The following is a 117,075-nucleotide window of genomic DNA, read 5'->3' as shown; positions in this document are numbered from 1 at the left end:
CGGAAACACAGGGACTCCAGGACAGATGATCCCTTCAGGACCAGTAGTGAGAGTGGCAATACCAGGAGGGTGGAGGGAGGGTGGGTTGGAAAGAGGGAACCGATTACAGAGATCTACATATAAGCCCCTCCCTAGGGGATGGACAACAGCAAAGTGGGTGAAGGGAAACGTCAGACAGTGTAAGACATGACAAAATAATAATTTATAAATTATCAAGGATTCAAGAGGGAGGGGGTGCAGGGAGGGAGGGGAAAATGAGGAGCTGATGCCAGGAGCTTAAGTGGAGAGCAAATATTTTGAGAATGAGGGCAACGAATGTACAAATGTGCTTTACACAACTGTGTATATGGATTGTGATAAGAATTTTATGATCCCCCAATAACATGATTAAAATAAATAAATAAAAAGAATCTCTCCTAGGAAACTTGCCATTTGACCATCAATTTTAGATGGAACCAAATAATCTTGAAGCATGTTCACAAGTAGTCTAATTGTCTGTACTGGAGGATATGGGGCTAATTCTGTCCCTCAGAAAGATGGGTTCATCATTGGGAATAGATGTATCATAGACCCTGCAATCACTCGGCTTGGTACATACCCTAAAATAGAAAGAACAGACACAAACAGATATGCACATAGGAGCCGATCACATCACGGCACGACTCACAATAGCCAGAAGATGGAAACAGCCAGAGTGCCCACTCGTGGAAAAAGAGAAGTAACCTTTGGTCCACGCACACCATGGAATACTACTCCTGGTGGAAGAACAGGGCTAAACCTCTGACAGACCTTTTGATGCGGAGGGAGATGGAGGGCGTGGTGCTGAGTAGTCAGCCCACCACCAAAGGACAACCATTGTGTGATAAGACTGTTACTTTTCTGCATCAAGGAAGGGTTTTTCTGCCCACAGAAAGAGGACTTGACAGTTGCCAGGACTAGCAAGAGAAAGGAAGCAAGGAAAAGGCCTAGAGCAGAAGGGTGGAGGTGTTAAGTTGGATGAAGCAGAGGATAATATACAAGAGGAAGATGGAGGAGAAATTAGGGAAATGGATACCGTCTGCGAGGTATGATAAGTTGTTGACAGCAAAAAATAATGGTCTGATTTGTAAATTCTCATCTAATCCACGAAAAAGTTTTTAAAAATAAGGCCAAAAAGGGATATGTGTATATATCACGTGTATATGTTTAAAGACACTAACCCTCTTTACTGTGAACGTGAACTTCTTTAGAAATAGACTCTTGTTAGGCACACATAGAAAGAAAATCTTTTGAAAATGATGGAAACAAATGTACAATGTGCGTGACACAATGAATGTCAAAGGATTGTGATAAGAGCTATATGAGTCCCCAATAAGATGATTAAAAATTTTTAAAAAGAAACAGACTCCTGTGGATGGAATTAAATAAATTCACAGGAGGCATACTGGCGTGCAGTGGGCCCTAATCCAACATAACTGCTGTTCCTATAGAAACAGGACAGGACGGTCAGACACACAGATACACAGGGAGGACGCGCAGTGAAGACGGGCAGAGACGGTAAGGACGCTCCCACAGACAGGTCAGGCCTGGGACCTCCAGGAGCTAGAAGAGGGAGGGAGGGCTCTTCCCCAGTCGTCTTCAGAGGGAGCTTGACTCTGCCTGCATCTTGATGATCAAAGGCTCGGCTCCAGAAGGATGAGAGAATGAATTTCTGATGTTTGCAGCCAGCCACTTGGTGAAACTTTTTAAGGACAGCCCTCAAGTGAACTCACTGCCAGGAGAGGAGATTCTGGCTGAGAAGAATTGCCCCCTGTGGTTTTCTGAAGCTCTACCTCTGCATGGGGGCAGAAAGCCTCTTTGTTACTTTACAAATGAAAGGGCAACTCAATAAATAAGAACTCAGAAAGTAACACTTAGAAAGAAGAGAGCAGGAAGGGTCAGGACCTTGAAAACTGTCCAGGTTCCTTGCCTATCAGAGCTAAGCTCTGGTCCAGTGGCTGCAAAAGGAGAAGTGGAATTGAAACGGACTTCCATGCGTCTGTGGCGCAGGAACTAGTGTCAAACAGTTGCAGAAGGAAAAAGAAGTGACTGCAGAAACGCACAAACGAGATTGTGCAACACTTGTCACAGCGACCTTGTGAACAGCAACCCACCTTCAAAGAGCACAACTGTCCATCAACTGTCTGCACACACATGGGAATGGCACGCAGGAACAACATGGAAACGACACACACGCATGCATCCAGCTGGATACATGTCCAAACTACTAGATGGCATTAAAAAGAGAGACCAAGAATTAAACAAGAGACAGATACGGAAATGTGGAGTCATTTGTGTACACGTCTCGGTGGGAAGAGCTGGACGTCCGGATGGTGACTGGTCTCCTGGGGATGAGGTGCACTGGGAACAGAGCGCTCCGAGCGGCTGTGTAGGTCAAGGACGGCTTTCCGTGGTCTGGTCAGTCAGCTTCGTGGTGCCGCGTACTGGAATGCACACGGCTCCCTCTGTATGAATTACGCCGTCCTTCAACAACGCACTGTTTACACACAGGTGTCCCGTGACGGCACTCACTTCTGTTTATTGAAAATACCCTAGTTGCAGGACGAACTCCTTTCATCGGCCTGTTCGTTTCATGCTAATATTTGGAGTCCCTCCACCGAGAAAAGGCCAGGCGCCCACAGTTTCCTAGCGGTTGCTGGGCACCAAGTGGGGTGCGCGCGGCGACCCGCGGTTCGAGTGCTTTCCCTTCTGCAGCCCGCAGGGTGCTGCTCTGGGGGAGACAGCAGGAGAAAGGGCAGCAGAGAGGGCCCCCTAAAAGGAGAAAGGCCACTGCGGTGGAGAGCAGAGACTGCCGTGACTCGGAGTCGAACCGAGGTTGCTGCGGCCACAACGCAGAGTACTGACCACTATACGACCACGGCGCGCCAGTCGCCCGCGCTGCCGGGCTCCCTCCGGCCTGTGGGCGCGGGAACACTCGCACGTGCCCGTCGGCTCCGGCAGCTGCAGGTCCTCCTGCTCGCCTCCACCGGCCGCTCCTCCCGCCGCTTCCCGCCCTGCCGCCGGCGAGCGCGCCCTCTTCTCCCAAGGGCCCCCCACCCTGGAAGACGGGCGGGCTCCACCCTCGTCGTCCCGTCGCCCCGGGGAGGCCCTCGAACGCCGTCCGACAGGGTCGCCCGGAGTCGGCGTGGCCGGGAGGGCAGAGGGCTGCGGCTTCGAGCTTGAACGTGGCGGGCAGCTCCCGGGGGCCGGCTCTGCTTCCTCACCTGCAGCTGCGCGAGCCCCGACCCCAACCCGCCCCTCTCCCCGCCCCTCGGACCCCAACCCGCGCCTCTCCCCGCCCCTCCACTCGGACCCCAACCCGCCCCTCCCACCGCCCCTCCACTCGGACCCCAACCCGCCCCTCTCCCCGCCCCTCGGACCCCAACCCGCCCCTCTCCCCGCCCCTCGGACCCCAACCCGCCCCTCTCCCCGCCCCTCGGACCCCAACCCGCGCCTCTCCCCGCCCCTCCACTCGGACCCCAACCCGCCCCTGTCCCCGCCCCTCCACTCGGACCCCAACCCGCCCCTCCACTCGGACCCCAACCCGTCCCTCTCCCCGCCCCTCGGACCCCAACCCGCCCCTCTCCCCGCCCCTCGGACCCCAACCCGCCCCTCTCCCCGCCCCTCCACTCGGACCCCAACCCGCCCCTCTCCCCGCCCCTCGGACCCCAACCCGCCGGTCTCCAGGTCCCGCACCTTGGACTCCGCCCCCCCTCTTTTCCTGCCCCCCACGCACCCGCCCCGCGCGCCGCGGGACTCTGAGGGCGGGGCCTTCCGACCGCGCAGACCCCGCACTCCGGGAGTCGCATGGCCCTGTCCCTGTGGCCTCCTGCCTTCAGAGAGTTGCATGCATCCACATCAGGTCATCAGATTAAAGCGTTTTCAGTGGAAAAGGTGACCCCCAAAGTCATGTGGAATTGCAAAAGCAAAAACCAGACTCAGTGCCATCAGAGATTTACAGGTACCCCATGGACAGGGCAGCACTCCCTCTGTGGGTTTCTGAGACTGACTCTCTCGCTGTCTCCTCTCTCTCTCACTTAAACATCATTTTATAGGGATCTCTTAGGGATATTATAACAATCCGTAATCTAATTAGATCAAGCATAACTGTATAATCGCTGCCACCATCATTTGCTAAAGGTTATCTTTCTTCTTGAAATCTGATATCAGCTCCTCCTTATCCCTCCCTGCGCTCCCCACCCCCGGGGACATGTATTATTCTTATATGTATATATGTGTACATATATACACATATATGTATATCTTACCCCATCTAGTATGTTCCTTCACACACAATTCTGCTATTCATTGCCCCCAGTGGGTTACAGTCCTTGCAATCTGTGTCCCCTCCCCCACCCCTGCCAGTACCCTCAGGGAATCCTTTCTCCCATTGCTATTTCTGAAGGTGTCCATACCTTGGATTTCATACATGGAATGCACTTGGTTATAGAAATGAACGTGCGCAGGTCTAGCAAGGTTAATGAGGTAAAGCTAAGACCATGATGGCCAGGGGAGGAGGTATTGAAGACCTAGAGGGCAGCTGTGTGTGGCATCAGTGCGACCCTGCACCCTGGATAGACACCCCCTCCGCACGTGGCCCTTCTGTGGAGGACTGCCCGATTATCTTACAGGTGGGTTGTAGGCTCCTTCATGTCCATTTAATAGCTAGTTTTTGATCGACTGATACCTGATGCGGTCTACACCTCGTGATTACACAGGTTGGTGTGCTTCTTCCGCGTGGGCTTTGTTGCTTCCCTGCTAGATGGCCGCTTTTTTAAGTTCCACCTTTTAAGACCCAAATGCTACGTGTTTTAGTAGCTGGACACCAGCAGCTTTCTTCACCGCATTTGCCTATGCACCATTTTTTGAGACTATAACTCTTTATGGGAGTAAAGAGCCTCATCTTTCTCCAGCTGGTTGTTCTGAACTATTGCAGGTAATTTGAAATACCAAAAGAAGTTGGAAATTAAAAAAAAAATAAGACCCTCATTTTCCCATCCCCCCCACCCTCACCTCATTTTCCCATTTTAAAATGAACCGTAAAGTTACAGTAAACAAAGCAGACTAGCACTAGTATAATATTAAAAACATACACCAATGGGGAAGAAACAGAGTCCACAAATAAAGCCACACCGCTATGGTCATTGATTTAAGACAAGGCTGTAACACCATCAAATGGGGAAGGAAATGTCTCTTCAGTAACTGGTGCTGTGGCACATGGATCTCCCTATGTCAAAGAGTGAAGATAGCCCTGTACCCTTCCTTAGCACCATATGAGTGAAAATTAATTCACAATGGTTCATCAATATAAATGTCAGAACCAAATTCATTAAATTCTTAGGACAAAACAAAGGGATACTTCCTCCAGACTTAGTTGGTTTTTTTAAATTTTAATAAATCATTTTATTGGGGCTTGAGGTAGTTAGTTTATTGTGTCAACCTGGCTGATAAACACACATGGGACTAATTGAAGGACAGAGAGATAAATGGCTCATTGAGCCTGGCCTCTCTTGTCTCTGCTCTTTGATCATCAGATGATTAAAGTGTGCGGCTGCCTTGCTTATTCTGCGCCTCAATTTGCAAGCTACACTACCTGTGGGACACCTAACCCGGGGACTGTGTCGCTGTAATTTGAGGTTCCTTCAGGACCTGCTTCGCCACACCATTGGAATTTACATCTCTTGAGCTGGGGACTGTCAGACCCTGTCATATGGCTGACTGTTGGTGACCTGCCTTGCTGTTTGCTGCCTGTGCCCAGACAGCCTGAATTGCTCTACAGAGGACTACCCTGCGGCCCTCAAGACTTGAAGGACTGACAGTGTCTCACAACTGTCTTACGGGAATGAGTTCCTCTAAGCCATTTGTACTGCTTTATAATGTAATTAACTGTTTATTTCTTATGTTATATATCTATCTATGTGTATAATTATATATATAATTATTAGCATTCTGGTTTTGTTTCTGTGGAGAGCCCTGTCTCACACAGGCTTCTTAAAACTCTTACAAGAATACATCAATTGTATCAAGCGCATTTGTACATCTGCTGCCATCATCATTTCCAAACATTTTCTTTCAAGACTTAGTTTTTGACACTGGAATCTCAGATATGGCACCAAAATCTGTTTGCAAAAAAACAAAACGAGAAAATCAGAAACATTTCTGCATCCAAGGGCTTTATCTACAAACTAAAAAAAAAACAACTTACAAGATAGGAGAAGCCATTTGACAGCCACACACACGATAAGGGTTTAGTATCTAGAACATATGAAGAACTCATACAATCCAACACACATACAACTTAATCCAGAGAGCAAAGGAAAACAAAGTCTAAAATGACTTGAATTGACATTGCAGTAAAAAAATCACATTTAAATGATTAATGAGCACATAGCCAGCATTACCAGTCATTGGGAAAAAGCAAACAGAGGCCAAGGTGAATCTTACTTCATTCAGCCCAGAGGCTATGATCAGACAAAGGACAGTCTTTTCCACAGGATGGGAGCCATTGGAACGCTCACCATTCCTGGGGGATTGTGAAATAGCGCCTGCACCGTGGGAAACAGTTTGATGGGTCCTCAAAAGGGTTAGGATAGAATTAATATGTGACCCAGCAATTCCACTCCTCAGTATGTAACCCAGATAATTTTACATGGGCTCAAACAGATATCTGTTCATCATTAGTTTTACAATGGCCAGTAGGTATGAACAAAAGTATCCAGTAAAAGATAAGTGGATACACAAGAGGATGAATAGATACATTTTTTAAAAGATCATTTTATTGGGAGCTCTTACAAGTCTTGTTACAATCCATACATCACTTGTATCAGACATATTTGTCCATCTATTGCCATCATTCTTTTCTAGACATTGGCTTTCTGTTAGGTACTTGGGGTCAGCTCTTTTTCCCCTCCCTTCCCACCCCTTGTGGCCCCCGATAGACAATAGATTGTTATTGTTTTCATATTTCACACCGACCGCTGTCTCCCTTCCCCTCTGGTTTCTGTTGTTCTTCCCCCTGGAGGGGGATGTGTGGTTATGTGCCATTCATTGTGATCAGTACCCCTTCCTCTCCTCCTCTCCCCCTTCTCCTTTTTGGTGTTGGGAGCCGATGGCCATTAAGACCCTGGCCTCAGACACGTAGCAGAAACTTGGCCGCTTTCTAACAGCAAGGCTTTGTTTCCTGCCCAACTTTGCCCCCACATTCCAAGCTACTGTAGCATGGGCAGTTCCGATAACTGACATTGTTGCCATTAGTCAAAGTACTGAGCACCCATTGAACTGCAGATATAGGAACATCGTGATCAGTTCACCCGGTAAGCCTTGATTTGCATGCGGACGTCACCACGGACATCTTTGAGTACTGTTGCGCACCCTTTGTACCTTATCGGGAACATGTGGCTGATTGGTTGTTGTACAGTGTGCGGTTGTTACACAGTGTGCTTCATTGGAATATGTGCCTCCCACTTCCTTCTCTGTTGTGAATATATACCCAGAGTTTTGGCAAAATAAACGGGCTTGATCAGCACTTGTCTTGCACCATGGCTCTGTTTTTTTCCCCATCCAGGTTCGTTGCCCCTCCGGGTCACCGCATGAGGGTCTCGCCCAGCGAGACCCTAACATTTTGGTATCGCTATTCCGATTCCTGTTCCTGAGTTCCGTGTGTTGTGAGCTTTATCTCTTGCCTATACCTATGTACATGTTCTGGCCCGGTCCAGAGTGGGAGTCAGCACTGGGGTCATGATACTGGGGTTGATGAAACCTCAAGGAACCAGAGGTACATTGGGTCATCCATCAGTGCTCAACTGCACCCTGATTGACCCATCCCTTTCCTGCAGCCCCTCTGTGGGGGATGCTCCATTGCCTACATTCTCACCAACCTATTTTTGCTTGTTTCTTTGTTGTGAATCGCTTGATGCCTGTTACCAAGTCCTGACTTCACTTCACGATTGCACCAGCTGGTGTGCTTCTTCCATGTGGGCTTGCTGCTTCACTGTTGGATGGCCACTTGTTTAACTTCAAGCCTTTAAGACCCCAAACACTTTTAATAGCCTGGCACCATCCACTGTCTCTACCACATTTGCTTATGCACCCAGTTTGTCTTCAGCGATCATGTGGGAGTGAGCATCACAAAATGCCATTTTTTTAGAGCAAAGTGTTCCTGTATTGGGGGAGGGTATGAGCTGAGGCCCAAGGCCCATCCACAGCCTCAGTGTATTGGCTTATAAATATAGGTACATAGGCCAATACCTCTATTTTTATGGATTAATGTATTTACATAAGTATGCACCTCTGCCAGTACCCCTATCTATAGCTTTGCTTCCTAGAGCAAACCTCTGTTTCATTTTGCCTCCTCCTGCCACACCATCACGCTCCCCTCCTTCCACCTCCTAGTACTTCCTCTCAGCTAGATTGGTGTTGTTCTAATACCCACAGGATCTCTACACCCTCCTAGATGATTGTTTTAATTCCCTGGTTGTTCCCCTGTCTGTGGTATTGTTTGCTCACCAAACCACCACCACCACCCCCACTTTCTCTCCCCAAGACCCTCTGGGTCTCTTGGCCCTGTTTTTTTTCTCCCTGAGCTTGCTTCTCAGATACATCTATATTTATATAGTTTTAAATATATGTGCCCACACACGATTAAATATTGTTGAAACTTCTCTGGTGAGTCCAGGGCTCTTAGTCTGAAAAACAGAAGACGGGACTCACCTCCACACGGCAGCAAGCAGAAAGCACAGCTTATTAGGACTCCAGAGAGTTGCTCCTGATGAACTGTCCAAGGGGGTTATCTGATGTGGGCACTTTGCTGGTCCGTACATCCAGGTTATGAAAGGACCAGTTCCGGGTCTGGTCCTATTTCTCTGGAGCAATCATACACCTGGTCATGTCCTCCCCGCAGCTGGCTCTAGCACAGGCCTGGGCAGGCAGTCAGCATGCAATGGCTCAGCAAGGGGGTCTTGGATGTGCGGAAAATCAGCTTAGGGGTCTGATGCCTGCAGATTTAGGATCAGCTTGTACCAGGCTGTTGGAATCATCCTTCCAGATATCCTGTCACTCTTAAGGCTTCCCTCCACACGGCCTCTTTTCCTTCCTCGGCCTGAGGCCTCTCTACCTCCCATGTCGAAATGTCCCTCTTGAAATATAGTCTCTTGAAAGCTTGATCACTAACTGAGATGGCTCAGCCCCAAAGGACACGTATCCTACGATCCCACTTGGGTACATGCCATCTTTAGAATGGACAAATATGAAGCATCTATTGACAGACCTGGAGCAGTTACTGTGTGCTCTTAAAGTTACCTACAGATGCCAGAAAAAAATGTCCTCCTGCTTTCTGTCTGCCTGCCTGTGGCAGCCATGATTAAATAGGGGAGTACAGTTTAAAAAAAGAATGGACAAATATGTAAAAACCAAAGTTTATTTTTGGTGATCACCAAGGGCAAATGAGAGAGGGAGCTGAGTGCTAATTACAGAATGGTTCCTGAATTTCTGCTTCTCCAAACTCACTGCCCTCGAGGTCATGCTGACTCATAGCAACCCCTCAGACAGGACGGGGTAGCACTGCCCGTGTTGGTTCACCCCTCTAAGTGACTGTCAGGAGAATAGACAGCTCAGTCTTTTCCCCACAGAGCGGCAGGGGGTTTCGAACTGGGTACCTTGAGAATCTCAGGGTGAGGAGGAATTTTGAAAGGAATGGTTGTGATGGTTGCAACACGGTAAGCAAAATGCTATGCATGCAGCCCTTGGCTAAGGTTTCCTGTACACGTATACACGTTCCACCACAACAAAATAAAGGTAAAGGCTTACAAATAAAATTTAAAAGAACACCTTCTTATGGAAATCAATCTGGTGGTTTCTAAAACAGATGGAAATAGAGTTACCATATGACCCAGCAATCCCCCTACTGGGCATCTACCCAGAAGAGGCAGGAAACAAACCAAGGCCAGACATCTGAGCTCCAGTGTTCATTGCGGCACAGTTCACAATTGCAAGGAGCTGGAAACAACCCAAATTTCCATCAACTGACAAGTGGATTAAAAAGCTCTAGTACACACATACAATGGAGGACTATGCATCGCTAAGAAGCAGTGATGAACGCATGAAGCACATCACTGCATGGGAAGAATGTGAGGAAATCATGCTGAGCAAATTAAGCCAAGCACAAAAGGACAAGTACAACAGGAGTCTGCTGAGGTAAGCTTTAAAAAACAAACAAATATGCAAAAGGGCATAGGGGAAAAGCTACAGTATACAAACATTTCTGGGGTGAGGACCAGGTAGTAGGGCAGGGACCAGACCAAATACAGGGATATATATGGTAGGCAGCTAAAAAGGAGGGTGGGGAGAGAAAAAAAGAAATGGGTAGCGGGGGCACAGGGCACTAACCCATCCAAGGGGACGGTATTGTTTATATCTCTGCAGGGAAAGAGGGACCAGACTTCAACCCAGTGCTCCAAGATGTGAAGGCAACATGCCGGCATGGAGTAGGGAACCAATGGAGAGATCTGGGGGACCGGCCCCAATCCCAACTACTATGTGGACACCTGCTCTTCCCCCCAGAAGAATTTATTTCAAAGGAAGGCATTGAATCTGCAGCTCCAGGAGGGGGACATATCTGATCAGAGCACATGGGAGCAGGTGAAGGGGGTGGGGAGAGTGGAGCACATCCTGATCCACCAGGCCTTGAGGATGATGTTCCAAATTAGAGCAGCCAGTCCACAGAGAGGACCACATGGCCAAGCCATGAGACACGATGCCCCTATGAGACACGATGCCCCTCACTGACCCATGGCCCTACAGGGGACAACACTAGAGACAGTGTGGGAATTGCACCGATCTGATCCCTTCACACAGAGGCAAAACACTAAGGGGGTGCAACAGAATAGCAAGGGAATGGAGCGGTGTGGTCCCCAGGGAATGCCGAACGTGGACTTTGGAGTCAGGGCGTGATGCTCAACAGACTGGACTGGTGTGGGAAACAGAAAGAATGGTGTTGGAAACACCATGTAACAATTGTACAGCCCCACCAGAATATGGAGTGAATGGGAAAATTGTGTGAAGTGAGGATCTGCTGAGGGAATTGGCACATAAGTGGTGGAAATAGTGAATGAGTATTTTAAGAGGACAATGGGGCAAGGTAAAAGTAAACCTGAGACTTGTACTATGCTGATCTACTTACTGAAAAGACAGGGTGTGCAAGTAATGAAGAAAAAGATGCAATGTTTTCTAAAAGTAGTAAAAAGGTGTAATCCCTGGTTCCCAGAGGAAGGAACTTTCATTCTAGAGACGTGGGAGGAGGTCATAGTAAACTTAAAGAAAGCACACAGAGACGGGGAGACTATCCCTATGGAGACATCTTCTCTGCCAGTTCAAGTTAAGATGGTCTTAGTACCTTTGCAGGAGGAAGAGAAAGAGGATTATCAGTTTAGTGAGAAGTCTTGTGTCTATTCAAATCTAGAAAAGAAAGCGAAAGTCTCTTTGAATGAGCATGATTTAGGTGGTGAAACTTTGGGAAAGACTGGGGCAGGGATTGATTTGTTATGCAAAGCCTCTGATTCTAAAGGAAATCTCAGAGCCAGAGCCCATATGCCCTTGGGGGACTGCAGCCTCCTAAGGTTTACAGGTGATAAAGCACTAGAGGCAGCTGATTCCAAGACCCAAAGCGAGGCTATTAAGCAATCCCAGGAGGCTCCCTTGCTTTCAAAGGTAGGGGAAGCAAAGAAACAAGACCAGCAAAGTAGTGAGAGCCATCAAAGCTACACAGACTTACATCAGGTGAGAGGCTGGCAGAATGGTATCAGGCAAATGAGAAGATTTTAGAAAGAGCTGAGAAAACTAAGCCTGAGACAGGAGGAGACATCATAGTAAAAACATCTGCTTCCCTGCTGGAAGTTAGTGTAAGAAAGACCAGAGATTATGAAACAATTAAGCAAGCCATGCTGGAGGAGGAGAGATTAGTGCCAAAGAAATGCAAACTAGAAGAGCTAACACAGAAGATGAAGTTAGGGAAGTGGAACTTCCAGATATGAGGGTTCAGAAGACCAGCTCAGAAAATAGAAGCAGAAAGGCCAAGTGTTGGAAGGCACCTTGACTTTGGAGAGTAGAAAGAGGAATTGCCCAAGACAGAGATTTAGAATGTCTTATGCTGTTAGAGTTGTTAGCAGACAGCCTTGGGGGGAGGGCAACCTCCAGAAGAACTCACAGGGCCTTTCGTTTGAGTTGCTAACAGATCTCCAGCAGGCAGTCAGTGATTATGGCCCAGACTCACATTTTGTAATTAGCATGGTAAGGGCTTCAGCTGAGTCTGAGAGAGCTGGACACCTACAGACCTGAGAGCTTTAGCGAGAATTTGTCTCTGCTCTTCAGAATGCCTGCAATACCAAATGCTGCGGAAGGAAGCAGCCCTTGCACGAGGGCATAGATATAGCAATTCATCAATTGCTAGGGGATGAGCATTATATCACAGTTGAGTCTCAACACAGTTTACTGAACAGACAATAGGACAGATACGTGAAGTTTTCCTAAGTGCCTGGGAAAAGATAATTCCATCAGAAGAGAGAAAGCCGAGTTACACGGCTATAAGACAGCGGAATGGTGAGCCTTATGCTGACTTTGTGTCCCGACTGGAAGATGCTGTTTCCAAAGGTGTGAAGAATGTCCAGGCAGTACGAGACCTAGTGCATAAGCTGTCATATGATTTCTCCACTAAACACTGTAAACATGCCTTGCGTCCCTACAGGGAACAGGGCACACTGCTAAATTGTCTCAGAAGATGCGGGAATGTAGAGACAGATGACTACAAGGCCGACCTCTTGGCAGCTGCCTTGGCAAATTACACCAAACCAAGAAGACAACGCTTAGTTACAGAAAGACAGGTTATCCTCAAAGACAGAGTAGGGAGAGCGGGCTGCAGCCATTGAGATCGGGTTTAAAGACCCTGAACTTTGCCCCCGCTGCAGGAAGGGAACTCATTGGGCGAACCAATGTAGCTCAAGATTCAACAGGGAAGGATTGTCATTAGCAAAGACTTCCTGGTGGGAAAATAGAGGAAGGAGCTGGATAGGGACCCGCCCAGCAAAGCATGGGAGGCAAAGTGGCTTCCTGCCAGAGCAAAGAAGGTCTTGGAGAGAAACTGCAGGCATCACCCAGCCTCACAGCAGGAGAGCAGACCTGGTCAAACAGGCAAGAGCCCAGCCCCTGTTCTCCCTGCAGTTGGTTTGATTAACCAAGAGATGGCTCAGAAGTCCTCACAGCATTTTAATTCTAAAACGCAGGAACCTCTTATTGGAAGAGTAATACAGTTTTAATCAGGAAGATTTAACCTAAGTACTCAAGGAATGAAAATTAATACTGAAATTGATCAGAGTTGTGAGGAAAAGCCAAAATCTGTGACTAAATCAGAAATTATTTGCAGTGGTAATTGCAATCACATGGCCCAGGTGGCCCTATCCAGGTTTAACACCCACCCATGCCCACCGCGGGAAAACCTGGGCCTCGGAGCATGTGCAGTGCGTCGCCCTTTGTTCTCCTGCTTGGCTCTCTTGGGCGTGGGTCCAGGGACATCCCATCCCTGCCTATCTGCCTAACAGAAGGAATGAGAGAAGGTAACCAAGACAGAGTATTGCAAGAAGTTAAAATCATACAGTATAAAGAGCCTGTAACCTTACTGGTAAACTTGGAGAAAGAATGTCTGTTTGGTAAGTTACTTCAAGAACAGCTGAAAATTTTATTAAGAATGTTTTCAGTCTTTCAAAGTATGGTAAGTTCTCCCAATGAGGCAGCTCTGTTAATTTTCTGAGGACTGGGAGCCAGTATTTACACAACAATGAAGGCTATCTAACTAGTCCTGACACTGGGTCAAAGCCTAGCAAGTTAACTGAGATTGCTAGTAGTGCTTTGAAATCTGAATTGTTAAAACAGAAGCGGGAGAAGAGGAATCTTATGTGTGACAAATTTCATTTAGTCATTTTCACACACAAAAAACTTTTTCTCCTTACTAAAAGTTTGTAACAAAATTGGGACAGATAAACATATTTTCACTTCTACAGAGAAAGCTGATCCTAAGGAGTCCCAAGAAGATGGGAATCCACCACCTGGAGCAAGGGACATGCATTTTTTTTGCAGAATAAAGCTGATGGACGCCCCTTATAAGGACGCAACCATGTTTGGAGAAAGGTGGACATGAAGGACAAAATCATAATTCCTTTTTCAGGTTAATGACACCCCCCAAGGGAGGGTTTATTTGTTTATGTTTTCACAGGCAAAGGAGATAGGTGGATTTCTCTTCAGCCAGCAAGGCCCAGAAGAAAGCAGGGAAGCTGATGAATGACCAGACCCCCACAGACACACTGTCCTGTTACTGAAGTTATTCAAAACGTCAGGAAGACTTCCCAGATTCCTAAGAATAGCGACTGCTGACTGCTAAGATATTTCTTCCATTTCTGATGCTGTGAAAGGGACACTCTGGGACTTTATCAAAACTGAACATTTTATACAATAGTGACTGGACTATTACTACAGACTTGTTTTTGCTGAAAGATCAAGATTTTGGACTTGTCAATTGTTAAAATGTGATTGCAATGTAACTGATTTTTGTATAACCCCTTACCCATATAAGAAGACATTGCATGATTGGGATTTGATTAGGAAACTTTTACAAAGGTTTGAGGGAAACATTTCATTAGCTGTTGATCAGCTTAACAACGATATTTACTATACATTCAAAGACAGCCTGAGGCATCTCCTGGCTCTGACATAATTAAGCAATTGGTGAATAACAAGGAAGGGTTGGATCCGTGAGCTTGGGTTCAAAGTATTTCTCATAGCCTGGGTTCCAGCCTAACAGTGCTGCTCATGATCACAATTTTTGTCCTGGCTGTCATGTGTTGCTTCTATAGAAAGCTAAGGCATGTGAAAGAGAATCATAGGCCTCTATGACACTTTTGAAGTTCGAACATAAAGCAAACACTGTGGGGAGCAGAGATCAGGAAGAGAGTGTTTAAGGATGAATCCTTCATTGTCTCCAAAGGAGCCTGGAAGGCTAGGTTTCTAGTGGTGGGGGGACCTCCACCCTTGTGAGTAATAGGTAAGTCCTAATCACATTCTCATGACATTGTTCCTCACTTTACCCTCCTACATGGTGCTGATCTGAGGTTGTCTCTTACAAGCACATAGCTGGTTACTGTGTGGCCAGCAGCTTTAACTACAGAAGCAGACAGTCCTATTTGGGCCTGCTCCCTGCTGCTGGGAACAATGGACTACTTCTCCCTGAGGCTTGCAACCATTAGCTTGGTTCCTGTAGGTGGGGTTTACACCCTACTGGGTTCTTATGGCAGTCCAGACACCTGATCAAACCCACTCCAGGACATCCAAAGTTAAGCTGCCATCCTGACTCTAGGACCCACCTATTTTGTCACATGGATACCCCCAATCCCTCCTCTTCCTATTGTGTGTATATTCCTAGATTGTCTCCCTCTCATTGCTGTATAGCCTATAGTGCAACCCCTTCCTGTGATGTATGTCTTTACCTGTAATTGGGGGGCTTGCACTCCCCCCAAACATATATAGGCTTGGGTTAGCAATAAAGATTCTCTCTCTCTCTCTCCTCAGCTCCCTCTCCTCCCCTGTTCCAGTTCCCCTTGTCCTCCTTCCCTTCCCCCTCTCTCCACCTGGACCACCAAGTGGGGGGCGGGGGGCTGAGGTGAGCACTGCTACCATTAATTGCACCTGACTCCAAAATTTCAATATCTCTTTTATCTCTCATGATCTTGGCGATGTTAATGTAATATCTATATAATATATCTCAACTGTACAATTGTGCCTATCGAACCCGTGATTAGTGGTGGAGGGCTGGCAACCCCATCCAACCGCAAACTGGAAAACACTCCTAAAGACCCAAAACAGTCCTTGAACTAACTACAAACTTTTCTTTCTTGTTGTGTTTTGTTGTTGTTGTTTTGTTGTATATTGTTGCTTGGTTTTGCTCTGTCTTGTTTTTGTGCACATCATTATCTCTGCAGGTCTGTCTAAATAAGATAGGCTGGATGAACTATCTGGAGGAGAAAGCAACGGGACCGACAGTTCTGGGGGGACATGGGAGAGGGGGAGGTGGAGGGAAAGGTAGTGGTGTTAACAAACCCAGGGACAAGAGAACAACAAGGGACCAAATTGGTGGTGAGGAGGGTGTAGGAGCCCTGGTAGGGATTGATCAAGGTTAGTGTAACCAAGAGGAATAGTTGAAACCCAAATGAAGACTGAGCATGATAGTGGGACTAGAAGAAAGTCAAAGGAAATAAAGGAAAGAGCTAGGAGGCAAACGGCATTTATAGAGGTCTAAATAAAAGCATGTACATATACAAATATATTTCTATATGAGGATGGGGAAATATATATACATATATTTATAGGTTTAGTATTAAGGTAGCAGATGGACATTGGGCCTCCACTCAAGTACTCCCTCAATGCAAGAACACTTTCTTCTATGAAACTGGCATTTCATGATGCTCATCTTCCCAACACGACCGCTGAAGACAAAGCGGGTGAATAAGCAAATGTGGTGACAAAAGGTAATGGTGCCCAGCTATCAAAAGCGATAGTATCTGGGGTCTTAAAAGCTTGAAGGTAAACTAGTGGCCATCTAGCTCAAAAACAACAAGCCCACATGGAAGAACACACCAGCCTGTGCGTTAAGGAGGTGTTGGAAGGACCAGGTACCAAGCATCATCAGAACAAAAAATCATATCGTAGTGAATGAGGGGGGGAGTGCGGAATGGAGACCCAAAGCCCAATTGTAGGCCACTGGACATCCCCTTACAGAAGGGTCTCCGGGAGAAGAGCCAGTCAGAGTGCAGTGTAGCAACGATGAAACATACAACTTTCCTCTAGTTCCTAAATGCTTCCTCCTCCCCCACTATCATGATCCCAATTCTACTTTATAAATCTGACTAGACCAGAGGATGTACACTGGAACAGATAGGAATTGGAAACACAGGGAATCCAGGGCCCATGATCCCTTCAGGACCAGTGGTGTGAGTGGCCATACTGGGAGGGTGGAGGCAGGGTGGATTGGAAAGGGAACCGATTACAGGGATCTCCATATAACCTCCTCCTTGAGGGACAGACAACGGAAAAGTGGATGAAGGACCTTCTGTAGGTCCTTCCGTGGACTGGGGTCTGCTGGTTTCTCTAACTTTCTCTTTAAAAATAGTTTTTAAATTGTGACTTAGCTGGGGGTTTACATTCAGATAATCAATTTTGTATTTCACAGCTTAAACTGCGTATGAATGCCTTTCATCGCTTGCCTCCCCAATCCCGAATTTGCCGTCTCTGCTTGTGCAATTCTATCCTACCCTTCCCTCCAGTTGACATCTATCCACCCTCCAGCCGACTCCCCCCACTTCCCTCCTGGCCATCTTACTTCTCCGGAACAAAGTCGGCTGCCCTTGGTATTAAATTTTTGTCTTGATTTTTTTCTTTATAGCAGTGGCCTCGTGCAACATTTGCTCTTTTATGATTGACTAATTTCACACAGCAGGATGTTCTTGAGGGCCCTCAGAGGCACCAGGTTCTTGCTGGTTCTTCATTGTGTTACTGCTGGCTGTCCCTTGGCCCCAGGAACAGAGAGGCAGAGTCACCTAGGCTGCAAACAACAAAGGAGTTTATGGACTAGCTCCTAGGGCCCAAGTCCTAAGACTCCATGGCAGTGGCCACCAAAGACAAGGACCCCGGCCCGGGGCACAAGCCAAGCTTTTATACTCTAAGGTTACATAAATTGGGGAAAACCATCCCTCTCACCCTCCCTTTGTTCAATGACTTCATCTGGAGACAGTTGGTCATGTAGGTCTTAGGTTGGCTGGCTCCCCAGGTGCGGTCTCTTGGGACTCCCCAAGTGCGGTCACTCAGGGCTTTTCCGGGTGTGGTCAGCGTCATTTCAGGGAAGAGGGGACTTTGTTAGAGAAACAAAACTTAGGCCTGCCTTATGAGGTGTAGCCGACCTTAGAGTAATTCATGTTTTTCTTTCTTGTCTTACAATTGTTTTAGCAATGTGTAACAATGTGCTTTTGACCATTGTGTCTATGTACCACAGTTTCTTTATCCCTTCTTCTACCAGTGAACAGTCAGGTTTTCATTTCTTGCTATTCTATACGGTGCTGTGATGACCATGGGGGTGCCTGTGCCTGTGTCACGGCTCTTACTGCTTAGGGGATGCTCCCACCAAAGGCATTTCTATTCCCAACTATCTGAAGCAGAGCCATATCCCTTTCCACAGAGTTTGCACATTTCACCGGCCCACCTGACTGGTTTCTCTTAAGCTTACTCCCTCCACCTGCGGGGCAGCTATACTCCCGAGGCTGACACACAGCATAATTCTGGGCCCATGGGACCAAGAGGAGCCCAGATGACATCACATTTCCATATGGTAATGACATAACTGCACTGGTGTTGATCACCAGTGCACCTGTGCCTCTGGATTCAGGCCAAGCATAAAATGTGATTCTGGTTGAATAAAGATGTGTGAAGTTTCAAAAGGATCGAGGAGAACCTTGCTGAGTGGCATGGCACAGCCCTCCACCTGGCCCTAGAAGACAGATGTCAACTATGCTGGTTTCAGAGATAGAACCCAGGAAAAGCTGTGGGGGAGGCCAGATCCTCTCTGGAGGCAGACTGCTATCTCCCCACACCACAGGGGAAGGCCTGCTCCCTGCTGCCAGAGACAATGCATTGCTTCTCCTTAAGCTTGCAACCAGGAGCCTGGTTCCTGTAGGTGGGATTTAACTTTACACCTACTGATAATGGTTCCCATGGAGATCCAGGAAACAGGTCAAAGTTAAGCTGCTATCCTGACTCTAGGATCCGCCCATCTTGTCACATGTATACCCCCAATCCCTCATCCTATTGCATGTATGTCCCTAGACCACCCACTCCATTGCTGTATAACCTATAGGGCAACCCCTTCCTGTGACGGGCCGTATATACTCGTGTGTAAGTCGAGTTTTTCAGGACAACACAAATGTGCTGAAAAACTGGGGTTCGGCTTATACACGGGTCAGTGGTACCACAGTGAGGTGTAACATCTCGCTGTGCACCAACCCCCATCCTCCTCCCACCCCCCCTTCCCTGTTTACAGGAAAAGCAAGCCTTTCAGAGCCCTGAATGACTAAAGCTCTGTGCTGTCTCCATTCCCAGGTGAATCCGTTCCCTGCACTGGAAAGTTTGTGATCTTAAACAAAGGAAAGCTGAAAAGAGCAAAGGAGCGGGTTCCCGGATTGTACTGGAGGACAGCCAGCTACCGGTGACGTCGAGCCTTATGTAGATGAGGCAACGCAGTGGCTGCTGGATGAGCACACGTGGTGCTTAAAACTTACGCTGTGATTTCCCGTACTTTTGTGGGGATGGAGTGTCTGTTGTTGGATGAATGTTTGTGCGTTCGGATGCAAGAGGGTGTAGGAGCGATGTGTAACGAGGGTCTGCTAAGTATCCGTGTGTGAAAAGTGCAGGGCGCGTGAGCGCGCGTGGGGCGAGCGGGCGAGCAAGTCATACTTACCTGGCAGGGGAGACACCATGATCACGAAGGTGGTTTTCCCAGGGCGAGGCTTATCCATTGCACTCCGGATGTGCTGACCTCTGCGATTTCCCCAAATGTGGGAAACTCGACTGCATAATTTGTGATAGTGGGGGACTGCGTTCGCGCTCTCCCCTGTTAACAAAGTTATCTAAAAGTAGATTTAGAGTTTATAGAGCTACTTATGAGGTTTAAAGGCAGCTCATCAAGAAGCTCTGTAGATCTTCAGAATGGCACTTTTTTTGGAATTACTTTACATGTACTTTATTTTCCTAGGCTCTACCACTGAGCTATACCCCCTCTCGACTCTTATGTTTTGGTCAACTGCTTCCCCTTCCCTTTTGTAACCTTAGGCAAAGGACACATGTAACCTTCCTAGCACCTGACTACACACTTTACTTTTTTTTGAGTCATCTTTTTGGGTGCTCCTGTAACTTTTCACTGTCCATATCCCCCATCCACTGTGTTAAGCACATATTATTACCATCATCATTCTCAGAACATTTGCTTTCTGTTGGAACCCTTTGCATCAGCTGCCTTGTTCTTCTGCACCTTCTCACTTCCTCTCCCACTTGAACCCTTGATAAGTTGTAAGTTATTGTTTAGCCACATCTTTACACTGGCCCTTGTCTCCCTTCTCCCACTGTTCTGTTGTCCGGCCCCCAGGGAGGGGCTTATGTGTAGATCCTTGTGATGGGTTCCCCCTTTCTAACCTCCCCTTCCTCCACCCTCCTGGTGTCACTACTCTCACCACTGGTCCTGAGGGGGTTCATCTGTCCTGGATTCCCTGTTTCCTGGTCCTATCTGTAACAATGGACGTCCTCTGGTCTAGCTGGATTTGTTAGGTAGAATTGGGATCATGATGGGCGCGGGGGAGGAAGCATTAAAGAACTAGAAGAGCATAGTATGTTTCATTGTTGCTACACTGCACCCTGACTGGTTCCTCTCCTCCCTGAGTCACTTCTGTGAGGGGATGTCCAGTTGCCTGCAGATGGGCTTTGGGTCCTCACTCAGTACTCCCCCTCACTCACAATGATTTGGTTTTGATGCCTGATCCCTGATCCCTTTGGCACCTCATGATCACACAGGCTGGTGTGCTTCCTCCATGTGGCCTTTGTTCCTTCTCAGCTAGATGGCCGCTTGTTTATCTGAAAGCCTTTAAGACCCCAGATGTTATATCTTTTGAAAGCCGGCCACTATGAATTTTCTTCACCACATTTGCTTATGGACCCGATTTGCCTTCAGGGATTCTGTGGGGAAGGTGAGCATCATGGAATGCCAGTTTAATAGAACAAGGTGTTCTTGCATTGAACGAATGCTTGAGTTAGAGGCCCAATGTTCGTGGTAGCTGATGGGCATTGGGCTAAGTGACTTTTTACACGTGTGAATCTTTTCTGAAACTTAGTACCTATTTCTTTATGTTTGGGTCAGCATGTGTTCCAGCTACAACCTTTTATCGGTTGTGACATTTGTTATATTAGTCAAGGAGGGTGTCTGACTTCTTAGCACAAGGGATTCCAAATTCTTTAATTCAAAGGCTGCCATTTTCCTCTGGAAATCTGCTAGATAAGTAGAGAAGACATTGCCAACAAAGGTGTAGGCACTAGGTAACAAGGTAACTGGGCTCTCTCGTGACACAAAATGACATATGCTTTGTGTGTTTCGTAATAGTTTATACTATTTTGCATTTCAAGCATTACACCAAGAGACTATTGATTTTTTTCCTATGTTGTCTCTCACATGTTGATTAGCCTGATCACAAACTGTTCCAGTATGTTCAAGTATGTTCTCCATCACATAGTACACACAAAATTGTTTCCAAATGAATCACTACTGACAATAACTCTCCAGTATAAAGTTCAACATCTCTCTGTATTTTCTTTTCTTTTTTTTTTTTTGTTTCAGCTAAGGATATCCTGGCATTGTGAACTAATTTTTAATGATATCCAAGTAAACATGTTTTAATAAACTTACACAGTGTAGTCTATGTTTTTAATTTTACAATTTTTACATAAATGCATTTGAATTAGAGGATAGTCACATCAGTCCTGGAAAATGCAGGTGATTGAATGATCGTCTATAGCAGTATCACTTTGGCAGACCAGCAAGCTGTTCCACTTTCCCAAGTCCTGGAGTGTCCGTTTCAGCTTGGCCATATACACGGGAAGCTTCTCCTGTTGGAGAGGGCCCTGGAGGTCCAGGTAACACTCGAGAGGGATAGAAAACTGCAAGAGTTGCAGCTTGCACAGAGGGAGGGTGTGCCGCAGCAAACCCTCCAGGGTAGCCACTGGGACCGGGATTCCATAGAACCTGAAGAGCTGGAGCTGGGAGCAGTGTCCAAGGGCAGGCAGGATGGCTTTGAGCTGGGAGTCTGTGATCCCACAGCCACCCAAGTTCAGCATCTGGAGAGTGTCTGAGACGCTCTCCAACAGAACTTGCAGTGACTGAGGATTGAAGCCAGTCAACTTGATTCTACTCAAATTCAGGGATCTTAGGGACTTGGTGCTCAGACACAAGGACAGATCTGTGAAGTCAGACTCAGAAAGTGAGCACTCCGTTATCCAGAGCGTCTTCAAGGGTGCTTCCAGGCATGCAAACACTGGTCCACGTGACCTACCGGGAACTGAGCAGGGTCCAGATCTCTCTGTATTTTCTGACTTTAGAAGTAACACTCTATAGGAATTACTAAGATGCAGAAGAAGGGTGAGTGTCATCGTGGGGAAAAAGGAAGATAAAAGGAAACAGGAAAGATCTAGGAAGCAAATCTTGAATACAAGTATAAACATAGGTGTGCACTTATGAAAATATATTGATTCATGAAAATAGAAATATTGGCATAGGTATATATGTTTATATGGCAATAAATTGAACAAGTGAATGGACTTTGGATCTCTGTTCAAGTCCTCCCTCAATGCAAAAACATTTTGTTCTAAGAACCTGGTGTTCTGTGATGTTCACCCTCTGGGCATCATAGCTGAAGACAAAATGGGTGCAAAGCAAATGTGGTGAAGAAAGTTGATGGTGCCCGGTTGTCAAAAGATATAGGGTCAGGGGTCTTCAAAGGCTTGGAGGTAAACAAGCAGTCATGTAGCAGAGAAACAACCAGCTGACATGGAAGAAGTACACCAGCTTTTGTGATCATGAGGTGTGGAAGGGATCAGGTAACAGGCATTAGAAAGCCAAAACCAAACAAGCATTGTTGAGAAGTGTGTGTGTGTGTGTGTGTGTGTGTGTGTGTGTGAGCGAGCATGCACGGGAGCAGAGACCCCAAACCCATCTGTAAACAATGGGACATCCCCTCACAAAAGGGTCACAATGAATGGATGTGTCAACCAGGGCGAAGTATAGCACTTATAATGATTTAACCCACAATATTCTCTGGTTCCTTGAGGCTTCCTCACCCCCCACTACCATGACCTCAGGCCTGCCTTTCAGTTCTGTCTAGACTGGAGCATGTACAGAACACACAGAATCCAGGTCAGATAAACCCTCAGGAACAGAACGGGGAGTGTTAGGTAGCTAGAGACAGGGAAAAGGTCTTGTCCCTCCCATTCCTGGGAAGGCCTGAAATGTAAGCATGTATCAATAATAAGCACAACCTTGTATTTCCTCCACTGAAGGAAAAGGTCCAAGTTGCACTGAAGACATGAGCAAGAACACAGGCTCCCGCCAGTGAGAGAATGCCAATTGGAATGCTTTAGCAAACTGATGAAGCTGGGACACACACACATCAATGCCAACAAATTTGGAAGACCTGGAGTAACTGACTGGAAGAGATCTATATTGTGCCCATTCCAAAGAAAAAGGACCCCATAGAATGTATACATTATCACACAGTATCACACTTCAGTACAAGTTTGCTGAAGATCACTCAACAATGGTTACAGGAGTACACTGACAAAGAGCTGTCAGAAATCCAAGCCAGGTTCGAAAAAGGACATGGAGCAAGGGACCTTATTGCTGACATCAGATGAATCTTAGCTCAAAGCAGGAACTACCTGAGAAGTTAACGTATCTTTTATTCATTGTCCAAAGGCATCCTTGCTTGGATCCAAAGGCAATGCTCACTGAAGCATGCCGCAGTCCAGCTCCAGCAAGTCCGGGGGTCCCTCAAGGTGGGTCACGGCGTCAGCGAGTGGGAGACAGAAACCACATGACTCAAAGGCTGCAGGTGACTGTTCCAATTTTATTCATGCAAAGCTTCAACTTATATATTCTTTTTCTTGGCCTAAAGCTTATGGCCTGAGGTCATACATCAGGAAATGCTCAGGCCACAAGACCATGACAAGTTACATCAATCACATCATGATTCTTGGTTAAAAATTAGTACATCTTGAAACGAAAACTTTCTCAACTACAAGGGTGATAGACATAACCCTTCTAACAAAAAGTGAGCACACTTCATTCATTTAGGGCACATCGTTCTAACTAGGAAATCAATAAAACATTAATACAGTTCATTCTCAAAAATTACTTGACAGTCTTTGGCTGTTCTTTCTGTGTTTTCTTGGGCTGTTCCTCTAGGGCTTTCATTTCTTGTTCTTTCTTTTCCACTAAGTTCACATAAATTAAACTCCCCAAAGTCTTTCTGTGCCAAGGTATGAGTTGCCTCACAATAGGTAGCTTTGCGTCAGAGGACGTCAAACATCATGGATGTCCTCCTCTTGCGAACCTTTCCATAACACTTATAGTACTAAAAGGAACGTGTACACCTTCTTTGTTAACTATTCTTATGCCATTCTTATTATGAGCCCTCGTATCAGGTACATCAGGGTCAGGAACTCTATTTCTCTTTGGGAGGGGGATACCATATCTACCCCCCATGCGGTAACCAATATAAGGAGGGAAAAGACCAGGATGATAAATTTTTTAGAGTGTTACACAAAAGCTTCTAAATGAGCCTCTGGGATTTCCGTGGGTTTCGGTTGCTATAGCTCAGCCTGCTCAAGATCTAACGTAAATTCCTTAAGGGGGGTTTCTAGCTTCCAGTTTCTAGTTTTATTATACAATATACTTTGCACGCTGTTAGGACATGGATCTTTCAAAGCCATAGGAAGGGGAGTAACCTCAACTTCTGGGGAATATTCCTCAGTTGACATAATTTGTTTCCTATAATGGGATGTCATCAAAATTATCAAGAACCAGAGAGCAGCTACAAATATCAATAATGATATCAGGCCAAATTTCCAAGGGTTCACAGCAGAGACTTCCTTGGTGGAGCCTTCTTTGAATGTTCCTCCTCCATGTGCTGACTTTGTCAAGGCCCATGGTTGGAAGTGGTCTCAGCAGAAGCAGCAGGTAAGGAGGTTTTGTGCCGATTTACCCAATGCAATGCTAGCTTGCTTCCTTGTCTGCAGCTGTGTCACAGCCCTGTCCTGGGACTTCAACAGCAATTGGTTGATTTGTGTCGCGGCAGATTCCATTAGTCTGATTTGTTTGAGTGTATACACAGGGTTGCTGATTGCTTTTTGTTGTAAATCCAACAAGTATATATTTATTGTAAGAAACACCTGCCAGGAAAAGAAAGGTCAAAGGAGGGAAATGAAAGCCGCCTCACCTCCCACTGCTGGTGCACCTGGCTGTGAGGGGCTTCGCATGGCCCTTCTCATTCCATTTCCCACGAATTTGGTGACACCCGTTCTTTACACGTGGTTGGCTGCGGTGACTTTGAAGTGAGATGGAAGCTGTTTGGGCAAGAAACCCAGGACGACCGAAGCCCTGCCCTGCCCATCGGTCAGTTGCATTCCCAGCCATGGGAAGGACGTGACGGCACAGAATATGGAAATAACTCCATTGTTCGCAGACATCTCACCTTTGAAACTGGCCAAAGAGGCGAAGTGGGTGATTTACAGAGGCTTGACGTGCTCACGCCCGCGTGCTTTTTACCTCGTTTCCTGAGCTGCGAGCGGAGGACAGAAGTCACCGAGAGCGCAGAGCAGGATTCACGGAGGCGCTCGGGTCCCGGCCGTGCAGGGGCCTCGTTCAGCCCCGGACGGCGACGCTAAACGAGGGTTCAACACGGCTCGGGGACAGACTCAAGGAAGCCCTGTTGGCGCTGGGGATCAGGTGTTGGGCGGCCTCCCGAAAAGATCTACAGCCTCAGAAATCCTACAATGTGATTCGGAATCCACTCAATGGCAGTGGGTTTATTTATTTATTTTTTTTGAATGCGATACATATGTATGAGACCGAAGCGAAGCAATGCCAACAGCTTGGGGTTTGTTCCTGAGATCCAGGAGGTGGATCACCACTGGTTCCATGGTGTAATGGTGAGCACTCTGGACTCTGAATCCAGCGATCCGAGTTCAAGTCTCGGTGGGACCTCAATCTTTAGGACCTTTTAAAAACCTCCTACAGAGTTGTTACCTGAGCGCCACTTCCTTTGCGGCCTTTTTCGCCCCTGGTTCTCGGTCTTGTCAGTCCCAGAACCATGCGGAAAGTTGGGAAGAGAGGGATGCCCAGGAGAAGAAGTCAGAAAGGGCTGTGTGTTCACAGCCGGGGTGGATGGTTCCCCTCCCGACCCCCGGAGAACCCGGCTCCCCACAAAGCGCCGGGCTGCGTGCCTGGCATCTGCTTTTGTTTGTTTGCTTTCACAGTTGTGCTAGCACTTTATCCACGTGTCATACATTCCCAGTGCCCCGCCCCCAGCTCTTTCCCTCCACCTGTGGGAACCATCGGTCCAGGCAGCTGTGGCGTCCGCTCTCGTCCCTGCCTCTCGCCCTGCGCGCGCCGAGCAGGAGCGCTTGGCCGCGGGAGCGGGAGCCGCGGACCGGCCGCAGACGCCCTCCCTCCTGCGGACCCCGCCCCGAGGCGCCGGTGCCCGGCCGGCCAGCCTGCGGGCTGCCGCGGAAAACTGCCTGTCGCTGCCCTGATGTGACAGCGCCTCTAGTGCAGAGATAAAGAAACGCATCGCCAGATGGGGTGACAGCCGTTACCTCTGGGGAACCCAGCGTGTGGAAGGGATCAGGGGCTACTTTGTTTTAGAATCGATTGGGGCATGTTCTGCTTTGATAAAAATATATATTAAATGGAACATAAGTTCTTCGTTATGTAGAGTATTTTAAAAGCCCACTGTATTTCTATTAAACGTTGTTTATATATATATATATATATATATATATATATATATATATATATATATATATATATATATAACTTTCAAGTGGTCCTGTCTACCACTCTTTAGATAGTCTAGGTTGTGTGAAAAGTCTGCTCACTGCAAGCTTATAAAAATCTTATCGGAGACAATTTTGAAGTAAACATCAAATCTTTATTTTGCTTTTAAAGAGCTAACCTGACGGGCTAGTACACCCTGATCCTCCCAGATAGAACTTGTTAGGTAGAAAGGGGACCTGGTGGGGCAGGCAAGTGGAGCGATCCCCTGAGGACAGTGCTCAATGGTGAGCACCAACTCCCAACATGGCTTTGACGCCCTGAGGACGCGGATGGGTGGCAGCTATGATAGCACTGTTCCAATGGTACTGAATTCTAACTGCCCACCTGGCAGAACAGCCAAACCAAAATGGAAATTCCCCAAACTAGCCCCATCCCCGACCAGTACTATAAAACCCTTCCTCTCCCAGCAGGGCAGCAAGACTTCTCAGGCCCCAGCTGGTGACCAGTGGACCTCGCCCTGGAAGCTCAGGGTGCTCCTGTACCTTCTCTGCTCCCCTCCCGCCCAGGACTCTGAAATGAACCTTTAAAACTGTCTTCTCTCTTTGCCTTCTTTCCATCACCACATCGACCTCACATTTGGAGAGAGGGGTCTTGAGGTGCCCCCGCCTGCCCTTGGGCGAGTGCAGTGCCACTCTCCCGAACCCCTTCCCCTGGACATGGACCTCTCAGCTGCCATCTGCCACATTTACAAGTAAGTCATTGGCTAAATTCATCTCTGTTATTTTGGCCACTGCCCCTTGCTGCTGGGTTCTTTCATTACAGGCTCTGCTCATTCATTTCCTTTATCAATCCTGGGCTCAGGGCAGAGCAGCATCCCCAAGACAGACACTCGGGGACACCTGCATTTTCTCTTCCCTTTCCAGGGAGTTGGGAGGCTGCTTGTTCCCCCCTGCCTTCATTCAAAGGTCAGACATATTTGGGGATGCCTGAGTCTCTCTGTGCCTTCTAGGGAACTGGGAGGCCTGGTCTCCCCTCCCACAGAGACCCAGCTGGATATCTGGGACTCTGATTTCCTAGCTGGTCCCATTTGAGACCCAGTTGGTTAACTGGGAAGCGGACTTTCTAACTTAGTAGCAGTCAAGAACCCTGCAGCATGGGAAAGAAACTTTCCAAGCCGGACTCCTCCACACCTCTAGGTTGCCTCCTGACTAATCTCTCAACCCTTGACTTAACGCCAGGCCTCTGGCCCAAAGCCGTGTTGTTGTTGTTTTTTTTTTGTTTTTACTGCAATCCAGTTGATCTCCAATATAAACTAGACAATAGATCTCAATGGCCAGAAGAGGGTACTTTTGATTTCAACATTTTGACTGATCACAGAAACTTTTGCCAGTGACCTGTCAAATGGCCGTGGACCCCTATGTCCAAGCTTTCTTCTTTCTCTTCTCCCATTCCTCTCTCTCCATGTCACCCCACTGAAGTTCTTTGATCCCAATACACTCCTAACCAGAAACACTTGCCAGCTCAGACAGACTCACTGCTCCCCAATCAGGTCTCTGACAGTACTCTCCCCTTATCTTTCTCTGAACCCCCTGACTCCTTGTCCGGCCCCCAGTAAGGCCTGCTCCATATGCTGGATGCCCCTCCCCACTCACCTCCCTCCTCTACCCCGTCTACTCCCAACCCCCCCTCCGAGGACCCCCCACTCCAGGCCCTAAGCTCTCTCCTTTTCTTCCCCTGCTGGTCATCATACCTGTTTTCACACCAACCCCTCCTCATGAAACCTCCTACCTTGCTCAGGTTTTAGAGCTCCCTCGAATACACCTTAGTCATAATCATAACCTGCTAGCGATGGTGGAAGCCATAACCCTATGTGTGGCATGTTAAAGTCAAAGGCCTTAGATCTCACTGCCGACCATAGAACTACCTGCCTCTTCCTCAGGGAAGAGTGCTGTTATTACATCAGTGAGTCAGGGCTCAGAGAGGAAAACACAGATAAACTAACCCACTTAAACAACGACCTCCCAGGTCACGGAATCAAAAATTAGTCCTGTTTGGCTGGCTGGCCCCTTGGCCACTTGGGTGTTGCCCTTGCTGGGGCCACTAATCCTTTTTTTTTTTTTTGCCACTAATCCTTATCTGTTCATTTTTTTCTTACCCCCATGCTTTCTCAGATTTATCCTGTGGTGCATACAAGAAGTGTACAGGGTCACAGTGAACTAGCTTCTTCTCCATTTATATACCCTCTTTCCACCAGCCCCCTTTCTGCCTGCTCCAGTGTTTAAGCCCCACAGCCAGCAGGAAGCAGCCAGACTACCATGCCCAATTATCACAAAAAGACTGGAATGTGACGCAGAAGCCCTCACACAGATGCATGGCAGCTCAGATAGCATTGTTCCATTGTAACTGAGTTCTAACCGCCCATCTTGCAGAACAGCAAGACCACAATTGAAAATTCCCCCACCTACCTCTGCCCCAGACCAGTACTATAAAACTCTTCCTCTCCCTCCAGGGCAGTGAGACTTCACAGGACACAATTCACGGACCTTGGACCTTGCCCTAGAGCTCAGGTTGTTTGCTCCCTTTCTCTGCTCTCCCCTCCCTCCCAGGACTCTGAAATAAACCTTTAAAGCTGTTATCTATCTTTGCCTTCTTTCCATCGACAAATCAATCGCGAACTAATTCGACAGCTTATGATCTGAAGCATGAACAAGTGAGAGGCCTGCCTGGACCGTGGTTTAATGCCTAATGGTCCTGAGGTCAAGGGAACCAAGGCTCAAGCCTTGAAGACCCCAGCGTCCTCACCAGCAACGCACCACAGGCTGCCTTCAGGGCTGGCTGAGATACACTGCACTCGGCAACCTTTCCCTGCTGACTTCCACTCGCTGACTGTGGGCTCATCCCAGGAGAAGGGCTCCTGCCAGGGGAAGCACGTGGTCGGGGAAAAGAGGAAGGCCCTCCGAGAGAGGCAGGCACCCAGGGGCTGCAACCATGGGCTCAGACATGGCATGGACGGTGAGGAAGGTGCCGGACAGAGCAGCGTTCCCTGTTGTGCACACAGGGCCGCTGTTGAGTTCCGAACCAACTGGCAGACACTAACAATGACCACGTGCACGAAGTGGAGACTTCTTAGCTTTTACTCTTCAACCGAGCTCTGCCCAGGGCCACGCCCTTCTCCCTTTAAAGTCTTCTATTTTGGTTGGTTTTCCTGGATCTCCCCTTGCAGGATCTCCTTGGTACCCAGCAGCTCCTTAGATTGCACAGGTCAATAAAGCTGTCTCCACAGAGACCACAAAGACGTGCCAGGGGCACGTACACACACACACACACACACACACACGCCCCAGGATCTCTCGTTATCTTTGCCAATGTAGTCAAAGGCTTCCTTGTGCCCCTCTGGTCTGTGTCTGGGCCTCCATCGCATGGGTACTGCGCCATGTGGTGTTTCCTCAGAGATCATGAGGCTGTGCTCTGTTCCTTCCTTACCTCCTTTGCCCTCTGGGTTTCATTTTGGACGATTTATTGTACATCTCTCCTCCTACAGGCAATTGCTTTTATGAAGACGGGACAAGTTCCAGGTTTTACAGTCTCTAAAGGGTACATCCTACTTCAGGGGAGCGTGCCAAGGCCTGCGGAAGCCGCACTGGAGCTCTCAACAGGTCATGAGCACCCCCATGTGGGACAGAGGCCAGAGGGGCTTTGGAATAAGCTGTGGGCCCCAAGCAGGCCCTCGAGGCCCTGAGGGGGATGCCAGGGGGCAGAACCTGTGCACCTCCATTCTTCAACCTGCCTCTGACCAGAAGCAGGGTAAAGGAGAGCTAGCAGGCAGCCTTCCTGCTGTCAGGGTATTTCAAATCTAAGGCAAGAGAGGCGTGGTTGATGGTATTGGTTGACCCCATTGGCTGTGTTGAGCTCACTTGGGTCATGTCCTGAGCCTGGGCCTAGTTTGAACCACCCACGTGTACCTCCCATCTGGCTTGGGGGCCTGAATTTGAGCATGCTCAGTTAGGGTGTCCTCAAAAGTGTCTAATAGTCACCTGATTTGCTCCCAATCTCCTCTAGGGGGGGGGGGGGCTCTGAAGACATGGGAGGGACAAACCCCTTGTCCCTGACTCTAGATCCCTAACCTTACTAGTCCAGCCGTTCTGAATTTTTGGTCAGCATACAGATTGAATAAATAGGACACACACCTTTCCTGATTTTACACCGTGGAGTGTGCCCTGCTCTGTTCTCACAGCTGCCTCTTGATCTGTGGACAGGTTCTGCAGGAGCACACTGAAGGGTTCCAGAAGTCCCCTTCTCCTCAAGGCTCCCCATAGGTTGTTATGGTTCTCACCCTGGACATAGCCGACATGTCATCTGGAGGACCTTACACACACACACACGCTGATCACTGAGTTGTTTGGATGAAGCCCCAAGGAGGCAGGGAGGGCCAGTAGTCCTGATCCTTCTCCCTGGTAAATTTGGGAAGGCTGGGAGAAGTGGTTTTGCTGACAGAAAAGACAGGAAAGGTCTTTGGGAGCAGACATACACCAAAAAAATTAGGAAGCTTGTCCTAAGGTCGTCCTCTTCAGAACCAAGACATGGGGATGGAGGGAATTATCAGCTTTGACCTCCCTTCCCCCATTCTGGCTGATGCAGGGCTGGGCTGCTAACTGCAAGGTCGGAAATTTAAACCATGATGGTAGTGTGGTTGATATTGTTTTAATTCTGGCTTCTGGCTTTATTGGATTAACAAATAACCTCTCCTAACCGACCTTATCAAAAACTAGTATGAAAGACCTTTGGAAAAAAACATTGTTTGCAATCAGCTTATCTGTTGACATAATCTAGCCATCAGGACTGATTTTTCTTACCTTTTAAAGAGCTGTGTTTCACATTAGCTTGCTTGTCATCAAAGACTCCGAGTCCATTCCACGTCCACGCTCCCCTTCGTCTTCTCGCTTTTAGTCCATCGACCATTGTTTAGATCTGAGGAGTAAGGAGTCTGGAGGAATTCCTTTCTCGTTTTAATTTAAAAAAACACACAATGACACAGCCCATCACAACAAATGAAGTCAACACTCATATTCTGTCAAATGCTCCATAAATGTGCTTCTCCCTCCCCCTTTCCATCCTCCCAGCCTCCCTCCTCAATATCCTATCCCTCCCCTCTCCGTGACACACACCTTACTTATTCACACTACTTGGCGAGAAAATCAACAGAGACACTGGATTATATGAAGAAGAGTGTGGCATCAGGTTTGGAGGAGACTTATTAATAACCTGCAATGTGCCGATGACAGAACTTTGCTGTTGAAAGTGAGAGGAATTGCTGAGGAAGGTGAAGGATCCCAGCTTTCATTTTGGTTCACAACTCATGTCCTCACCGAAATCCTCACAGCTGTACCCTCATGAGAAATGAGAAAAGGTGGAAGTTGCCCCGGATTTTGTCTTGCTTGACTCTGCACTCAAGACACACGCAAGCAGCAGTCCAGAGAGCTAAGGACACATTGCACCAAGACCTCTTCAGAGTATTGAGGACTACGGTGCGCCCAGGCCATGGCATTTTCAGTCATCTCTCTCTTTTTTTTTTTCCCAGTCATCTCTTATGTGTGTGAAAACTGGAGCTCAAATAAGGAAGACAGAAGGCAAATCCACGCATCTGCATGGCGGTGCTGGACACAGCCGCTGAGAGGACAAGTGCAGCTCTCACAAGTAAGGCCAGAGGGCTCTCCAAGGCCAGGATGACAAGATTTCATCTCACACGCTCTGGACATGCTGCCAGGAGAGTCGAGTCCCTGGAGAAGGACTTCATGTAAGTGGGCTTGGGCAGAGGACATTTGTGAGATTGGCACAGGATGAAACTTAGAACGAGTTGTGTGTAGGGTCTCAATGGGTCGGAACTGACCTGATGGCACCTTACTGTCCGGTCTTGGCACAACAGACTCCATTTTGAGTCCTGCACCTCCATCTTAGCTCTCAAGACTGCCCCCTAACTGACCTCCCCTCCCCTGCTCAACCCCAAATTCCTGGTACCAGCTCATCCCAAAGCCAGGATGTTTTCTGAAGATATGGTCACTCCACCCGTCACTGACATATAGATAAGATCAGGACCTTCTCCCTCCCGAAGCACCTGTGTGTGCAGATCCTCCCCAGCTTTGATGCTCCCCAGTTGTGCCTGCCAGCAGTGGGCATAAAAACGCCGCCAGGATTTTTTTCCTTGAGCGGTTTCAATAGCTCCATACCCTGAGTTGCTGAATCCGCCGCTAGCCTCTCAATAAAGCCTGCTTCTAAAACCTCGTTAATTTGGTCTTTGATTCTGTTTTCGCGTCCAAATAAACCTTATACTTACCATTATTTCTCTCCCTGTTCCCACGCTGTCCCTGGCCTTCTGGAGGTCATCAAAATCTTGTCTTTTGGTGTATAAGCCATGTTTCTTTTTCCTTTTAATAAAGGTGTGTACTGCTCATGATAAGCATAATGTTCTCTAGTTTTCTCCATATCACGGTGTTCAAGAGAGTTGTCATTTTTTAATGCATAATAGTCCACGTGTGAATGTACCAGGGCTTGTTTATAGACTCCTCTATAATCAGGGTGGTTTCCATGTTTTTGCTGTTAGGGAAATTGCTTCAATAAACATAGATGCGAATATATCCATTCATCTTGCAGTTTTTATTTCTTTAAGGCATATAGGGAGCAGAGAGATGGCTGAGTCATAAGGTACTTGTGTTTGCATTTGCATAAGGAAGTGTCACACTGATTTCCATAGTGGTAGTACACTTGCACAGTCGCACCAACAGTGTAAAGTGTTCCTAACCCTCCACATCCTCTCCATCACTTATTATTTTCCGTTTTATTTAATTTTGCTAAAACTGTTCGTTTCAGGAGATAGCTCAGTGTTGTTTGTGTGAGGCAGAAACGGGAACTGGTGGGGCCGGCAAGTGAAGCAATACCCTGACACCAGTGCTCAGTGGTGCACAACCCCTCCTGATGACGGCCTTCAAGCCCTGACACTGAAGGATGGCAGCTCCCGTAGCATGGTTACATTGTTACTGAGCTCTCACTTCCCACCTGACACAGCATCCAGCTCTGATAGCATGGCTACATTGTTACTATTGCTACATTGTTACTGAGCTCTCACTTCCCACCTGACACAGCAGCCAGCCTTGATAGCATGGCTGCATTGTTATTATTGCTACATTGTTACTGAGCTCTCACTTCCCACCTTGCAGAACAGCAGCCTTGATAGCATGGTTACATTGTTACTATTGCTACATTGTTACTGAGTTCTAACTTTCCATCTGGCTGACCAGACAAACCAAAATGGAAAATTCCCCAACCTGCCCCTGTCCCAGACCAGTACTATAAAACCCTTCCTCTCCCTCTGGGGCATCCAACTTCACAGGCCCCAATTCAGGGACCCGTGAATCTCACCTGGGAACTCTGAAATAAACCTTTAAAACCTGTTTTCTATCTTTGCCTTCTTCCTTTCCCCCCACCGCCGAATCAATCTGACAGTTTTAAGTTGTATTTCTCTTTTCGCTAATGAACTGAAATATTTATCAAAGGGCATTGTCCTCCTGGATGTCGTACATTGTCTGTTCATATCCTGTGCCGAGTTGATTGGATTATTTGGAGATTTGAGAGGTTCGCCCTTTATCCAGTATCTTATTACTGAATTGCCCCCTCACACCCCGAATCTGTGGGCTCTGTTAACTCTTTTTGAAGAAGTCTTTCGGCGTGCATAAATGTCACATTTGTGGCAGGGACAGTTCTATATTTTGTCTTCTCTAGTGTGCATATCGCTCATCATGTTCAGTAGTGTGTTTAGGCCTTGTATTAGCGTCTTAACATTTGACCCCACATGCTTGTTGATGGTTTATATTATAGTATGTGATCCATCTGGAGTTCCTTTTTGTACAGTGTGAGGTATAGAACCTCTTTCATTATTTTGGAGAGGAAGATCCAATTTTTCCGGCACAATTTTTGAAAAGAACATTTCTTCTCACATTTAATGTTTTTGTTCTTTATCAAAGGTTAGGTGTGTAAAAAAAGAAAGAAAGAAAAAAGGTTAGGTGTCTATAAGTACTTGGTTGTATTTCTCGGTTCTCTATTTGTGGGATACGGGAAGGCTTGTCCCCTCATATGATATGCCAAACCTAAGAAGCTGCTTGCTAACACAAGGTCATTGTCTATACATTTGGAGGTTAGCTACTTCAAGCTTCTCTCCCTGAGGGTTATCAGCATCTAGAGCAATCAGACTCTAGATTCTGCCCCACCCTAAGGAGGGCCCTCTCCCTGCTGATTAGGTTAGTGACTTATTCCCCTGAAGGAGAGCCCAAAGACAGGTCAAGCCACCACAAGGAGGACCAAGGTTCGGCTGCCATCTTGTATCTAGGGTCTGCCCATCTGGTCACATGTGAACCCCTGGCTCATCCCCCTCCTGTTGCATGTAAGCATATGGCACAACCCCTTCCTGTTAGCATGTAATTAGGGGGCTTGCATGACCCGGAAAATGTACACAAACCATGATTGGAATGCTCTCTCTGCGTGGACCTGGCTGCTGAGAACATGGCTGTCCAGGAGGTGAGCAATTGCATGCCTTATCTTGTCTGATGTCCCTTTAATTTTACCTCTCAGTTACACACCGGCCCCTGGGACCTGTTTGATTGTGTGGGCTGGGGCCCCACCTCTCTTCTAATCCATAGATCTTCATATCTGTGGTTGTAAGGCAGACGAGCAAAAGAAACTCCAATTTTGTAAGCTGGTAAGTAACCTGCCCATTCCTCCCTCCTGTCTCAGAAAGCTGACTGCTAGGTGACCTGCCCATTCTCCCTCCCCTGATGGGAAAGTCTCTGCTGCTGATGTATTTTAGAATGTACTCCCATGTTCCCAGGTTCTGGACGCCAGCATCACTTTTGACTATTCTTCAATATACCATTGTTCTGATTCAATATTGTTCCCTTGGAGATCGTAATCTGAATCGTGTAGTTAATCTTGTTACGGTAACCAGTATGTTGTAGTCAATGTTGGTATTATTTCGTTTATGATAAGGTATATACCTTGTAATGCTTGCTCTTCTCTTCTTGAAGTTACCGGGATTCTATAATCAATGCGATACCTTGTAATGCGCCCTAGCCCTAAAGAAAAGTAACATTAGTTTTGCTTTCTGCAACTGTCACGGCTCACTTAAGTCTTAGACACAGGATAAATGAGTTTTTTCGCCTTTAAAAGAGGGATTGAAATGTGGACTCAGGACTGCAATCAAACAGTCGCTTTGAGATTCCTTCTAGCACCGCAGATATCACAGAATAAAGACTTTTGTACATTTGCTACCATCATCCCTCTCAAGACTCCTTTAAGTGATGGAGACATGATCATGGCTGTCATTCATTTGAACCTGCAGCAGTTGTACCATTATCAGACAGCTTTGATTACCATGGCTTCACAGTCGGTTTCTAAGTGATAAGACTCTGACTTAAAAAAACAACAACAACAAATTCTTTTTAATTGTGTTGAATTTATCCTGAGTTTCTTTCCTTTAATTATAAGCTGGTGAATAATGTGTTTATTTCTTTGGAGAATTGTGCAGGGATTTTGTGTTAGTCCGGGTACTTTAGAGAAACAAATCCACAGAAACTCATGTGTAAGAGAGATTTTTTTATAAAAGTTAAGAGGACATCAAGAAAACATCCCAACCCAGTACTGCCCAGGACCACAAGTCCAACATTAGCCCATATGTCCAACACCAGTCCACAAAGTCCTCGTCCATCTCACAAAACACCCAGTATGGTGCCGACTGCAGGAGGAAAGCCGAATCAGTGATCTTGTAAGCATCTCAGCGCTGGCAGGGGTCTCGACACTGCTGCTCCAGCACCCAAGGCTCCATCGGGGTAGGTCCCTGTGGCTTCTCCTCAGGGATGCCTTGCAGGAAGTGAGCTTTGCCAGTTCTATCAGGGAACTGGCGAAGGCAGCTGCAGCCTGGTCTGACCATCACAAAGCAAGAGGCCTGAGAACTGGAAAGGTGAGGCTCACTGAGCTATTTATCTCGCCACCCTTCAATTAACCCCACATGTGTTTATCGGCCAGGTTGGCACAATAACTTTAACTACCTCAGATTTGGATTGGAATTGTATTAATTAGTAAAGAATTTTTGGTAATGACATTTTCACGATGTGGCTGTTGGTTCTTATATTGTTCTTCGCAATCAGTCAGACATGGGTAGCGATGGCATGTCAACCCATTTCCCAATTCTTTTCTCTTTATGCATATTTCCACTTAAAATTTTTTTTCCTTCAATATTATCACTGTGTTTCATCTCCCCCTAGCATAAGGATCACGGCGGGTCTGTGAGTCAGAGGTGACTGGATGACACCAAACAGCACCATCAAAAAGCCTTCATCTTTATATGACAGAGGCTCAACAAGGGTGGTTGCTGGTTCTTGCACATCCTATTTTGTTCATTTCTACTGAGAGCCCTGAGTGACTAAAGCGCTGTGCTGTCTCCATTCCCAGGTGAATCCGTTCCCTGCACTGGAAGGTTTGTGATCTCAAACAAAGGAAAGCTGAAAAGAGCAAAGGAGCCGGTTTCCGGATTGTACTGGAGGACAGCCAGCTACCGGTGACGTCGAGCCTTATGTAGATGAGGCAGCGCAGTGGCTGCTGGATGAGCACACGTGATGCTTAAAACTTAAGCTGTGATTTCCCGTACTTTTGTGGGGATGGAGTGCCTGGTTTTGGGTGAAGGTTTGTGCGTTCGGATGCAAGAGGGTGTAGGAGCGATGTGTAACGAGGGTCTGCTAAGTATCCGTGTGTGAAAAGTGCAGGGCGCGTGAGCGCGCGTGGGGCGAGCGGGCGAGCAATTCATACTTACCTGGCAGGGGAGATACCATGATCACGAAGGTGGTTTTCCCAGGGCGAGGCTTATCCATTGCACTCCGGATGTGCTGACCCCTGCGATTTCCCCAAATGTGGGAAACTCGACTGCATAATTTGTGGTAGTGGGGGACTGCGTTCGCGCTCTCCCCTGATAACTGGTATCAAAGGACAGACTCTTAAGCTGAGTTCTTTCCCTGATATGGAGGCCGTCTTTGAACACATATTGTCTGAGTAATGTGTTCATTAGCATGTTCTTTTAGTTAATCAAATTGTTCGCAAACAGAGGCAATCTAAATCAATACCTTGCTTTATCTGAGATATAATCTGAGATGTGTGATAGTTAAGTAAGAGGTGTAGAGTAGTTAAATCTATTTGTTTTGTCAATATCATCAAGTATCCATTGTTCTAGGTCGGTTTTGAAGTAGTCTGGTAGTATCAAAGCTGTGCCTTTTTCTTAATCAAGCTTTTCTGCCCGTGACAGATCCTAAAAGTGTTTTTAGTCTCTAATCATTTACTCTTTCTCCACCACATTTATGCTGCGATGTGCTGTTTCAGGCTCCACGTTGGGGGTGTGTGTGTTCGTGACCAGTTTAGGGCCCTTCCCAGTGCAGTGTGGCTTCTGTACAGCATGGCTCCTTTTCCCTGAAATGCCCTGTAATTCTTTGAGACAGTGAAGCCTGAAACTTGTTCTGTCCATAAAAACTCACTTGTTTTACAAACAGGCTTGGTATGAAGCCAAGAAGTGAGATATTACCCACTCTAGAAACCTCGGGGGTTTCTTTCTCTGTACCTTTAAAAAAAACCATTTTATTGGGGCTCATACAACTCATCACATAATCCATACATGCATCCATTGTGTCAAGCACATTTGTACATTTGTTGCCTCTTCATTCTCAAAACATTTGCTACTTGAGCTTTTGATATCAGCTTTCCGCCCCCCATTTCCCGCTCCCTCATGAATCCTTGATAATTTATCAATTATTTTGTCATATCTTTTTTTTATTTTGCTGGTCCAGATGTAAGGTTTAATGCCTGCGCAGGGCCCCCGCCCATCATTTCTGCCATTCGCGTGTCCACTGCTCTGGGGTCAAGGTCTTCTGCTCAAAGGCATGGATGTGATGAAGCTCTTCTGATAGGCACGCATTCACCAGACGTTGTCTCTGTAGCAGCGCTTTCCCCTGGAACTTGGAGGACACCAGCAGGACTCAGAAGTTGGCGGAGCCATGGTTGGGAGTCCTGTCCTCCACCTCCAGGTGCACCGCTTCCAGCTCTCGCTGTAGCTTCTCCTGGAGAAACTCGGCGCTGAGTTCCATTGCGGCAGCCCTGAGAGGGCAGCAGCCCAGCGGGGACCGCACGCAGCCCGGACCCGGGTCCTATTTTGTCATATCTAACACTGTCTGATGTCTTCCTTCACCTACTTTTCTCTTGTCCGCCCCCCAGGGAGGGGGTTATATGTAGATCCTTGTAATTGGTTCCCCACTTCCTACCCCACCCTTCCTCCACCATCCTGATATGGCCACTCACACCACTGGTCCTAAAGGGATGATCATCGGCCCTGGATTCCCTGTGGTTCCAGTTCCTATCTGTAGCAGTGTACATCCTCTGGTCTAGCCAGATGTGTAAGGTAGAATTGGGATCATGATAGTGGGGAAGGAAGAAGCATTTAGGAAGTAGAGGAAAGTTGTATGTTTCACCTTTGCTACACTGCCCCCTGACTGGCTCGTCTCCTCCCTGAAACCCTTCTGTCCAGTTGCCTACACATGGGCTTTGGGCTCCCACTCTGACTTTTTCTGTGCTTTCCAGCAACACTTACCAGTTGTTATGGTTGCTCTTGCCCTTTCTACTTTATCAATTTGTGGTTACCACTGTAACTTAAACATCAAATAGTTTAAACATTTGGGGCAGTTTACATTTCTTCAAGCTGCTTTGACTGAATACAATGTTTCTAGTCTGGCTTTTTGGAACAAAATGATTTTTGGCTCCAGCTACTGTATGATGTGTGTGTCTGGAGGGAGGACACAGTTTACGTTTCCCTTGGTTTTCTGTCCTTTAACAAGCATGAAACTAAAGTGTGCATTCCAAATTTCTTTTAATTATTTCATACGGGCCAAGTATTACATGAACCAAAAAAAAAAAGCCTCAGAGGTGAGGCTCTGTGTAAATCTCAAGTGATTTGGGCATATTATCAATAGTAATAAATGTCTCAGTTACCTCAAGGTCGGGTGTGTTGCATCAACAATGAGGCAGAAGTAGAAGTCCTGGGGGTGTTGGAGCAACGGCAATCTAGCTGAGAGGAATTACTAAAACACAGAAGGGCGAACGTGATGGTGAGACAGGGGGACGGTTAGGAAAACAGAGGAGAGCTATGAATAGACCTATAAGCATAGGTGTGCACATATGTAAGTATATTAATTCATTAAAAATAGTTATTGACATATATATATATATATATATATTTATATGGTGGATGGACTTTGGGCCTCTGCGCAAATCCTCTCTCAACACAAGAACACTTTGTTCTAAAAAATCGGCATTCTCCTAGCATGATTGCTGAAGACAAAAATGGGTACACAGGCATATGTGTTGAAGCAAGTGGATGGTGCATGGCTATCAAACGATACAGTGTCTGGGGTCTTCAAAGGCTTGAAGTTAAACCAGCAGGCATCTAGCAGAGAAGCAACAAGCCCACATGGAAGAAGCACACCAGCCTGTGCTATCAGGAGGTGTCGATGGGATCAGTTAACAGACATCAGAAGACCCAAAACAAGCAAACAAAAAACATTGTTGAGAAGTGGGGAGCCCATCAGAGACCCCAAACCCATCGTTAGACAATGGGACATCCCCTCACAGAAGGGTCACAAGGAAGGGATGAGTCATTTAGGGCGTGGTATATTAGATGAAACACACACTATTCCTCTGGTTCATGGAGGCTTCTCACCCTCCACTATCATGACCCCAGTCCTGCCTTTCTGTTCTGGGTAGACAGGAGTATGCACCTGGTACAGACAGAGCTCCTAACACAAGCAATCCAGGTCAGATAAACCCCTCTGGAGCAGAAATGGGAGTTGGAATGCCAGGAGGCCAGGAGAAAGCTGGGGGCAAAAAGGGAGGAATGGGGGACTGATTAAAATGATTGACACACACACAAAAATAAATAAAATAAAATGATTGACACATAAACAGACACACAGGGAACAACACAAACTGTGGGGGAAGGGAGGCAGTGGTCAGCGTAAGGTATGAAAATAGTAATTTATCAAGGGTGCCACGAGGGATAAAAGAGGAGCTGATACCAAGGACACATATAGAAAGTAAATGTTTAGAAAATAACGATGATAATGATGGCAACATGTGTACAAATATATTTGATATGATTGTTATAAGAGCTGTAAGAGACCCCAGTAAAGTGATCTTTTAATTTAAAAGACAAAAACACTTTTTTAAAAAAGCAAGAAAATTGATTTTTTTTAAAGAGAGAGGTAAGTTGAGTCGAGGAATTGGATTCTCACTCATCGTGTCCCTACAGGACAGAGCACAACTGCCCCGTTGGATTTCTGAAACTTATGTCCACAAGAGTACTGTGATCTCAAACAAAGGAAAGCTGAAAAGAGCAAAGGAACTGGTTCCCGGATTGCACTGGAGGACAGCCAGCTACCGGTGACGTCGAGCCGTATGTAGATGAGGCAGCGCAGTGGCTGCTGGATGACCACACGTGGTACTTAAATACGTTATGATTTCCCGTACTTTTGTGGGGATGGAGTGTCTGGTTGTTGGGTGAAGGTTTGTGCGTTCGGATGCAAGAGGGCGTAGGAGCGATCTGTAACGAGGGTCTGCTAAGTATCCGTGTGTGAAAAGTGCAGGGCGCGGGAGCGCGCGTGGGGCGAGTGGGCGAGCAAGTCATACTTACCTGGCAGGGGAGACACCATGATCACGAAGGTGGTTTTCCCAGGGCGAGGCTTATCCATTGCACTCCGGATGTGCTGACCCCTGCGATTTCCCCAAATGTGGGAAACTCGACTGCATAATTTGTGGTAGTGGGGGACTGCGTTCGCGCTCTCCCCTGGTTGCTGACGGTTTAAAAGTAGACGTTTTAGCTTTTTTTTTTTTCTTAACACACAGCACAATGTAACATATTTGTTTTTTAGAGCAGCGTCTCTGTTAAGTGGTTTTCTGCTTCCTGTGCTACTTCTTGTAACTTTGTTAAGATACCTGGTGGGCGTTACCTACACGTTCCTAGTACTTTGCATGGTTTCTTGGTGAGATGGGGACGTACCTTACACTGTGTTAAGAGTGTGAGTCACAAGTGATTTCCTAACTCAAACAGTTAAAAATCCCTTTTTTCATTTGCTTTGTGGGGGGGTCCTACACCTCCTATGTTATATACCTGCCCCATAAGCACTTTGACTGTCATCTACATTTTTTTCTGCATTTGTGTCCCAGGTGTGGGAAATTAATTCAACTGCATCTTATATGTATACATATGGTAGTGGGGTACTGTATGTGGGCTCTCCCCTTATCCTCAGTTGTCAAACAGTAAATACTTTTTTGAATTCTTTAATTTTTATTCTAATCTTTTTGAACTGTCATCGGTGTTTTACCAGTGAAGAGCATTTATATTTAGTCATTGCTCTGTGGCTGTTTACTTCTCATTAAATTTAGTAGTGCTTAATTGATCTTTTAGAGGCAGCTTGTGTCCATGTTGCGTTACTGTAGTCAAGAATGTTTTATTTCAAAGGCTACTGTTTCACTCTGGCAATCTTCATTCCATGGATAAGACATTGGCAACAAAGATTTAGGGTCTAGGTAATACTGCTTCTAGGCTCTCTGGTGGCACAAAACAACATGTGCTTTGTGTGTTTGGTAGAGTTTTATACTAATCCTCTGCATTTCAAGTAAACACCAGGAGAGGATCCTGTTTCCCCTTTGCCCTGATTTGTATCCTCTTCCAAACTGACAATCCTAATCCCAGACTAGTCTAATCAATTTGTCATGGCTTTCCTCCGTTTCCTTGCCAATGTACTTTACCAAGCATGATGTCCTTCAGTAGCCGCTGCTCTGTCCTGACATTGTCTGTGCTTTGACTTTTAAGGACCAGTGGCTGTACTTCCAAGACAGATGTGGTTTTTTTCGTGGTAGTTCATGGTACTTTCAATATTCTTTGCCAGAAACATAATTCTCCTTTGGTCTTCCTTTTTCAAAGTCCAATTTTCACATGTTTAGGAGGCGATTGAAAATACCATGACTTGGTCCTCAAAGCAACATCTTTGCTTTTTAACACTTTAAAGAAGTCTTGCGACCAGTGGTGTGAGTGGCGATACCAGGAGGGTGGGCTGGAAAGGGGGAACCGATTACACGGATCTACATATAACCTCCTCCCTGGGGGATGGACATCAGAGAAGTGGGTGAAGGGAGAAGTCGGACAGGGCAAGATATGACCAAATAATAATTTATAAATTATCAAGGGTTCAAGAGGGACGGAGGTGGGGAGGGAGGGGAAAATGAGGAGCTGCTGCCAGGGTCTTAAGAGGAGAGCAAATACTTTGAGAATGATCAGGGTAACGAATGTACAAATGTGCTTTACCCATTGATGTATGTATGGATTGTGATAAGAGTTGTATGAGCCCCTAATAAAATGATTTTTTTTAAGAAGTCAAACACCGCAGATTTACGCTATGCAATGGGTCATTTGATCTCTTGACTGCTGTATTCATGTGTATGGATTGTGGATCTAAGCAAGATGAAATCTCAACAATTTCAATATTTTTCCCATTTATTATGATTTCCTTACAGATGTAGTTGTGAGGATGTTGGTCTCCATGACACTGAGTTACAATAAATATGAAAGAGTGCAATCCTTTAGCTTCATCAGCAAGTGCTTTGAGTCCTACTCATTCTCCTCAATCAAGGTGTGTCATCTGCACATCACAAACTGACATCTTTCACTACTGCTGTGCAAGCCACACACTTGAATTTTCAGCCTTTTAAAGCACATAGCCAAGTTATCAGGAAAAATGGACTACCGAGATCAAGGTGTTACAGAATGCACACACTTTTGTCAGGAGAGCCATCATGAGGGAATGGTTTTGAGATACAATTTTACTAAAAAGCAACATGGAAACAATTCTAAGTGTTCAGGTCACACAAATGCATAGTAGTAACTAAAAATTTCCATTAAGTCTGTTGTCTATTAGTGGTACAACCTCATTCCGTCCTATCCCATAGGATGTTATATTATTACCCCAAACAGTCAAATTTTCCCATAATCCAGCATCTCATTATTTTCTGGTTGTACCAAAAAATGAACAGCCAGTAGATTTTAGACCTTAAAAAATGAAGCATTTATACTTTTTAAAAATGGGATGAAGTGACATTTCCTTTTTCTTAAAAATGTTCTAAGCAGCAGATATTAAGGGCTCAAGTAGAAGGCAAATGTTTTGAGAATGATCATGGCAACAAATATACATATGTTCTTGACACAATGGATGTGTGTATGGGTCGTGATAAGGATTGTACGAGCCCCCAATAAAATGATTTTTTTTTCTTTTTTTTTTTAACAATTTATTGGGGCTGATACAATTCTTTTCACAGTTCATACATATACATACATCAATTGTATAAAGCACATCTGTACAGTCTTTGCCCTAATCATTTTTTTCTCTTTTCTTCTTTTACATTTTATTAGGGACTCAAACAACTCTTACCACAATCCATACATATACATACATCAATTGTATAAAGCACATCCATACATTCCCTGCCCCAATCATTCTCAAGGCATTTGCTCTCCACTTAAGCCCCTTGCATCAGGTCCTCTTTTTTCCCCCCCCTCCCTCCCCTTTCCCCCATCCCTCATATGCCCTTGGTAATTTATACCTCGTTATTTTGTCATATCTTGCCCTATCCGGGGTCTCCCTTCCCCCCTTCTCTGCTGTCCCTCTCCCAGGGAAGAGGTCACATGTGGCTCCTTGTAATCAGTTCCCCCTTTCCAACCCACTCACCCTCCACTCTCCCAGCATGGTCCCTCACACCCTTGGTCCTGAAGGTATCATCCACCCTGGATTCCCTGTACCTCTAGCCCTCATATGTACCAGTGTACAGCCTCTGGCCTATCCAGCCCTGCAAGGTAGAATTCGGATCATGGTAGTTGGGGGGAGGAAGCATCCAGGATCTGGGGGAAAGCTGTGTTCTTCATCGATACTACCTCACACCCTAATTAACCCATCTCCTCTCCTAAGCCCCTCTATGAGGGGATCTCCATTGGCCGACACTCGGGCCTTGGGTCTCCACTCTGCACTTCCCCCTTCATTTAATATAATATATATATACACATACATATATACATATACACATATATACACATACATACACACACTTATATCTTTTTTTTTTTGCATGATGCCTTATATCTGGTCCCTTGGGCACCTCGTGATCACACTGGCCGGTGTGCTTCTTCCATGTGGGCTTATTTGCTTCTGAGCTAGATGGCCGCTTGTTCACCTTCAAGCCTTTAAGACCCCAGACACTATCTCTTTTGATAGCCGGGCACCATCAGCTTTCTTCACCACATTTGCTTGTGCACCCATTTGTCTTCAGCGATCCTATCATGGAGGTGTGCAGTCAATGATATGATTTTTTGTTCTTTGATGCCTGGTAACTGATCCCTTTGGGACCACTCGATCACACAGGCTGGTGTGTTCTTCCATGTGGACTTTGTTGCTTCTGAGCTAGATGGCCGCTTGTTTATCTTCAAGCCTTTAAGACCCCAGTCACTATCTCTTTTGATAGCCGGGCACCATCAGCTTTCTTCACCACATTTACTTGTTCACCCACTTTGGCTCCAGCCGTTGTGTCGGGAGAGTGAGCATCATAGAGTTCCAATTTAATAAAAGAAGGTATTCATGCATAGAGGGAGTGTTTGAGTAGAGGCCCAAGGTCCTTCCGCCACCTTAATACTTGATCTATAAATATAGACACAAAGATCTATTTCCCCAACCTCCTATATATATTTGCATGTACATGTCTTTGTCTAGACCTCCATGAATGCCCTTTGACTCCTAGTTCTTTCCTCCATCTCCCTTGACCTTCCTCCTGCCCTACTACCATGCTTCATCGCCACCTGGGCTAGAGTATACCTCTTCTCTAAGCAACCTTACCCTTGATCATTTCCCACCAGGCCTGCCACTCCCCCTTCTCTACCATTTGTGGTCCCATGTTTTTCCCTTGTCCCTGGGTTTGTTAACACCACTTCCTTACCCCCCCTACCCCCCCACCCCAAGTCCCCCCGGAACTGTCGGTCCCGTTGTTTTTCATCCAGATAGTTCATCCAGCCTGTCCTATTCAGACAGACCTGTGGAGTCACTAACATGCACGAAAACTAGACAGAAGAACACAAAGCAACAGTATACAACCAGACAACAAAACAACCAAAACAAACCACTGAAAAAGATCAGAACAAAACAGTTCACAAGAGAAAAGCTTGTAGTTAGTTCAGGGATCTTTGCTGGCCCTTAGGAGCGTTTTCCAGTCCAGTCTGTTGGGGCACCACGCCCTGGCCCCAAAGTCCACTTTCAGCATTCCCTGGGGACCTTGCCACTCCATTCCCTTGCTGTTCCGCTGCACTCCCCCAGTGCTTTGCCTCGGTGTGGTGGGATCAGGTCAGGTGCAATTCCCACACTGTGTCTCCGGTGCTGTCCCCTGTATTGCCCTTAGTCACTGAGGGGCATCATGTCTCATAGTAGGGCCAGCCATGTTGTTCTCTCTGTGGACTGGCTGCTCTACTCAGGAACATCATCATCACGGCCTGGTGGGCCAGGCTGTGTTCCACTCTCTCCTCCTGCCCCTTCATCTGCTCCCGTGTGCTCTGGTCAAATATGTCCATCTCCCATAGCTGCAGAGTCAATGTCGTCCTTTGGAACAAATTCTTTTTGGGGGAGGGGCAGGAATCCACTTAATTTATGGTGCTGGGGCCAGCCTCCCAGACCTCTCCACTGGTTCCCTCCTCCACGCCGGGATATTGCATTCACACCTTGCGACACTGGGTTGAAGTCTGGTCCCCCTTTCCCTGTGGAGATATAAACCATACCCTCCCCTTGGGTGGATTAATGCCCCATTTCTGTCATGCTGATTGTACTTACCTCAGGGGACTCATGTTGTACCTGTCCCTTTGGGTCTGGCTTACTTCGCTTAACATAATTCCTTCCAGCTCTTCCCATGAAATAACGTGTTTCATGTGCTCATCAGTGCTTTTTAGCGCTGCATAATACTCCATTGTGTGTATGTGCCAAAGTTTGCTAATCCACTCGTCTATCGATGGAAACTTAGGCTGTTTCCAAGTCTTTGCTATTGTGAATTGTGCCGCAATAAACATTGGAGCGCATATGACTGGTCGTGTTTTATTTGCTGCTTCAACCGGGTATATGCACAGTAGAGGGATGGCTGGGTCGTAAGGTAGATCAATTTCCATTTTCTTTAGGTATCGCCAGATTGCTTTCCACAGTGTCTGTACAAATCTGCACGACCACCAGCAGTGGAGGAGGGTTCCTACTTCACCACAGCCCCTCCAACACTTGTTGCTCTCTGATTTACTGATCTGGGCTAGCCTCAGGGGTGTTAGGTGGTATCTCATGGTTGTTTTGATTTGCATTTCTCTATGGCAAGGGACTTTGAGCACTTTCTCATATATTTATTGGCCATATTGATCTCCTCTCTAGTGAAAGTTCTTCTCATTTCTTTTGCCCACTTCCTTAGGGGGTTAACTGTTTTCCTCTTTTTGCAGGTCATGATGGTGTTGTAGATTTTAGTAATGAGCCCTTTGTCTGACGTGTCATTACTAAAAATCTTCTCCCAGTCTGTGGGTTGCCTTGTCACCCTCTTGGCAAAGTCTTTCGAGGTGCACAGGTGTTTTATTCTTATTAGATCCCATTTGTCGATTTCCAGATCACCTGTGTGTGTCCCCTTCCCTGTTGCAGTGAGCCTATGTGCTCCCTGGGCCAGTGCTCTGAGATTAGTCCCGATTCCCTCCTTAATGGTCCTGATGGTTTGGGGTTTGACTTCTAGATCTGTGATCCACCTTGAGTGTATTCTTGTGCATGGGGTGAGGTAGACATCTTGTTTCAACTTTCTACATGTGGATATCCATTGTTTCCAGCACCACTTATTAAAGAGGGCATCTGCTTCCCACTTGATGTTTTTGGGACCCTTGTCGAAGATCAGTTGTCTATATGCTGATGATTTTACTCCTGGGCTTTCTCTTCTTTTCCACTGGTCTGAGTGTCTATCATTGTGCCAGTACCATGCTGTTTTGACCACTGTAGCTGTGTAGTAGGCATTAAAATCAGGTAGGGCGAGTCCTCCAATTGTGTCCTTCTTCTTGAGGAGTTCTCTGCTAATTCTGGGTTTCTTCCCTCTCCATATGAAGTTGGTGGTCAGTTTTTCCAATTCTTTGAAGAAGGTTGATGGTAATTGGATTGGTATAGCATTGAACTTGTAGAGTGCTTTAGGAAGAACTGTCATCTTTACTATGTTCAGCCTACCTAACCATGAGCAGGGGAGCTTCATCCATTTGTGAAGGTCACTTTTGGTTTCCTGTAATAGGGTTTTATAATTATGCTTATATAGGTCTTTAGTATTTTTTGTTAAGTATATTCCTAGGTATTTCAGTTTTTTCTTGGCTACTGTGAAGGGTACTTCCCTCTTAATCGCCTCTTCCATGGCCCTGTCCGATGTGTATAGAAACCCTACCGACTTCTGTTTTTTGATCTTGTATCCTGCTACTCTTCCGTATTCCTCTATTGCTGTAAGTATTCCAAATGTGGAGTTTTGGGGGTCTTCAATGTATAGGATCATGTCATCTGCAAATAACGATAGTTTCACCTCCTCCTCTCCCAACTGGATCCCTTTGATGTCCTTCCGCTGTCTTATGTTGTTAGCCAGAACCTCCAAAACGATATTGAGTAGAAGAGGGGACAGGGGGCATCCTTGTCTTGTACCCTTTTTCAGTGGTAGTCACCACTAAAATGATTTTTACAATGTTTCTAGAGCTACCAAAAAACTTGCATGTACAAAATAGTTAAAACATTCTTCAGATTGTACGAGGGGGGGCGCCGGGGAGGGAGGGGTGGAGAAACAGGGTCCACTAAGACATGGTAGATTGATCACACTGACTTCTTTTTCTCGGTCTACATCAGACAGAGGCTTCTCTTTCCTAGGATTTCATGTCTCCACTTTCTTTAGTTTCCTAGTTAGCCCTTCAGCCTGTGTTCACAGTTCCTTTTCACCCTTGGGACACAATTTTGCCTGAAGATTTATCCTTTCCTGCTGCCTTCTTTGATGTTGTCTCCACTTTGGCTGACAACCTTTCAGATCACCCCCTTCACTGCCCTTTCAGTTGGCTCAGCCAACCAATCTTTCTTTTGGGCATCTTGGCTATTGGAGGGTGCTTGCTAAGTGCCTGCAGGGAGGGCCTGCACAGAGTTTTATTGAAGTTTGGCGCCTGGCAGCTGCCACTCTGCCTGCTGCGCTGGCAGCTAGGAAGGACCCTTTTAAGATGTCCGAGGGTGCCCAGGCAATTGTCATGGTTCTCGCTTAGCATGCCCAATGAATATCAGCCAAAGGGCTGACTTATACACCTTCAAGTTTACAATAGTAGGCAGAGGGAGTTTACCCAATTAGACATAATATCCATACCAATAAATACATTCTGGTAAAGGAGAGATCTGTTTAAATCTTTCCATTCTCACCCAAGCATTCACTTTAGTCCCATCAATTTTTGTGCTTTCATTCCTCCTGAGTCTAAACTGTCAATCAGATGTCAGCTTGATGTCCTCATTGGAGACACTAAGGAATTAAATAGCTCCTTGGAGGTGGGACACAGGCTGAGTCCCTGGGAGACATTGCAGCTGACAAGCCACATGGAGCTAAGCTAGTGCCCTGAGCTGGAGGAGCCACTTGGAGATCCCTGCCAGTGCTGAGATGCTTACACCACCACTTGATCCACAAGACTTCCCACCAACTGGCCTGTGATCTTGCTGCCTTCTGCCTCATTGCATGTGTTTTGTGAGTCTGAAGAGGCCTTTGTAAATTGGTGTTGGATGTGTGGGCTAATATCGGACTTACGAACTTGATCTAGACTGGGTTGGGATGTTTCCTTAATATACAATTACTCTTTATATAAAGATATTTCTTATTCACATATGTGTGTTTATGAATTTGTTTCTTGAGTATACCCAGACCTACACACAAGCCTTGAACAATTTTTCTGGACAATCAACCCTAGGAGGTTTCTCAATAAATGCAATAAAACGTTGGTGCAAAATAGGTTAACAACTGTAGGGAGCTGCGTGTCTCCCCACCCTGGATTTTAGCCATGCATCTACTCTCGCCATACAAACTGCCCAGAGGTTTTTCTGCCCTTTGTTCCTTTCCCGCCAGAGGGTGGCTGCCCTGACCCTTGCTGGGATTGGTGATCTTTCAGTAGCAGCTGCTATGCTCATTGGTCAATACATGTCTGATGGCATCTCCCCCCAGGCTCACCAGGAATGCCTCATTAGCATACTTACCTGTTTGATCAGTTGCCCTCCATTCCTTCCTTGTTTGAAGATGCACGACTGTTGGCTACCTCAGATGTACCCTATTTTACATGTGACGTAATGGTGCCAGCCCCTCGCTGGCTATTTAAACCTCTGCTCTCAACTCAATAAATGAGGCTTGATCAGATTCTTGTCTTGCCTCCATTTCTCGCGCCCTTGCCCATCTTCATTCCCAGTCCCTCTTTCAGGTGTCCACGTTCTTGATGTCCTGCGGGACAGGACAAACAACAAGTGTGAAATTAAAATGCTCCTCGGGTGCATAAGCAAATATGGTGAAGAAAGCTGATGGTACCCAGCTATCAAAAACTATAGAGTCTTAAAGTCTTTTAGATAATCATGAGGCCACCAGCTGAGCAGTAACAAAGCCCACAATGAAGAAGCACACCCGCCTGTGGGATCACAAGGTGTCAACAGGATCAGGTACCAGCAATCAGAGAACAAATATATATATATATATATCATTGTGAATGAGGGAGAGTGCGGAGTAGCGACCCAAAGTCCATCTGTAGGCAACTAGACATCCCCTTACAGAAAGGTCTCTAGGAGGAGACGAGCCAGTCAGGGTGCAGTAAAGCACCGAGGAAACATACAAATTTCCTCTAGTTCTTTTATACTTCTTCTTGCAACTATCACGATCCCAGTTCTAGCTTACAAATCAGGCTAGACCAGAGCATGTACATTGGTACAGATAGGAATTGGAAACACAGAGAATCCAGGACAGATGAACCTCTTTAAGGACCAATAAGAGTAGCCACACCAGCAAGGTAAGGGGAAGGTGGGGAAGAAAGGGCAACTTGATCACAAGGATGTACATATGACCCCATGCATGGGGGAAAAGTGGGTGAAGGGACACATCGGACAGTGTAAGACACGACAAAATAATAATTTAGAAATTATCAAAGGTTCATGAGAGAGCGAGGGTCGGGAAGGGAGAGGGAAAATGAGGTGATATCAAGGGCTCAAGTAGAAAGAAGGTTGAGAATGACGATGGCAACAAATGTACAAATGTGCTTGACACATGGAGAGATGGATGGATTGCAATGAGACTTTTATGAACCCCCAATAAAATTATTTTTAAACTATAAAAATGCTTCTAATTGAGTAAAAGTGAAAGTAGGCTTGGTATCTTTAGTGACAAAAAAAGTTCACATCAAACAAAACAAAACAAATAACAAAATAATTCTACTACAAACAAATTAACTATAGTATTGAGATATAGTAGTTTCCACAAACCTGGGAAAGAATTTTTGAGATCTGATGAGATCAGCTATGTTTTCTTGAATTTCATCAACATTTCTGATAAAATATCTGCAAACTACAATGACTTTAATATTCCTCATGGGAACTTTGTCAATTGATGTTCAGTTTTGTGTGGAACCAGATAATCCTGAAGCATTTTCACAAGCGGTCTCTCTGTCTTTCCGAGATGATATGGGTTAGCGGTGCCCTCAGGAAGATGTGTCCAACCTGGGAATAGAAGTGTCAGACTCTACAGTCACTGCAGTTGGTTCATCCTCTGAAAGAGAAGTAGCACAGACAGACATGCACCCTGGTGCTCATCACAGCCCTTCCACCGTGAGAGGATGGAGACAGCCAATGCGCCCGTCCGAGGAAAGGCAGAGTTGTCTTTGGTCCATGCACACAATGAATTAGCACCCGCGGTTAAAAAAATAATCATGACTCTATGAACCTCCTGATATGGATTGTGGCGGGAGGTCAGATGCTCACAGGCATCTTCCCTGAAGGCAGTCCCTGCCAGCCTGCTGTCTCCCCACATGAGGGGGGGGGGGGCCCTGAGACCATTAGCTTGGTTCCTGTAGGTGGGGTTCACACCCCACTGATAATGGTGTCTGTCAGTTGAGCCAGGGAACAGGCCAAACCGGCTCTGTGACATCCAAAGTTAGGCTGCCATCCTGTACCTAGGATCCGCCCCTCTTGCCACATGTATACCCCAATCCCTCCTCTTCCTATTGCGTGGATACCCCTAGATCACCCTCTCCCATGACTGTATTACCTATAGCACAACCCCTTCCTGTGACACATGTCCTCACCTGTGATTAGGGGGCTTGCATGTCCCCAGAGAATATAAAAAGCCTGGACTAGCATTAACGATCTCTCTCTTCCTCCACGTGGACCACCAAGTGGGGCTGAGGTTAGCTTGCTATGAATCCTGTCTGACTCCATCTATTTCAATACTTCACTTCTATCTCTCATGCTCTCTATGACTTTACTGTGATCTTTACTTATTATCGCTGTACAATTGCGCCTGCCGGACCCGTAATGATGTGTTGGGGGCTGGCTTCTCCTGCCAATGGAAGACATGAGGCTGAATAGAATCAGCCTGTGGGAACAGCGTGAGGAAAACTGGGTAAGCCTTTAGGAGATGGAATGTTGCTCCTGGCAAAAAGGAAGGTCTACTTGGTAAACTTCCACTTAGTCTCACCATGAAAGTTTTTCCCGCCAAAGAAGTTAAAACAAAACAGAACCAAAAAAAAGTTAAAACAGGGAAGAAAAAATATATATATATATATATCACTCCTTTTGACTGCCATTTAGTCAATGTTGTCTCATCGTGAGTCCCTCTAGGTTTCCAAAAGTGTAAGTGTTTATGGAAGAAGAAAGCTCAGGGCTTCTGTGGGTGCTGGTGGTTTCCGATTGCCGACCATGCCAATAGCAGCCCATCATACAGTATATATTCCATCTATAATATCATGACTCTCAGTACCTGAGCATGTCGACTGCTTTGGAAACAGACTCTTGTGGATGGAATTAAATAAATTCACAGGAGGCATACTGGCGTGCAGTGGGCCCTAATCCAACATAACTGCTGTTCCTATAGAAACAAGACAGGACAGTCAGACACACAGATACACAGGGAGGATGCGCAGTGAAGACGGGCAGAGACGGTAAGGATGCTCCCACAGACAGGTCAGACCTGGGACCTCCAGGAGCTAGAAGAGGGAGGGAGGGCTCTTCCCCAGTCGTCTTCAGAGGGAGCTTGACTCTGCCTGCATCTTGATGATCAAAGGCTTGGCTCCAGAAGGATGAGAGAATGAATTTCTGATGTTTGAAGACAACCACTTGGTGAAACTTTTTAAGGACAGCCCTCAAGTGAACTCACTGCCAGGGGAGGAGATTCTGGCTGAGAAGAATTGCCCCCTGTGGTTTTCTGAAGCTCTACCTCTGCATGGGGGCAGAAAGCCTCTTTGTTACTTTACAAATGAAAGGGCAACTCAATAAATAAGAACTCAGAAAGTAACACTTAAAAAGAAGAGAGCAGGAAGGGTCAGGACCTTGAAAACTGTCCAGGTTCCTTGCCTATCAGAGCTAAGCTCTGGTCCAGTGGCTGCAAAAGGAGAAGTGGAATTGAAACGGACTTCCATGTGTCTGTGGCGCAGGAACTAGTGTCAAACAGTTGCAGAAGGAAAAAGAAGTGACTGCAGAAACGCACAAACGAGATTGTGCAACACTTGTCACAGCGACCTTGTGAACAGCAACCCACCTTCAAAGAGCACAACTGTCCACCAACTGTCTGCACACACATGGGAATGACACGCAGGAACAACACGGAAACGACACACACGCATGCATCCAGCTGGATACATGTCCAAACTACTAGATGGCATTAAAAAGAGAGACCAAGAATTAAACAAGAGACAGATACGGAAATGTGGAGTCATTTGTGTACATGTCACGGTGGGGAGAGCTGGACGTCCGGATGGTGACTGGTCTCCTGGGGATGAGGTGCACTGGGAACAGAGCGCTCCGAGCGGCTCTGTAGGTCAAGGACGGCTTTCCGTGGTCTGGTCAGTCAGCTTCGTGGTGCCGCGTACTGGAATGCACACGGCTCCCTCTGTATGAATTACGCCGTCCTTCAACAATGCCCTGTTTACACACAGGTGTCCCGTGACGGCACTCACTTCTGTTTATTGAAAATACCCTAGTTGCAGGACGAACTCCTTTCATCGGCCTGTTCGTTTCATGCTAATATTTGGAGTCCCTCGACCGAGAGAAAAAGCCAGGCGCCCACAGTTTCCTAGCGGTTGCTGGGCACCAAGTGGGGTGCGCGCGGCGACCCGCGGTTCGAGTCCTTTCCCTTCTGCAGCCCGCAGGGTGCTGCTCTGGGGGAGACAGCAGGAGAAAGGGCAAGAGGCCTCCCTAAAAGGAGAAAGGCCACTGCGGTGGAGACCAGAGACTGCCGTGACTCGGAGTCGAACCGAGGTTGCTGCGGCCACAACGCAGAGTACTGACCACTATACGATCACGGCGCGCCACACGCCCGCGCTGCCGGGCTTCCCTGGACTCTTAGATATGACACCAAAACCACGTGCAGAAAAAACCGAAAACTTTTGGTCCTCAAAGGATCCAAGCAACAAAGTGAAGAAAGAACTTACAAAATGGGTGAAAATATGCAACAGCCAAGCTCCCGATAAGGGTTCACTGCCTTGAATATACAATGAGCTCATACAAACAGTGACATACAGGCATACGACCTATCCCCAAGCAAACAAAACACAGAAAGTAAAAGGTACAAAGCCTTTGAAGAGAAATTTCAGTAAAAGTGATATTTAAGGGGAAAAAAAGGAGGACCTGATGCAAGGGGCTTAGGTGAAGAGCAAATGCCTTGAGAGTGATTGGGACAGGGAGTGTATGGGTGTGCTTTGTACAATTGATGTATGTATATGTATGGATTGTGGTAAGAGTTGTTGGAGTCCCTAATAAAATGTAAAAGAAGAAAAAAAAAAGAAAATGATTAGGGCAAAATATGTACAGATGTGCTTTATACAATTGATGTATGTCTATGTATGGATTGTGATAAGTGTTGTATGAGCCCCTAATAAAATGTTTTAAAAAAAAAAGTGATATTTAAATGATGACTAAGCACATGCGAGACCCCCGACATTACTCTTTGTTAGGAAAATACACACAAACACCCAGTGAGAGGTCGCTGTGCTCAGGACTGCTGCTATCAGACAACTGAAATACACACATTGAGAGGGAGGCCGTAAGCGTGCCGGTTCCCACCCACAGGCGCTAGGCGGAAGAAAGACCCGATCACCTGTTTCAGATAAGAGGGCTTCCTAGGAAACCGTGTGGGACAGGATCCACTCTATGCCCTTGTGTGTAATGCGGCATCCGTTCCACAGCTACACACAAGGCTCATCTCCTGTCTTTTCAGAGACATGGTACGCTCTAAAGGGGAACTTGCCGAAGAGTCCTCCTCATCTCAAATCGCTGTCGAAGGAAAGAACATCTCATGAAGCTATGTCAACATGTCTAGAACATGCTTCGCTTCCCTGCCTAGCCAAGTGAAGCGGGTGCATTTCCCCACTTTTGTACCTGCTTCCGAAAGGGAGGGAAGAGCTCCTTCACCTACAGCCTGGAAAAGGTCCATGCAGACCATCTCAGTGCTGAGCAAGACCTGCTGACAGTGCGGCGTTGACACCCACTGTTGCAGTTGGCCCTGCGTCTCTTCCCTGAGTGTGTAAGGTGTTAGCACAAGGCGTTCATGGATTTCAGAAATGCTTGCAAGGGATGGAGTGGTTTGACATCCTTGAGAGAGTTTCTTGTGGCAGCCTTGACGATAAACACAAGTGGGATTAATTGAAGGGCGGAGAGATAAGTGGCTGGGTGAGCCTCGCCTTTCTTGTCCCTTGCTCTTTAATCATCGGACCAGTGTGCAGCTGCCTTGCTTGTTCTGTGCCTCAATTTAATGGGCACATTAGCCTGTGGACTGTGTCACTGTAAGTGGAGGTCCTTTTAAGACCACACAATTGGAATTTACATGTCTGTAGCTGAGGACTGACAGTTGATGAGCTGCCTTGCTGTTTGCTGCCTGCTCTGGGATAGCCTCGCTCTCTCTACAGAGGGCACCTGACGACCCTGAAAACTTGGAAGACTGCTCCTGTCTCACAACTCTCTCACGGCGTGAGTTGCACTCAGCCATTTGTACTGCTTTATAACTTAACTGCTCATTTCTTGTATTATTATCAATCGGTTTAAAACATAACTGTTCATTTCTTGTATTAAATATTATCTGTTTATAATTTAACTGTTCATTTATTGTGTTATATATCTATCTTTATAACTATATATATATACATATATATAATTATCAGCAATCCGGTTTTGTCTCTCTAGAGGACCCTGTCTAGCACAATCCTAATGCTCTTGACCCTGGTGACCGGCATCGGAACTCCCTCAGCTACCCTCCATGGGGTCATGTGAGGTTCCTCGAGTGGGTAATAGCTCGTTTTTAGCTTCCCACCAGAAGGAATTCGCGCCAGAGCCGGTTGGTCATACGCGTGAGTTTTTATGATGGACCGGACAAGTGTCAGGTTTCACAGTCTCAAAAGAGTACATGCTATTTCAGGGAGGCGTGCTCAGCCCTGGGGGGTGGGGGGTAGAGTAGGTGAGAAGAGACCTCCCCCTCCAACCTGCCACTGACCTGAAGCAGGGTTGAAACAAAAAAGAGAGAAGGCCTTCCCATCACTAGGGCTGTCAAATTCTGGCAGGAGGCATGCTTGATGGTATTGGCTGACCCCATTGGCTCTATTAAGCCCAGCTGCATGATGGCATGGGCCCAGGCCTTGTTTGGACCACCCAGGTATACCTGCCACCTGGCTTGGAGGCCTGAATTTGAGCATGCTCAGTTATGGTGTCCTCAGAGGTGTCTCATGTCACCTGATTTCTTTCCAAACAGTAGGACAGCTCCCCTGGAGGAGGGAACACCTAAATTCACCATGTGCGTTTCCTGATTAGATTTGCCATCCTTCAGTTTGCTACGAGGTCCCTTTCCTTTCAATCAGAAGCACAATTATCAGGGAATATTTCTGGCTTCCTATGTCCAGCCTTTTGGAGACCCCTCCAGGTCAGTCTCCCAGGATGGTCTTATCTGGAGCATGGGCCACCGATCCTCTTTTGTGCTGTAGTGATTTTGTAGAGTGCTTGGACACGGTAATCGCAGGTTGTCAGGTGCGCTGTAGGAACCACAAAGGGAGCGCTCAGGATTGTTACATATGGTAGAGATTCGCTGCTGCTGTTTTAAACCCAGCTGTTGTTTGGATTCCTATCAAGGGTCACCCTCACTCCCCCCTGGGATGGAGGGCAGGCCGCACGTCAGTTCTGTCCTTCAGCACTTGCTGAACTTCTTGGAGGCTGACCTGTGGACAACATTCAGGGGCCGCCAGGAGTGAGGACCGAGTCTTTGCACACACTGTGGGATGTCCGTCCCTTCAGTGCGTGTTTCCCTTGTGGAATCCCCCCCTGCTGCCTGGCTCCAGCTGCTCTCCTTGCCCACAGTCCTTCCGCTGACCCCTTCACTCGGTGCGAATGGGGCCGCTTGGTTTTGTATTGCAACTTTGCTTCCCCAATGGAACACACTAAGGTTCACCCTCAAACAAAAATCTATGCCCGTCTCACTTCCACTAGCCTGCCTGCTTTGTCGAGCTAGTCTCCTGGACCTTCTGACCATTATTTATAAAAGAAAAAAGGCTGCATGTTATCCCCCAGAGCCGATGTGAAAAGAGCAAGCAGCCATGACTAGAACCAGACTTGCTGGTCCAAACATGACGGTCGGATCCGCGGGGAGAAGTGCTGCTGGAGGCCTGGTTCAGCGCTCAGCATTTCAACACAAGAGCGCAGCATAACGCCACGGTGGCCTGTAAGGTCTCGACGAGCCAGAAGTCCACTGGGGAGGATTCCTCCGGTGTCCCCGCGTTGACACGGAGTAAGCGCCTCCTCCCAGGGTGTGTGCCCCAAGGAGAAACGCTGAACCCAGAGTCCCTGAGGAAGGGAAGGGGGAGCCTGAGGGGCAGCAGTGAGTTGAGGGGCTCTTGTCCATCTGATCATGGCAGGGACAAGCTTGGCCAGTGGTTGGGGACTGGGGAGGCAGGGGAAGGAGGGCTCCTGTCCTATCAGAGACTGAGACTTTCCAGGACGGACCAGGAACCCAGAGCACAGGGTGAAGCTCTCTAACCAGTGCACCAGCAGACACAGGGCAGAGGAAACCTGGCCTGGGATCCTCAGCACGCAGCAGCTCCTTGGAGGAGCCGGTTCTTCATTCTGTTCCTGGTGGGGCCTTGTGGTCAGAAACTAATCTCAAAGGCAGTTCATTCCCTTCTGATTTCCCTCACCAACCTTCCAAATCCTAGCGTGTGTGTGTTGGGGGGGGGGGGGGACAGGTGCGGGGAGCGGGGAGGGCTCCCCTGGTGACTCTGGAGCGGCGCCAGTGTTGCAGGTTCACAGAAGTGACAGCCACTGTAAAGTCTTGAAATGTAGAAGAGACTTTATTCGGTTTTAACCAGACTGCGAGAATCTAAAAGCGACTCCTTGATTGTAGGCCGGAGTGGACATGTCAGTCGATCTTTAAAGGCAAAACCTCATTTACCGTTTGTCTCTGACTGAAGCAAGCGTGGACAGAAGCAGAAAGCAAAATTAATACTATTCTTTGCAGTTGGTGAACATCACGGGGTATAGCATTGATTGTAACATCCTGGTTCATAAGATTAAAAATAGTAATATCCTGGTTACAACATCAAAGAGAACAATGTGATGAATTACAATGTTCTGATAAGGAGAACATCAGAGTACATTCTAAAGCCAATCAGGAGTGGGACTTTCTGAGATGGGAGGGGCAAGGGGGCGGGTCACACAGCCAGTCAAGAAGCTGGAGTTACCCTGGCCAGTGCCAGTCTGTCTCAGTGGTTCTGGGGAAGGACTGTGGACACCCAGCAGAGGGCTGCCTTGCAAGAGGGCGCGGGTGGAGAAGCAGGGCGGGGTCGGAGGGGGGGTGGGTCAGAGGGTTGCAGTAGAGGTGTCCAGGTTAGACGGACCTAAAACGCACCCTTTCCTTATATATATCTTCTTAAAAGTTAGTAGGTGGGGAAGCTGGGAGGGGCGGGGCGAATGGTTCTGTAGCAGTGGACTTCCCACTCTGGGACTTGAGCCCTGAACGGAATTACGACTGTTGCCCTAACACAGTGGTTCTCAACCTTCCTAATGCAGCACGCGTGCGCGCGGCCCTTTAATACCGTCCCTCATGTTGTGGTGACCCCCAACCATAAAATTATTTTCCTAGCTACTTCATCGCTGTAATTTGGCTACTGCTATGAATCGGGCGACCCTGTGGCAGGTTAAGAGCCCCTGCCCTGAAACCTGCATCTGCACTTTCCTCAGGTACTTGCTGAGCCGCCTCCGCGCAGTGCTCAGAGCAGACGTTTCTTCACGCAGAGCTGCTAGGCATCCGCAGAGACAGGACCTTCAGGTGTTGTGCTGGGGAGCACGTGTCCATACAGTCCTGCCCTTCCCACCGCACCTGGGAATCCAGCCCCCTGCTCTCTGCTCCAGCCCGGCATCAAGCCACCCACTCGTGATCCTGGGATGGCCTTTGATCCTGGGATGGTGTTTGAACCCCGAATCTCGGGACCCAACACGGGCCTGCTCTGGATCCTTCTCTTGCTCCCACGTGGACCCGGAGCAGTCTTATGGAACAGCGCGTGTCTGCATGTGCAGAAGTCAGGCCCCAGAGAGCAGCAGGGCGTCGGGCAGGGACCTGGGCGTCGGGCGTCAGACCTGCCACTGACCTGAGCAGGAGCGGGACGATTAAAGGAGAGTAAGTGAGAAGAGAGGCTGTGGCACCCCCACCCCACCCCCCACTTCCAAAGGTCCTGGAGAGCACGTGTGCTTCCCAGGCAGGCCTGGTTGGGGTGCTAAGGGGCCCCGCCCAGGCAGCCCATGTGCGCCTCCTACCCGCACCTGACTCTAACCAGGAGCAGGGTAAAAAGAGAACGCCATTCCTGCAGCCAGGCTGTTTCAAACCTCTGGCTGGGGAGGCTTGGTGGAAGGTATTGGTTGAACCCATTGGCTGAATTAAGCCCACCTGGGTGGGGTCATGAGCTGGGCCTTTTGGTGGCCCAGGTGTACCTTGCACCTGGCTCAGGGGGGCTGAATTGGAACATGCCCAGTACGGGGATCTTGGGATCTTCAATCTTCCCCTGAGTCCTTCCCAACTTCCTTTATGGGGGCGGGGTGGGGGTGGGCATGGCAGGGACAAGCCCCTGTCCCTATTCTGACTAACATCTTGGGGCACCACAATGGGAGAGCCGTGAATCCTCTCTCCTGGGTGTGCAGGCATGGGACAGAGACCAAGGAGGGAGGGCAATGGAAAAGACATGTAAGGAAACTCCTGCTCTCAAGTTACCATGAATCAAGTCTGCCAGGTGTGTGACTGAGTCCGCGGCCTCTGGGGGACAAGGGGTGATATAGTCTGGTTGTAGCCTCCTCTGTGCTTTGAGTGGTACCCTAACAGGGCCTAGGGCAGGCCACTTCCCGTTCCACTGACCTGGCATCCTGTAACCAGTCATCAGTGCCCCACTGAAGACCGGCTTGAGAAAAAAAGCCCCTTTCTTCCAATCACTGTGTTTGGGTTTGTGAGTTTTGTTACTTAAACTTAACCTTCAGGAGGGAGGGAAAAAAAGAGGAGCTGATCCCAAGGGCTCAATAGAAAGTAAATGTATAGAAAATTAGGATGGCAATATATGTACAAATATGCTTGATACAATTGATATATGGATTGTTAATAAGAGCTGTAAGAGCCCCCAATAAAATGATATTTTTATAATAATAATAACCCCCCCTAAAATCGTTAACCTTGAAGGGGGTCCTAGACTGGGGTGAACCAGCGGGACCGGATTATGCACATCTTTCCAAAGAAAAACAAGCAAACAAACAAAGGGCATGCCTTCCTTTCATGCACTCCCCTTGTACTACCTTCCTCTCAACACCTTCCTCTCTTCTCACCATTAGGATTCAGCAACATCTCTGGGCAACAAAATAGATAAGGACTTGCAGGTATTGTAAAAAGCAAAGTAGGACTTGAGATGGGGAAGAATCACAGGACTCATGGGGGATAATGGAGAGACCATGACACCTTCTGGGCTCCCTCCACACCCCTGCCCTGGGAGGGACCCTGATACCTTGTGGTTCTCACTCAGCCTCCTAGGCTGGGGATGTTTGATAGTTTCCTATTGCCTCTGTATGTGATTTCGGGTATAAAACATGAAGGTGTCATTAAAGTTTTGGAGGACTTGTATTAATTCAGATACGTGGCAGTGGGGGGTGTCCAGAGGACCATCTTTTTAGGGAGGACAACCCAGAGATAGAGAGGCCCTGGGGTGAAAGGCTGGCTTGAAAAGAGAAAGCAGGGCCAGCTCCAGGGAGGCCAGGAGAAGGCAAAAGGGAGGGGCTCCCAGCTCCAACAGCCCTTGAAGTTCTAGTCCAGGGCTTGTAAGGAGTGACAGCTGATTGGTGATGGGGGCACCTGGCTGGATGCTGGTGGATTTACATAATGTGTGAGTGTGTGTTAATTGTACTTCACATGAAAATTAACTTGAGGGGTATCATAATAACACTTGTGTTAAAAGTACAAAGTGTGTTTCAAATATTTCTGTGCACCCACGGTAGGTAAAGATTGTCACTCTAAACAGGACACAGGAGAAAAGCATAAGTGAAGAAAGGAAAGATTAGTCTCTGTCAGCATTAGACACCATTCTCATCAAAAGACACCATGGAAAAGGTGAAAAGATGAGCCACAGAGAGAAGAATTCAAAAAGACATATGGCCCAAATGAAACACACAAACCTGAAACCAGAACGCTGGTGTCTGGAATGTAGAACAACCTCCTTCCTTTGGAGGATGGTGTCAATAGTCATAATAATAAAATCTACTACCCAAGTCTTTTGAAAGGGTAGCAAACCCCAGTTCATGCTACCGGAAGGAATCCTTCCAAATGACAAACAAATCCCCAAAGCCCCGGCTCAGCCTCGTTCACCACCAGACTGAACTCACCCACTTATGGTGACACTTGGAACAACCACAGCTCTCACATATTCTCGGCTGGGGACCGGGCAGAGGGGGGGGGGGGGAGATGCAAAAGGGTACAACCGCTCTGAGATAAATCTGGGTAGTTTTTTGTTGAACTCTTACACTCATACAACTCTTACCACAACCCATACATACATCCATTCTGTGTCAAGCACATTTATACATTTGTTGCCCTCATCATTCTCAATACATTTGATTTCTACTCAAGCCCTTGGTAGCAGCTCCTCATTTTCCCCTCCCTCCCTGCTCCTTCCTCCCTCATGAACCCTTGAAAATGAATTATTATTATTTTGTCATGCCTTACACTGTCTGATGTCTCCTTCCCTTCACCCACTTTTCTGTTGACCGTTCTCCAGGGTAGAGGTTACATGTCGATCCTTATAATCGGGTCCCCCTTTCTCTCCAGCCTTCCCTCCACCCTCCTGGTATAGCCACTCTCACCACTGGTCCTGAAGGGATCGTCTGTTCTGGATTCCCTGTGGTTCCGTTTCCTATCTGTACCGGTGTACGTAAATTTGGGTAGTTTTTATAAAGTTTATCATATACTGGATACTAATAATTCTTTAGTTGGGCATCTTTCGCACAAACACACATAGAGGCTTAAAAAGTGTATCTGGAGAGAATGTTCAAGCAAACTTACTCACATGGGTAAGACTGGAAACAACTCCAGTGTCCACAATCAGATGTGCAATGACATGCTGCTCCGACATTAAAAGCAATGAACTTCTGGATACTGAGCAGCTTCCATAAGTTCAGAGACAAGGGACTCCGGGGAAGGACTGCACACAAAAGACCCCTTTCACCTGGAGTTCTGGAAGAAGCAAAACTCAGGGAAGAAGGGGGTGTGGAGAGAAACGGACCAGTGGTCAATGCATGACACAGAGGACAATGGCCACCATTTGGGTGAGTTTACTGATGGTGACATTATGAGTTGAGTAGTTACTAAGCGGGGTGGGCATCTCTGGCAACAACAATGTGAAGTCGAGTTCTCTTACTGGCCTGATGGTGCAGGTGGACGTGTTGGGGCACGCAGGTAAAGTTGAAGGCACGCATGCAGGCCATTCCAGGGTTGGAGCAGATTCGGACCCCCTGCAGGTGTTCTTGGGCTAGGATTAGGCTAGGTAGGTGGCGCTCTCTCTCTTGCTTCTGTTTCTTCTCTGGCCTTCTCAGCTGTGGACCAGGTGAGAGAGTGACATCAGGGGGGGGGGGAGGAGGGAAGCGCAGGGGTGCAGCTCTCCAAGAGCAGAGCAGAGCAGAGCAGGTCATTATTGGCAAGTTCCTGGTAGAAAGTTTAGGAGACTATTTTCTTGGAGCCGCGTAAAAATATCTCTATATAATAAGCCCTCACCTAAAACCCCATTCGATCTAGCGGATGCCGGCCGACTCACAGGGGTTCTGAGACTGTCGATGTTCCCGGGCACCTGGTGGTAGGTGTGAACTGCTGTCCTTGCAGTTCGCAGGCCAACGTAGGCGTGAGCCCTGGCTTCGTGATGTCTCCGCGGAGAACACAAGACGATTTTGCGTATGGAAATCTATAAGTAAATGTGCACGTTTAACTCTGACAAGACAGAAACTGGATGTTGTCATGTTAAGTAAACCCGAACGAGCCTTGGATTTTTTGAGGCAGGGAAAAGGTTCTCCTCCTGAAACCCGCTCGGGAAAGGGAAGCGGGGGGGCCCCGAGGCCAGGGATCGGGGCGGGGGGCGGGATATCTGCCGCGGGGACGTCGGTCTGAAAAACCTCCTCAATCTTGTCTCCGGAGCACTTCGGGATCCCTAATGAAACGCCGAGCCCATTAAAGGTGTGTAAAGTCGTGAGTCGCTTGCTTCCCGAGGCTGAGAAGGTACGCTCCGCGACGCGATTCCCGACGAGAGAGAAGGGGCGTCGGTCCCGTGACCCGCGCCCCGCCCGCCCGCCCGCCGCCAGGGATGCTCCCTCCTGCGCCGGGAGCGCACGTGCCGCCCGGAAGCGCGCGAGCCGCCCCCATGCTGGCAGGAGCGCGGGGGGCGTGGGTGGGGCGCAGCTTCCACTGCGGTGAAGCCGGTACCTGCCCCCGACCCAGAAGTCCCCTGACGCCCGCCCACAGGGCAACGCCGACCACGGCCCTGCCCCCCGCAGTCCTGGGCGAGGACGCGCGGCCCGCCAACGCTCGGACCCCACTGCTCCCGGGGGAAGAGCGCCCCCCAGCAAGGAGCCGCGGCGGGGACAAGACTGGAGCGCACCCCGAAACCACGAGGCTGCACGGCGGGGAGGGGAGACGCGAGCCCCACACCAGCAAACGCGCGGAGGCAGCTCCGGGCTTGCAGAGGACTGACCGCGAGGGGCTGGTGCAGCGAAGGCCCTGTGAGGGACCAGGACACTCTGCGTGCCTTGACCACTCTGGCAAACATTTCGCAGGGTTCCCCTAAGGGTGCGCGCTTTCCACTCAAGGTGCAGTAGCCCCCCGGTCAGGGCCGATAGCAGGCGACTCGCGCGACCCGGCCCGTCCGTAGAGACCCGGCAGGGTTTGGGTTTTACTCGGAGCCCATCGCGAGGTGATTCTGGTTTGGGGAGCCCCAGCCTGCCGCCGGGAAAAGGGCTATGACCCGGCCGCCGCACCTCTCAAAGGCGGAAGGTGCTCAGCGGGCCGGGGGCGCAGCGCTTCAGGTGCGGCTCGGAAGCGGGGGCCTGGCCAGGCGCCGCGGGCCGGTGCTGGCTCGCCCACTGGCCGGCCGCGCTTGCGTCCCTCGCTCTCGGTCCCCGCAGGAGGAGCGGCAAACCAAAAGGCTGGCCTCCACGGGACAGGCCGAGCGCCCCACACTGCCGTGACTCGGATTCGAACCGAGGTTGCTGCGGCCACAACGCAGAGTACTGACCACTATACGATCACGGCGCGCCACTCGCCCGCCGCCGCGGCGCCCGCCGCGCTCAACTCTGTCGACGCAAAGCCACTGCCGCCCCGAGGCCGCCGCGTGTGCCGACCGCCTCAGGCGCGCGGCTTCCGTCCTTTCCCGCCACCGCTGGCCGCCCCGCCCGCGCTGGGCTCAGCACTGACCCGGTTCTCCGCGCCCCACCGCCCGCCCGGCGCCCGCGGTCAGCCCGCCCGGGCTCGCACTCGGCTGCGGCGCGCTCGCAGGGCCGGAGTCGCCGGCAGGCGCCGCGAGTCTCGGCTTGGAGGCGGGCGAGGAGCCGGGAGGGACTGGGGCCGCTCGGCTCCCCTTCCAGCTCGCGAGTCAGCCAGCGCACAGGTCCCCGAGGGCCCAGCCCCGCGGGCGTCGCCCGGGCCCCGCCGGGCACGGCCTGCCCGACTCGCCGCCGGTGGCACCGCCTAGCGGTTGGCCAGTGCTCACTGCCAGCTGAAGCCAGCACGGCGTGCCGCCGTCTCTGTGGCGCAATCGGTTAGCGCGTTCGGCTGTTAACCGAAAGGTTGGTGGTTCGAGCCCACCCAGGGACGGGCTACGCTTTTACAGGAGCCAGGTGCTCCCTCGTGGTGTTTCTACTCGCTCACTCCCGTCCCTGTCCTAGCTTCTTAGCTTAGCCTTGGGAACTTTGAGAACCCGGGAATGAGGGAGAGAGCGCATCGCCGCACTCGTTTTGGTGGTTTTTCTGTGCGTGCGCGTGCGTGCGTGCGTGTTGTTTGCTCTAGCTGCGATTTTGAGCGGCGCACGATGGTTCGGGTGAAAGTTGACGGCGACAGCCGGGAGGGGCGCTGCCCGCGGCTCCCGGGCGCGCACAGCCGGACCCCCGCCGCCGCCCGAGCTGCAGAGCCCGCGGCGGGCGCGCCCTGGCCACGCACGCTGGGCTCCGGGACCCGAAGGCCTGGCGGGACGAGAGACTCGGACCCCGAGCCGGCGGGGCCTCCGGGTCCTGGTTTCGTTTCGAGGGCAGGCACGGCACCCCAGCCAGCCTCGGTTCGGCAGCCGCAGTCTCCCTCTGCCGCGAGGGGGGCCTCTGGGCGCGCCGCCGCCGCCCCGATGCCCGGGGGAGTCCGTGCCCCTGAGCTGGCGGAGGGACAGACATTGGCGACGAGCGGCGACACGCTTTCAGGGAAGGAACGGAGAGCCCGGTAGCCGCCGAGTTTCCGTAGTGTAGTGGTTATCACGTTCGCCTCACACGCGAAAGGTCCCCGGTTCGAAACCGGGCGGAAACAGCACCGTTTTACTTCCCATGAAGCTGACAACCGCGCAGGTTATACCAAACAGTGGGGCCTCCGCTCCCCAGCGCTTCGTAAAGTTCAGTTTATTTACCTCCATGCATTTACAATTTAAAGCCCTTCCTTGAGCATTGGGTGGACGCTGACAGCGCGAGTCCCTTTTCCATTCAGTAATTCCTGCGCTCGTCATGTCGTCGATCGCAAAGCCCGCTGTGTGATGTCACTGACCGCGCCTCCTTCCTCTTCTTGCATTGGCGTCCCTCTCTTTTCCTTAACGCTCTCAACTTTGTCGTTGAATACATGGCACTGGGTAAATGCTCTCAAATGGTCGTTTTACGTCCTGGAGAGCGTGTGGGAGAAGTGTGCAACAAAACTCAAAACCATATGCAAACGACCAGGCATGTTGTTAGGTTCCCTGGGATAGTTCTGACCCTGTGCACACAGAAGGAAACACTGCCAGGCCCTGCACCATCCTTACACTTATTCCTATGCTTTTACCCATTTTTTAGCCACGGTGTCAATCCGCCTTCCTTAGGGCCTTCCTCCGTGTTCCTGCCGCCTCGACTCATCATGACGTTCTTCTCGCGGGAATGATCTCTCCTGACAACGTGTCTAAATTATGAAATGCAACATCTCATTCAACCTTGCCTCGAAAGAGCTTTCTGGTGTACTTCTTCCAAGACAGATCTGTTTGTCCTCTTAGTACTCTATGGTACTTTCAAAATTCTTCACCAGCACCCATTCAAGCTCATCAATTTTATTTAAGTCTCTTTAAGTCAATGTGCAGCTTTCACGTGCATGTGAAGCACTGAAAAATGCCGTGCCTTTGGTCAGATGCACGTCAGTCCTCAAAGTCACGTCCTTTGTTTTCAGTACTCTAAAAGACTCTTGTGCAGCAGATTTACCAAATGCAACGCAGCTCTTGACTGCTGCTTCCATGAGCATTGCTTTTGGATCCAAGAAAGACAAAATCCTTCGCAACTTCAGCCTCTTCCCCATGGATCATCATAGTACTTATTGGTCCAGTCGTGAGGATCTCGGTCTTCTGGATATTCAGGCGGGAAACCTTAATCTTCATCGGCAAGTGATTCAATTCTTCCCCATATTCAGACAGCAAGGTGTGTTTTCTGCATATTACGGTGTTTCCTATTTTTCTGGTTTTGAAAGTTTTGGCCTTTACATTGAGTTGTAATCCTTACTGAAGACTACAATCCTTGAACTTCGTCAGCACGTACTTCAAGTCCTCCTCCCTTTGAGCAATCAAGTTTGTGTCATCTGCACATTGCAGAGTGTTAATAAATTCTTCCAATCCTGATGCCCCATTCTTCTTCTAATAATCCATGTAATTCTGATGGCTAATTGCCAAACAGTTTGAATAGTATGGTGAAAGGAAACAAGCGTGACATACACCTTTTTTTATTTAAAAACACAAGTATTCCCTTGTTCAGTTCACACAACTGCCTCTTTTTTATCTCTATATATATTTTTATTTTTTATTATTTATTTTCTTTTTTAAAAATCATTTTATTAGGGACTTATATAACTTTTTTTAACAATTTATTGTAGCTCATACAACTCTTATCAAATTCATACATATACATACATCAATTGTATAAAGCACATCTGTACAGACTGTACATCTGTACAGTCTTTGCCCTAATCATTTTTTTCTCCTCTTTTCTTTTCTTTTCAATTCAAGGCCCTATCCAGCCTTGCAAGGTAGTATTCGGATCATGGTAGTTGGGGGGAGGAAGCATCCAGGATCTGGGGGAAAGCTGTGTTCTTCATCGGTACTACCTCGCACCCTAATTAACCCATCTCCACTCCTAAACCCCTCTATCAGGGGATCTCCATTGGCCGACACTTGGGTCTTGGGTCTCCACTCTGCACTTCCCTCTTCATTTAATATGGTATATGTATATACATATACACATACATACATACATACACACATATATCTTTTTTTTTTTTGCATGATTCCTTATACCTGGTCCCTTGGCACCTTGTGATCGCACTGGCCGGTGTGCTTCTTCCATGCGGGCTTTTTTGCTTCTGAGCTAGATGGCCGCTTGTTCACCTTCAAGCCTTTAAGACCCCAGACACTATCTCTTTTGATAGCCGGGCACCATCAGCTTTCTTCACCACATTTGCTTATGCACCCATTTGTCTTCAGCGATCCTATCATGGAGGTGTGCAGTCAATGATATGATTTTTTGTTCTTTGATGCCTGGTAACTGATCCCTTTGGGACCACTCGCTCACATAGTCTGGTGTGTTCTTCCATGTGGACTTTGTTGCTTCTGAGCTAGATGGCCGCTTGTTTATATTTTTATTTTTTTAATCATAGGAAGCTTTAATGAAATGTATTGACTGAACTATGCCATGTATCATCTTTTGTATTATTAAAACTATTATCATACATTATTTTCTCTTTTAGTAATTTTATTTTTTAATAATTTTATTGGGGCTCATACAACTCTTATTAAAATCTATACATACATCCATTTTGTCAAGCACATTTATACATTTGTTGCCCTCATCATTCTCAAAACATTTGCTTTCTGCTTGAGCCCTAGGTATCAGCTCATTTTCCCCTCCATTCCTGCTCCCCCTCCCTCATGAACCCTTGATAATTTATAAATCATTATTATTTTGTCATATCTTACCCACACCCTTCACCCACTTTTCTGTTGTCCATCCCCCAAGGAGGAGGTTATATGCAGATCCTTGTGATCGGTTCTCTTTCCACCCCACTATACCTCCACCCTCCCAGTATCATCACTCTCAGCACTGGTCCTGAAGGGATCATCTATCCTGGATTCCCTATGTTTCCAGTTCCTATCTGTACCAATGTACATCCTCTGGTCTAGCCACATTTGTACAGTAAAATTGGGATCATGATAGTGAGGTGGGGAGTGGTGGTAGGAAGAACTTAGGAACTATAGGAAAGTTGTATGTTTCATCATTGCTACACTGCACCCTGAGTGGTTTGTCTCCTCCCTGAGACCCTTCTGTAAGGGGATGTCCAGTTGCCTACAGATAGGTCTTGGGTCACCACTCCGCAATCTCCCTCATTCACAATGATATGATCTTTTGTTCTTTGATGCCTGATACCTGATCCCTTCAGCACCTCGTGATCACACAAGCTGGTATTTTTCTTCTATATGGGCTTTGTTGTTTCTGAGCTAGAGGGACACTTGTTTACCTTCAATTTTTAAGACCCCAGACACTATATCTTTTGATAGCCGGGCTTCATCATCTTTCTTCACCACATTTGCTTATGCACCCACGTTGTCTTCAGGGATTATATTGAGAAGGTGAGCATCATGGAATGCCAGTTTAATGCAACAAGGTATTCTTGCATTGAGGGAGTACTTGTGTGGAGGACCAATGTCCATCTGCTGCCTTAATACTAAGCTTATAAATATATGCACATATATCTATCTCCCCATTCTCATATATAAATATATCAAATACGTGCATTCCTTTATTTAAAGCTGTGCAAATGCCCGTTTGTATCCTAGTTCTTTCCTCTATTTCCTTTTACTTTCCTCTTGTCCTACTAACATGCTCAGCCTTCATTTGGGTTTCAGCAATTCCTCTCGGTTATATTACCCTTGATCATGTCCTATCTGGCCTCCTACACCCTTCTCACCACCAATTTTGATTTGGATCAGTTGTTGTTCCCTTGTCCCTGGGTTTGTTAACACCACTTGCTTTACCCCCCCACATCCCATTCTCCCATGTCCGTCTGGAATCATTGGTCCTGTTGTTTTCTCTGTCAGCTCGTTCATCCAGCCTATTTTATTTAGACCGATCTGGGGAGGTAGTAACATGCACAAAAACAAGACAGAGTAAAACGAAGCAACAAAAGAAAACATCAACAACAGCAGTAAAAAGCCAATGATAACAACAACTACCAAAAAGAAAAGCTTGTAGTCAGTTCAAGGACTGTTTGTTGACCTTAAGGACTGTTTTCTGGTCGAGTCTGATGGGGTACCAAACCCTGGCCCCAAAGTCTATTGTTGGTATTGCCTTGGGACTTCCTTGCTCTGTTTCTCTTGATGTTCTGTTGCATGCCCTTACTGTTTTGCCTTGGTGTGGTGGGATCAAATCAGGCACTATGCAATTTCCACACAGTGGCTCCAGTGTTGTCCTCAGTAGGGCTATGGGTCAGTGAGGGATGTCCTGTCTCATAGTGGGGCCGGCCATGTTGTCCTCTCTGTGGATTGGGTGCTCTGAGAGGGAATATCATACTCAAGGCTTGGTGGGCCAGGATGTACTCCACATCTCTTCCTCCCCATTAGTTTGCTCCTGTATTCTCACACACAACTGCTTCTTGATCCATGAACAAGTTCATAAACTCTATGAATGGCTTGGTTGTTTTTTTTTTTCGGTTAGATGATTTATTTTGTTTTTAATCATTTTATTTGGGGCTCTTACAGCTCTTACAACTTGAAGTACGTGCTGACGAGGTTCAAGGATTGTAGTCTTCAGTAAGGATTACAACTCAATGTAAAGACCAAAACTTTCAAAACCAGAAAAATAGGAAACACCGTAATATGCAGAAAACACACCTTGCTGTCTGAATATGGGGAAGAATTGAATCACTTGCCGATGAAGATTAAGGTTTCCCGCCTGAATATCCAGAAGACCGAGATCCTCACGACTGGACCAATAAGTACTATGATGATCCATGGGGAAGAGGCTGAAGTTGCGAAGGATTTTGTCTTTCTTGGATCCAAAAGCAATGCTCATGGAAGCAGCAGTCAAGAGCTGCGTTGCATTTGGTAAATCTGCTGCACAAGAGTCTTTTAGAGTACTGAAAACAAAGGACGTGACTTTGAGGACTGACGTGCATCTGACCAAAGGCACGGCATTTTTCAGTGCTTCACATGCACGTGAAAGCTGCACATTGACTTAAAGAGACTTAAATAAAATTGATGAGCTTGAATGGGTGCTGGTGAAGAATTTTGAAAGTACCATAGAGTACTAAGAGGACAAACAGATCTGTCTTGGAAGAAGTACACCAGAAAGCTCTTTCGAGGCAAGGTTGAATGAGATGTTGCATTTCATAATTTAGACACGTTGTCAGGAGAGATCATTCCCGCGAGAAGAACGTCATGATGAGTCGAGGCGGCAGGAACACGGAGGAAGGCCCTAAGGAAGGCGGATTGACACCGTGGCTAAAAAATGGGTAAAAGCATAGGAATAAGTGTAAGGATGGTGCAGGGCCTGGCAGTGTTTCCTTCTGTGTGCACAGGGTCAGAACTATCCCAGGGAACCTAACAACATGCCTGGTCGTTTGCATATGGTTTTGAGTTTTGTTGCACACTTCTCCCACACGCTCTCCAGGACGTAAAACGACCATTTGAGAGCATTTACCCAGTGCCATGTATTCAACGACAAAGTTGAGAGCGTTAAGGAAAAGAGAGGGACGCCAATGCAAGAAGAGGAAGGAGGCGCGGTCAGTGACATCACACAGCGGGCTTTGCGATCGACGACATGACGAGCGCAGGAATTACTGAATGGAAAAGGGACTCGCGCTGTCAGCGTCCACCCAATGCTCAAGGAAGGGCTTTAAATTGTAAATGCATGGAGGTAAATAAACTGAACTTTACGAAGCGCTGGGGAGCGGAGGCCCCACTGTTTGGTATAACCTGCGCGGTTGTCAGCTTCATGGGAAGTAAAACGGTGCTGTTTCCGCCCGGTTTCGAACCGGGGACCTTTCGCGTGTGAGGCGAACGTGATAACCACTACACTACGGAAACTCGGCGGCTACCGGGCTCTCCGTTCCTTCCCTGAAAGCGTGTCGCCGCTCGTCGCCAATGTCTGTCCCTCCGCCAGCTCAGGGGCACGGACTCCCCCGGGCATCGGGGCGGCGGCGGCGCGCCCAGAGGCCCCCCTCGCGGCAGAGGGAGACTGCGGCTGCCGAACCGAGGCTGGCTGGGGTGCCGTGCCTGCCCTCGAAACGAAACCAGGACCCGGAGGCCCCGCCGGCTCGGGGTCCGAGTCTCTCGTCCCGCCAGGCCTTCGGGTCCCGGAGCCCAGCGTGCGTGGCCAGGGCGCGCCCGCCGCGGGCTCTGCAGCTCGGGCGGCGGCGGGGGTCCGGCTGTGCGCGCCCGGGAGCCGCGGGCAGCGCCCCTCCCGGCTGTCGCCGTCAACTTTCACCCGAACCATCGTGCGCCGCTCAAAATCGCAGCTAGAGCAAACAACACGCACGCACGCACGCGCACGCACAGAAAAACCACCAAAACGAGTGCGGCGATGCGCTCTCTCCCTCATTCCCGGGTTCTCAAAGTTCCCAAGGCTAAGCTAAGAAGCTAGGACAGGGACGGGAGTGAGCGAGTAGAAACACCACGAGGGAGCACCTGGCTCCTGTAAAAGCGTAGCCCGTCCCTGGGTGGGCTCGAACCACCAACCTTTCGGTTAACAGCCGAACGCGCTAACCGATTGCGCCACAGAGACGGCGGCACGCCGTGCTGGCTTCAGCTGGCAGTGAGCACTGGCCAACCGCTAGGCGGTGCCACCGGCGGCGAGTCGGGCAGGCCGTGCCCGGCGGGGCCCGGGCGACGCCCGCGGGGCTGGGCCCTCGGGGACCTGTGCGCTGGCTGACTCGCGAGCTGGAAGGGGAGCCGAGCGGCCCCAGTCCCTCCCGGCTCCTCGCCCGCCTCCAAGCCGAGACTCGCGGCGCCTGCCGGCGACTCCGGCCCTGCGAGCGCGCCGCAGCCGAGTGCGAGCCCGGGCGGGCTGACCGCGGGCGCCGGGCGGGCGGTGGGGCGCGGAGAACCGGGTCAGTGCTGAGCCCAGCGCGGGCGGGGCGGCCAGCGGTGGCGGGAAAGGACGGAAGCCGCGCGCCTGAGGCGGTCGGCACACGCGGCGGCCTCGGGGCGGCAGTGGCTTTGCGTCGACAGAGTTGAGCGCGGCGGGCGCCGCGGCGGCGGGCGAGTGGCGCGCCGTGATCGTATAGTGGTCAGTACTCTGCGTTGTGGCCGCAGCAACCTCGGTTCGAATCCGAGTCACGGCAGTGTGGGGCGCTCGGCCTGTCCCGTGGAGGCCAGCCTTTTGGTTTGCCGCTCCTCCTGCGGGGACCGAGAGCGAGGGACGCAAGCGCGGCCGGCCAGTGGGCGAGCCAGCACCGGCCCGCGGCGCCTGGCCAGGCCCCCGCTTCCGAGCCGCACCTGAAGCGCTGCGCCCCCGGCCCGCTGAGCACCTTCCGCCTTTGAGAGGTGCGGCGGCCGGGTCATAGCCCTTTTCCCGGCGGCAGGCTGGGGCTCCCCAAACCAGAATCACCTCGCGATGGGCTCCGAGTAAAACCCAAACCCTGCCGGGTCTCTACGGACGGGCCGGGTCGCGCGAGTCGCCTGCTATCGGCCCTGACCGGGGGGCTACTGCACCTTGAGTGGAAAGCGCGCACCCTTAGGGGAACCCTGCGAAATGTTTGCCAGAGTGGTCAAGGCACGGAGAGTGTCCTGGTCCCTCACGGGGCCTTCGCTGCACCAGCCCCTCGCGGTCAGTCCTCTGCAAGCCCGGAGCTGCCTCCGCGCGTTTGCTGGTGTGGGGCTCGCGTCTCCCCTCCCCGCCGTGCAGCCTCGTGGTTTCGGGGTGCGCTCCAGTCTTGTCCCCGCCGCGGCTCCTTGCTGGGGGGCGCTCTTCCCCCGGGAGCAGTGGGGTCCGAGCGTTGGCGGGCCGCGCGTCCTCGCCCAGGACTGCGGGGGGCAGGGCCGTGGTCGGCGTTGCCCTGTGGGCGGGCGTCAGGGGACTTCTGGGTCGGGGGCAGGTACCGGCTTCACCGCAGTGGAAGCTGCGCCCCCCCCCCGCCCCCCGCGCTCCTGCCAGCATGGGGGCGGCTCGCGCGCTTCCGGGCGGCACGTGCGCTCCCGGCGCAGGACAGAGCATCCCTGGCGGCGGGCGGGCGGGCGGAGCGCGGGTCACGGGACCGACGCCCCTTCTCTCTCGTCGGGAATCGCGTCGCGGAGCGTACCTTCTCAGCCTCGGGAAGCAAGCGACTCACGACTTTACACACCTTTAATGGGCTCGGCGTTTCATTGGGGATCCCGAAGTGCTCCGGAGACAAGATTGAGGAGGCTTTTCAGACCGACGTCCCCGCGGCAGATATCCCGCCCCCCGCCCCGATCCCTGGCCTCGGGCCCCCCCGCTTCCCTTTCCTGAGCGGGTTTCAGGAGGAGAACCTTTTCCCTGCCTCAAAAAATCCAAGGCGCGTTCGGGTTTACTTAACATGACAACATCCAGTTTCTGTCTTGTCAGAGTTAAACGTGCACATTTACTTATAGATTTCCATACGCAAAATCGTCTTGTGTTCTCCGCGGAGACATCGCGAAGCCAGGGCTCACGCCTACGTTGGCCTGCGAACTGCAAGGACAGCAGTTCACACCTACCACCAGGTGCCCGGGAACATCGACAGTCTCGGAACCCCTGTGAGTCGGCAGGCATCCGCTAGATCGAATGGGGTTTTCGGTGAGGGTTTATTATATAGAGATATTTTTACGCGGCTCCAAGAAAATAGTCTCCTAAACTTTCTACCAGGAACTTGCCAATAATGACCTGCTCTGCTCTTCTCTGCTCTTGGAGAGCTGCACCCCTGCGCTTCCCTCCTTCCCCCCCCCACCCCTGATGTCACTCTCTCACCTGGTCCACAGCTGAGAAGGCCAGAGAAGAAACAGAAGCAAGAGAGAGAGCGCCACCTACCTAGCCTAATCCTAGCCCAAGAACACCTGCAGGGGGTCCGAATCTGCTCCAACCCTGGAATGGCCTGCATGCGTGCCTTCAACTTTACCTGCGTGCCCCAACACGTCCACCCCCACCATCAGGCCAGTAAGAGAACTCGACTTCACATTGTTGTTGCCAGAGATGCCCACCCCGCTTAGTAACTACTCAACTCATAATGTCACCATCAGTAAACTCACCCAAATGGTGGCCATTGTCCTCTGTGTCATGCATTGACAACCACTGGTCCGTTTCTCTCCACACCCCCTACTTCCCTGAGTTTTGCTTCTTCCAGAACTCCAGGTGAAAGGGGTCTTTTGTGTGCAGTCCTTCCCCGGAGTCCCTTGTCTCTGAACTTATGGAAGCTGCTCAGTATCCAGAAGTTCATTGCTTTTAATTTCGGAGCAGCATGTCATTGCACATCTGATTGTGGACACTGGAGTTGTTTCCAGTCTTACCCATGTGAGTAAGTTTGCTTGAACATTCTCTCCAGATACACTTTTTAAGCCTCTATGTGTGTTTGTGCGAAAGATGCCCAACTAAAGAATTATTAGTATCCAGTATATGATAAACTTTATAAAAACTACCCAAATTTACGTACACCGGTACAGATAGGAAACGGAACCACAGGGAATCCAGAACAGATGATCCCTTGAGGACCAGTGGTGAGAGTGGCTATACCAGGAGGGTGGAGGGAAGGCTGGAGAGAAAGGGGGACCCGATTATAAGGATCGACATGTAACCTCTACCCTGGAGAACGGTCAACAGAAAAGTGGGTGAAGGGAAGGAGACATCAGACAGTGTAAGGCATGACAAAATAATAATAATTCATTATCAAGGGTTCATGAGGGAGGAAGGAGCAGGGAGGGAGGGGAAAATGAGGAGCTGATACCAAGGGCTTGAGTAGAAATCAAATGTATTGAGAATGATGAGGGCAACAAATGTATAAATGTGCTTGACACAGAATGGATGTATGTATGGGTTGTGGTAAGAGTTGTATGAGTGTAAGAGTTCAACAAAAAACTACCCAGATTTATCTCAGAGCGGTTGTACCCTTTTACATCTACCCCCCCCCCTCTGCCCGGCCCCCAGCCGAGAATATGTGAGAGCTGTGGTTGTTCCAAGTATCACCATAAGTGGGTGAGTTCAGTCCTCACCATGTAGGTCATTCCACTAAGAAGATGACCTCTAAGGTGGTGTCACTGCCCATTTCCCTGGCAGTGAACGAGACTGAGCCGGGGCTTTGGGGATTTGTTTGTCATTTGGAAGGATTCCTTCCGGTAGCATGCACTGGGGTTTGCTACCCTTTGAAAAGACTTGGGTTGTAGATTTTATTATTATGACTATTGACACCATCCTCCAAAGGAAGGAGGTTGTTATACATTCCAGATACCAGCGTTCTGGTTTCAGGTTTGTGTGTTTCATTTGGGCCATATGTCTTTCTGAATTCTTCTCTCTGTGGCTCATCTTTTCACCTTTTCCATGGTGTCTTTTGATGAGAATGGTGTCTAATGCTGACAGAGACTAATCTTTCCTTTCTTCACTTATGCTTTTCTCCTGTGTCTTGTTTAGAGTGACAATCTTTACCTACCGTGGGTGTACAGAAATATTTGAAACACACTTTGTACTTTTAACACAAGTGTTATTATGATACCCCTCAAGTTAATTTTCATGTGAAGTACAATTAACACACACTCACACATTATGTAAATCCACCAGCATCCAGCCAGGTGCCCCCATCACCAATCAGCTGTCACTCCTTACAAGCCCTGGACTAGAACTTCAAGGGCTGTTGGAGCTGGGAGCCCCTCCCTTTTGCCTTCTCCTGGCCTCCCTGGAGCTGGCCCTGCTTTCTCTTTTCAAGCCAGCCTTTCACCCCAGGGCCTCTCTATCTCTGGGTTGTCCTCCCTAAAAAGATGGTCCTCTGGACACCCCCCACTGCCACGTATCTGAATTAATACAAGTCCTCCAAAACTTTAATGACACCTTCATGTTTTATACCCGAAATCACATACAGAGGCAATAGGAAACTATCAAACATCCCCAGCCTAGGAGGCTGAGTGAGAACCACAAGGTATCAGGGTCCCTCCCAGGGCAGGGGTGGGGAGGGAGCCCAGAAGGTGTCATGGTCTCTCCATTATCCCCCATGAGTCCTGTGATTCTTCCCCATCTCAAGTCCTACTTTGCTTTTTACAATACCTGCAAGTCCTTATCTATTTTGTTGCCCAGAGATGTTGCTGAATCCTAATGGTGAGAAGAGAGGAAGGTGTTGAGAGGAAGGTAGTACAAGGGGAGTGCATGAAAGGAAGGCATGCCCTTTGTTTGTTTGCTTGTTTTTCTTTGGAAAGATGTGCATAATCCGGTCCCGCTGGTTCACCCCCGTCTAGGACCCCCTTCAAGGTTAACGATTTTAGGGGGGTTTATTATTATTATTATTATTATAAAAATATCATTTTATTGGGGGCTCTTACAGCTCTTATTAACAATCCATATATCGATTGTATCAAGCATATTTGTACATATATTGCCATCCTAATTTTCTATGCATTTACTTTCTATTGAGCCCTTGGGATCAGCTCCTCTTTTTTTCCCTCCCTCCTGAAGGTTAAGTTTAAGTAACAAAACTCACAAACCCAAACACAGTGATTGGAAGAAAGGGACTTTTTTTCTCAAGCCGGTCTTCAGTGGGGCACTGATGACTGGTTACGGGATGCCAGGTCAGTGGAACAGGAAATGGCCTGTCCTAGGCCCTGTTAGGGTACCACTCAAAGCACAGAGGAGGCTACAACCAGACTATATCACCCCTTGTCCCCCAGAGGCCGCGGACTCAGTCACACACCTGGCAGGCTTGATTCATGGTAACTTGAGAGCAGGAATTTCCTTATATGTCTTTTCCATTGCCCTCCCTCCTTGGTCTCTGTCCCATGCCTGCACACCCAGGAGAGAGGATTCACGGCTCTCCCATTGTGGTGCCCCAAGATGTTAGTCAGAATAGGGACAGGGGCTTGTCCCTGCCATGCCCACCCCCCACCCCGCCCCCATAAAGGAAGTTGGGAAGGACTCAGGGGAAGATTGAAGATCCCAAGATCCCCATACTGGGCATGTTCCAATTCAGCCCCCCTGAGCCAGGTGCAAGGTACACCTGGGCCACCAAAAGGCCCAGCTCATGACCCCACCCAGGTGGGCTTAATTCAGCCAATGGGTTCAACCAATACCTTCCACCAAGCCAGAGGTTTGAAACAGCCTGGCTGCAGGAATGGCGTTCTCTTTTTACCCTGCTCCTGGTTAGAGTCAGGTGCGGGTAGGAGGCGCACATGGGCTGCCTGGGCGGGGCCCCTTAGCACCCGAACCAGGCCTGCCTGGGAAGCACACGTGCTCTCCAGGACCTTTGGAAGTGGGGGGTGGGGTGGGGGTGCCACACCCTCTCTTCTCACTTACTCTCCTTTAATTGTCCCGCTCCTGCTCAGGTCAGTGGCAGGTCTGAGGCCCGATGCCCAGGTCCCTGCCCGACGCCCTGCTGCTCTCTGGGGCCTGACTTCTGCACATGCAGACACGCGCTGTTCCATAAGACTGCTCCGGGTCCACGTGGGAGCAAGAGAAGGATCCAGAGCAGGCCCGTGTTGGGTCCCGAGATTCGGGGTTCAAACACCATCCCAGGATCAAAGGCCATCCCAGGATCACGAGTGGATGGCTTGATGCCGGGCTGGAGCAGAGAGCAGTCGGCTGGATTCCCAGGTGCGGTGGGAAGGGCAGGACTGCATGGACACGTGCTCCCCAGCACAACACCTGGAGGTCCTGTCTCTGCGGATGCCTAGCAGCTCTGCGTGAAGAAACGTCTGCTCTGAGCACTGCGCGGAGGCGGCTCAGCAAGTACCTGAGGAAAGTGCAGATGCAGGTTTCAGGGCAGGGGCTCTTAACCTGCCACAGGGTCGCCCGATTCATAGCAGTAGCCAAATTACAGCGATGAAGTAGCTAGGAAAATAATTTTATGGTTGGGGGTCACCACAACATGAGGGACGGTATTAAAGGGCCGCGCGCACGCGTGCTGCATTAGGAAGGTTGAGAACCACTGTGTTAGGGCAACAGTCGTAATTCCGTTCAGGGCTCAAGTCCCAGAGTGGGAAGTCCACTGCTACAGAACCATTCGCCCCGCCCCTCCCAGCTTCCCCACCTACTAACTTTTAAGAAGATATATATAAGGAAAGGGTGCGTTTTAGGTCCGTCTAACTTGGACACCTCTACTGCAACCCTCTGACCCACCGCCCCCCCTCCGACCCCGCCCTGCTTCTCCACCCGCGCCCTCTTGCAAGGCAGCCCTCTGCTGGGTGTCCACAGTCCTTCCCCAGAAGCCACTGAGACAGACTGGCACTGGCCAGGGTAACTCCAGCTTCTTGACTGGCTGTGTGGCCCGCCCCCTTGCCCCTCCCATCTCAGAAAGTCCCACTCCTGATTGGCTTTAGAATGTACTCTGATGTTCTCGTGATCAGAACATTGTAATTCATCACATTGTTCTCTTTGATGTTGTAACCAGGATATTACTATTTTTAATCTTATGAACCAGGATGTTACAATCAATGCTATACCCCGTGATGTTCACCAACTGCAAAGAATAGTATTAATTTTGCTTTCTGCTTCTGTCCACGCTTGCTTCAGTCAGAGACAAACGGTAAATGAGGTTTTGCCTTTAAAGATCGACTGACATGTCCACTCCGGCCTACAATCAAGGAGTCGCTTTTAGATTCTCGCAGTCTGGTTAAAACCGAATAAAGTCTCTTCTACATTTCAAGACTTTACAGTGGCTGTCACTTCTGTGAACCTGCAACACTGGCGCCGCTCCAGAGTCACCAGGGGAGCCCTCCCCGCTCCCCGCACCCGTCCCCCCCACCCCCAACACACACACGCTAGGATTTGGAAGGTTGGTGAGGGAAATGAGAAGGGAATGAACTGCCTTTGAGATCAGTTTCTGACCACAAGGCCCCACCAGGAACAGAATGAAGAACCGGCTCCTCCAAGGAGCTGCTGCGTGCTGAGGATCCCAGGCCGGGTTTCCTCTGCCCTGTGTCTGCTGGTGCACTGGTTAGAGAGCTTCACCCTGTGCTCTGGGTTCCTGGTCCGTCCTGGAAAGTCTCAGTCTCTGATAGGACAGGAGCCCTCCTTCCCCTGCCTCCCCAGTCCCCAACCACTGGCCAAGCTTGTCCCTGCCATGATCAGATGGACAAGAGCCCCTCAACTCACCGCTGCCCCTCAGGCTCCCCCTTCCCTTCCTCAGGGACTCTGGGTTCAGCGTTTCTCCTTGGGGCACACACCCTGGGAGGAGGCGCTTACTCCGTGTCAACGCGGGGACACCGGAGGAATCCTCCCCAGTGGACTTCCGGCTCGTGGAGACCTTACAGGCCACCGTGGCGTTATGCTGCGCTCTTGTGTTGAAATGCTGAGCGCTGAACCAGGCCACCAGCAGCACTTCTCCCCGCGGATCCGACCGTCATGTTTGGACCAGCAAGTCTGGTTCTAGTCATGGCTGCTTGCTCTTTTCACATCGGCTCTGGGGGATAACATGCAGCCTTTTTTCTTTTATAAATAATGGTCAGAAGGTCCAGGAGACTAGCTCGACAAAGCAGGCAGGCTAGTGGAAGTGAGACGGGCATAGATTTTTGTTTGAGGGTGAACCTTAGTGTGTTCCATTGGGGAAGCAAAGTTGCAATACAAAACCAAGCGGCCCCATTCGCACCGAGTGAAGGGGTCAGCGGAAGGACTGTGGGCAAGGAGAGCAGCTGGAGCCAGGTAGCAGGGGGGGATTCCACAAGGGAAACACGCACTGAAGGGACGGACATCCCAGTGTGTGCAAAGACTCGGTCCTCACTCCTGGCGGCCCCTGAATGTTGTCCACAGGTCAGCCTCCAAGAAGTTCAGCAAGTGCTGAAGGACAGAACTGACATGCGGCCTGCCCTCCATCCCAGGGGGGAGTGAGGGTGACCCTTGATAGGAATCCAAACAACAGCTGGGTTTAAAACAGCAGCAGCGAATCTCTACCATATGTAACGATCCTGAGCGCTCCCTTTGTGGTTCCTACAGCGCACCTGACAACCTGCGATTACCGTGTCCAAGCACTCTACAAAATCACTACAGCACAAAAGAGGATCGGTGGCCCATGCTCCAGATAAGACCATCGTGGGAGACTGACCTGGAGGGGGTCTCCAAAAGGCTGGACATAGGAAGCCAGAAATATTCCCTGATAATTGTGCTTCTGATTGAAAGGAAAGGGACCTCGTAGCAAACTGAAGGATGGCAAATCTAATCAGGAAACGCACATGGTGAATTTAGGTGTTCCCTCCTCCAGGGGAGCTGTCCTACTGTTTGGAAAGAAATCAGGTGACATGAGACACCTCTGAGGACACCATAACTGAGCATGCTCAAATTCAGGCCTCCAAGCCAGGTGGCAGGTATACCTGGGTGGTCCAAACAAGGCCTGGGCCCATGCCATCATGCAGCTGGGCTTAATAGAGCCAATGGGGTCAGCCAATACCATCAAGCATGCCTCCTGCCAGAATTTGACAGCCCTAGTGATGGGAAAGCCTTCTCTCTTTTTTGTTTCAACCCTGCTTCAGGTCAGTGGCAGGTTGGAGGGGGAGGTCTCTTCTCACCTACTCTACCCCCCACCCCCCACGGCTGAGCACGCCTCCCTGAAATAGCATGTACTCTTTTGAGACTGTAAAACCTGACACTTGTCCGGTCCATCATAAAAACTCACGCGTATGACCAACCGGCTCTGGCGCGAATTCCTTCTGGTGGGAAGCTAAAAACGAGCTATTACCCACTCGAGGAACCTCACATGACCCCATGGAGGGTAGCTGAGGGAGTTCCGATGCCGGTCACCAGGGCCAAGAGCATTAGGATTGTGCTAGACAGGGTCCTCTAGAGAGACAAAACCGGATTGCTGATAATTATATATATGTATATATATATTATAAATATATAGTTATAAAGACAGATATATAACACAATAAATGAACAGTTAAATTATAAACAGATAATATTTAATACAAGAAATGAACAGTTATGTTTTAAACCGATTGATAACAATACAAGAAATGAGCAGTTAAGTTAAAAAGCAGTACAAATGGCTGAGTGCAACTCACGCCGTGAGAGAGTTGTGAGACAGGAGCAGTCTTCCAAGTTTTCAGGGTCGTCAGGTGCCCTCTGTAGAGAGAGCTAGGCTATCCCAGAGCAGGCAGCAAACAGCAAGGCAGCTCATCAACTGTCAGTCCTCAGCTACAGACATGTAAATTCCAATTGTGTGGTCTTAAAAGGACCTCAACTTACAGTGACACAGTCCACAGGCTAATGTGCCCATTAAATTGAGGCACAGAACAAGCAAGGCAGCTGCACACTGGTCCGATGATTAAAGAGCAAGGGACAAGAAAGGCGAGGCTCACCCAGCCACTTATCTCTCCGCCCTTCAATTAATCCCACTTGTGTTTATCGTCAAGGCTGCCACAAGAAACTCTCTCAAGGATGTCAAACCACTCCATCCCTTGCAAGCATTTCTGAAATCCATGAACGCCTTGTGCTAACACCTTACACACTCAGGGAAGAGACGCAGGGCCAACTGCAACAGTGGGTGTCAACGCCGCACTGTCAGCAGGTCTTGCTCAGCACTGAGATGGTCTGCATGGACCTTTTCCAGGCTGTAGGTGAAGGAGCTCTTCCCTCCCTTTCGGAAGCAGGTACAAAAGTGGGGAAACGCACCCGCTTCACTTGGCTAGGCAGGGAAGCGAAGCATGTTCTAGACATGTTGACATAGCTTCATGAGATGTTCTTTCCTTCGACAGCGATTTGAGATGAGGAGGACTCTTCGGCAAGTTCCCCTTTAGAGCGTACCATGTCTCTGAAAAGACAGGGGATGAGCCTTGTGTGTAGCTGTAGAACGGATGCCGCATTACACACAAGGGCATAGAGTGGATCCTGTCCCACACGGTTTCCTAGGAGGCCCTCTTATCTGAAACAGGTGATCGGGTCTTTCTTCCGCCCAGCGCCTGTGGGTGGGAAACGGCACGCTTACGGCCTCCCTCTCAATGTGTGTATTTCAGTTGTCTGATAGCGGCAGTCCTGAGCGCAGCGACCTCTCACTGGGTGTTTGTGTGTATTTTCCTAACAAAGAGTAATGTCGGGGGTCTCGCATGTGCTTAGTCATCATTTAAATATCATTTTTACTGAAATTTCTCTTCAAAGGCTTTGTACCTTTTACTTTCTGAGTTTTGTTTGCTTGGGGATAGGTCGTATGCCTGTATGTCACTGTTTGTATGAGCTCATTGTATATTCAAAGCAGTGAACCCTTATCGGGAGCTTGGCTGTTGCATATTTTCACCCATTTTGTAAGTTCTTTCTTCACTTTGTTGCTTGGATCCTTTGAGGACCAAAAGTTTTCGGTTTTTTCTGCACGTGGTTTTGGTGTCATATGTAAGAGTCCAGGGAAGCCCGGCAGCGCGGGCGAGTGGCGCGCCGTGATCGTATAGTGGTCAGTACTCTGCGTTGTGGCCGCAGCAACCTCGGTTCGACTCCGAGTCACGGCAGTCTCTGCTCTCCACCGCAGTGGCCTTTCTCCTTTTAGGGGGGCCTCTCTGCTGCCCTTTCTCCTGCTGTCTCCCCCAGAGCAGCACCCTGCGGGCTGCAGAAGGGAAAGCACTCGAACCGCGGGTCGCCGCGCGCACCCCACTTGGTGCCCAGCAACCGCTAGGAAACTGTGGGCGCCTGGCCTTTTCTCGGTGGAGGGACTCCAAATATTAGCATGAAACGAACAGGCCGATGAAAGGAGTTCGTCCTGCAACTAGGGTATTTTCAATAAACAGAAGTGAGTGCCGTCACGGGACACCTGTGTGTAAACAGTGCGTTGTTGAAGGACGGTGTAACTCATACAGAGGGAGCCGTGTGCATTCCAGTACGCGGCACCACGAAGCTGACTGACCAGACCACGGAAAGCCGTCCTTGACCTACAGAGCCGCTCGGAGCGCTCTGTTCCCAGTGCACCTCATCCCCAGGAGACCAGTCACCATCCGGACGTCCAGCTCTTCCCACCGTGACATGTACACAAATGACTCCACATTTCCGTATCTGTCTCTTGTTTAATTCTTGGTCTCTCTTTTTAATGCCATCTAGTAGTTTGGACATGTATCCAGCTGGATGCATGCGTGTGTGTCGTTTCCGTGTTGTTCCTGCGTGCCATTCCCATGTGTGTGCAGACAGTTGATGGACAGTTGTGCTCTTTGAAGGTGGGTTGCTGTTCACAAGGTCGCTGTGACAAGTGTTGCACAATCTCGTTTGTGCGTTTCTGCAGTCACTTCTTTTTCCTTCTGCAACTGTTTGACACTAGTTCCTGCGCCACAGACGCATGGAAGTCCGTTTCAATTCCACTTCTCCTTTTGCAGCCACTGGACCAGAGCTTAGCTCTGATAGGCAAGGAACCTGGACAGTTTTCAAGGTCCTGACCCTTCCTGCTCTCTTCTTTCTAAGTGTTACTTTCTGAGTTCTTATTTATTGAGTTGCCCTTTCATTTGTAAAGTAACAAAGAGGCTTTCTGCTTCCATGCAGAGGTAGAGCTTCAGAAAACCACAGGGGGCAATTCTTCTCAGCCAGAATCTCCTCTCCTGGCAGTGAGTTCACTTGAGGGCTGTCCTTAAAAAGTTTCACCAAGTGGCTGGCTGCAAACATCAGAAATTCATTCTCTCATCCTTCTGGAGCCGAGCCTTTGATCATCAAGATGCAGGCAGAGTCAAGCTCCCTCTGAAGACGACTGGGGAAGAGCCCTCCCTCCCTCTTCTAGCTCCTGGAGGTCCCAGGCCTGACCTGTCTGTGGGAGCGTCCTTACCGTCTCTGCCCGTCTTCACTGCGCATCCTCCCTGTGTATCTGTGTGTCTGACCGTCCTGTCCTGTTTCTATAGGAACAGCAGTTAGGTTGGATTAGGGCCCACTGCACGCCAGTATGCCTCCTGTGAATTTATTTAATTCCATCCACAAGAGTCTGTTTCCAAAGCAGTCGACATGCTCAGGTACTGAGAGTCATGATATTATAGATGGAATATATACTGTATGATGGGCTGCTATTGGCATGGTCGGCAATCGGAAACCACCAGCACCTTCACAGAAGCCCTGAGCTTTCTTCTTCCATAAACACTTACACTTTTGGAAACCTAGAGGGACTCGCGATGAGACAACATTGACTAAATGGCAGTCAAAAGGAGTGATATATATATATATTTTTTTTTCTTCCCTGTTTTAACTTTTTTTTGGTTCTGTTTTGTTTTAACTTCTTTGCCGGAAAAAAACTTTCATGGTGAGACTAAGTGGAAGTTTACCAAGTAGACCTTCCTTTTTTCCATGAGCAACATTCCATCTCCTAAAGGCTTACCCAGTTTTCCTCACGCTGTTTCCCACAGGCTGATTCTATTCAGCCTCATGTCTTCCATTGGCAGGAGAAGCCAGCCCCCAACACATCATTATGGGTCCGGTAGGCGCAATTGTACAGCGATAATAAGTAAAGATCATAGTAAAGTCATAGAAAGCATGAGAGATAGAAGAGAAGTATTGAAATAGATGGAGTCAGACACGATTCATGGTAGCAAGGTCACCTCAGCCCCACTCGATGGTCCACGTGGAGGGAGAGAGCGATATTTAATGCTAGCCCAGGCTTTTTATATTCTCTGGGGACATGCAAGCCCCCTAATCACAGGTGAGGACATGTGTCACAGGAAGGGGTTGTGCTATAGGTAATACAGTCATGGGAGGGGGTGATCTAGGGGTATCCACGCAATAGGAAGAGGAGGGATTGGGGTATACATGTGGCAAGAGGGGCGGATCCTAGGTACAGGATGGCAGCCTAACTTTGGATGTCACAGAGCCGGTTTGGCCTGTTCCCTGGCTCAACTGACAGACACCATTATCAGTGGGGTGTGAACCCCACCTACAGGAACCAAGCTAATGGTCACAGGCCCCCACCCCTGTGGTGTGGGGAGACAGCAGGCTGGCAGGGACTGCCTTCAGGGAAGATGCCTGTGAGCATCTGACCTCCCGCCACAATCCATATCAGGAGGTTCATAGAGTCATGATTATTTTTTTAACCGCGGGTGCTAATTTATTGTGTGCATGGACCAAAGACAACTCTCTGCCTTTCCTCGGACGGGCGCATTGGCTGTCTCCATCCTCTCACGGTGGAAGGGCTGTGATGAGCACCAGGGTGCATGTCTGTCTGTGCTACTTCTCTTTCAGAGGATGAACCAACTGCAGTCACTGTAGAGTCTGACACTTCTATTCCCAGGTTGGACACATCTTCCTGAGGGCACCGCTAACCCATATCATCTCGGAAAGACAGTGAGACCGCTTGTGAAAATGCTTCAGGATTATCTGGTTCCACACAAAACTGAACATCAATTGACAAAGTTCCCATGAGGAATATTAAAGTCATTGTAGTTTGCAGATATTTTATCAGAAATGTTGATGAAATTCAAGAAAACATAGCTGATCTCATCAGATCTCAAAAATTCTTTCCCAGGTTTGTGGAAACTACTATATCTCAATACTATAGTTAATTTGTTTGTAATAGAATTATTTTGTTATTTGTTTTGTTTTGTTTGATGTGAACTTTTTTTGTCACTAAAGATACCAAGCCTACTTTCACTTTTACTCAATTAGAAGCATTTTTATAGTTTAAAAATAATTTTATTGGGGGTTCATAAAAGTCTCATTGCAATCCATCCGTCTCTCCATGTGTCAAGCACATTTGTACATTTGTTGCCATCGTCATTCTCAACCTTCTTTCTACTTGAGCCCTTGATATCACCTCATTTTCCCTCTCCCTTCCCGACCCTCGCTCTCTCATGAACCCTTGATAATTTCTAAATTATTATTTTGTCGTGTCTTACACTGTCCGATGTGTCCCTTCACCCACTTTTCCCCCATGCATGGGGTCATATGTACATCCTTGTGATCAAGTTGCCCTTTCTTCCCCACCTTCCCCTTACCTTGCTGGTGTGGCTACTCTTATTGGTCCTTAAAGAGGTTGATCTGTCCTGGATTCTCTGTGTTTCCAATTCCTATCTGTACCAATGTACATGCTCTGGTCTCGCCTGATTTGTAAGCTAGAACTGGGATCATGATAGTTGCGGGAAGAGCATAAAAGAACTAGAGGAAATTTGTATGTTTCCTCGGTGCTTTACTGCACCCTGACTGGCTTGTCTCCTCCTAGAGACCTTTCTGTAAGGGGATGTCTAGTTGCCTACAGATGGACTTTGGGTCGCTACTCCGCACTCTCCCTCATTCACAATGATATATATATATATATTTGTTCTCTGATTGCTGGTACCTGATCCTGTTGACACCTTGTGATCCCACAGGCGGGTGTGCTTCTTCATTGTGGGCTTTGTTACTGCTCAGCTGGTGGCCTCATGATTATCTAAAAGACTTTAAGACTCTATATTTTTTGATAGCTGGATACCATCAGCTTTCTTCACCATATTTGCTTATGCACCCGAGGAGCATTTTAATTTCACACTTGTTGTTTGTCCTGTCCCGCAGGACATCAAGAACGTGGACACCTGAAAGAGGGACTGGGAATGAAGATGGGCAAGGGCGCGAGAAATGGAGGCAAGACAAGAATCTGATCAAGCCTCATTTATTGAGTTGAGAGCAGAGGTTTAAATAGCCAGCGAGGGGCTGGCACCATTACGTCACATGTAAAATAGGGTACATCTGAGGTAGCCAACAGTCGTGCATCTTCAAACAAGGAAGGAATGGAGGGCAACTGATCAAACAGGTAAGTATGCTAATGAGGCATTCCTGGTGAGCCTGGGGGGAGATGCCATCAGACATGTATTGACCAATGAGCATAGCAGCTGCTACTGAAAGATCACCAATCCCAGCAAGGGTCAGGGCAGCCACCCTCTGGCGGGAAAGGAACAAAGGGCAGAAAAACCTCTGGGCAGTTTGTATGGCGAGAGTAGATGCATGGCTAAAATCCAGGGTGGGGAGACACGCAGCTCCCTACAGTTGTTAACCTATTTTGCACCAACGTTTTATTGCATTTATTGAGAAACCTCCTAGGGTTGATTGTCCAGAAAAATTGTTCAAGGCTTGTGTGTAGGTCTGGGTATACTCGAGAAACAAATTCATAAACACACATATGTGAATAAGAAATATCTTTATATAAAGAGTAATTGTATATTAAGGAAACATCCCAACCCAGTCTAGATCAAGTTCGTAAGTCCGATATTAGCCCACACATCCAACACCAATTTACAAAGGCCTCTTCAGACTCACAAAACACATGCAATGAGGCAGAAGGCAGCAAGATCACAGGCCAGTTGGTGGGAAGTCTTGTGGATCCAGTGGTGGTGTAAGCATCTCAGCACTGGCAGGGATCTCCAAGTGGCTCCTCCAGCTCAGGGCACTAGCTTAGCTCCATGTGGCTTGTCAGCTGCAATGTCTCCCAGGGACTCAGCCTGTGTCCCACCTCCAAGGAGCTATTTAATTCCTTAGTGTCTCCAATGAGGACATCAAGCTGACATCTGATTGACAGTTTAGACTCAGGAGGAATGAAAGCACAAAAATTGATGGGACTAAAGTGAATGCTTGGGTGAGAATGGAAAGATTTAAACAGATCTCTCCTTTACCAGAATGTATTTATTGGTATGGATATTATGTCTAATTGGGTAAACTCCCTCTGCCTACTATTGTAAACTTGAAGGTGTATAAGTCAGCCCTTTGGCTGATATTCATTGGGCATGCTAAGCGAGAACCATGACAATTGCCTGGGCACCCTCGGACATCTTAAAAGGGTCCTTCCTAGCTGCCAGCGCAGCAGGCAGAGTGGCAGCTGCCAGGCGCCAAACTTCAATAAAACTCTGTGCAGGCCCTCCCTGCAGGCACTTAGCAAGCACCCTCCAATAGCCAAGATGCCCAAAAGAAAGATTGGTTGGCTGAGCCAGCTGAAAGGGCAGTGAAGGGGGTGATCTGAAAGGTTGTCAGCCAAAGTGGAGACAACATCAAAGAAGGCAGCAGGAAAGGATAAATCTTCAGGCAAAATTGTGTCCCAAGGGTGAAAAGGAACTGTGAACACAGGCTGAAGGGCTAACTAGGAAACTAAAGAAAGTGGAGACATGAAATCCTAGGAAAGAGAAGCCTCTGTCTGATGTAGACCGAGAAAAAGAAGTCAGTGTGATCAATCTACCATGTCTTAGTGGACCCTGTTTCTCCACCCCTCCCTCCCCGGCGCCCCCCCTCATACAATCTGAAGAATGTTTTAACTATTTTGTACATGCAAGTTTTTTGGTAGCTCTAGAAACATTGTAAAAATCATTTTAGTGGTGACTACCACTGAAAAAGGGTACAAGACAAGGATGCCCCCTGTCCCCTCTTCTACTCAATATCGTTTTGGAGGTTCTGGCTAACAACATAAGACTGCGGAAGGACATCAAAGGGATCCAGTTGGGAGAGGAGGAGGTGAAACTATCGTTATTTGCAGATGACATGATCCTATACATTGAAGACCCCCAAAACTCCACATTTGGAATACTTACAGCAATAGAGGAATACGGAAGAGTAGCAGGATACAAGATCAAAAAACATAAGTCGGTAGGGTTTCTATACACATCGGACAGGGCCATGGAAGAGGCGATTAAGAGGGAAGTACCCTTCACAGTAGCCAAGAAAAAACTGAAATACCTAGGAATATACTTAACAAAAAATACTAAAGACCTATATAAGCATAATTATAAAACCCTATTACAGGAAACCAAAAGTGACCTTCACAAATGGATGAAGCTCCCCTGCTCATGGTTAGGTAGGCTGAACATAGTAAAGATGACAGTTCTTCCTAAAGCACTCTACAAGTTCAATGCTATACCAATCCAATTACCATCAACCTTCTTCAAAGAATTGGAAAAACTGACCACCAACTTCATATGGAGAGGGAAGAAACCCAGAATTAGCAGAGAACTCCTCAAGAAGAAGGACACAATTGGAGGACTCGCCCTACCTGATTTTAATGCCTACTACACAGCTACAGTGGTCAAAACAGCATGGTACTGGCACAATGATAGACACTCAGACCAGTGGAAAAGAAGAGAAAGCCCAGGAGTAAAATCATCAGCATATAGACAACTGATCTTCGACAAGGGTCCCAAAAACATCAAGTGGGAAGCAGATGCCCTCTTTAATAAGTGGTGCTGGAAACAATGGATATCCACATGTAGAAAGTTGAAACAAGACGTCTACCTCACCCCATGCACAAGAATACACTCAAGGTGGATCACAGATCTAGAAGTCAAACCCCAAACCATCAGGACCATTAAGGAGGGAATCGGGACTAATCTCAGAGCACTGGCCCAGGGAGCACATAGGCTCACTGCAACAGGGAAGGGGACACACACAGGTGATCTGGAAATCGACAAATGGGATCTAATAAGAATAAAACACCTGTGCACCTCGAAAGACTTTGCCAAGAGGGTGACAAGGCAACCCACAGACTGGGAGAAGATTTTTAGTAATGACACCTCAGACAAAGGGCTCATTACTAAAATCTACAACACCATCATGACCTGCAAAAAGAGGAAAACAGTTAACCCCCTAAGGAAGTGGGCAAAAGAAATGAGAAGAACTTTCACTAGAGAGGAGATCAATATGGCCAATAAATATATGAGAAAGTGCTCGAAGTCCCTTGCCATAGAGAAATGCAAATCAAAACAACCATGAGATACCACCTAACACCCCTGAGGCTAGCCCAGATCAGTAAATCAGAGAGCAACAAGTGTTGGAGGGGCTGTGGTGAAGTAGGAACCCTCCTCCACTGCTGGTGGTCGTGCAGATTTGTACAGACACTGTGGAAAGCAATCTGGCGATACCTAAAGAAAATGGAAATTGATCTACCTTACGACCCAGCCATCCCTCTACTGGGCATATACCCGGTTGAAGCAGCAAATAAAACACGACCAGTCATATGCGCTCCAATGTTTATTGCGGCACAATTCACAATAGCAAAGACTTGGAAACAGCCTAAGTTTCCATCGATAGACGAGTGGATTAGCAAACTTTGGCACATACACACAATGGAGTATTATGCAGCGCTAAAAAGCACTGATGAGCACATGAAACACGTTATTTCATGGGAAGAGCTGGAAGGAATTATGTTAAGCGAAGTAAGCCAGACCCAAAGGGACAGGTACAACATGAGTCCCCTGAGGTAAGTACAATCAGCATGACAGAAATGGGGCATTAATCCACCCAAGGGGAGGGTATGGTTTATATCTCCACAGGGAAAGGGGGACCAGACTTCAACCCAGTGTCGCAAGGTGTGAATGCAATATCCCGGCGTGGAGGAGGGAACCGGTGGAGAGGACTGGGAGGCTGGCCCCAGCACCATAAATTAAGTGGATTCCTGCCCCTCCCCCTAAAAGAATTTGTTCCAAAGGACGACATTGACTCTGCAGCTATGGGAGATGGACATATTTGATCAGAGCACACGGGAGCAGATGAAGGGTCAGGAGGAGAGAGTGGAGCACAGCCTGGCCCACCAGGCCGTGATGATGATGTTCCTGAGTAGAGCAGCCAGTCCACAGAGAGAACAACATGGCTGGCCCTACTATGAGACATGATGCCCCTCAGTGACTAAGGGCAATACAGGGGACAGCACCGGAGACACAGTGTGGGAATTGCACCTGACCTGATCCCACCACACGGAGGCAAATCACTGGGGGAGTGCAGCGGAACAGCAAGGGAATGGAGTGGCAAGGTCCCCAGGGAATGCTGAAAGTGGACTTTGGGGCCAGGGCGTGGTGCCCCAACAGACTGGACTGGAAAACGCTCCTAAGGGCCAGCAAAGATCCCTGAACTAACTACAAGCTTTTCTCTTGTGAACTGTTTTGTTCTGATCTTTTTCAATGGTTTGTTTTGGTTGTTTTGTTGTCTGGTTGTATACTGTTGCTTTGTGTTCCTCTGTCTAGTTTTCGTGCATGTTAGTGACTCCACAGGTCTGTCTGAATAGGACAGGCTGGATGAACTATCTGGATGAAAAACAACGGGACCGACAGTTCCGGGGGGACTTGGGGTGGGGGGTAGGGGGGGTAAGGAAGTGGTGTTAACAAACCCAGGGACAAGGGAAAAACATGGGACCCCAAATGGTAGAGAAGGGGGAGTGGCAGGCCTGGTGGGAAATGATCAAGGGTAAGGTTGCTTAGAGAAGAGGTATACTCTAGCCCAGGTGGCGATGAAGCATGGTAGTAGGGCAGGAGGAAGGTCAAGGGAGATGGAGGAAAGAACTAGGAGTCAAAGGGCATTCATGGAGGTCTAGACAAAGACATGTACATGCAAATATATATAGGAGGTTGGGGAAATAGATCTTTGTGTCTATATTTATAGATCAAGTATTAAGGTGGCGGAAGGACCTTGGGCCTCTACTCAAACACTCCCTCTATGCATGAATACCTTCTTTTATTAAATTGGAACTCTATGATGCTCACTCTCCCGACACAACGGCTGGAGCCAAAGTGGGTGAACAAGTAAATGTGGTGAAGAAAGCTGATGGTGCCCGGCTATCAAAAGAGATAGTGACTGGGGTCTTAAAGGCTTGAAGATAAACAAGCGGCCATCTAGCTCAGAAGCAACAAAGTCCACATGGAAGAACACACCAGCCTGTGTGATCGAGTGGTCCCAAAGGGATCAGTTACCAGGCATCAAAGAACAAAAAATCATATCATTGACTGCACACCTCCATGATAGGATCGCTGAAGACAAATGGGTGCACAAGCAAATGTGGTGAAGAAAGCTGATGGTGCCCGGCTATCAAAAGAGATAGTGTCTGGGGTCTTAAAGGCTTGAAGGTGAACAAGCGGCCATCTAGCTCAGAAGCAAATAAGCCCACATGGAAGAAGCACACCGGCCAGTGTGATCACGAGGTGCCCAAGGGACCAGATATAAGGCATCATGCAAAAAAAAAAAGATATAAGTGTGTGTATGTATGTGTATATATGTGTATATGTATATATGTATGTGTATATATATATTATATTAAATGAAGGGGGAAGTGCAGAGTGGAGACCCAAGGCCCGAGTGTCGGCCAATGGAGATCCCCTCATAGAGGGGCTTAGGAGATGAGATGGGTTAATTAGGGTGTGAGGTAGTATCGATGAAGAACACAGCTTTCCCCCAGATCCTGGATGCTTCCTCCCCCCAACTACCATGATCCGAATTCTACCTTGCAGGGCTGGATAGGCCAGAGGCTGTACACTGGTACATATGAGGGCTGGAGGTACAGGGAATCCAGGGTGGATGATACCTTCAGGACCAAGGGTGTGAGGGACGATGCTGGGAGAGTGGAGGGTGAGTGGGTTGGAAAGGGGGAACTGATTACAAGGAGCCACATGTGACCTCTTCCCTGGAAGAGGGACAGCAGAGAAGGGGGGAAGGGAGACCCCGGATAGGGCAAGATATGACAAAATAACGAGGTATAAATTACCAAGGGCATATGAGGGATGGGGGAAAGGGGAGGGAGGGGGGGGGGAAAAAGAGGACCTGATGCAAGGGGCTTAAGTGGAGAGCAAATGCCTTGAGAATGATTGGGGCAGGGAATGTATGGATGTGCTTTATACAATTGATGTATGTATATGTATGGATTGTGGTAAGAGTTGTTTGAGTCCCTAATAAAATGTAAAAGAAGAAAAGAGAAAAAAATGATTAGGGCAAAGACTGTACAGATGTGCTTTATACAATTGATGTATGTATATGTATGAACTGTGAAAAGAATTGTATCAGCCCCAATAAATTGTTAAAAAAAAAAAAGAAAAAAAATCATTTTATTGGGGGCTCGTACAATCCTTATCACGACCCATACACACATCCATTGTGTCAAGAACATATGTATATTTGTTGCCATGATCATTCTCAAAACATTTGCCTTCTACTTGAGCCCTTAATATCTGCTGCTTAGAACATTTTTAAGAAAAAGGAAATGTCACTTCATCCCATTTTTAAAAAGTATAAATGCTTCATTTTTTAAGGTCTAAAATCTACTGGCTGTTCATTTTTTGGTACAACCAGAAAATAATGAGATGCTGGATTATGGGAAAATTTGACTGTTTGGGGTAATAATATAACATCCTATGGGATAGGACGGAATGAGGTTGTACCACTAATAGACAACAGACTTAATGGAAATTTTTAGTTACTACTATGCATTTGTGTGACCTGAACACTTAGAATTGTTTCCATGTTGCTTTTTAGTAAAATTGTATCTCAAAACCATTCCCTCATGATGGCTCTCCTGACAAAAGTGTGTGCATTCTGTAACACCTTGATCTCGGTAGTCCATTTTTCCTGATAACTTGGCTATGTGCTTTAAAAGGCTGAAAATTCAAGTGTGTGGCTTGCGCAGCAGTAGTGAAAGATGTCAGTTTGTGATGTGCAGATGACACACCTTGATTGAGGAGAATGAGTAGGACTCAAAGCACTTGCTGATGAAGCTAAAGGATTGCACTCTTTCATATTTATTGTAACTCAGTGTCATGGAGACCAACATCCTCACAACTACATCTGTAAGGAAATCATAATAAATGGGAAAAATATTGAAATTGTTGAGATTTCATCTTGCTTAGATCCACAATCCATACACATGAATACAGCAGTCAAGAGATCAAATGACCCATTGCATAGCGTAAATCTGCAGTGTTTGACTTCTTAAAAAAAATCATTTTATTAGGGGCTCATACAACTCTTATCACAATCCATACATACATCAATGGGTAAAGCACATTTGTACATTCGTTACCCTGATCATTCTCAAAGTATTTGCTCTCCTCTTAAGACCCTGGCAGCAGCTCCTAATTTTCCCCTCCCTCCCCACCTCCGTCCCTCTTGAACCCTTGATAATTTATAAATTATTATTTGGTCATATCTTGCCCTGTCCGACTTCTCCCTTCACCCACTTCTCTGATGTCCATCCCCCAGGGAGGAGGTTATATGTAGATCCGTGTAATCGGTTCCCCCTTTCCAGCCCACCCTCCTGGTATCGCCACTCACACCACTGGTCGCAAGACTTCTTTAAAGTGTTAAAAAGCAAAGATGTTGCTTTGAGGACCAAGTCATGGTATTTTCAATCGCCTCCTAAACATGTGAAAATTGGACTTTGAAAAAGGAAGACCAAAGGAGAATTATGTTTCTGGCAAAGAATATTGAAAGTACCATGAACTACCACGAAAAAAAAACACATCTGTCTTGGAAGTACAGCCACTGGTCCTTAAAAGTCAAAGCACAGACAATGTCAGGACAGACCAGCGGCTACTGAAGGACATCATGCTTGGTAAAGTACATTGGCAAGGAAAGCCATGACAAAATTGATTAGACTAGTCTGGGATTAGGATTGTCAGTTTGGAAGAGGATACAAATCAGGGCAAAGGGGAAACAGGATCCTCTCCTGGTGTTTACTTGAAATGCAGAGGATTAGTATAAAACTCTACCAAACACACAAAGCACATGTTGTTCTGTGCCACCAGAGAGCCTAGAAGCAGTATTACCTAGACCCTAAATCTTTGTTGCCAATGTCTTATCCATGGAATGAAGATTGCCAGAGTGAAACAGTAGCCTTTGAAATAAAACATTCTTGACTACAGTAACGCAACATGGACACAAGCTGCCTCTAAAAGATCAATTAAGCACTACTAAATTTAATGAGAAGTAAACAGCCACAGAGCAATGACTAAATATAAATGCGCTTCACTAGTAAAACACCGATGATAGTTCAAAAAGATTAGAATAAAAATTAAAGAATTCAAAAAAGTATTTACTGTTTGACAAGTGAGGATAAGGGGAGAGCCCACATACAGTCCCCACTACCATATGTATACATATAAGATGCAGTTGAATCAATTCCCCATACTTGGGGAACAAATGCAGAAAAAATGTAGATGACAGTCAAAATACTTATGGGGCAGGTATATAACATAAGAGGTGTAGGAGCCCCCCCACAAAGCAAATGAAAAAAGGGATTTTTAACTGTTTGAGTTAGGAAATCACTTGTGACTCACACTCTTAACACAGTGTAAGGTACGTCCCAGTCCCACCAAGAAACCATGCAAAGTACTAGGAAGGCGTAGGTAACGCCCACCAGGTATCTGAACAAAGTTACAAAGAAGTAGCACGGGAAGCGGAAAACCACTTAACAGAGACGCTGCGCTAAAACATAAATATGTTACACTGCTGTGTGTTAAAAAAAAAAGGCTAAAACGTCTACTTTTAAACCCTCAGCAACCCGGGAAAAGCGCAAACGCAGTCTCCAACTAACACAAATTATGCAGTCGAGTTTCCCACATTTGGGGAAATGGCAGGGGTCAGCACATCCGGAGTGCAATGGATAAACCTCGCCCTGGGAAAACCACCTTCGTGATCTTGGTGTCTCCCCTGCCAGGTAAGTATGAGTTGCTCAGCCGCTCGCCCGACGCGCGCTCCCGCGCCCTGCACTTTTCACACACTGATACTTAGCAGACCCTCGTTACACATCGCTCCTACACCCTCTTGAATCCGAACGCACAAACCTTCACCCAACAACCAGACACTCCATCCCCACAAAAGTACGGGAAATCATAACGTATTTAAGTACCACGTGTGCTCATCCAGCAGCCACTGCGCTGCCTCATCTACATACGGCTCGACGTCACCGGTAGCTGGCTGTCCTCCAGTACAATCCGGGAACCCGCTCCTTTGCTCTTTTCAGCTTTCCTTTGTTTGAGATCACAGTACTCTTGTGAAGACATAAGTGTCAGAAATCCAACGGGGCAGTTGTGCTCTGTCCTGTAGGGACTCGATGAGTGAGAATCCAATTCCTCGACTCAACTAACCTCTCTCTTTAAAAAAAAAAAAATCAATTTTCTTGCTTTTTTAAAAAAGTGTTTTTGTCTTTTAAATTAAAAGATCACTTTACTGGGGTCTCTTACAGCTCTTATAACAATCATATCAAATATATTTGTACACATGTTGCCATCATTATCATCGTTATTTTCTAAATTTACTTTCTATATGTGTCCTTGGTATCAGCTCCTCTTTTATCCCTCGTGGCACCCTTGATAAATTACTATTTTCATACCTTACGCTGACCACTGCCCTCCCTTCCCCCACAGTTTGTGTTGTTCCCTGTGTGTCTGTTTATGTGTCAATCATTTTATTTTATTTATTTTTGTGTGTGTGTCAATCATTTTAATCAGTCCCCCATTCCTCCCTTTTTGCCCCCAGCTTTCTCCTGTCCTCCTGGCATTCCAACTCCCATTTCTGCTCCTGAGGGGTTTATCTGACCTGGATTGCTTGTGTTAGGAGCTCTGTCTGTACCAGGTGCATGCTCCTGTCTAGCCAGAACAGAAAGGCAGGACTGGGGTCATGATAGTGGAGGGTGAGAAGCCTCCATGAACCAGAGGAATAGTGTGTGTTTCATCTAATATACCACGCCCTAAATGACTCATTCCTTCCTTGTGACCCTTCTGTGAGGGGATGTCCCATTGTCTAACGATGGGTTTGGGGTCTCTGATGGGCTCCCCACTTCTCAACAATGTTTTTTGTTTGTTTGTTTTGGGTCTGATGCCTGTTACCTGATTCCATCGACACCTCCTGATAGCACAGGCTGGTGTGCTTCTTCCATGTGGGCTTGTTGCTTCTCTGCTAGATGGCTGCTGGTTTAACTTCAAGCCTTTGAAGACCCCAGACACTGTATCGTTTGATAGCCATGCACCATCCACTTGCTTCAACACATATGCCTGTGTACCCATTTTTGTCTTCAGCAATCATGCTAGGAGAATGCCGATTTTTTAGAACAAAGTGTTCTTGTGTTGAGAGAGGATTTGCGCAGAGGCCCAAAGTCCATCCACCATATAAATATATATATATGTCAATAACTATTTTTAATGAATTAATATACTTACATATGTGCACACCTATGCTTATAGGTCTATTCATAGCTCTCCTCTGTTTTCTTAACCGTCCCCCTGTCTCACCATCACGTTCGCCCTTCTGTGTTTTAGTAATTCCTCTCAGCTAGATTGCCGTTGCTCCAACACCCCCAGGATTTCTACTTCTGCCTCATTGTTGATGCAACACACCCGACCTTGAGGTAACTGAGACATTTATTACTATTGATAATATGCCCAAATCACTTGAGTTTTACACAGAGCCTCACCTCTGAGGCTATTTTTTTTTTTTGGTTCATGTAATACTTGGCCCGTATGAAATAATTAAAAGAAATTTGGAATGCACACTTTAGTTTCATGCTTGTTAAAGGACAGAAAACCAAGGGAAACTTAAACTGTGTCCTCCCTCCAGACACACACATCATACAGTAGCTGGAGCCAAAAATCATTTTGTTCCAAAAAGCCAGACTAGAAACATTGTATTCAGTCAAAGCAGCTTGAAGAAATGTAAACTGCCCCAAATGTTTAAACTATTTGATGTTTAAGTTACAGTGGTAACCACAAATTGATAAAGCAGAAAGGGCAAGAGCAACCATAACAACTGGTAAGTGTTTCTGGAAAGCACAGAAAAAGTCAGAGTGGGAGCCCAAAGCCCATGTGTAGGCAACTGGACAGAAGGGTTTCAGGGAGGAAACAAGCCAGTCAGGGGGCAGTGTAGCAAAGGTGAAACATACAACTTTCCTCTACTTCCTAAATGCTTCTTCCTTCCCCACTATCATGATCCCAATTTTACCTTACACATCTGGCTAGACCAGAGGATGTACACTGGTACAGATAGGAACTGGAACCACAGGGAATCCAGGGCCGATGATCATCCCTTTAGGACCAGTGGTGTGAGTGGCCATATCGGGATGGTGGAGGAAGGGTGGGGTAGGAAGTGGGGAACAATTACAAGGATCTACGTATAACCCCCTCCCTGGGGGGCGGACAAGAGAAAAGTAGGTGAAGGAAGACATCAGACAGTGTTAGATATGACAAAATAGGACCCGGGTGCGGGCTGTGTGCGGTCCCCGCTGGGCTGCTGCCCTCTCAGGGCTGCCGCAATGGAACTCAGTGCCGAGTTTCTCCAGGAGAAGCTACAGCGAGAGCTGGAAGCGGTGCACCTGGAGGTGGAGGACAGGACTCCCAACCATGGCTCCGCCAACTTCTGAGTCCTGCTGGTGTCCTCCAAGTTCGAGGGGAAAGCGCTGCTACAGAGACAACGTCTGGTGAATGCGTGCCTATCAGAAGAGCTTCATCACATCCACCATGCCTTTGAGCAGAAGACCTTGACCCCAGAGCAGTGGACCCGCGAACGGCAGAAATGATGGGCGGGGCCCTGCGCAGGCATTAAACCTTACATCTGGACCAGCAAAATAAAAAAAAGATATGACAAAATAATTGATAAATTATCAAGGATTCATGAGGGAGCGGGAAATGGGGGGCGGAAAGCTGATATCAAAAGCTCAAGTAGCAAATGTTTTGAGAATGAAGAGGCAACAAATGTACAAATGTGCTTGACACAATGGATGCATGTATGGATTATGTGATGAGTTGTATGAGCCCCAATAAAATGGTTTTTTTTAAAGGTACAGAGAAAGAAACCCCTGAGGTTTCTAGAGTGGGTAATATCTCACTTCTTGGCTTCATACCAAGCCTGTTTGTAAAACAAGTGAGTTTTTAATGGACAGAACAAGTTTCAGGCTTCACTGTCTCAGAGAATTACAGGGCATTTCAGGGAAAAGGCGCCATGCTGTACAGAAGCCACACTGCACTGGGAAGGGCCCTACACTGGTCACGAACACACACACCCCCACGTGGAGCCTGAAACAGCACATCGCAGCATAAATGTGGTGGAGAAAGAGTAAATGATTAGAGACTAAAAACACTTTTAGGATCTGTCACGGGCAGAAAAGCTTGATTAAGAAAAAGGCACAGCTTTGATGCCACCAGACTACTTCAAAACCCTGCCAGAACAATGGATACTTGATGATATTGACAAAACAAATAGATTTAACTACTCTACACCTCTTACGCAACTATCACACCTCTCAGATTATATCTCAGATAAAACAAGGTATTGACAGAGATTGCCTCTGCGAACAACTTGATTAACTAAAAGAACAGGCTAATGAACACAGTACTCAAACAGTATGTGTTCAAAGACGGCCTCCATATCAGGAAAAGAGCTCAGCTTAAGAGTCTGTCCTTTGACACCAGTTATCAGGGGAGAGCGCGAACGCAGTCCCCCACTACCACAAACTATGCAGTCGAGTTTCCCACACTTGGGGAAATCGCAGGGGTCAGCACATCCGGAGTGCAATGGATAAGCCTCGCCCTGGGAAAACCACCTTCGTGAGCATGGTATCTCCCCTGCCAGGTAAGTATGAGTTGCTTGCCCGCTCGCCCCACGCGCGCTCCCGCGCCCTGCACTTTTCACACACGGATACTTAGCAGACCCTCGTTACAGATCGCTCCTACACCCTCTTGCATCCGAACGCACAAACCTTCACCGAAAACCAGGCACTCCATCCCCACAAAAGTACGGGAAATCACAGCGTAAGTTTTAAGTACCACGTGTGCTCATCCAGCAGCCACTGCGCTGCCTCATCTACATAAGGCTCGACGTCACCACCGGTAGCTGGCTGTCCTCCAGTACGATCCGGGAACCCGCCCCCTTGCTCTTTTCAGCTTTCCTTTGTTTGAGATCACAAACCTTCCATTGCAGGGAACGGATTCACCTGGGAATGGAGACAGCACAGCGCTTTAGTCACTCAGGGCTCTCAGTAGAAATGAACAAAATAGGATGTGCAAGAACCAGCAACCACTCCTTGTTGAGCCTCTGTCATATAAAGATGAAGGCTTTTTGATGGTGCTGTTTGGTGTCATCCAGTCACCTCTGACTCACAGACCCGCCGTGATCCTTATGCTAGGGGGAGATGAAACACAGTGATAATACTGAAGGGAAAAAAATTTAAGTGGAAATATGCATAAAGAGAAAAGAATTGGGAAATGGGTTGACATGCCATCGCTACCCATGTCTGACTGATTGCGAAGAACAATATAAGAACCAACAGCCACATCGTGAAAATGTCATTACCAAAAATTCTTTACTAATTAATACAATTCCAATCCAAATCTGAGGTAGTTAAAGTTATTGTGCCAACCTGGCCGATAAACACATGTGGGGTTAATTGAAGGGTGGCGAGATAAATAGCTCAGTGAGCCTCACCTTTCCAGTTCTCAGGCCTCTTGCTTTGTGATGGTCAGACCAGGCTGCAGCTGCCTTCGCCAGTTCCCTGATAGAACTGGCAAAGCTCACTTCCTGCAAGGCATCCCTGAGGAGAAGCCACAGGGACCTACCCCGATGGAGCCTTGGGTGCTGGAGCAGCAGTGTCGAGACCTCTGCCAGCGCTGAGATGCTTACAAGATCACTGATTCGGCTTTCCTCCTGCAGTCGGCACCATACTGGGTGTTTTGTGAGATGGACGAGGACTTTGTGGACTGGTGTTGGACATATGGGCTAATGTTGGACTTGTGGTCCTGGGCAGTACTGGGTTGGGATGTTTTCTTGATGTCCCCTTAACTTTTATAAAAAAATCTCTCTTACACATGAGTTTCTGTGGATTTGTTTCTCTAAAGTACCCGGACTAACACAAAATCCCTGCACAATTCTCCAAAGAAATACACACATTATTCACCAGCTTATAATTAAAGGAAAGAAACTCAGGATAAATTCAACACAATTAAAAAGAATTTGTTGTTGTTGTTTTTTTTAAGTCAGAGTCTTATCACTTAGAAACCGACTGTGAAGCAATGGTAATCAAAGCTGTCTGATAATGGTACAACTGCTGCAGGTTCAAATGAATGACAGCCATGATCATGTCTCCATCACTTAAAGGAGTCTTGAGAGGGATGATGGTAGCAAATGTACAAAAGTCTTTATTCTGTGATATCTGCGGTGCTAGAAGGAATCTCAAAGCGACTGTTTGATTGCAGTCCTGAGTCCACATTTCAATCCCTCTTTTAAAGGCGAAAAAACTCATTTATCCTGTGTCTAAGACTTAAGTGAGCCGTGACAGTTGCAGAAAGCAAAACTAATGTTACTTTTCTTTAGGGCTAGGGCGCATTACAAGGTATCGCATTGATTATAGAATCCCGGTAACTTCAAGAAGAGAAGAGCAAGCATTACAAGGTACATACCTTATCATAAACGAAATAATACCAACATTGACTATAACATACTGGTTACCGTAACAAGATTAACTGCACCATTCAGATTACGATCTCCAAGGGAACAATAATGAATCAGAACAACGGTATATTGAAGAATAGTCAAAAGTGATGCTGGCGTCCAGAACCTGGGAACATGGGAGTACATTCTAAAATACATCAGCAGCAGAGACTTTCGCACAAGGGGAGGGAGAATGGGCAGGTCACCTAGCAGTCAGCTTTCTGAGACAGGAGGGAGAATGGGCAGGTCACCTAGCAGTCAGCTTTCTGAGACAGGAGGGAGAATGGGCAGGTTTCTTAGCAGCTTACAAAATTGGAGTTTCTTTGGCTAGTCAGCCTCACAACCATAGATATGAAGATTAGAAGAGAGGTGGGGCCCCAGCCCACACAACCAACAGGTCCCAGGGGCCGGTGTGTAACTGAGAGGTAAAATTAAAGGGACATCAGACAAGATAAGGCATGCAATTGCTCACCTCCTGGACAGCCATGTTCTCAGCAGCCAGGTCCACGCAGAGAGAGCATTCCAATCATGGTTTGTGTACATTTTCCGGGTCATGCAAGCCCCCTAATTACATGCTAACAGGAAGGGGTTGTGCCATATGCTTACATGCAACAGGAGGGGGACGAGCCAGGGGTTCACATGTGACCAGATGGGCAGACCCTAGATACAAGATGGCAGCCGAACCTTGGTCCTCCTTGTGGTGGCTTGACCTGTCTTTGGGCTCTCCTTCAGGGGAATAAGTCACTAACCTTATCAGCAGGGAGAGGGCCCTCCTTAGGGTGGGGCAGAATCTAGAGTCTGATTGCTCTAGATGCTGATAACCCTCAGGGAGAGAAGCTTGAAGCAGCTAACCTCCAAATGTGTAGACAATGACCTTGTGTTAGCAAGCAGCTTCTTAGGTTTGGCATATCATATGAGGGGACAAGCCTTCCCGTATCCCACAAATAGAGAACCGAGAAATACAACCAAGTACTTATAGACACCTAACCTTTGATAAAGAACAAAAACATTAAATGTGAGAAGAAATGTTCTTTTCAAAAATTGTGCCGGAAAAATTGGACCTTCCTCTCCAAAACAATGAAAGAGGTTCCATACCTCACACTGTACAAAAAGGAATTCCAGATGGATCACATACTATAATATAAACCATCAACAAGCATGTGGGGTCAAATGTTAAGATGCTAATACAAGGCCTAAACACACTACTGAACATGATGAGCGATATGCACACTAGAGAAGACAAAAATATAGAACTGTCCCTGCCACAAATGTGACATTTATGCACGCCGAAAGACTTCTTCAAAAAGAGTTAACAGAGCCCACAGATTCGGGGTGTGAGGGGGCAATTCAGTAATAAGATACTGGATAAAGGGCGAACCTCTCAAATCTCCAAATAATCCAATCAACTCGGCACAGGATATGAACAGACAATGTATGACATCCAGGAGGACAATGCCCTTTGATAAATATTTCAGTTCATTAGGGAAAAGAGAAATACAACTTAAAACTGTCAGATTGATTCGGCGGTGGGGGGAAAGGAAGAAGGCGAAGATAGAAAACAGGTTTTAAAGGTTTATTTCAGAGTTCCCAGGTGAGATTCACGGGTCCCTGAATTGGGGCCTGTGAAGTTGGATGCCCCAGAGGGAGAGGAAGGGTTTTATAGTACTGGTCTGGGACAGGGGCAGGTTGGGGAATTTTCCATTTTGGTTTGTCTGGTCAGCCAGATGGAAAGTTAGAACTCAGTAACAATGTAGCAATAGTAACAATGTAACCATGCTATCAAGGCTGCTGTTCTGCAAGGTGGGAAGTGAGAGCTCAGTAACAATGTAGCAATAATAACAATGCAGCCATGCTATCAAGGCTGGCTGCTGTGTCAGGTGGGAAGTGAGAGCTCAGTAACAATGTAGCAATAGTAACAATGTAGCCATGCTATCAGAGCTGGATGCTGTGTCAGGTGGGAAGTGAGAGCTCAGTAACAATGTAACCATGCTACGGGAGCTGCCATCCTTCAGTGTCAGGGCTTGAAGGCCGTCATCAGGAGGGGTTGTGCACCACTGAGCACTGGTGTCAGGGTATTGCTTCACTTGCCGGCCCCACCAGTTCCCGTTTCTGCCTCACACAAACAGCACTGAGCTATCTCCTGAAACGAACAGTTTTAGCAAAATTAAATAAAACGGAAAATAATAAGTGATGGAGAGGATGTGGAGGGTTAGGAACACTTTACACTGTTGGTGCGACTGTGCAAGTGTACTACCACTATGGAAATCAGTGTGACACTTCCTTATGCAAATGCAAACACAAGTACCTTATGACTCAGCCATCTCTCTGCTCCCTATATGCCTTAAAGAAATAAAAACTGCAAGATGAATGGATATATTCGCATCTATGTTTATTGAAGCAATTTCCCTAACAGCAAAAACATGGAAACCACCCTGATTATAGAGGAGTCTATAAACAAGCCCTGGTACATTCACACGTGGACTATTATGCATTAAAAAATGACAACTCTCTTGAACACCGTGATATGGAGAAAACTAGAGAACATTATGCTTATCATGAGCAGTACACACCTTTATTAAAAGGAAAAAGAAACATGGCTTATACACCAAAAGACAAGATTTTGATGACCTCCAGAAGGCCAGGGACAGCGTGGGAACAGGGAGAGAAATAATGGTAAGTATAAGGTTTATTTGGACGCGAAAACAGAATCAAAGACCAAATTAACGAGGTTTTAGAAGCAGGCTTTATTGAGAGGCTAGCGGCGGGTTCAGTAACTCAGGGTATGGAGCTATTGAAACCGCTCAAGGAAAAAAATCCTGGCGGCGTTTTTATGCCCACTGCTGGCAGGCACAACTGGGGAGCATCAAAGCTGGGGAGGATCTGCACACACAGGTGCTTCGGGAGGGAGAAGGTCCTGATCTTATCTATATGTCAGTGACGGGTGGAGTGACCATATCTTCAGAAAACATCCTGGCTTTGGGATGAGCTGGTACCAGGAATTTGGGGTTGAGCAGGGGAGGGGAGGTCAGTTAGGGGGCAGTCTTGAGAGCTAAGATGGAGGTGCAGGACTCAAAATGGAGTCTGTTGTGCCAAGACCGGACAGTAAGGTGCCATCAGGTCCGTTCCGACCCATTGAGACCCTACACACAACTCGTTCTAAGTTTCATCCTGTGCCAATCTCACAAATATCCTCTGCCCAAGCCCACTTACATGAAGTCCTTCTCCAGGGACTCGACTCTCCTGGCAGCATGTCCAGAGCGTGTGAGATGAAGTCTTGTCATCCTGGCCTTGGAGAGCCCTCTGGCCTTACTTGTGAGAGCTGCACTTGTCCTCTCAGCGGCTGTGTCCAGCACCGCCATGCAGATGCGTGGATTTGCCTTCTGTCTTCCTTATTTGAGCTCCAGTTTTCACACACATAAGAGATGACTGAAAAAAAAAAGAGAGAGAGATGACTGAAAATGCCATGGCCTGGGCGCACCGTAGTCCTCAATACTCTGAAGAGGTCTTGGTGCAATGTGTCCTTAGCTCTCTGGACTGCTGCTTGCGTGTGTCTTGAGTGCAGAGTCAAGCAAGACAAAATCCGGGGCAACTTCCACCTTTTCTCATTTCTCATGAGGGTACAGCTGTGAGGATTTCGGTCAGGACATGAGTTGTGAACCAAAATGAAAGCTGGGATCCTTCACCTTCCTCAGCAATTCCTCTCACTTTCAACAGCAAAGTTCTGTCATCTGCACATTGCAGGTTATTAATAAGTCTTCCTCCAAACCTGATGCCACACTCTTCTTCATATAATCTAGTGTCTCTGTTGATTTTCTCGCCAAGTAGTGTGAATAAGTAAGGTGTGTGTCACGGAGAGGGGAGGGATAGGATATTGAGGAGGGAGGCTGGGAGGATGGAAAGGGGGAGGGAGAAGCACATTTATGGAGCATTTGACAGAATATGAGTGTTGATTTCATTTGCTGAGATGGGCTGTGTCATTGTGTGTTTTTTAAAATTAAAACGAGAAAGGAATTCCTCCAGACTCCTTACTCCTCAGATCTAAACAATGGTCGATGGACTAAAAGAGGGAAGACGAAGGGGAGCGTGGACGTGGAATGGACTCGGAGTCTTTGATGACAAGCAAGCTAATGTGAAACACAGCTCTTTAAAAGGTAAGAAAAATCAGTCCTGATGGCTAGATTATGTCAACAGATAAGCTGATTGCAAACAATGTTTTTTTCCAAAGGTCTTTCATACTAGTTTTTGATAAGGCTGGTTAGGAGAGGTTATTTGTTAATCCAATAAAGCCAGAAGCCAGAATTAAAACAATATCAACCACACTACCATCATGGTTTAAATTCCCGACCTTGCAGTTAGCAGCCCAGCCCTGCATCAGCCAGAATGGGGGAAGGGAGGTCAAAGCTGATAATTCCCTCCATCCCCATGTCTTGGTTCTGAAGAGGACGACCTTAGGACAAGCTTCCTAATTTTTTTGGTGTGTGTCTGCTCCCAAAGACCTTTCCTGTCTTTTCTGTCAGCAAAACCACTTCTCCCAGCCTTCCCAAATTTACCAGGAAGACGGATCAGGACTACTGGCCCTCCCTGCCTCCTTGGGGCTTCATCCAAACAACTCAGTGATCAGCGTGGGTGTGTGTGTGTGTAAGGTCCTCCAGATGACATGTCGGCTATGTCCAGGGTGAGGACCATAACAACCTATGGGGAGCCTTGAGGAGAAGGGGACTTCTGGAACCCTTCATTGTGCTCCTGCAGAACCTGTCCACAGATCAAGAGGCAGCTGTGAGAACAGAGCAGGGCACACTCCACGGTGTAAAATCAGGAAAGGTGTGTGTCCTATTTATTCAATCTGTATGCTGACCAAAAATTCAGAACGGCTGGACTAGTAAGGTTAGGGATCTAGAGTCAGGGACAAGGGGTTTGTCCCTCCCATGTCTTCAGAGCCCCCCCCCCCTCCCATAGAGGAGATTGGGAGCAAATCAGGTGACTATTAGACACCTTTGAGGATACCCTAACTGAGCATGCTCAAATTCAGGCCCCCAATCCAGGTGGGAGGTACACCTGGGTGGTCCAAACTAGGCCCAGGCTCAGGACATGACCCAAGTGAGCTCAACACAGCCAATGGGGTCAACCAATACCATCAACCACGCCTCTCTTGCCTTAGATTTGAAATACCCTGACAGCAGGAAGGCTGCCTGCTAGCTCTCCTTTACCCTGCTTCTGGTCAGAGGCAGGTTGAAGAATGGAGGTGCACAGGTTCTGCCCCCTGGCATCCCCCTCAGGGCCTCGAGGGCCTGCTTGGGGCCCACAGCTTATCCACAGCCCCTCTGGCCTCTGTCCCACATGGGGGTGCTCATGACCTGTTGAGAGCTCCAGTGCGGCTTCCACAGGCCTTGGCACGCTCCCCTGAAATAGGATGTACCCTTTAGAGACTGTAAAACCTGGAACTTGTCCCGTCTTCATAAAAGCAATTCCCTGTAGGAGGAGAGATGTACAACAAGTCGTCCAAAATGAAACCCAGAGGGCAAAGGAGGTAAGGAAGGAACAGAGCACAGCCTCATGATCTCTGAGAAAACACCACATGGCGCAGTACCCATGCGATGCAGGCCCAGACACAGACCAGAGGGGCACAAAGAAGCCTTTGACTACATTGGCAAAGATAACGAGAGATCCTGGGGCGTGTGTGTGTGTGTGTGTGTGTGTGTGTGTGTGTGCGCGTGCCCCTGGCACGTCTTTGTGGTCTCTGTGGAGACAGCTTTATTGACCTGTGCAATCTAAGGAGCTGCTGGGTACCAAGGAGATCCTGCAAGGGGAGATCCAGGAAAACCAATCAAAATAGAAGACTTTAAAGGGAGAAGGGCGTGGCCCTGGGCAGAGCTCAGTTGAAGAATAAAAGCTAAGAAGGTCTCCACTTCGTGCACATGGTCATTGTTAGTGTCTGCCAGTTGGTTCAGAAATCAACAGCGGCCCTGTGTGCACAACAGCGAACGCTGCTCTGGCCGGCACCATCCTCACCGTCCATGCCATGTCTGAGCCCATGGTTGCAGCCCCTGGGTGCCTGCCTCTCTCAGAGGGCCTTCCTCTTTTCCCCGACCACGTGCTTCCCCTGGCAGGAGCCCTTCTCCTGGGATGAGCCCACAGTCAGCGAGTGGAAGTCAGCAGGGAAAGGTTGCCGAGTGCAGTGTATCTCAGCCAGCCCTGAAGGCAGCCTGTGGTGCGTTGCTGGTGAGGACGCTGGGGTCTTCAAGGCTTGAGCCTTGGTTCCCTTGACCTCAGGACCATTAGGCATTAAACCACGGTCCAGGCAGGCCTCTCACTTGTTGATGCTTCAGATCATAAGCTGTCAAATTAGTTCACGATTGATTTGTCGATGGAAAGAAGGCAAAGATAGATAACAGCTTTAAAGGTTTATTTCAGAGTCCTGGGAGGGAGGGGAGAGCAGAGGAAGGGAGCAAACCACCTGAGCTCTAGGGCAAGGTCCAAGGTCCATGAATTGTGTCCTGTGAAGTCTCACTGCCCTGGAGGGAGAGGAAGAGTTTTATAGTACTGGTCTGGGGCAGAGGTAGGTGGGGGAATTTTCAATTGTGGTCTTGCTGTTCTGCAAGATGGGCGGTTAGAACTCAGTTACAATGGAACAATGCTATCTGAGCTGCCATGCATCTGTGTGAGGGCTTCTGCGTCACATTCCAGTCTTTTTGTGATAATTGGGCATGGTAGTCTGGCTGCTTCCTGCTGGCTGTGGGGCTTACACACTGGAGCAGGCAGAAAGGGGGCTGGTGGAAAGAGGGTATATAAATGGAGAAGAAGCTAGTTCACTGTGACCCTGTACACTTCTTGTATGCACCACAGGATAAATCTGAGAAAGCATGGGGGTAAGAAAAAATGAACAGATAAGGATTAGTGGCAAAAAAAAAAAAAGGATTAGTGGCCCCAGCAAGGGCAACACCCAAGTGGCCAACGGAGCCAGCCAGCCAAACAGGACTAATTTTTGATTCCGTGACCTGGGAGGTCGTTGTTTAAGTGGGTTAGTTTATCTATGTTTTCCTCTCTGAGCCCTGACTCACTGATGTAATAACAGCACTCTTCCCTGAGGAAGAGGCAGGTAGTTCTATGGTCGGCAGTGAGATCTAAGGCCTTTGACTTTAACATGCCACACATAGGGTTATGGCTTCCACCATCGCTAGCAGGTTATGATTATGACTAAGGTGTATTCGAGGGAGCTCTAAAACCTGAGCAAGGTAGGAGGCTTCATGAGGAGGGGTTGGTGTGAAAACAGGTATGATGACCAGCAGGGGAAGAAAAGGAGAGAGCTTAGGGCCTGGAGTGGGGGGTCCTCGGAGGGCGGGTTGGGAGTAGAAGGGGTAGAGGAGGGAGTTGAGTGGGGAGGGGCATCCAGCATATGGAGCAGGCCTTACTGGGGGCCGGACAAGGAGTCAGGGGGTTCAGAGAAAGATAAGGGGAGAGTACTGTCTGATTGGGGAGCAGTGAGTCTGTCTGAGATGGCAAGTGTTTCTGGTTAGGAGAGTATTGGGATCAAAGAACTTCAGTGGGGTGACATGGAGAGAGAGGAATGGGAGCAGAGAAAGAAGAAAGCTTGGACATAGGGGTCCACCGGCCATTTGACAGGTCGCTGGCAAAAGTTACTGTGATCAGTCAAAATGTTGAAATCAAAAGTACCCTCTTCTGGCCATTGAGATCTATTGTCTAGTTTATATTGGAGATCAACTGGATTGCAGTAAAAACAAAAAAAAACAACAACAACACGGCTTTGGGCCAGAGGCCTGGCGTTAAGTCAAGGGTTGAGAGATTAGTCAGGAGGCAACCTAGAGGTGTGGAAGAGTCCGGCTTGGAAAGTTTGTTTCCCAAGCTGCAGGGTTCTTGACTGCTACTAAGTTAGAAAGTCCGCTTCCCAGTTAACCAACTGGGTCTCAAATGGGACCAGCTAGGAAATCAGAGTCCCAGATATCCAGCTGGGTCTCTGTGGGAAGGGAGACTAGGCCTCCCAGTTCCCTAGAAGGCACAGAGAGACTCAGGCATCCCCAAATATGTCTGACCTTTGAATGAAGGCAGGGGGGAACAGCAGCCTCCCAACTCCCTGGAAAGGGAAGAGAAAACGCAGGTGTCCCTGAGTGTCTGTCTTGGGCATGCTGCTCTGCCCTGAGCCCAGGATTGATAAAGGTAATGAATGAGCAGAGCCTCTAATGAAAGAACCCAGCAGCAAGGGGCAGTGGCCAAAATAACAGAGATGAATTTAGCCAATGACTTACTTGTAAATGTGGCAGATGGCAGCTGAGAGGTCCATGTCCAGGGGAAGGGGTTCGGGAGAGTGGCACTGCACTCGCCCAAGGGCAGGCGGGGGCACCTCAAGACCCCTCTCTCCAAATGTGAGGTCGATGTGGTGATGGAAAGAAGGCAAAGAGAGAAGACAGTTTTAAAGGTTCATTTCAGAGTCCTTGGCGGGAGGGGAGCAGAGAAGGTACAGGAGCACCCTGAGTTCCAGGGCGAGGTCCACTGGTCACCAGCTGGGGCCTGAGAAGTCTTGCTGCCCTGCTGGGAGAGGAAGGGTTTTATAGTACTGGTCGGGGATGGGGCTAGTTTGGGGAATTTCCATTTTGGTTTGGCTGTTCTGCCAGGTGGGCAGTTAGAATTCAGTACCATTGGAACAATGCTATCATAGCTGCCACCCATCCGCGTCCTCAGGGCGTCAAAGCCATGTTGGGAGTTGGTGCTCACCATTGAGCACTGTCCTCAGGGGATCGCTCCACTTGCCTGCCCCACCAGGTCCCCTTTCTACCTAACAAGTTCTATCTGGGAGGATCAGGGTGTACTAGCCCGTCAGGTTAGCTCATTAAAAGCAAAATAAAGATTTGATGTTTACTTCAAAATTGTCTCCGATAAGATTTTTATAAGCTTGCAGTGAGCAGACTTTTCACACAACCTAGACTATCTAAAGAGTGGTAGACAGGACCACTTGAAAGTTATATATATATATATATATATATATATATATATATATATATATATATATATATATATATATATATATATTTAAAAACAACGTTTAATAGAAATACAGTGGGCTTTTAAAATACTCTACATAACGAAGAACTTATGTTCCATTTAATATATATTTTTATCAAAGCAGAACATGCCCCAATCGATTCTAAAACAAAGTAGCCCCTGATCCCTTCCACACGCTGGGTTCCCCAGAGGTAACGGCTGTCACCCCATCTGGCGATGCGTTTCTTTATCTCTGCACTAGAGGCGCTGTCACATCAGGGCAGCGACAGGCAGTTTTCCGCGGCAGCCCGCAGGCTGGCCGGCCGGGCACCGGCGCCTCGGGGCGGGGTCCGCAGGAGGGAGGGCGTCTGCGGCCGGTCCGCGGCTCCCGCTCCCGCGGCCAAGCGCTCCTGCTCGGCGCGCGCAGGGCGAGAGGCAGGGACGAGAGCGGACGCCACAGCTGCCTGGACCGATGGTTCCCACAGGTGGAGGGAAAGAGCTGGGGGCGGGGCACTGGGAATGTATGACACGTGGATAAAGTGCTAACACAACTGTGAAAGCAAACAAACAAAAGCAGATGCCAGGCACGCAGCCCGGCGCTTTCTGGGGAGCCGGGTTCTCCGGGGGTCGGGAGGGGAACCATCCACCACGGCTGTGAACACACAGCCCTTTCTGACTTCTTCTCCTGGGCATCCCTCTCTTCTCAACTTTCCGCATGGTTCTGGGACTGAGAAGACCGGGAACCAGGGGCGAAAAAGGCCGCAAAGGAAGTGGCGCTCAGGTAACAACTCTGTAGGAGGTTTTTAAAAGGTGCTAAAGATCCAGGTCCCACCGAGACTTGAACTCGGATCGCTGGATTCAGAGTCCAGAGTGCTCACCATTACACCATGGAACCAGTGGGGATCCACTTCGTTGATCTCAGGAACAAACCCCAAGCTGTTGGCATTGCTTCGCTTCGGTCTCATACATATGTATCGCCTTCAAAAAAAAAAAATTAAACCCACTGCCATTGAGTGGATTCCGAATCACATTGTAGGATTTCTGAGGCTGTAGATCTTTTCGGGAGGCCGCCCAACGCCTGATCCCCAGCGCCACCAGGGCTTCCTTGAGTCTGTCCCCGAGCCGTGTTGAACCCTCGTTCAGCGTCGCCGGCCCGGGGCTGACCGAGGCCCCTGCACGGCCGGGACCCGAGCGCCGCCGTGGATCCTGCTCTGCGCTCTCGGTGACTTCTGTCCTCTGCTCGCAGCTCAGGAAACGAGGTAAAAAGCACGCGGGCGTGAGCACGTCAAGCCTCTGTAAATCACCCACTTCGCCTCTTTGGCCAGTTTCAAAGGTGAGATGTCTGCGAACAATGGAGTTATTCCCATATTCTGTGCCGTCACCTCCTTCCCATGGCTGGGAATGCAACTGACCGATGGGCAGGGCCGGGCTTCGGACGTCCTGGGTTTCTTGCCCAAACAGCTTCCATCTCACTTCAAAGTCACCGCAGCCAACCACGTGTAAAGACCGGGTGTCACCAGACTCTTGGGAAATGGAATGAGAAGGGCCATGCGAAGCCCCTCACAGCCAGGTGCACCAGCAGTGGGAGGTGAGGCGGCTTTCATTTCCCTCCTTTGACCTTTCTTTTCCTGGCAGGTGTTTCTTACAATAAATATATACTTGTTGGATTTACAACAAAAAGCAATCAGCAACCCTGTGGATACACTCAAACAAACCAGACTAATGGAATCTGCCGCGACTCAAATCAACCAATTGCTGTTGAAGTCCCAGGACAGGGCTGTGACACAGCTGCAGACAAGGAAGCAAGCTAGCATTGCATTGGGTAAATCGGCACAAAACCTCCTTACCTGCTGCTTCTGCTGAGACCACTTCCAACCATGGGCCTTGACAAAGTCAGCACATGGAGGAGGAACATTCAAAGAAGGCTCCACCAAGGAAGTCTCTGCTGTGAACCCTTTGGAATATTGGCCTGATATCATTATGGATATTTGTAGCTGCTCTCTGGTTCTTGATAATTTTGATGACATTCCCTTATAGGAAACAAATTATGTCAACTGAGGAATATTCCCCAGAAGTTGAGGTTACTCCCCTTCCTATGGCTTTGAAAGATCCATGTCCTAACTGCGTGCAAAGTATATTGTATAATAAAACTAGAAACTGGAAGCTAGAAACCCCCCTTAAGGAATTTACGTTAGATCTTGAGCAGGCTGAGCTATAGCAACCGAAACCCACGGAAATCCCAGAGGCTCATTTAGAAGCTTTTGTGCAACACTCTAAAAAATTTATCATCCTGGTCTTTTCCCTCCTTATATTGGTTACCGCATGGGGGGTAGATATGGTATCCCCCTCCCAAAGAGAAATAGAGTTCCTGACCCTGATGTACCTGATACGAGGGCTCATAAGAAGAATGGCATAAGAATAGTTAACAAAGAAGGTGTACACGTTCCTTTTAGTACTATAAGTGTTATGGAAAGGTTCGCAAGAGGAGGACATCCATGATGTTTGACGTCCTCTGACGCAAAGCTACCTATTGTGAGGCAACTCATACCTTGGCACAGAAAGACTTTGGGGAGTTTAATTTATGTGAACTTAGTGGAAAAGAAAGAACAAGAAATGAAAGCCCTAGAGGAACAGCCCAAGAAAACACAGAAAGAACAGCCAAAGACTGTCAAGTAATTTTTGAGAATGAAATGTATTAATGTTTTATTGATTTCCTAGTTAGAACGATGTGCCCTAAATGAATGAAGTGTGCTCACTTTTTGTTAGAAGGGTTATGTCTATCACCCTTGTAGTTGAGAAAGTTTTCGTTTCAAGATGTACTAATTTTTAACCAAGAATCATGATGTGATTGATGTAACTTGTCATGGTCTTGTGGCCTGAGCATTTCCTGATGTATGACCTCAGGCCATAAGCTTTAGGCCAAGAAAAAGAATATATAAGTTGAAGCTTTGCATGAATAAAATTGGAACAGTCACCTGCAGCCTTTGAGTCATGTGGTTTCTGTCTCCCACTCGCTGACGCCGTGACCCACCTTGAGGGACCCCCGGACTTGCTGGAGCTGGACTGCGGCATGCTTCAGTGAGCATTGCCTTTGGATCCAAGCAAGGATGCCTTTGGACAATGAATAAAAGATACGTTAACTTCTCAGGTAGTTCCTGCTTTGAGCTAAGATTCATCTGATGTCAGCAATAAGGTCCCTTGCTCCATGTCCTTTTTCGAACCTGGCTTGGATTTCTGACAGCTCTTTGTCAGTGTACTCCTGTAACCATTGTTGAGTGATCTTCAGCAAACTTGTACTGAAGTGTGATACTGTGTGATAATGTATACATTCTATGGGGTCCTTTTTCTTTGGAATGGGCACAATATGGATCTCTTCCAGTCAGTTACTCCAGGTCTTCCAAATTTGTTGGCATTGATGTGTGTGTGTCCCAGCTTCATCAGTTTGCTAAAGCATTCCAATTGGCATTCTCTCACTGGCGGGAGCCTGTGTTCTTGCTCATGTCTTCAGTGCAACTTGGACCTTTTCCTTCAGTGGAGGAAATACAAGGTTGTGCTTATTATTGATACATGCTTACATTTCAGGCCTTCCCAGGAATGGGAGGGACAAGACCTTTTCCCTGTCTCTAGCTACCTAACACTCCCCGTTCTGTTCCTGAGGGTTTATCTGACCTGGATTCTGTGTGTTCTGTACATGCTCCAGTCTAGACAGAACTGAAAGGCAGGCCTGAGGTCATGGTAGTGGGGGGTGAGGAAGCCTCAAGGAACCAGAGAATATTGTGGGATAAATCATTATAAGTGCTATACTTCGCCCTGGTTGACACATCCATTCATTGTGACCCTTTAGTGAGGGGATGTCCCATTGTTTACAGATGGGTTTGGGGTCTCTGCTCCCGTGCATGCTCGCTCACACACACACATACACACACACACACACACACACACACACTTCTCAACAATGCTTGTTTGGTTTTGGCTTTCTAATGCCTGTTACCTGATCCCTTCCACACCTCATGATCACAAAAGCTGGTGTACTTCTTCCATGTCAGCTGGTTGTTTCTCTGCTACATGACTGCTTGTTTACCTCCAAGCCTTTGAAGACCCCTGACCCTATATCTTTTGGCAACCAGGCACCATCAACTTTCTTCACCACATTTGCTTTGCACCCATTTTGTCTTCAGCTATGATGCCCAGAGGGTGAACATCACAGAACACCAGGTTCTTAGAACAAAATGTTTTTGCATTGAGGGAGGACTTGAACAGAGATCCAAAGTCCATTCACTTGTTCAATTTATTGCCATATAAACATATATACCTATGCCAATATTTCTATTTTCATGAATCAATATATTTTCATAAGTGCACACCTATGTTTATACTTGTATTCAAGATTTGCTTCCTAGATCTTTCCTGTTTCCTTTTATCTTCCTTTTTCCCCACGATGACACTCACCCTTCTTCTGCATCTTAGTAATTCCTATAGAGTGTTACTTCTAAAGTCAGAAAATACAGAGAGATCTGGACCCTGCTCAGTTCCCGGTAGGTCACGTGGACCAGTGTTTGCATGCCTGGAAGCACCCTTGAAGACGCTCTGGATAACGGAGTGCTCACTTTCTGAGTCTGACTTCACAGATCTGTCCTTGTGTCTGAGCACCAAGTCCCTAAGATCCCTGAATTTGAGTAGAATCAAGTTGACTGGCTTCAATCCTCAGTCACTGCAAGTTCTGTTGGAGAGCGTCTCAGACACTCTCCAGATGCTGAACTTGGGTGGCTGTGGGATCACAGACTCCCAGCTCAAAGCTATCCTGCCTGCCCTTGGACACTGCTCCCAGCTCCAGCTCTTCAGGTTCTATGGAATCCCGGTCCCAGTGGCTACCCTGGAGGGTTTGCTGCGGCACACCCTCCCTCTGTGCAAGCTGCAACTCTTGCAGTTTTCTATCCCTCTCGAGTGTTACCTGGACCTCCAGGGCCCTCTCCAACAGGAGAAGCTTCCCGTGTATATGGCCAAGCTGAAACGGACACTCCAGGACTTGGGAAAGTGGAACAGCTTGCTGGTCTGCCAAAGTGATACTGCTATAGACAGTCATTCAATCACCTGCATTTTCCAGGACTGATGTGACTATCCTCTAATTCAAATGCATTTATGTAAAAATTGTAAAATTAAAAACATAGACTACACTGTGTAAGTTTATTAAAACATGTTTACTTGGATATCATTAAAAATTAGTTCACAATGCCAGGATATCCTTAGCTGAAACAAAAAAAAAAAAAGAAAAGAAAATACAGAGAGATGTTGAACTTTATACTGGAGAGTTATTGTCAGTAGTGATTCATTTGGAAACAATTTTGTGTGTACTATGTGATGGAGAACATACTTGAACATACTGGAACAGTTTGTGATCAGGCTAATCAACATGTGAGAGACAACATAGGAAAAAAATCAATAGTCTCTTGGTGTAATGCTTGAAATGCAAAATAGTATAAACTATTACGAAACACACAAAGCATATGTCATTTTGTGTCACGAGAGAGCCCAGTTACCTTGTTACCTAGTGCCTACACCTTTGTTGGCAATGTCTTCTCTACTTATCTAGCAGATTTCCAGAGGAAAATGGCAGCCTTTGAATTAAAGAATTTGGAATCCCTTGTGCTAGCAAGTCAGACACCCTCCTTGACTAATATAACAAATGTCACAACTGATAAAAGGTTGTAGCTGGAACACATGCTGACCCAAACATAAAGAAATAGGTACTAAGTTTCAGAAAAGATTCACACGTGTAGAAAGTCACTTAGCCCAATGCCCATCAGCTACCACGAACATTGGGCCTCTAACTCAAGCATTCGTTCAATGCAAGAACACCTTGTTCTATTAAACTGGCATTCCATGATGCTCACCTTCCCCACAGAATCCTTGAAGGCAAATCGGGTCCATAAGCAAATGTGGTGAAGAAAATTCATAGTGGCCGCCTATCAAAAGATATAACATCTGGGGTCTTAAAGGCTTTCAGAT

The 117,075-nt window shown here is 47.9% G+C and overlaps 2 long non-coding RNA genes, 16 other non-coding genes and 2 pseudogenes across 21 annotated transcripts; 11 read left to right on the top strand and 9 right to left on the bottom strand.

The window, feature by feature from the left end:
* The first annotated feature begins 9,265 nt into the window (after positions 1-9,265).
* Positions 9,266-9,396, top strand: LOC142437663 (small nucleolar RNA SNORA31). The gene has a single exon (XR_012782206.1). It is a non-coding gene; the product is annotated as a small nucleolar RNA SNORA31 (small nucleolar RNA).
* A 10,154-nt stretch (positions 9,397-19,550) lies between these two features.
* On the top strand, positions 19,551-19,714 carry LOC142438280 (U1 spliceosomal RNA). Its single transcript, XR_012782685.1, has one exon. It is a non-coding gene; the product is annotated as a U1 spliceosomal RNA (small nuclear RNA).
* Positions 19,715-25,828: 6,114 nt separating this feature from the next.
* Positions 25,829-25,900, top strand: TRNAQ-CUG (transfer RNA glutamine (anticodon CUG)). Its single transcript has one exon. It is a non-coding gene; the product is annotated as a tRNA-Gln (tRNA).
* Positions 25,901-37,536: 11,636 nt separating this feature from the next.
* Positions 37,537-37,700, top strand: LOC142438032 (U1 spliceosomal RNA). The gene has a single exon (XR_012782504.1). It is a non-coding gene; the product is annotated as a U1 spliceosomal RNA (small nuclear RNA).
* Positions 37,701-38,601: 901 nt separating this feature from the next.
* LOC142437034 (bolA-like protein 2 pseudogene) lies at positions 38,602-38,862 on the bottom strand (annotated as a pseudogene).
* Positions 38,863-41,448: 2,586 nt separating this feature from the next.
* On the top strand, positions 41,449-41,612 carry LOC142438151 (U1 spliceosomal RNA). The gene has a single exon (XR_012782580.1). It is a non-coding gene; the product is annotated as a U1 spliceosomal RNA (small nuclear RNA).
* A 12,720-nt stretch (positions 41,613-54,332) lies between these two features.
* On the bottom strand, positions 54,333-54,404 carry TRNAH-GUG (transfer RNA histidin (anticodon GUG)). The gene has a single exon. It is a non-coding gene; the product is annotated as a tRNA-His (tRNA).
* Positions 54,405-58,411: 4,007 nt separating this feature from the next.
* On the bottom strand, positions 58,412-65,311 carry LOC142437033 (uncharacterized). Of its 3 annotated transcripts, none has more exons than XR_012782181.1 (5): positions 65,054-65,311; positions 63,368-63,551; positions 63,015-63,189; positions 62,664-62,830; positions 58,412-59,720 (listed from the first exon to the last, which is right to left on the bottom strand). It is a non-coding gene; the product is annotated as an uncharacterized LOC142437033 (long non-coding RNA). The 3 variants fall into 3 exon arrangements; XR_012782182.1 differs by having other exon boundaries at positions 62,664-62,798; XR_012782180.1 differs by having other exon boundaries at positions 62,664-63,189.
* On the bottom strand, positions 64,820-64,891 carry TRNAH-GUG (transfer RNA histidin (anticodon GUG)). The gene has a single exon. It is a non-coding gene; the product is annotated as a tRNA-His (tRNA).
* A 67-nt stretch (positions 65,312-65,378) lies between the features above and the next one.
* Positions 65,379-65,452, top strand: TRNAN-GUU (transfer RNA asparagine (anticodon GUU)). Its single transcript has one exon. It is a non-coding gene; the product is annotated as a tRNA-Asn (tRNA).
* Positions 65,453-66,075: 623 nt separating this feature from the next.
* On the top strand, positions 66,076-66,148 carry TRNAV-CAC (transfer RNA valine (anticodon CAC)). Its single transcript has one exon. It is a non-coding gene; the product is annotated as a tRNA-Val (tRNA).
* A 5,700-nt stretch (positions 66,149-71,848) lies between these two features.
* TRNAV-CAC (transfer RNA valine (anticodon CAC)) lies at positions 71,849-71,921 on the bottom strand. Its single transcript has one exon. It is a non-coding gene; the product is annotated as a tRNA-Val (tRNA).
* A 623-nt stretch (positions 71,922-72,544) lies between these two features.
* On the bottom strand, positions 72,545-72,618 carry TRNAN-GUU (transfer RNA asparagine (anticodon GUU)). Its single transcript has one exon. It is a non-coding gene; the product is annotated as a tRNA-Asn (tRNA).
* A 72-nt stretch (positions 72,619-72,690) lies between these two features.
* LOC142437032 (uncharacterized) lies at positions 72,691-79,657 on the top strand. Of its 2 annotated transcripts, none has more exons than XR_012782179.1 (4): positions 72,691-72,943; positions 74,445-74,588; positions 74,811-74,985; positions 78,345-79,657. It is a non-coding gene; the product is annotated as an uncharacterized LOC142437032 (long non-coding RNA). The 2 variants fall into 2 exon arrangements; XR_012782178.1 differs by having other exon boundaries at positions 74,811-75,339.
* TRNAH-GUG (transfer RNA histidin (anticodon GUG)) lies at positions 73,106-73,177 on the top strand. Its single transcript has one exon. It is a non-coding gene; the product is annotated as a tRNA-His (tRNA).
* A 3,718-nt stretch (positions 79,658-83,375) lies between the features above and the next one.
* On the top strand, positions 83,376-83,447 carry TRNAH-GUG (transfer RNA histidin (anticodon GUG)). The gene has a single exon. It is a non-coding gene; the product is annotated as a tRNA-His (tRNA).
* A 12,713-nt stretch (positions 83,448-96,160) lies between these two features.
* On the bottom strand, positions 96,161-96,324 carry LOC142437922 (U1 spliceosomal RNA). Its single transcript, XR_012782421.1, has one exon. It is a non-coding gene; the product is annotated as a U1 spliceosomal RNA (small nuclear RNA).
* A 2,581-nt stretch (positions 96,325-98,905) lies between these two features.
* On the top strand, positions 98,906-99,169 carry LOC142437031 (bolA-like protein 2 pseudogene; annotated as a pseudogene).
* Positions 99,170-100,065: 896 nt separating this feature from the next.
* On the bottom strand, positions 100,066-100,229 carry LOC142437701 (U1 spliceosomal RNA). Its single transcript, XR_012782232.1, has one exon. It is a non-coding gene; the product is annotated as a U1 spliceosomal RNA (small nuclear RNA).
* Positions 100,230-111,892: 11,663 nt separating this feature from the next.
* TRNAQ-CUG (transfer RNA glutamine (anticodon CUG)) lies at positions 111,893-111,964 on the bottom strand. The gene has a single exon. It is a non-coding gene; the product is annotated as a tRNA-Gln (tRNA).
* Between the last annotated feature and the right edge of the window lie 5,111 nt (positions 111,965-117,075).

Source organism: Tenrec ecaudatus, chromosome 1, assembly GCF_050624435.1.
Source record: "Tenrec ecaudatus isolate mTenEca1 chromosome 1, mTenEca1.hap1, whole genome shotgun sequence".
NCBI lineage: Eukaryota > Metazoa > Chordata > Mammalia > Afrosoricida > Tenrecidae > Tenrec > Tenrec ecaudatus.
This window is presented reverse-complemented; position numbering and strand designations above follow the sequence as displayed.